Raw genomic sequence first — 144,179 nt, forward strand, 5'->3', positions numbered from 1 at the left:
GGATCATCTCCTCATTACTTGTGACTTTTCTGCGGTGATTTGGAACTTGGTTTTCAATAGGTTGTCTCCAACACAGCTGCTTTTCAGCATTTGGGCTGAACTCCTCTCGTGGACCCGACAAAGATCCGCCATTGCTCCTTTTCTCCTCAGAAAAATTGTTGCTCAGGCCACGCGCATCTTTTATATATGGAAATAGATAAACAATGTCCTTCACAATGCACACTTGATTTCCTCACAAATCATTTTCAATGGTATCGATCGTGAGGTCCGCAATACCATCACGACTAGAATACATAAAAGGCAATGGCGACCGCTAATGCCGCTATAGATCAGATAGTTTTCCCTGAACTAACCCAAATTTATTGTAACCTTGTTTTTAGCCTTTTTTCCAAGGTTATTCTACTTAGGTAATTAATGTATTGTATTACTACTTTTCATTATATATGATATTCACAATCACAATTTAGGAAAAAAGAAAAATTCATAAACAAAGTTAATTCAAATTGTTACAAAAAAAAAAGAAAAAAAAAAACTCACACATTAGTCTAATGCCTAAACCGTCATTGTTCTCAATTTTTGAAGGGTTGTTTTTAGAGTGATTTGCAAGAATAACATATTTTGATAACTTAATTAAATTTATAGCACTATAAAATGAAAAATAAAGAAACTAACACTAAAGGGTTGTGAAATGACTAAATTAGATTTGGGTAGTGGATGCACAAGCGTGGAGAAAAAAAAAGAAGCCTAGAGGAAAAAAAAAACAAGGTTTCTCTTTCCTACATAGAGCAACAGACAATTAAACCCCATCCTTACTTTTTTTTGTAATAATTGTTGAAAAAGTTTTTTATTCAATTTCAAGATTCTGATTTTAAAAAACTTATATTTTTTCTACATCAAACATACTTTGATATTTTAATTTCGGATACATATTTTTCAGTTATCTACATATAACATATAAACGAAATAGTATAAAATGTAATAAAATGGAATAGAACTTTTGCCCCAAAAAAACTAGAATAGAACTAGAGGTAACGATTATAACTCCGACGAAATGGACGATACCAAAAGTTAACTTTTCACGATGTGGTTGTGGTGGTGATTGTGATAATGGAGATAGCGGTAGTGATTGTGGTAATGGTAACGATGTAATGTTGGTGGTGGCGGTGATGACGACGTAATGACGCTGGTGATGGTGTGGTGGCGGTTACAGTGATAATGGCGGTTGTAAAGGTGGTGGGAGCGACTTGGTGGTTGTAGTAGTGGTGGTGGTGTGGTGTAGGTGACGGTGTGATGGTGGTGGTGTAGGTGACCGTGGTAGTTGCGGTAGTGGTGGGGATTGCAACGGCGGTAGTAATTGCGATGGCGGTGGTGGTGATAATGTGGTGGTAGATGATGTGGTTGTGGTTAGGCCCGGCCCTGGACCAATTTCTATGATACATTTGTATTGGGCCTCATATTTTCGAGGCCCAATTATGTAGAAATTTTTTTTTTTTTTTTTAAACCTCAAAATGAATTAAATAGACTTTACAATAGGCCTCAAAATAAACATAAAAGCTTCATCCTTAATATAAAGATCTCATAATTAGGAAAAAAGTCCTATAACTAGAAAACAATGTACAAAAATTAAGAAAAATTGTTAAATAATAATTATAAATACTCCATAATTAGCAAAAAAATTTTTTTTTAGCAATTTTTACTTTTAGAAAGACCCTAATTTTTTTTTTTTTTGTATTTGGCCCCGGATTATACCGGACCGGCTCTGGTTGTGGTGGTGATGGAGATTAGTGTAAGAAGAGAATAGAGTGATGGTGAGAAATAGAAACAAGGATATAATGGTAAATATTGTAAAAAATATGTTGAATATCATTATCTATTTTTTTATAGGTTAGATTGTAAATTATATAATTTTTGTTGGTTATTGCTGTAAATTTCTCTTGTTTTAAAAAAAACATTTACTAATGATGTCGAAAAAAAAAAGATTTACTAATATGCAGCGATCGGACGGTTCAAACCTTTATATGAATAGTAATCGTTGGATCAGAGTATTTAACAACAACAATCGTACGATCGAATTGTCATGCAAATCTATCCGTCTAAGATATATAATAATCCAGAAATTGAAATTTCAACACATATGTTGTCCACGCGTTTCGTCTCATGTCAGAGTTCGACACGCGCCAGGCAAATTCTTTAGAGCATGATTATTGGTACTCTCTTAGTTTTGGATCTTAGCGATATATCTACTATACATTTTTGCAGCAGTTTTTGGGGTATCCAAATCGGGTCAAATTTATTTAATTTTGACCCGGAAATCTTCAATCGGATCTTTCCTTAAATTTTGGCAAAATTAAAAAACGAAAATAATTAATAAAATCTAAAATATATATACTTTCTCAACTAATTACTATATTTAAACGCTTTATTTATGGTATATTCTCCACGATTTTTATAGATAAAGAAATCAAATATGATGATTTAATGCTAATATAACAAATTTGCACTAATTTCCTAAAACCTCTCTACCTAATTTAAACATAAATATATGATTCTTATTTCACTTTTATTTGATCTTATATTTATATTATTTTAAATTATTATAAAATATATAAATAGTTAGTAAATTTTAGTTTTTTTTTTCTGCATATGTTACAATTCAAATTTTTTAAAACGGACATATATTACTCAATCGATGAATAAAAATATGTGTGTAATCTATATTAACATTTTTAAGAACAAATTGAGCATTTAATCATGTCGTTATTTTATTCAGACCCGAAATTGAGTCATTCGGATCTTTCTTTAATTTTTACAATTATCTAAAATGGGACAGTATATCACAGGTGAAATCCTAATTAGTATTTTAAGATACAATTATAAATTGTTTTTACGGGTTGGTCCAAAAACACATACTAATTTAAAAATATACATGGAAACTATTTGAAAGCAACTTTCAAATTAACTCGAATTATATGACATTTAAATAAAAGTGTTATTAAAAAAATAACAAAATGATGTTTAATTTCATTTTAGATTATATGGTTGGACGGGTTTGGGTCAATATTAATACGAGACAATATACCACAGGTGAAATCCTATAAATAACAAATCAAAATACAATTATACAATCTTAAACACTAAACAAAACAAATACAACTTAAAATTTTTTATTTTAGATACAACGCATGTGACCCGCGGTATACAACAAAAAATATTATACACAATAAATTCATCAATTTATAAAAATAAAAAATCAAATAATTAACCCGCGGTGTACCGCGGGTCATATCCTAGTATACTAGTATAATCGCAGCACTTTTTGTGACGGGTGGGTAAAAAAGCTTTTGGGTATATCGGATATCCGACCCATTTTAAAAATTCCTTCACTAAAAATTTGTTGGGTCGGGTTATATTTAACCCAACTCATACACCGGATATTCCATATTTAATAATTTAGATTTTTAGAAGATTTGATTAAGATTTATAATTATGATTCTCCTATCATCTTTGTTTGATTTGTTTTTAACTGTTTTGAATCATCATATAATACATAAAGTAGAAAAAAATCAATTTTTTTTCTGCATATACTGTGATTCGAAATTTTAAAAACGGACATATATTATCCAATTGACGAAAATATATGTTCAACGTTCTACATCGATTAAAATATTTAGACAATGATTCAGAATCATATCATAAATAAGAACATTAATAAAATAAATGAGTTTTTTGGCGGGATGGGTTTGGCGGGACGGGTTTTTGAATCAATAATAATAAAAAGATTAAAATATCATTAATCCGCCGCTTCAATACGGATTTAATCTTTTTTTTTTTAATACAAATCACAGGACGGGTTAAGAAATTACGGAACGGGTTATATTTCGGAAATGATTTATATGGCGGACGAATTTGAATCAATATTTATATACCGCTTTAATACGGGTTAAATCCTCAGTTTATTAATAATTATCTCGTGGACTCGTGATATACCGTTACTTAATAACAATTGTAAACTATAATATAAATAAATATGTTATAAGGAGATACAATTTACAAAATATTTTTATACTAACTTTAAAATTAAATCATCTCGCGGTGTACCGCGGATCAAAATCTAGTTTTAGTATTAAATTTGTAAAGTTTAGAGTTAAGAGATTGTATTTTTGTTTTAAAATTTTATGTGTCTCCAATGGTAGGCTCTTAACTTGTGGTTCTTAGAAAAAAAAAATATTAATATAAAAATAAAATTAAATTAACAATTTTAATTTTAGAAAACTTAATAATTGTTGCAAATTAAATTTTATAAAACATACATGATATACAATTTATAACATACATGACATACAATTCTAGCTCCATTCTTTTCTTGCTCGATGATGACATTGAGTAAGATGACTCGGGAAAAATGGAAGATGCACGGATCAGTGCTCGTTTGTCCTTTCGATTCTTATCAAACTTGGTCTTGAATTTCACGTTTGAGGCAACTTTAATATCTTGTTCACTCTTTGGAAGAAGTCTTATCCCCGAGCCTAGCTTCCTTCTCTGCAAAATTTTATCTCAAAGCATGTCAAGAATGGTCGGGCAGAAGAAATAACAAGAGTAAACATACAAACAGCTTTAGCCAATGAACGATACTGAAGCTTCACACTCTTTAGCAACTCCCGCAATCTTCCATCATAAGAAAATACCTACGACCGAGAAATAAATCGCAGGGAAAAAAAAAAGAAAGGAACCTCTTGTTTGAAACAGAAATAAATGTGAGAGGTCATATGAATAGTAGTATCAAATTACTTGATCAAATCCTTGTCGTTTTCTCTTCGATGAATGGTTTGAATCACGAACACAACGGAAAATAGCTTTCATAAGCAAAAGAAAAGAGACAAATGCAAATAGCAGAAACAAAACTCTGTACCATCGGTTTCACTTGTTCAATTCCTCAAGCTCCAAAAGTGTGCCCGCAAGGTAAAATCATAGCATCAGCCATCAAAGACCCTCTAAAATTGTGCAAAGAAAATCAAATTTAACAACAAAATAGGCTATAAATTAAACGCAAGCATGATCAATACCAATCCAATGGTTTCCAACTTAAAAAGTATCAAAGTCCACCCTATCCAAGATTCAGAAAGTGCTACATCTATGCTTCCATTTAGGGCTGGGAATTTGAACCGAACCGATTTGTCCGAACCGAACCGAACCGAAATTTGGACAAATCGGTTCGGTTTCTTTAATTTGAGTAAACCGATCGGAATGAGTTTGAATTAGCTTCGGTTAACCGAAAATTTCGGTTCGGTTCACCCAAACCGAACGGTTAACCGAACAACAAAAAACCCTAGCCTCTTATAGTTCTAGCCGCCGTTCTTCTCTTTCTCTTCCTCATCTTCTTCCATTAGTCTTCTTCGATTCAGGACCATCACCTTCTTCTTCTTCTATTCATCATCATCTTTCTTCTTATTTCTTCCTTTTCAATTCATGACCATCATCTTGTTCTTTTTCTCCTTCTTCTTCTTATTCCTTCTTCCTCTTTGATTCATAACCATCATCATCTTCTTCTTCTTCTTCTTCTCTTATTCATCATCCTTCATCATCATCTTCTTCTTCTTCTATACCGTGAGCTCCGCCTTTCAGATCTCGTCGCCGGTGTCTTCGGGATTCATCGGACGCTCGTCGGTCGGTAAATTGTGACCTCGTACGATCGTGTTGAGTGAATTGTGACCTCGTACGATCGTGTCAAATGTGAGAACCTGGAAGCGTAAACTGGAGGAGATGAAGCTAATTTGTGTTCTTCTTCGTGAACCTAATCTGAGAGAAAAGACAAATCTTTTGTTTTTCTTGTTAGCAGGCCATGTGTTTTTTGCACAAAAAGCCCAGGCCATTGTGTTTTTATTTGCACAAAAAAGCCTACTTTTCAAAATCTTTTTGGCCCAAAATACTAAACCGAATAACCGAATTGAAATAACCGAATAAACCGTGTCCGAACCGAGCCGAACCGAATTATTAGTCGGTTCGATTCGGAATAGGTTTCATATTCCGAAAAAACCGGAAAACCGACTAACCGAAACCGAAAAACCCGAACGGTTCAAATTCCCAGCCCTACTTCCATTATTGGAGAATTCAAGGGTTTTTGGAACAGAATCGTATGAGCTCAACAGCGCCTTTAAAACCCACAAAAAAGGGTAAAACCACGCGAAAACAAAAAGGAACATACGTTGTAGGATCAGACAAAATGGTCCTCAAAGACTCGATTGAATTGCTCGAAGACGAAGAAGAAACGGTTTCTTCTTCCGCTGAAATCACACCCATTATCCGCAGCGACTGATGATACAGAATCTTCACCAGCTTCTTCGTTCATGCCGATGTCACCTTCATTTCCGGCTATGGAATGATGGAATCAAACGATCGCCTCCGGGTTCTCTCCGTTTTTTGGTTGTAATCGCGAAATGAGAGAGAGAGAAAGAAAAAAAAAAACACCCACTCGCTGCCACGTGGACGTCTCTTAGCTCTGTCTTTGTCTCTTAATTAAAAGACGTTTCTTAGTTTTAAAGGTGATTTTGCATTTATTTTAATTACCATTAATGCTAAGAGACTTGCGATAATCATGCTCTTAGAGAGTCGATATTAGGCGACAATTTTGGATCTTAACATTTTCATTTTTCATCATCCGAAATCGGAGAGAATTCGTCGATGATATCCTCGGGGATTTCCGATTGAGGAGACCGCCAAGCCACGGCGAGGCGAAGCCGTGCGTCGGATCGGCAGAGGAAATGATAGATTTCGCCGCGTTAGTGCTCCGCAGAATTCGCGAAATCCGATTTCGCGACACCACGAGAAAGTCATCTGGACCGAGATCTGATCGGTGGAGAAGAGAACTCCGTCAATTGGGAGAAATCGAACGTGGCGGTGGTAAGGCGATTTCTCTCGTTCAATGCTGAATCCCTATTGTCACCGTGGGCCTGAGCTGGGAAGCCCATTTATCGAACTTGGGTCCAGTTACAAAGAGTGTTGGGCTACGAGGGAAAACCCAAATGAAGAGAATGAGGTATAAATTTCGCTCTAATTGTTTTTTTTTTTTTTCCTTCCTTCTTTTTGAACAAAACGCTCTAATTTTTTTAAACGACCCTTTTTAGCTTTTCTCTCGTTCGACATTTGAGGTTTCTTCATCTCTCTTCTTGAACGCAAGGCAAGGTCGTTTCTTTGCATATCGTCTCTCTGTTTCCGGAAGTTGGAACTGTGAGTTTGCTTTTTGTTCTGGATTTTGTCTTCTTCGTGTTCTCTTTTAGTCTGGTTTCATTTATCTTTATCTCTCTATTTGAATGTAAGCGAAGATCGTTTCTTTGTATACTCGTCTTTGTACTTCGGAAATTGGAACTGTGCGTTTGCTTTTTTTCATTCTGGGTTTTCTCTTGTTAGTGTTCTTCTTTTACTCTGGTTTCATGTTTCTTCATCTCTCTTCTTGAAGGCAAGCTAAGATCGTTTCTTGGCATATCGTCATCTCTGTTCTTCAGCAAGCTTGATTCCAGGTTCAATTGGAACAGTAAGTTTGCTAATTCTGTGTTCTTCTCTTCTCTGTATTCTTCTTTTAGTCTGTTTCTTATTTTGTCCTCTTTGCCTTAATTTCAATCCTGTTCCTTAGTTGTATCGTTCTGTACTTATTGCAGAAAGGAAGTTATTTTATTTTCTTCTTCTTCTTGAGTCTCTGGCTCTCTGCGTTAATTTAATCCTGTTCCCTAGTTGCATCGTTCTGTTCTTCTTGCAGAAAAGAAGTTCTTTTATTTTGTCTTCTTCTTGAGTCTCTGCGTTAATTGCAATCATGTTCCCTAGTTGCATCTTTCTGCTCTTCTTGCTGGAAGAAAGTTCTTTTATTTTTTGTATTCTTCTTTTGCATAGAACATTATTCAATATATCTCTTCTTTCTCTTCTTCCGTTTAAGAAACCTTGTTTTCTTTTCAGATGTCTTTCCAGACATGTCACCTTTGTGGAAGCTCCTCCACCATGAACTACTGTTGGCGTCATCAAGCTCCACGAATTTGTCAGGGTTTACACATGAATTACGCTCGTACTGAGCAGGGTCATATCCAATCACCTTTATGTCAAGTCTGCCGACAAAACCCGGCCCTAATAGCTTGCTTTGACGAGAATATGATGTTTTGCTACATTTGCTTCAGAACTTACAACACTTGTGTTCCAGCCAGTCATTCCCTCAATGTCATACCGTTTTCATATCACACAGTGAGTAGTTAGTGTTTTTATTATCATATTTTCGTCAGTTTGTATTATGACTGACCAAGAACATCTGAACATGTCGCCACAGGCTTGTCGGGGTCTAAATCGACTGCCTATTATTCAATCTGTTGGTGATGGACGTGATGGAGGACATGGTAGAGGACGACGTCCCAGAGGAAGACATTCTCATGTGGTGAGCTCTCTCGTTCATAGTCTTTTCATTTCGTTTTAAGGTTCTATCTAAACGTTTTACTTAACTGTCACAGGTCGGGCCAGACTTAGAACTACGCCTTGGAGCTGGTCCTCCTCGTCCGCCTTACCAAGCTGGAGGTCAACATCAAGTTGCTGGAATCAACAGGAGCTTTTATTTAGTAGTGGGGCTTCAATCAACAATAGGTTCTGTCCATGTTAGAAACTTTGGAGGGGAGTTAATTGTTAGGACTCGTCCACAGTTGTCCATGATTGGAAGTGACATCGTGGGCTTCCAGGTTTTAGCTGACGAGCAAACACAGATCCAGGAAATGCTTATCGCCTCCTCTTTGGCTGAAGTCAAAAGAAATACCACGCAGAAGAAGGAAATAAGTGTCCTGGAGTTGATGGCAATGATGGACTCTGCCAAGGAATCTCTCATAAAGATTCTTGTCCAAGGAGATTTCTCTGAATACCTAGCTGATTAAAGTATGCACTTCACTACCCGTTTAGCTGATATGTTAAGCGAATTCTCAGATGATCTGCAAGCACAGTCAAAGGTAACCGAGTTCTTGATGGATGAAATCGAGGTTTTAAGTAAGTGCGAATGTCTGGTTATTCCAAGATCAGTATTCCTGGAAATTTTCTCTCACGATATGTGGACGATATCCACACAAAACCGGTCGACTTCATCAGAGTTATCTGGGACTACATTGGGCAAGTGTTCATATCTGTTATTACCAAATACTCTGTCACGTTCTCAGAGATCCAAGGAAGCATCAAAGAAGCTGGTGAAAAGCTAATCATCAAGATGAAGGAACAGTCTGTGGAGCAAGTGATAAAGATCCTTGAAATGGAGAAACTAAGTGATTACACATGTAACCCTGAATACATGAAGAAGGATTGGAGTCTGAAGACAGCTACACAAGCAAGCTTCCTACATGCACGACAAGGAAGACCCTGAGTACTTCGAATTAGATGGATTCGGGAATGTGCAGATTTCGCATCTGAGGAAGTATCAAGCTCATTTACTGGAGCAGGCATTCAATATGAAACTGAGGATATTATCATACTGGCCTATTGTCCTGCAAAGGTTAGTCGACAATCTCGGGATGCATCTTCAGCTCTCTGTGAGGTATCTTGTCAACACCCAATTTAAGAGTGAGATAGTTGCGAAAATGTTGGCTCCTAGAGGTGGCGGAGTAGTCGAGAGGAAGCTGCTGGGGATTGGCGATCAAGATGAAGAACAGTTTCCAGCTCTTGAAGGAGTATGATACTTCCTTCTGGTTATGGAGATTGTAGGAAATATTGAATGAATTTTTTGTTTTGTTGGTTTGGTGCGGGAAAGAAATATTGTTTCCTCTTGTTGGTACATTTGGTTTGTTGTTGGTAAAGTACACAACTGCTTTCAAAGGAGCTTTATGGCAGAACATAAGTCAATAAGCATGTTTAACTCAAGATAACTATTCTCAAGCAAGAATCCAAATAATAGCGTTAAGATCAGATCAATAAGCCTTACGGGTTAAGTATATTACCTGAGCAGAGGCGACACAACGACTAACTCAATTCTATTGAAAATTCCACTTGCCTTAACATGCTTGTGTAAATTATCAACCTACAATCACATAGTTCACATTAACCTTTTTCAAAATAGCAAAAAAAAACTCTTCATGTGTAACATAACAACAACAGATCATTCACATCTCATAGTCTATATCATTAGATCTACCAGAATAATACTATAAGTTAATGCAATGATTGCTAATTTACTTACTTGTTGCCATCCAAGAGGTGTAAGATGTGCATCACAGAGATCCTCAGATAAGTAAGCCTCATTGTTCTTCTCTCCTTCAACATTGTGAATCCCTTGAGCATGTCTCACCTAAAACACAAGAACTCAATCAAAATCTGAGAAACAAAAAAAAAGTCAGAATATTGGGAACAAACGAACGAACCAGTCAGTGGCGATCGATATTTATATTTATATATATATATATATATATATATATAATATAATAAAAATATTGAAGATAATTTGTGCTCTGTTATTTGTAATATATATAATTCATTATACTATATGAGAAAAGGTAAAATGAATACAATTTTTCTATTAAAAATCATCTGAGTTTAAAAGAATCAAAGAGTAATAGCTAAATTTAGAGATTTTTATTAACATATTTAGTTTGATTGAAAATATAAATTTACTAGATTTGTACTAATGTTTTTAATTTATTGTTTTATAGAACGCTCAAATATTTGAAAAACAACACATAAAAATATTATAGAGAAACCAATTACAATAACTATGAACCACCAAAGTTATGGGGAGAGACCAAAATTTTTAAACATTAAATTTTTAGTTGATACAAAGGGAAATAAATATTATGGTCTATGCATTTAGATTAGGTTGTTATTTACATTTGGATTTAAATTTGTGACGAATTTAACTAAATTAAAGAGAAAAAGATATTAGTTATATTTATTTGCCTTTTTCTAGGTAACGTGAATTTGGCAAATTGGAAAACACAAATTTAAGGGGGGCAAGAGAGAGTTTTCATAGGGGGCATTTATATTAATTCCTTAAACCTCTTCAAAGATTTCAAAATATTAGGGGTGGCAACTGCCCCCCTCTTAATCAAGGTAGATCCGACCAGATGTATGGTTTTGCAACGTTGAAGTGGGTAAAGACCTTGACTTGGTTTAGCCTCCATATCTAGATTTTGAATCATGAGAAAATTTAAGAAATAGTTTTAATCCCACAACTGAACTATTAGTCACACACACCACTTATAAAACTAATCAAATAGTTTGCATGTACGCAATAAAGATTTTACACTAGTTCTATTTATATCAGTTCTTCTTTTTTTGTTTGGTTCTGCATAAAAATATTGGTTTTCTCTTGTTGGTAATTTTGGTATGTGGTATAGATGGTTCGATTTAACGAATTTTTGGTTTTTGGGAGACAACTTTTGTTATCTCAACTCTGAATTTTTCAACCTTCTATGTCGTGATGCTAAGGTTTATGTTTAATGCTAAGTCCATTTCTATGATTCAAATTTAGTTTTGATAAAGTATTATTTTCCGCAGAGTGTATAAAATTTGAAGTCTGCATTATGGTATCAACTAATTTTTGGTAAACAAAACAAACAAATTGAGACAAATACTGAATAAAAACCATCTTAAATCTCCTCTCAGTATCAAAAGCAATCAAATTTGTTAGTTTTTATTGTAAGACTAATAAAAAACTTTGAGACTTCATAAAAGATTTTCATAATTCTCATCACTTTTGTCTTTATAACTACTTCTGATTATCACTAGGAAGATCTTCTCCGGCAGGTATTTTTCCGGGATAGTTGGCCACTGGAGGATCCGAACCGTTCATGCTGCATTTTGAATGAGAGAAGAATACAAATTTAAAAAATTTTTGAATGTATCAAATGTGAGCGTTTACTGAATAAACAACAAAACTTACCATTTATCTACAAGAACAACCGAACGGAGTTCACAGTTGGCAAATCTGCAACAAACAAAAGAATTTGAGATAATTATATCATAAATAATATAGCAAATGATTATCAAAGAGAGAGGAAGAGTTCTTACTTTGAAGAAATCTCGTTTTTCACAGATGGATCACAATCGTTTCCAAATGATTTTAATGTATGATACAAGAACCCACTATGAGTAACAACCGCAATCTCCTTTTCTTTCCTTGTACTCAACCTGAATTCAGTTGATATATCAATCAAAAAGATCATACAAAGATCACATAGAGATGTTAGAATTGCTTATATTCACCAATTAAAGAACTTCACGCCTCTGGCCGCAATATCTTGGTCCTCCTCTCGGACGTTAGGCTTCCACAAGACATCTTCGTCACTTTCTATCTGTATACAAGAATATGAGAAAATGTGAAAACATAGGTAAAAAACACCAAAGCCGGTCCAAAGTAAAGCGATAGAAAAAGATCATAGTTTCTATAGAATAGGTACTTGCCAATGAAAAATCAATTGCAGGGAACATTTCGCGGTACTTGGTGATATTACGTCTTCGGTCACAAGGATGAACACCCTGAACCAAAAACAAGAACATTTCAAAAAAGTTACTCTTAAGCAAATGCCAATTATGCAAAAGGTGGATAAGTAAACATACCAAATGTTCTCGACAGGATTCAACCGCAATGAACGGTGGACAATTTAAGCTTGATATAGCAGGACGATCGCTGTTTCCAGCACCTGCGGTCATAAGCAGAGGTGCATTAAGGCCATCTTTGTAACCTTCCCCGCCAAAAGTTCCGACCGCAGTTTGTAAAGTCCTAAAACAAACAAGTATTGAGGTAAATAGACAACTGCTTTTTAAGGAACTAATGGCAGAATATAAATCAATAAGCATGTTCACTCTTGATGACTACTAGTCAGTAGTCTCAAGCAAGAATCCAAACAATGCCGTTAAGATCAAATCAATAAGCTTTACGGGTTAAGTATATTACCTGAGCAGAGGCGACACAACGACTAACTCAATGCTATTGGAAATCCCACTTGCCTTAACATGCTTGAGTAAATTATCAACCTACAATAACAGAATTTCACATTACTTCCCTTTTTCAAAACAGCACAAAAACCTCTTCATGTGTAACATAACAACAACAGATCATTCATATCTCATAGTCTATATCACTAGATCTACCAGAATTATACTATAAATCAATGCAAAATCATAGCGATTAAAACCGATAAACGATGATGGCTGATTTACATACTTGTTGCCATCCAAGAGGGGTAAGATGTGCGTCAAAGAGATCCTCAGATAAGTAAGCCTCATGGTTCTTCTCTCCTTCAACATTGTGAACTCCTTGAGCATGTCTCACCTAAAACACAAGAAATCAATCAAAATCTGAGAAACAAAATAAAAACCAAATCAGAATAATGAGAACAACAAAAAAACAAACCAGATGTATGGTTTTGCAACGGTGAAGTGGGTAAAGACCTTGACTTGGTTTAGCCTCCATATCTAAATATTGATTCATCAAACAAAAATCATTAAATGCCCATTTAGCTTTGACTATGAATTCAAGATTTTGGCGTTTATGGATTCAAGTTTTCAAGATTCAGACAACAAATGAGAATGTAAGAGAAACAAGGAGAGAGTTACCGTGAGAAGAAAGAGAGCTGCAACAACGAAGAGAGAGGCGACGAATCGATGGAAGAGGAGAGGAAAGAGGAGAAACAGAGGAAATGTAAAATGAAAGATTTGAGGTCATTGATTGGTGACTCATAGAGATCCGTGGCCACTTTTTTCTGCTTTTTTTTAATTGTTAGTTGTTACTGTTTACGAACTTTCCGTTTATATATTTTGTCATTACACGAGTACAACTTTTGGAATATTCCAAAGTCCAACTATCCAAGCACCATTTGTTGTGGTTCTGTTTGACTTGAATTAATGAATAACAAAAAGAAAATAAAATAATAATGAGAAAATTTAAGATATAGTTTTAATCCTAACTGAACTATTAGTCACACACTTATTATTACTTTCTTTCATTCTTTCAAAAAAAAAAAATTATTAGTCACACACACCATTTATAAAACTAATCAAATAGTTTGCATGTACGCAATAAAATTTTTTATGTTAGTTATATTCATATCATTTCTTCATTTTTTTTGAAGAACATAAGATAATTTAAAAACTACTCTTTTTATATCAAAAATTACCATAATATCTTTTTAATTATTTATACATTATTTAGTTTTATATAAATGTAAGAATATAAAAATATGAATAATAATACCATGTTTAACAACATATGAAGTCTGACAATAATAATAAAGTGACTAAATTTTTTAAATCCAACTAAAACCGAAAAAATACTAAGATAGTAGGAGATCACCAGTTGAGTCGTATATCGCTGTTTGAGAAGAATCGAAAATGTTCTAAGAGTAACTGAAATAAACTAAAATCCAATATTTTCTTTTTAAAATCAAATGGATTCTAATGAATTGTTATCCGACCCATTCAACCAGTTCACCGGGCCGCGGCCCGCGGTCAAAAGCGAATTTTTGTGAATTTTTCTAGTTTTAAGATAGTCAGATATTAGCTCTAACCCAAATCAAAAAAGTTCTTCCTCCGCATTAATCTTGCTCCTCTATGCCTTTACCTTGTCCTCTTGCTCCTCCAAAGGCTTGAGAAGTTGTGCCAAATTGGCACACGACAACACAAACCCAAAGTTGCTTAAAACGAGATACATCCAATATCAGTGTGTATCTAGTCCTCAAGATGGAATGGAAAACGATGTCATTGTAGTCAAGCCTCCAAAATTGCCAAGACAAACTTTGACAAATCTTCTCGCTCTTTAAATGAGCATAATAATAATAAGGTATGTATCTATAAGTATTTGAAGAAATTAAATATTAACTATATATCAAAAGGAGAAACTGAAGCCCGGTGACTGTTTGCAAAACTGTTAGTGATAACAGTTGTTAGACTGACAATTGAAGCCTGGAGTTGAGCAATAGCCAAAGCTAGTTTATCTTTGCTTTGACCATCAGCTTCATCGGTTTGAGTTTCGGTTGTTTTAATTTCATCAAGTTTTGGTAGCGGATCCTCATTTCTTGTAGATGCAACTCTACCAAACTCTTCATCAACGCTTTCAGCTGCAGCTCTACCAGAAATCTTCTCTTCATCAACGTTTTCAGCTTCCATGACTTGCTAAATCTCAGTCTTTAATTTGTGTATTTCATAACTTAGGTTCTATGTCTTCCTCCACAATCTCTTTCTCAGTTTGTGTGTCTTCATTCAAAACCTTAGACATGTTGAGAGGCTGAAGTAGAAAACCCCTGAAAAAGCTAAATTCTGGTTTAGATTTAGGAGACTTGTAATTGATATGTGCAAGGGCTGGACAAAATATCGTTAGATTTGCTTTGATTTTATTAGCTTTGATTCGCTTCGAAAAATCCGGATATCCATAGTCTTACAAAGAAAATCAAATACTAAAAGTTGATATTCGTTAAAAGCAGAAGAAATAACAAATACTAAAAATTTTAAATAGACGGATATCCACTCCGCTCCAATATACATGTAGATATATATATATATATACATATATATATATATATATATTAATAATTTTACTATTTTTATATGTAATTTTTTAAGTTTATGGTCATCAAATTAATTATTTAACTATTAGTTTTAACAATTAAAGTAGAAATAGATTAAATTTTGACTTTTTCTATATATTTTAAAAATGTTTATAAGTAATTTGAATATATACTAAATGGATCGGATATCCGGCAAATATTTCAGATTTTAACGGATATCCGGACAGCCGAATATCCAGTTACTTAGGAAACAATACGGCTCAGAAAATCAATTATTCGGACGAAGCGAAGTGGATCACGAATACTACCAAAATTCCAAATATCCGTTCTGTGCCCACCCTATATGCTACTCTAAAATAGAAAGTAGGCAAGATAACACCAAATGGATCAATCAATTATTCAACAGAAAATGAATCCCCTCCAAAGCCAAACAAAGCTACATTTAATGAAAGAATTCTTCAACAGCAAAGCCTAGTGTAAGCTAGAGTCTTTCCTTTACACTAATTTTTGCAAAGCAAATCATTTGGGACCTATCAGTAGCACTACCCGCTCCTCTCAGACGCAGCTTAAGGACAAGCTGGAAAAACTGTTTGGTAAGCTCTTGTGTAACAACCCAATGATATTGATGATAAGAACAAGCCCTTGCAGGGGTCTGGTTGTCACACATTGAGCACATTTATACAAACTCATCAACACTTAAGATGGGTTCTCTTTCAGGAATTGACTCTGTAAGTACTTCCTTGCCTTTGATCGACTTTGCACAAAATCTCTCAGCTACTGCATATTTCGATTGTTCTCATAGATCAACTTAATTCATTCCGGATCAACATAGTTTCCAAACCAGATCAACAAATGTCTTGGTTGTGACTTGTTTTGAAATTAAATCTCGAAGCCTTAGGATACACTATATACTTGTAGCTAAAGAATTTTTGGGGTTGAGCCCGACTTTCCTTAGACATGCCTAAAAAAACACTTAAAAAAATATTTTGTTTCTCTTTTAGACTTGGTTGGATGGATTTACAGGTTATATTGTTATTCAATATTCATATTTATCTAAATTTTAAACATTTTATCTACCATATTTTATATGATTTATACATGTCAAAATTCAAAAACATATTTAAATATATATATATATATATATATATATATATATATATATATATAGAATTTGATGACAAGAAAAAACTTAGAATGCATTGCATAAGAAGATTTAGAATGCATTGAAGTGGATTCAAATCTTGGCTCTACAACATAATTTAGTTTGAAATCTTTTGTTTTGTATTTTATTTAGTATAAGTTAAAACAATTTTTTTGGTTTTAACTTTTGTTTCTTAAAATTAAATAGTGTTTAATGAATACTAGTGGTTTCATTGTATCATTTTATGCATAGACTCACTATTTTCAAGAGATGTTATAAACTTAAAATTTTATTTTTTTCTCTAGAAGAGAAGCCTGAAAAAGTCCGGAAAAGCTTTAATACATATTTAGGGCCGGACAGAGCTTTAAAATATAGAATCGGAATCTTTTTGGACCAAGCCAGGCAAAGCTCACATATATGCAGGTTTTGGGTCGGACCAAGTCGGGGTAGCCCGATTAAAATGCCTAATTGCATATATTTATGAATTCTTCCAATTTTTGAAAACATATAATTCTATTTTAGAATACATAATTATTATGCGAGTACAAAAAAAATTTACTCATGAATTATCAATAGATATGTGGGTAGAAATAAAATATCGGATATCTAAAGGATCGTCTATTTTTACTTAATACATGTTTTCTAATCATCTGTTATTTGCCAATCGAATAAAGGTAATTATTTTTTTATTACCCGTAAGGCGGTAAAGATCTAATCGGATACCCATCTTGTGTCAAGCCCTACCGGACAGCGAAAGAAAGAAAAATTTATCTTTCTCCAAAGAATCCTAGAGAGTGAAGAGAGATACATTTTCTCTTCGACTGTGAGTTACATACTTACATATAATTTTTTTTCTTCAAATAATGGCAAATTAATTTTCCATTACCTTTTTAATATTGAACTAGGGATTGTCCCGCGGTACACCGCGGGATAATTTTGTTCTAAAATTTATGATTTTAAAATTTTTAAAATTATGTATTATATATAAAAATTTGCAAATTTTATCATTTTTAAGACACTTATAATTTATAATTGTCATTAAGTAACAGTATACCATGCAATAATATTTGTTTTCTATAATCTTAACAAATTAGATAGATTCGATATGTCTAATATTACAGGTCTTCCAAAATAATAAAGTGAGGATTTAACTCGTATTGAAGACACAAGTTAATGATATTTTAAAATTTTATTAATTTTGATTCAAACCCATCCCGCCATATAACTCTGCCCTGCCATATAATTATGTCCCATTTTGTGTTACATACTTACGTTTTATTTTTTTCTTCAAATAATGGCAAATTAATTTTCCATTACCTTTTTAATATTGAATAGTTTTCCTATTTTTCCTAAAATTTTATGAATTTATTTAATTTAATTTAAATTAGTTCTAATCCCATAGTTTTTTTTTTTTTTGTCAACACCATAGTTTTTAATATAGAGAGCCTGTTTAACTACTACGCCCAATTTTATTTATTTTTTCGCCCCGAAAAAAAGCAATTCAGAAACAATCTGTCCAAAATCTAATTGCATTGTGACAAATCGGTAAAGTTAGAATCCTCTGTATATTAGAAAGAGAGAAATCGGATAAGTTCGAATCTTTTCTATGTTTAATTATGAACTGAAAGATTATGACATTGTATGGTATTTATATTACATTATTTTCAATTTAAAATATTTAAGTCCTACCTACAAAATTCTGTATGGATATCTCCGGAATAAATGATAAAAACTTTGAGTTTTTTCTTTATTAATAATAATTCTAAATTTTGATTCTTAGATTTTGCAATTAAAATTATTATTTTATAGGAAAAGATTAATATAAGATATATATATACTTAAAAAAATTCCAATATTTTTTTTTATATATACATAAATTATAAATAATAATTATTTATATAGAATTATGTGTACGTCTATATAAATATCCGGAATTAAGCTAACGAGCTTGAAAATATCAACACAATGGCCGGACAACAATAGAAATAAAAGAGAAAAGGAAGATTAGCTAACAGCTTAGATCCTTAGGGAATTATTTGATTCAATTTGATTTGTGTGCAAGAGACTTAAGTGTTGTGAAGCTAAATCGAGTTTGTCAATTTGTTTGTTGCAGATATTTGTAATAATCTATTTAATTGACTCTGTTTGGCATTTGTCATGTAGAGATTTTTTTTTCCTTTTGTCAGTTTAAATATAAAAAATCTAGAAAAGAAGTACTGATGAAGTCCTATGGGGTCGATGTTTCAAGAGAATTTATAGTAACTAGTCATGGATTCAAAAAGAATTAAAAAAATAGTCATGAGCTACAGTACTTTGTCTGTTAGATGTCGGAAAGCTTGTGTAATTACACACATGCCCTTTATAACATGTTTTTTCTCGAATTACATGTGATAGAATAATATATCTCTTTTTATCATATTATTTTCCGGTATTACACGTTATTTATAAAGAGCACATGATATTTTTTGAAAGAATACTCTATTCAGTTTAATATCTTTCTCTATCATGTTATTTTATAGTAATACACGTTTTTTATTATGATCACATGTGATTTTCTTTAAAAAAAGATTCGTATTTTCTAGTAATTCATGGTTTTTATTAAGATCACATGTTATTTCTTTGAAAAAATATTCTATTCAGTTTAATATCTTTCGCTATCATGTTATTTTGTAGTAATACACGTTTTTTATTATGATCACATGTAATCTCTTTAAAAAACGATTCTTATTTTCTAGTAATTCACGGTTTTTATTAAGATCACATGTTATTTCTTTATAAAAAGATTCTATTCAAGTTTAATTTTTCCGTAACAATGTTTTTTTAAAAAAAAACACTACGTAACAATGTTTTTTCTTAAAAATTCACAACATTTTTTTAAATAGCATGTATTTTAGTTAAATATAACATGTGAAATTTAGATCTTACGTGCTATTTTTAAAAATATCACGAGACAATGTCGCCTACTGTAGATCTCAAAACAAACGGATGATGGTTTTGTTATTTCACCTCTTCAGACAAGGTGGGTCCATGCTGTTTTCCGACAGCATTTTCTCTCTCTGCTAGTTTCCTAATTTATGTGTTTTATTTGGTTATTCACTAATATTACCCATGTTTCAAAACTCTCCATGAACTATAGGACAATATTTTTCAATACATTTCATGAACTACAGGAAAACAATGTAAGTTAATTTTACATGAACCCTAAGATCTTTAAACATTTAGGTTAATCACATAATATAATTATTAAGAGGTTTATCGGATTACTTCCCTATACTGTCGCGGGTATTTTTTCGTGAACGGTTTTCCTGAACTTTTAGGTTAGGAGATTAGGTTTCTCTCACCTTGCCTATAAACGTAGCTTTAACGTGTTGTGTTTTTATGATACCTTCATGATAGTCTAAAGATATATATTTATAAGTGGAGAGAGGACATATTCCTCATTATGTATTCCTTAGGGTTAATCTCAACCGTCCATCAAAGTAGAGATTTATTAGGAATTAACTCCTTTATTTCCAATTTAATTGTTCACCAAATATATTAAATAATAATACTATTCCAATTGAAAACGGATAACTATAAGACCATATAATAGGGGAGAAATATTAATTAATATTTCTTACAGTCTCCCACTTGGTCGTTAGAAGGGGCGGAGCCAATCAATGGGTAGGGACCCCCATAAAATTTGAAAATTTATTAATTATAAGGTAAGTTACCAATAATTATTAGATGTTTTGCTATAATATTTTCATGTTGACCCCTATGCCATATGATCTTTTTTTTTACTTTTGACCCCATTTATGTTCATTTTTTTTATTTAATATTGATTTTTTTTCCATTTTTGTTTTGTGTTTTCCTAAGAAATAATTATATCTAATATTTTCTTACATATTGATAATTTTATTCTTATTAGATATCATGTTTTATTTTTTTTGGTACCTTGACTTTCCAAATTCTTACATATATTTTTGTAAAAGATCATAAATTAAGATAAATATAAGAACTAATTAATCTCCACAACATACTATAGATTTGATAAAAAAATATTTTGAGAAAAAATACTTAGCTTAACTGAAAGTAAAATAAAAATATGAACTACGTGTATCATTTATTGAAAAACGAAGCATTTTTAAAAAATTATATTAACAACTTAGTTTTAGTTTTAGGTAAAGAAATAAAATTCTCTAGACCATTTAAAAAATAATTTTTACTTTAAATATATCATTAAATATTAATATTAATATATCATTAAATAAGTTAATTAAATGACTCCTATAAATAAAATTTCTGACTCTGCTACTGGTCGTTAGTAAAATTCATTAATGTTTTCTCTTAGGAATCATAAAGCCGGCATAATATGTTATAACTTAATTTCTTTCATTTGGTCATTATAAGTGTCTTGGCTAATCTAGTAATCAATAGGAGTGATAGCGGTCGCATATCATTCTGCAACATGATCCCTTCCATGTACTACTACATTGACTACCTTCATAACTAGATCATAAACATAAGCAGGAGTTATCATAATGGTCCCTTTAATGTCTTTAAATAAAGACTCATTCTGTTATCATAGATCCAACAACAATAATGTGTGTGCACATTGGAAACAGAATATATAAAAGATGTAGAAGTCATATAAGAGCTCAACTAAATGTCAAATATAGGCCAATCATAATAAGCAGACATCGTAATTAGGAGCCTTCCTCAAGACTTATACTTTCAGCATGCTTCCAAAAGTCTTTAGAAGTAGTCTATTCATAAGCATGTCTACAACCATAACGTCAATGCCTGTGTTCAAATGACAAATTTTCCTCTTTTGACATCTTGTTTCAATGATAGATATTTAAGGTCCATGTATTTTGTCCCTTTAGATATCCTATCATTCTTAGAGAAGAAGATTGCATCTTGAATTGTCACAGTAAAGAGTTAAACACTTGTAAACAATATTCAAGGTCTCAAACTCAAAGACATTTATTGAATCATACTTTCTTTTGTCACATATTCAACCTATAAAGTGGATTCATAAAGCAACTGTAACTGTCGGCTCTTCCATCATATGACACCTCTACTAATGATATACACATAGCCGAAAGTCGAGTATTTGAAATCAGGATATCCATCAAAATCTGAGATAGAAAATCCAACCATCTGTGGATGTGTTGATTTTCTATATGTGAACATGTATTCACTTGTTTCCTTTATGTATCTCAAAAAAATCGTTAGCAATACTAGAAGAACACGTCATCTTGCTAATTCTCTCAATAACTTTATCAATATATGCTTTCTAAAACAATCTTAATTCCAAGTGATATATCATGGATATATTCCAATCACATAGGAAGTCTTACTCATATCTAAAAGTTTTTTGAGGGATAATTCTTAGTCTCAATAATGGACGATGATCACTTTAATCAATAAAATATCATCAACATACAATACAAAATATATGAACTTACTCCCACTGATCTTGAGGTACATACTTGGTTAAATAATGTTTTCTTTGAAAGTGGATTGTATAATAGTTTCATCAAACTTTAGACACTATTTCCTCAAGGCTTATTTCAGTTCATACATCGATTTCTTTTAGTTTGCAGACCATGCATTCATAATTTTCGATTAAAAAACTATCAAGTTGACACACATAGACTTTTTCTTACAAGTCTCCATTAAGAAGGCAATTCTCACATCTATCTAATGTAACTCGAGATCATATTGAGCTACTAATGTCATGGTGATTCTAAAAAACTCTTTCTTTGACACATGGAAAAAAGTTTCATTATAATCGATACCTTCTTTCTGATGAAACTCTTTGGCTATAAGTCTAACTTTATGTCATTCAATATTGCCATTACAATCGAGTTAAGTCTTAAAGACCTACTTATATCCGACTTGTTTGTGTCCTTCACGCAATGGAACTACATCAAAGACTTCATTTCAGTCCTCGAGCTCATTTCATCTTTCATGGCATCAATCCATTTATCAGAATTATCATCTTTAATGGCTTGTGAATAAGAAACCAGAACTTTAATATTCATTTCTACAAATTCTATTTGAAAAATATAGTCATCGGAAATAACATATCTTCTCGAAAGAGTAGATCTTCTTAATTTTGGTTCCTCTTGTGCATTATTTTCATTATTGGCGATGTTTTCTTCATAGAGTGGATGATCATTCGGAACTAAGGGCAAAAAAATTTTTAACCCTAATTTCCAGTATATCCACAACTTGAACTTTATCACTCCCACTAATCTCACAATTCGTATAGAATCTAGCAATATTGGTTTTTACTATTCATGTACTATGGATAGGACGATAAAATCTATATCCTTTAGATTTTTGAGGGTAACCAATAAAGTAACCACTGGTCACCAAGTAAATTAAATAATAACATTGTTCCAATAGAAAACGGATAACTATAAGACCATATAATAGAGGAGAAAAATTAATTAATATTTCTTACAAATAATATATGAGTAATCATTTAGGGGCAATTTTTAATAAAACCGTCAACTAAAACAGTAAATAAAAAATAAAAAGTAACCTATTTACTTTCACTGTTGGCACAATTACTCGAACAGATCTACCAGAAAGATCAAGGCCGGCGCCACGACCATGGCCAAGGTCGCCAAGACTGGCGTCGCCGCGACCACTCTTTCTCTTCTAGTTATATTCTAGAAGAAGGTGATATTTCGATACTTTCCATCCACTACAAAAAAAAATAAGTAAGTCAATTTTGATATTCACAAAAAATAAATATATAATCATTTAACCACTTACTTTGAGTGTTGGGACAATCACCCAAATTGATCTCTGGGAAAGTTGTGTGTCACCACCACGGCCGGCACCACCACCAAAGTCTAACTGGGGTTGAGAGAAACCCCAATTACCCACCATTGTCATCATTTACCTCTTCAAAATCTAAGATTTGAATGGGATTGCAAGGACCCATAATTCTTTAAACATCCTGACATGTGATGTTCATTGTGAGCCTTGTTATGTACTTTATTTGTACAAAACAAATTAAAAGGTCGATTGAGAGTATTATTATTAACCCCATATAATCTCGATTAGGCCGGTGAATCATCAGTTCTCCTACGGGCCACATGTGCCTAAAACAATAGTAAATTAAATCAGAGAATTACATAACCCTTTCATATACCAAAAATAAATAAATAAATATTTCATCGTTTCTTTATTTTTCAAAATTCAATATTTTTCAGTTTTAATTTATTTTCTCCATACTTTCTAATACCATGTAATATTGAGAATAAAAATTATATATATTAATAGTACATTAAATTGCAATTAAAAATAATGAATTTCAAAACAAGTACTCTCTCTGTTTTTTAAAAGTTGTCGTTTTAACTGTATTTAGACAAATTAAGAAAATGTATACAATGACTATATTAACCTCATAAAAATGACAAGTAATTATTTACAAATAATTTGGCCAATAATTATTTAATTAAACAAAGCCCCAGATTTTTTTAAGAAAAATAGAAATAAGCCAATAATTATTTATAAAAGGCCCAAAAAACTTTAAACACATTTTTCAGGGCCCAAACTTTTTCCAAGCATACTTTTTATATTAAAAAGGTGTTAGAATATGAGCTTCCAACTCAAAACCAATTGGCAATGAGTAGAGTGGCGCATATCTCTTATATATTACTTAGGATCCTTTCCAACTTCCGATGTGGGACATTATGTCCTAATACGCCCCCTCGAGATGATGGCTCTTTGGCCATTAATCTCAGAATGTTCGGGCTTAGATCGACGGCATCAACTTTGGGCCTTGTCGATGATTGAACCATCTTTGGGTCGGATCGGGTTGGACATGTGTGGATCGGGCTCTGATACCATGTTAGAATATGGGCTTCCAATTCAAAACCAATTGGCAATGAGTGGAGAGGCCCATATATCTTATATACTAGTCAAGATCTCTTGTCCTTGTCCATGTTTTTAGTTAACGCCGCTGCCCGCTGGTATAAGCGGGAATTGCCGGACTAAAAGCCAGCCAAAGCCGCTGATGTAAGCCGGAATTGCCGGACGAAAAGCTAACCATCTCCAACAGAAGATGCTGGACAAAAGCCGAACTAAATTGGGACATATATTCACTGAACAATCCTGCGAGACATAAGGAATTGCTATCTCTCTCTAAAAGATATGAAAGAGAGAAGAGAGAGAATCCCCCAGACCTTTTTTACCAGGATTCTATTAACAACTCAAAAAGTTATTTATACAATAATCCAGATTTTTAACAAAAGTTCAGAAAAATAAATACCCAAAAAGTTTTTAAACGTAACAAAAATTTCCAAAAAAGAAATTATTCACACAAGGGCAGAAAAATACCCAAAAAGTTATATATATTTTTTAAACTGTTTATCATTATTACAATATTACACATACAAAAAACTTATCAATTTTGGGTGGCTGTTTATAAAATTGAAACAACATTAGCAAACGAGAAAAGATAAATAAGGTTATGCTGAGTTGGATCCAGTGTTGACCCGTTTCCTTATAGCTTCTCCGTATGCAGATCAATTATTTTATACTTCGACGATCTCCAGAGTGTGTATATGATAAACTACCGAGGAAGTGTCGCAAAAGTGGGAATCTATCAGCGATAAGAGGATTTTCTTGGAGTAACTTGGACAACCTTCAAGTAGTAGCTCCTCAAAAGACTTCGTCGAGCCACTCTGGAGCAACAATATTATCAACAAGCTAATTACCATCTCCAACAAGAAACATGAGATATCATAAATAAAAATGATGTAATTCTAAAGAGTGGTACCAACCTCCATTAAGGCAGATATAAGCACTTTTGCAATTTTGTCATCGTCCCCAGAAATAACTAAGTGACGAAACTCTAAATGAAGCAAAGATTCTTCAAACATTTGAGAAGATATTGCAATGTCATGACGACTTAGGATTTGAAGTAAGAAAAGAGCTTCTGCAGATCTTTGAATCAAATGTCTACAACACTCCATTGAGTGTGTCTGCAAGACAACAAAACAAGCTCATGAACCAAAACAATTGGACAAGCAGACTAGAACAGAAAAGTTAGAAATCTTACATCCTCTTTCGATATATTATCATGTTTATTTGGCAACCTTTGTCCAGCGGAATCCTCAGCGTCACTTCTCCTTAATAAGCATCTCTCCAGCGATCGAATCCTGCTTTCAAGCTCATGCATAGCATCAGCCGAAAAACGACAAATCAATTCTCCACCTTCAGACATGCTATCAGAGCTGCTCCTTGTTGACATTACGTGAGTGTTCCATAGAGGATATAGTAATCGTGCCGTACAGAGATACAGCCCGGCATGAGCAGCCGAGTGGATAGCAGCTTGAGAACCACCAAGTTGTGGCATTCTTTCCATTTTCATATCCCCAAAAACCATAGCTGCTCTCGTTGGAACCAGGGAGTCAAATTCATCTCCTCCAAACATTATTATCCCGGAAGCCAACATCAAGCACATGGCAGCTGTTTCATCTGCTCCAAAATGGTCGACAAACGCATTGAGAGAAACTCTTGAACACGTGCTACTACTTTTTAGAAGCGTATTCAAGATATCAACAGGCCTATTAAAAACTAGTTCCACAACTGTTCTGGTGCTAGCGAGAAGAATCTTCGTGTTAGGCAAAATATGCTGGGACGTCAAAAGATCACCTCTGCCCCTGAGTATTCCACATCAGACTTCCCAAGGACTTGCGAATATAATGACAGCATGGGAGAAGCAGTATCAGGAGTGGGGAGCACATCTGCTACAAAAATCATACGGACAGGTGCAAGTTTAAGGGATCGATAGGTGAAAGCAAGTTCCCGTAAAGACGAGGTGCCGCCAACCCGAGTGTGCAACCTTGAATCTTTGCGAACTATAACATATTTAATTTAACGAATTTTACCGCCTATCGATCCCTATGAGCCAATAATTATTTTAAGAAAGCTACTGTTGACACATTCGACCATTTAAATTTCAACAATGCTTTAAATTTCATTCTTCTACTATGTGTTTGTATATTTGTTTTATTTCCTTGCAAAATATATATATATCATTCATTTGTTCAAAAAAAACCATTATATAAAAACCCACATGTAGCGTGGGCGATTTTCTAGCTGAATAAGAAAGGTTAGAAAAAAACATTTCTCTATACTCCATGAACCAAAGTTTATACATTATTACAAATATGTAACGGTACTTGGATCAATACTGTTACACTCGAGTCTATGAAGCAACAAACATGCAACAAGCTCGCTTATAGCTTCACAACACTTACACTTGACGATAGAATTGTTAGTCTCTTGCACACAAATTAAATGAATCAAATAGATCCATAGCTATAGGATCTATGCAATTTACTCGAGTTTGCGGGGAAGCTAATCTTATATCTGTCAAAAGAGATGAACATCTTCTCTTTTTCTCTTTTACTTCTGTTGTTGTTCCACCATTGCCTTAAGCTTTTCCTCCAAAATGTCTTTCTCAAGCCCGTACATTCTGTTCAAAGCATGCATATTCTCAAGGGTCTCGCTTAGCGTTCTACTATCACTCCCGTCACATCTCAAATGCTGCATTGGACCATGTAAGAATCTGTTGACAATACCTCGGCTTAAGTCATCAACCGCTCTTGTTGTTTTCTTGTTGATGTCATCTCCCATTTTGGACATGCACTTCTCTAGCTCTGCCACTCTGATTCTCTCTGCATAAGCTCTTAACTTCTTGATCGTTGGAACCGTCTCCAATGAATCCCTCCATGCTTCAAACTGTGTGGATTCCTCTGTGATTATGGTTTGAGCTTCCATTGCTTTCCTCAACCTGTCTTCTTTGTTGGCAGCAACAACTTCTTTGAGATCGTCCACATTGTAAACCCGTGTGGTTTCTACTTCACCAACACAAGATCCGACATTTCTCGGAACAGAGATGTCAACAAAAAGCCTAAGTCCTCCAACCTCTGGAGAAGCTTGAGGGAGAGTCTCCACATGCTCCTTTAAGAACAATGGCGTCTCAGAAGCTGTGCTGGTAAACACAACATCCGCTTCTGCAGCACAAGCTAGCATCTCATCAAGAGGTCGATATATAATCTCAATACCCGGCATCTCCTCACGAATAGCTGAAACTCTCTCTTCACTTCTGTTGACCACCACCACTTTTGTGCAACCCTTAGCCATCAAATGCTTAATCACAAGCTTCCCCATTTTTCCAGCGCCAATTACACACATCATAGAAGATGCATGTGAAGATTGCGGAAGCTTCATGAGAGCAAGTTCGACAGCAGCTGAGCTAACTGAAACCGCCCCAGAAGCAATGTTTGTTTCTGTTCTAACACGCTTCCCAACAGTTATCGCATGTTTAAACAGCCCGCTGATATTCCTCCCAAAGCCATTCACTCCTTGACCAACTTTCACAACTTGTTTCACTTGTGCAAGGATCTGACCTTCTCCTAGGACAAGAGAGTCAAGACCAGCTGAGACTTCAAATATATGCTGTGTAGCATCCTTGTTGTACAACAGAAAACGGTGCTGACAAATCTCCGAAACAGGGATCCCACTCGTCTGAAAAAAGAGATATGATCCGTTAGTTACCGATTGTAACACAACCAAGAGAAAAAATTTATAGTATATAAACAGATTTCAATATAGATTCTCTGCAGCATTAAACATATAACTTCAATTTCCGTTGTTTTTAAGCTAACAAATCCCACTCTAAGATGTTCTAAAGCATTAGTCACACTCCAAAGTAGAAAAAAGTCGCACCTTTGACATCCATTCAGTCACTTCTTTAACTCCACGATGCTGAGATAAAGCTAAAACATAAATCTCCATACGATTACAAGTACTAAGCACAGCAGCTTCTTCGATATGATTCAAACCGCACAATTCAGCAATAGCTCTTGGCCATTCAGCTTCTGGAATAGCAAGCTTCTCACGCATCTCAACAGGAGCTGTGTGAATACTAAGTCCAATCACCACAATACTACTTCTGTCCTTTGTATACCCTATCAACCACAAATGCAGTGTTACAACAACAATTCATGAAAAAAAATTCAAACTTTGAGAAGATTAAGAGATAGAGAATCATACTATCAGCTGCAGAGTTCTTGAGTTGTTCAAGAGCAGAGATGCTAGCTGCATTAGAAGCAGAATCAGAAGCAGAGAGCTCACAACGAGCTTTTTGGATCAAACCTCGTCTGGTTCTAACACGAACCCCATTAAGACCCAATGGTGTTTGGGAAACAGAGGACGAAGAAGAAGGAGATAGATTATGGTGATTCAATAAAGTCTCAAGCTTTGGACAACCAACGAAAGCACTTGAAACCGCCATTGAAACCCAAATCTCAAATCTCCTCTCTTTGTCTCCAAAAAACCAAACCCTTGAGGGAGAGATTAGGATTCGAGACAGAGAGGGATTGGGTTGCGATGTGGAAGAAGGAGAGATCGTTGTGATGATGATTTGTCAGATTTGAGGCTGAAAAATCAAATCGGGTCAAAACCGGTTTAGTAGAACCGGAAATTGAGGATTATGATTGGATGGTAATCTAAAGATATGTGTAATGAGAAATGTATTTGAGATTTTGATGAAATTTGATTGGCGGGTGGAGAACACGTTTTATCCACACTCGTTTTTTGCTTATTTGGTGGCATTTGTTCTTACACGGCAACTTTTAATTATTATTTTATTTGTTTCTTAGTAGACTTGCGACTCTTATGAGATCTTATGGTGAAATTTAATATGTTTTTGATGAGGAAATAAATTGGAAAAATATGTGTGCATAGGAATTATCCGGATATCTGAAAAGAATCTTTGTAGATTTAGGAGAACCATATGAATATATGAAAAGTTATGAATAAAATCATTAAATATTGTTCGAATTTATTTGAACATTATAAAATGCATCAACCTATGGATATATTGATTATAAATAATTGACATTAGAAACTGATTAAATTTAAAGCATTTTAATAGAATAATTTATTCATTAACCTACTCTTCTTAGACGTTGAAGACCTATTCTTTACTTAAACGCGATTGAGTTTTGCATATTTATTTAATGTCCAGTACCAATCGTTTCCAACAATCTTATGAAGCAACCGATGGATAGATTTGTGGAATAACTTTCATGAATAATTATTATTATAAGATAATCAAACTAATAAGCAAAAGATTATGTAGCTAAGACGTACTATAATCAAATTAATTAGTAAAATATTATATGGGTAACATGCAATATAATTTTTTTTTGACATTGTAGTTGTTGAATTTTTTTGATAACTTAAACAAAATATTAGAGAAAACTAGTGGCATAAATAATTGTCATTAACTCGTCAGAAACAATAATTAGCAACTGATTATATATCAGACTACCAATGAATTTTTTCTATCAAATCTTAATCATATGTTTAAGATAATATGGATGAGAGTCTAAGAATTTGAAGAAGTTATATTTACTCTAATAAGGATGTAGTCTCAATATACAACATATATATAGGAATATCATTTAACCTACTTTCCTAACTAACGTGATCATATATAATATTTACAAATCACTAATATAATTATGGAAGATTTATATATCTTCTAGATTAGCTACTTGAGATTGATTTGGACAAACGCTGACTGCACATATATGTGGGCTCTTGAAACGTTTGACGATGATGATGAACTGGGGCCAATAGAGCTAGTGACGGGTCATGGCGGAGATCAAAGATCTCGTGTTGATGACACAGTGAGATGGCTCGTGTTGGGCCAGCGGAACCGACAATTGAAAGTGATGGGTGACGATCAAGACGGTGCGATGGAGGTCACAAAAGATGGTGAACCTTGTCTGAGGAAGAACAAAATAAGATGGCTCTCTTCTTACTTCTTTCTTCTTTTTTTTTTTTTTTTCTTGCAAAAATATATTAAAAATTAGTAAGCAATAAAGCTTTGAAAAAAAAAAAAAATTTGAAGCTCTATGGCTTAAGAATAACAAGATTTTTTTTTTAATTGTAGAAACACGTAAGAAAAATATATTTAGAAGCTTATAGCTTTAGATTCAGAGGCATATGATATGTTTGAATTGTAAAAGCACTTGGCTTAAGATTTAGAGGTCTATGCTGGATTTGATTTATGAAAGCACTTTTAGCTTAAAACAAAACAAAGAAAAAAAAAAGAAAAAGAAGAAGCCATTGTCTTATAAACAGGAACGAAGCCAATCGTTAGATCATTGTGACTATAATATGATGAGAGTTTTAAGAATTTGAAGAAGTTATATTTACCCTCATAAGGATGTAGTCTCAATATACAAGCATATATATATAGGAATATCATTTAACCTACTTTCCTAACTAACGGGATCATATAGAATATTTACATAAGGGGTGTATTGGAACAATGATTTTGAATTTTTTTGTTAAATCCACCTGTTATTCAATTAGTGATTTTAAAAAAAAAATTTAATTTTCATTTTATTAAAACTGAAATTTATGTAAAATCATTCCAAATAATTCCAAATCTCTTGTTATTCAATGAAGAATTTAGAAAACTCATATCAAATTCATTGTTATTCAAACTTCACTATTTGTATTAAAAGCTTATTTGTATCAACAAACTTCATTAATCATTATCATGGCTTTTATCCCATCTATTTAAGGTATTATGTCTAAAGTTCAAAGGAAAGGATTCTACGTTCGCTCGTTCCGTCTCTAAGCTTTGATTATGTGTTGAGATTGAACTTTCTGATTGATCCTGCAAAGAAGAAGAATGACATCGGTGAGAAGGAAACAACGATGATGAAGAAGATTGGAAACTAGAAGAAGAAGACGAAGTGGTCGGCTTGGTCGCAAGAGAGAGACGTGAGAAGAACAAAAAAGAAAAGTCAACAAGAGAAGTGGCTTTTTGTGTGTTTGTCTTATTGGGCCTATGAAGTTAGTACATGCCCAAAGTGGTGAAGTATGTTTTGTTGTGGCCCATTAGTAGTTTATGTGTCTTATACTAGCTTTGTATTTAAGCTAGAGTAGTTGGGGTTGTTAGTGGGTACTGGGTAAGGTAAGGTTGTGTAAGGTTGCTTGTATCCTAAGTCTAATTTCTAGAAGTAAGGTCAAATAGTGACTAAGTAGAGTCAAAGAGAGTAGGTATGGTGACTAGAGGAAATCTACTATATGTACATTAGTACATATGTGTAATGTGTGTAAACTTATGAACACATGCAAGTATGAAAGTTTAAGAGAGAAAAATTGTTTTATGGTTAATGTTTGAATAGATAATTCACACAATGAATTTGTTTAAAGGGAGAAAACAAATTCGATTAACTCTCTTTCTTAAAAACTTGATCAAGAACTCGATTACAAAAGGGTTTTAATCTCCTGAAGAAAAAGTTAGGTTTTGCTCAAAAACAAGAGGAAAGCTAGGGTTTTTTGTGTATTAAATTGCCGATCCCCTGAATAGAACACAAACCCTCCTATTTATACAAGGTCAAAGACGGTTTACAGATAAGCTAGGTTTCCTTCTTTTTAGGGATTGACCTTTGGTTTACCTTTATCTTCAGTACTTGGTATTTGGAAGAAAAAAAATTCATTCTTCCGATATGGGAAGTCGGATGGGCCAAAAGGAGATGGTGTTTGTATGAGACCTTGAGCTTTTGAGTTTAAGGGAACTTTCTTGTAAAGTTCTCTTTCCGTTTTCTTAGATTTCATCTGCATGCCATGTAGTGTATAAATCAAGGTTCCAAATCCAAAAACTCTCTTAATTAATGGTTAGAAAAAGCTTCAAAAATTATCCTACTTGAATGCTCTCCATCTTGTTTACTGATTTATCTTTTGTTAGGTTTTGATGGTTTGTTCCTTTTATGGTTTTGTGGGTTGTTTTGTATTAGTTCTAACTTATTTTGCTTGTTACGTGCATGCTTTCAATTTGATTTCTTAAATAAATTAACAAATTTAATTTGATTTCTCTTGTGTTGTGTTTTGATGAATGATGGTTTGTTGATACTCTTTTGTTCCCTTGTGATTTTGGCAGTTGAAAATGGGATCCAGTACTGTTAAATATTCAAACGGTCCAGAATATCGAAGAAAATCCAATCAATAACTCCTCATGTTATGAAGAATACACATGTTCTTAGCCCGCGTGAGAAGGTTCTAAGTACTGTAGCGATCTCTTTATTTAAGAGAATATGGTAATTTGACTCGTATCACTGAGTCCCGCGGCTAATAGATTTAAAACTAAATCGGAAAAAAAAAATTCTCATGAAGCAACCGACGGATAGATTTGTGGAATAACTTTCTCGAATAATTATTAATATAAGATAATCAAACTAATAACCAAAAGATTATGTAGCTAAGACGTACTATAATCAAATTAATTAGTAAATATTATGTATGTAACATGCAATATAATTTTTTTATATATATATTTTAGTTGTTGAAATTTTTTGACAACTTAAACGAAATATTTAAATAGGAATACAAAGACCCGAAATTCCTTAAGCTTTTTGACCACTAATGTGATGTTCATTATGAACCTCATGTTCATTATGTACTTCACTTGCACACAAAAATAAAACAAATTAAGAGGTTGATTGAGATTATATTATTAGGTTAAGAGCCACCGCGATGTCGAGGGAGAATATGATTTTCAACAAAATATTGTAATGCAATAATTTTTTTGATTGTGTTTATGTATTAAATTATCGTGATGATGAACTAAAATGTTTGAAATATCATATAAATCCTACCAATTTTAAAGTTATACTGTAATTGTTTTTTAAAAATTTATTATAAATGTTTATAAGTAAAAATGTAAGAAAAGAAGAATTATTTTTAAAACACGATATTTTGAAATACTTTTTATGAGGCTAAAGACATTTTTATAAGTGAAAACATACGGAACAAAGAGTTATTATAAAAAGATGTGACGTCTGAAATATTTTTAAAAAGTGATAAAATTAAAAACCATATTTTTAAAAGTAGTCCATTTGCTAAATCAATAAATCTATTAAAAATCAAAATAGTATATGTTAATTAACCTTCTCAATGTATTTCAAATTGTTGGTTACTAAGATTTGGATCCATTGAACAATTAATATGTATAAAAAAACATGATGGGTGTGATTGATGGTTTTAGAGTAAAATTGAGTAACTTGGCTAAACAATAAACATCAAATCGAGAGTAAAAGTTTACTCCACTGTATTTAGGTGAAAAACTTTCGAGCATTGAAGATAAAGATAGAGGAAGGAGAATAGAAAAAGTTTAGCAGAAAATACTATTTTCCTAATTGGATCAATATTAATGTAAAGTAGAGTAATTGTCTTTTAGTATGTTTTTTACTCTAACCATACTTTCCTGTCCAAACAAAATTATGGTAAAGTAACGCAATCTTAATGAAAAAAACAAAGTGAATAGTCATAATAGAAAAAATGATTTTTTTTTAAATATATAGTTTTGAATGATTATAAAAAAAATATGAAACAAATTATAAGATTCAAAAACGCAATCTTCAGAAGTATTTGTTGCCATTTCTATTATCATAAGACATGATGGTAAACCTGTAAAAAGCGCTTCGAGAGAAAAAAAAAAAAGAAGAAGAGAGCATTCTTTAATTTTAGAGTTTTGAGGCTGTGTTTTGGTCAATTATTTTTGTTGTTAAGTGATTTTTACTCTACTTTTTTACATTTAATTAATGCTCATAATTTTTTTTTATAAAAAGCAAGTGTTGTAACGGTTCATCAAATATACCAAAAGTTACAATAATACATCTAATAAACTAACAGTTACAACGATTCATATCAAATATATCAGAAGTTGCAGCAGTTCATCAAATAAGCTAAGTTTACGATGATTCATAAAATAAACTAAAAATTGTACTGATTCGTCAAATAAACCAAATATTGTAATAATTCAATTAAATCCCATTAAATAATAGCAACAATTCATTGAAATATATTATAGTAATGAAAAATTTGAAAAATAATAATCTATGAAGAGTTATACCGAGAGACGCGACTGTAAATATCAAATATACCAAATGTTGCAATAGTTCTTCAAACAAACTAAAAGTTACAACGGTTTATAAAATAAACTAAAAATTACAATGGTTCGTCAAGTAAACAAAATGTTGCAATGCTTCGAACCGCTCCAAATCGCTGGATTTCAAAACTCCTTTCCGCAAGCGTTTGCGGTTGCAGACGGTAGCGGTTAGATTTAAAAAAAACATGTTTACTTATAACTATTATAATATATATTAATCCTATATATATATATATCTTCATCTTTGTATCACATTCTCATCAGAAAACGCTAATCAATATTTTGAAACCCTAATCTCTCAATTATGTCTTTCACCCAAACTGATAAAAATCAAGAAACAAACGTAAGTATCATATATCCTTTTATTCATTCATCACCTCATGTTTATACATTATTTATAATTTACTGGACTAGAATAGTTTATTGAAATATATTTTAATATTTCAAAAATTTATGTGGTCTGACGAGATCACATATACTTTACTTCAACAGGTTATTGTGGAGAAACAAACGGAAGAACCCAAAGAAAGAATCCAAAATCAGATTTCTAAGTGGTTCTCAAAGAAAAAATATTCTTAAGAATATTAACGACCAGTTTGGAATTGATTTGAGTTGGAGTTGTGTTAAAAATCGTTTGGATACCGTACCTTGAAGAAATTTTATAATATTTGTAAAAGAACTCTGGGAAATCCGCGAATTCAACGTTATTTGTAGTTTGTCTCATTACTTGATGCAATTTTTGGTGTTAAACCAGATGCATAAAGTAATATCTTGTTGCAATTTTTTTTTTTTTGAATAATTATTTAGTACTTTATTTATGGTTTTAATTATTAAGCATGTTCAAATTTTCTAATATTATTATAATAATATATTGGTGTTTTTATTTATTTTTAGTAATATTTCTTATTTATATTGGTCATTTTTTTATTTAACTGCTACCACACTCGCTGGTTTGTCAGTCATAAAACTCCCGCAAACGCATCCATTTTCAAAACGCTAAACCAGTCGTTCAAAACGCTTGGTAACGCTTGAAGCCGCAACCGCCCGCTTCCGCAAACTTCCACAACTGCAACCGCTGCGTTTAAACCAGTCAGGCTCTAAATGGTTGTAATTTGGTTCAATTAAACGGTTGTAATAATTTATTTAAATATATTTTAGTAATTAAAGTTTTAAAAAATATTATAAGGAGTTTACAACCAAATGACATAATCATAGCAAAGATTTATTCTGATAAAATATTGTGAAGAATTATAACAAAAAATCGCAACCGTAAAAAAGTTTATTCGGATTGTTATCATTATATAGATTAACTCTAATATGATCTTGATTAGATGGATCATCAATTTTTCTTTAGTCCACATGTGCCTAAACAATAGTAAGTTAAATATGTAATTTGCAAGATTCTAGTAGCTGTCATAATCCTTTTATGGCAAAACTTTTGCAAGAAATTACCTTTCCCTTATAGTAGGTGATGTGTTGTGTTTTTAGCAGTTTTGAGTTTTTTGTCGAGTCTAAGCGTCTTTTAAATGTTTTTTTTAGTCTGTCGACTCGTTTTTAGTTATTTCAGGTGCTTCAATGAAGATGGATAAAGTTTGGAGAAAAAAGCATCCACAAGCGCTCTAGGAGTAAGAAAATACGTTCAAATCAATCGATCCGACCTATTCACCCGACCAGAAGTAGGGCGATTCAAAGCATCTGCTAATACGTCCAATCGATCCGATCTATTCACCCGACCAGAAGTAGGGCGAGTCAAAACATCTGCTGATCCGTCCAATCCACCCTACCTATCCACACCCGACCAAAGAGGGGGCGAGTCAACTTCCGTTGAGCGAAATATTCATCTTTAACCCGGTTTGTTCCGGTTAACATGGATCTTTTCTATGTTTTTGAAATCCTATTTTCTTCTATTGACAATTCACGTTTTCTTTCAGCAACTTTTGGGAGAGCTCTTTTGTAAGCCATCACCTTGGGGATTAGAGATTGATCTTTCTTGGCAGCTTGGAGAAGATTTCTAAACCCTATTTCATTTCTATTCAATTGAATCATGTTTTATTTCACATCTCTTTGTCTTATTCTTGTTACTATGTGTGAGTAGTTTCTCAATTGGGTTTTACGTTCTAAGTAGGAAATTCAATGGTTTGATGGTTTGATTTTTGTTAGGAATTCTTCATCCTCAGGCTCTTCGGTTTACATGTTTTTAGTGATAAAATATGATTGATCTCCCTGTTTTAGAACATAAGTTTTTCTACGTATCAAAAGTGTTCAATAGAATGCATGATTGAGTGTAAAATGAGTACTGTATTTCTAGCCAACGAGAGTTGATGTTAGAATACATTGTGGACCAAATGGACCAAATGGACCTAATTCTAATGTGAATTTAATTAGGAAATTACAAACGAGAGTTCGTAATAGAATAGTTGAATTTAGTTACTAATGTCTTGAGAAAGAATTAGTATAATCTTGTGTATATGTTCGAGAATGGTCCTTTATTATTGAATTCCTGGTATCATATTCCCATTATTGTTGATCTCTGAAATACCCTATGACCCTATACCTTTTATCATATAAGTTTAATCGTTTATTTTCACTGCATTTTTTATTCACAAGTTGAAAACCCAACCAAACAACCTTCCCGTTTTAGCTAAGAAATCCTTAAAATATTTTTGGCCTTTGTGGATCGACCCCGTATATACTGCATTGCGGTTAAGTGTATCGAGTAATTAGTCGAGTAATTAGTCGAGCAATCAATAGATTCAAAAATAAGAAATCTCCCTTAGAGTAGGTTGAAAAGAAATTACTAAAATATTATGCAAGATTTCTTCACAGTACAGCTGTCGTAATCCTTTCCCTCTTACGCCTCAATGAAATTGGCAAAATGTTGGATATATTGTAAAAATTGGCAATATCGGAATAACGTCTATTATAAGAAACAAATGGACCATGATCTCTGAAAAACAAACAAAAGAATTTAGCGAAAAGAGATACTATCATATAAAACCAATTATCAATTGGTCATGAGAAACGAGAACAAAACCTCTTAAAAATTATCAAAATCACTAAAAACAAAAAAAAAAACTCACGAGAATTGTTCTCGAGTAAATCCTAAATTATATTTCTCTAGTCTAAAGAACATTTAATTTACTATTCTTCAGAAGTAGGCAGATGGCTAAAAGTCTTACAACATATTCATAAATCAAAAAATTCATACTCAACACTCTTGACCGTATGAAAATTTGGAAAGTTGCATGAAACAAAAATATTCTATCAATCATCACCGAAGATAAATCAACAGATAAACAAATCTAGAACAACGAAGAGAGCCTATCAACACAAATGACCATGAATGTTGTTTCTTAAGCTTCTAACCTAATAGTTTTTGTTTTTGGATTCCTTTTGGAATCATCAATCTTTCTCAGCACCATCTCTCTCTCTCTCTTTCTTCTCTTCTCTTTTGATTTCTCTTTGTTGGAATTTTCTTAATGGTTGACGGTACTAGGCTCGATAAACAAATGAACAAATGGTAGAGCCAAAAGATTAATTAAACAAGAATCGAAGTTTAGCTCGTATAAACGTGAAAGTGGAAAAGAAACAAGTAAAAAACTTCCTATTATTATTTCGTCATAAAGTAAAGACAATGTGCTTGGACACTTGGTCGTCCAATTATTTTAGATTTTGTTTTCATGATACTCTTGATGGCCTTCCCGCCACTTTTATCACCACTGGAAGCTCATCACAAGTTATGACATTAAGAAACGAAAAATCTCCCAAGAAAACTTGAACGATATCTCTGGCTCTGCCAAACAATGATCCTTCTCTTCTCTCGTCCACAACTTCCCATTCAACATAAAATAGACTTTAGAATTATAATACACCAAACTTTAATCTTCTATCTTCACATTAATGTTATGTTTCTATACCTCAGCCACTTTGTTCAATTCTTCACTCACGTTTTGCAACAATTCGGAAAATATGAATGGAGAATTCGAGTCAAGGTCTTGTGTTTATGGAGACAGAACTTCGGTGGGCTTGTTATGAGTTTAGTGATGATTTCTATCAGATATGAAGGTTTGTGATTTTCTAAAAAAAAATTCCTTCACTCGATTATTAAAAGTAGTGTTCACAATGTTTTTTTTTTTTTTTGTAAAAGGTTCAAAGGTTGAAACTTCTTTGAGAGGTGGTGTTTATAATCGCTTTGTTTCTAAGATTTTTGTTGGTCATTGGTTTCAGTTTGATTAATTTAAGGTTGTGGATCAGTTTGGGTCATCCAAAGCTACTAATCATCAATACATGCAACTAAGATTACTAAAATGGAGATTGTTGGGGATTGCAAATACTTCAATTTCGTTGATTCTACACGTCTTGGGATGGTGTTCATTACGATGATATTACTTGGTTGGTAAGTTTTCTTTTTTGTATAAATTATTTTTGATTTATATGTTTTAGTTCTTTGTTATATATCTAAATAAGTTTCAGTTTTTTTTACGTGAAAATTAATTGTATAATTTTCTGAATGGTTTGTTAGATGTGATCGGTGAGGTTGTTAGTATTGGGACTTGTGAGGAGGATCTAAAAGATTGCGAGACGCACATAGAAAAATACGAAGATGAATTCGTACCAAATCATTATTATCTCCGGACTTTACTCTAGCTGTGTCTAAAACCCAATTTGGATACTAAAAATGAAGATGGTGCGTTTTTGGATGATTGTGACAGTGATAATGATGAGGATTTGGTTGGTGGAGAAGAAAGTAGAAAAGAATCAGGCAAAGACGAGACTGTATGTGTGGAAGGTGATAGTATTAGTGCCCATGAAGTTGATGTGGACGAGGGCGACGGTCGGCCGAGGGAGAAAACAAAGACGAATGTGATGGAAGTGGTGAAAGTGATGACTCTAAATCAAAGTGTGAGTAAATACGATTTTGAGAAATAATGTGATGAAGGAGAGGAAGACGAAGACGAAGACAAAGACGATGAATGAGAAGAAGAGGATGAAGAAGATGAGAATTTCTATGAAGTAGAAGATGACGAATATGAGGATGACAGGAAAGATGAAGAAGAGGAGGATGATTTGATTTATGTTTTATTGTTTGTATTGTGATTTATGAATATTCACATATTTTCATTAGGAAAACTATGTCTAATGTCCGAAGATTGGTGTTCAAAGTGTTTTTTTTCATCAATCATGGCTTTTCCAAAATTGACAAGGATAGCTTCATGTAATCTTCATTTACGTATCACCAAAAAAATATGCTTGCTAAATTCATCTTTAGTTTAACTATTTGCTTTTTCCAAATAGGTTTGAATTTGCATCTACTCTTTATTCGGATAGAGTTGGAGAGGTTGTTGATGAGAATTAAAGGATCTTAACCTAAGATACATGTGTAACTACTAAAAATCTCGGCTTTTAAGTTTGTAATGTTTTTTTCTTTCATTTTAGTGTGTTTTTCAAGAATTTGAATAACTCTAAGTTTGATATGTTTTCTTTTAAGTTGTAATATATTATTAAAGATTGGGTTGTTCTTATATGTGATTCTTTTATGATTTAGAATAAGAAATATTGAATAAGAAATAAACTCATTATATGTAATATGTATCACCAAATTGAAAAGAATAATATTAAGAACGTGAAAAAAACTTGATTTATAAAAAGAAAAAATTAATAATGAAATAGATGTAACCTTTTTAGAGTTTCGATTGTAATATATCTGATATTATATCTATAGTTTATTCGATATTTGTTATTCCATTCGATATTAGTATTTGCAATGTTCTTAGTTAATTGCATTAAGTTTATAGTAATTTTAAATCTTTTAATTTTGTATTAACTTTTTTTATTGTATAAAGATTTTAAAAATATTTTTATAATTCATTTGGCCCCGCAAGGTGCGTGTAACTCAGCTAGTATATGTTGAATAAAAGTATATCTATAATGCAAATCTTGCAAACATGAAAATTTGCTTTAACATAACTGTATGTTCATAAAGACAAAGTCCAATCTCACCAAAAAAAATAAAGACAAAGTCCAAATAAAAATGTATCTAAGCATCTCAAAATCCAACAACGTTGAACTAAAATTCGAATATACAGTATATGCTTTTGTGAAAAAACACCTATCTATTGTTGCGTATATGTATTATATATTTTGAGAGCCATTGTGTAAAATAAGTTCGGTTTAGTGGTTTCGGTGGTTTAAACAGCCTTAAAGGCACGAGTTCGAGTTACAAATTCGGCCTTTTTGTTTCTTTTTTTGCTTTCCCTTCATTTTTTATTAAAGGATATAAAATCTTCATCTTTCTAATTTGCAACTCCACCGAGAACCCTAGATAGACGGCGGCGGTTTTGCAACTACTCCCCTCTCTTTCTATTACTTAAAAAAAATTTCTTAAGCTTTCATGAATCGTGGAGTCGAAGTGAACAATGTAAGTTCGTGTTTAAATCTTTTAGATCTTTTTGTTTCCATAAGATATGAGTTTGACCATATCTAATGTTTTGTTACAGCGCTCAGGGATCGTACCTTGTGACTGTGAATCAGTGAAGTTAGCTGATGCAACTAACGTGGGGGATTTCATTCAGAGCATTGTAATTTTTTGTTACAGTGCTTAGGGATTGTACCGATGCCAAAACGTATGTAAACCTATTTAGTTGTCTACATAGACGTATGTTAATTGCCTTTATCCAAAAAAAAAAAGACGTATGTTACTTATCAAAAATATACAAAACGTAGATTAACATGAAGACATACGAACACAATAATATTTCAAGAAAATCTAACAAATCAAATTCATTACAAAGGAGTGAAAAAGGACTAAACTTGAGCTTGATTTTTTAAAACAGAATCCTAATTTGTATTTAACTTCAAAGCTTTGATTATAGGATTATTGGAGCAGATGTATATTTCAAAAGAATTCTCAACAATAGAAAATATATATATAAGAGAAATGAGAATCGGTTGTCATTTGAAATTTACAAGTGGGCGGCAAACAAAACTTTGGTCGGCGCAGGGACTTCCCCGTAATATTCATGCACTCGACTCTTTCATATATTCATATTTATTTTAAATTTTTAATAGCTTAATTTCTTTTCTTGGACAGCTAACGAAAAGGTTAAAGTGAAACTTTTTTTACTAAACAACGAGATCAATTGTAAAGAGATCTAACAAATAGTATTGCAAGGACCCAAAATTCCTTAAGCTTCTTGACCTCTAATGTGATTTTCATTAATTATGAACCTCATGTTCATTGTTCTGTACTTCACTTGCACACGAAAAACAAAATAATTAAGAAGTTGACCGAGATTATTGTTACTTGGTTATGATCCTTCGTGATGTCGCAGGAGAACTCATTTTCAACAAAATATTGTAATGCAAACATTTCTTCGATTGCCTTTATGTATTAAATTATTGTGATAGTGAATTTAAATGTTTGAAATATCATGTAAATTTTTCCAATTTTTACATTATATTGTAAATAGTTTTCAAGATTTATTTTAAACGTTTATAAGTAAAAATGTAAAAAGGAATAGTTATGATTTAAAATATGATCTTTTGAAATATATTTTATGAGGTTAAAAACATTTGTACATGAAATATACGTAACAAAGATTTATAATATAGAGATGCGACGTGTGAAATGTTTTCTAAAAAGTGATAAAACTAAAAACTATAGTTTCAAAAGTAATTTATAAATCTTATTAAATCAATAAATCTAAAAATAGTCAGACTTTAAATTTAGTATATGTTAAGTAAAATTTTCTAAATATTTCAAATTACTAGTTATTATAATTTGTATCTAGTGAACAATTAATATGTATAAATGAAAAAACAATATGTGTGATTGGATGTTTTAGAGTAATATAGAGTAATTGGACTGAATAATAAGCATCAAATCGAGTGTAAAAGTTGACTCCACTATATAAAAGTGAAAAGCTTTCGAGCGTTTAAGAAAAAATAGGGGAAAATGACCCAAAAAAAAAAAAAACTCTGCTGAAAATACCATTTCCCCCAATTGGTACAATATTAATGTAAAGTAGAGGTCATTTTTTGTACTCTGTTTTTTTTCTTAACCATACTATCCGGTCGGAACAAAATTATGGTAAATTGACGCAATCCTAAATGAAAAATCACAAAGTGAAGACTCATAATGAGAAAAAATAATTTTTTCTAATAATAGTTTTGAATGATTATAAACATATAAAAAAATATGAAACGAAATATAAGATTGAAAATGCAAGATTTCGTTACCGCTGTCATAATTTTTTCCCTCTTACGCCTCAATGAAATTGGCAATATACTGTATTTATTGTAAAAGTTGGCAATATGGTAATAACCTTAACTCTAAAAACAAATGACCTTATCTCAGAAAAAAAAAAAAAAAAGAATTAACGAAAATAGATGCTATCATATAAAACCAATTATCAATTGGACATGAGAACGAAAACAAAAACCTATAAAAAATTATCAAAATCCCTAAGAGAAAAATGTAGAGAAGTAACCCACGAGAATTGTTCTCAAATAAATCTTAAATTATACTATCTCCGTTTCGTTTTAGTTGTCGTTTAAGGTTTTCTCACACAAATTAAGAAAAACATTAAATTTTCTGTTTTACCCTTTATTAATATATCTTATAAATTTTTTCATTGGCCAAAACATTAAAACAATAGGGATAATACTGGAATTTTTACCAAACATTTGCATTGAAAACCTAAAACGACAACTATTACGAAACAAAATTTAAATCCTAAAACGACAACTAAAACGAAACGGAGGGAGTATTTCTCTAGTCTAAAGAACATTTAATTTACTATTCTTGAGAAGTAGCAGATCGCTAAAATTCTTACAATGAATCAAAAAATTCATACCCAACACTTTTGACCATAAGAAAATTTGGAAAGTGGCATGAAACAAAAAGATCCTATCAATCATCACCGAAGATAAACAAATCTAAAACAACGAAGAGAGCATATCAACACAAATGACCGTAATTGTGTATCTTTAAGCCTCTAACCTAATAGTTTTTGCTTTTTCGATTCCTTTGGAATCTCCAATCTTTCTCATCAATATGTCTCTCTCTTTCTTCTCTTCTCTTTCTTTGATATCATCTCTTTTGATTTCTCTTTGTTGGAATTTTCTTAATGGTTGACGGTACTAGGCTCGATGCTAAACAAATGAACAAATGGTAGAGCCAAAAGATTAATTAAACAAGAATCAAAGTTTAGCTCGTATAAACGTGGAAGTGTAAAAGAAACAAGTAAACAACTAAGGAAGTGGGATTCCTACATTTCGGTAACCACATAGACTTCCTATTATTATTTTGCCATAATGTAAAGACAATGTGCTTGGACACTTGGTCCAATTATTTAAGATTTTGTTTTCATACTCTTGATGGCCTTCCCGCCACTTTTGTCACCATTGGAAGCTCATCACAAGTTATGACATTAAGAAACGAAAAATCTCCCAATAAAACTTGAACGATATCTCTGTCTCTGCCAAACAATGATTCTTCTCTTCTCTTGTCCACAACTGCCCATTCAACATAAAATACGCTTTAGAATTAGACTACACCAAACCTTTAATCTTATTTCTTCACATTAATGTTATGGTCTATACCTCAGCCACTTTGTTCAATTCTTCACTCACGTTTTGCAACAATTCGGAAAGTTGGCCATCCCATTTGTAGAACTCGAGTTCTTTATTGTCGAGTATCTTCTCAGCAACCTAAAAAAATTGTCAACTTATAAAAAAAAATTCCAAGTGACTTTTTTAGAGAATAAAGTTATAATTATTTTTCTTACCTTTGTCCTAATCATTCGACCACCAGCGCTATGTGCAAAGTTGATGTTGTAGAAGTGACAAATGAATGCTTGAGGATCCTTCTCTGCTATATTCTTTAAATGCTGAGAATATATTTTACCAGGAGCCATTGGCTCTGGAATCTCGTAACCTTGTTCCTTGAACCACTCCAAATCCCTACTCAAATTCTCTGTCCTTTCCAACCCTGTGTTTTTGAGCCCGGCATCTAACCAAAAAAAGTAAGAAAGAACAAGAGATTTTGACAAGGTTACACAAGAAAAAAGACCTTTTAACTTTTTGCATACTATAGCTAGTATTCATTTTTAATACATAACCATGACTTGCGTCATACGCAAACTCAAGTTTTATCTAAGAAAACTATGTATATAGATCGGACTAATATGTATTATGTATGTAACTTAATAAAAAAAAAATTATTAGTGAAAAATTATATCAAGAAAATAGATTACCATGTTAAAAACTAATTATTATTGTTAGTACCAAAATTATCTGTTTTTGTTTTTTAACTATTAGATATTCACAGCTAATTTTAGTATTTAGGCGATATTTTAAATGATTTATTACTCGTCAGGTGTAAATTCTTGCAACGTTTAGGTTATTTCTAAATTTTGTAATTATAGACTGGGAACATAAACAAATTCTTATTCCTTGAAATGCGACACGTCAACATTTTAATTTTCTTTCTCCGATTCGTCCTATTGATCTATATGGGATAAAGTTTGTAATTAAATCCGACCTAACATAAGCGTGATCATCACTCGGAGATTATTTGAAAACTCTAATATATGTGCATATATGATCCAAGGAGAAGGAACTGACACTAAATCATGTCCAAAACATTTACTATACTAGGTATATAGTAGGATTAAGTTTAACCCACTATCAATGTTTCTCAGAACTTATTCTCCTAATCACTTTAACATTTAATCAGATGATCTAGTAGACTGAAATCATTTCTAGGAAAAAAGGATGAGAAAAACTCACAAGCTTGGAGTGTAGATTCATTAATAATCCGTTCAAGCGTCTCAAACACAAGCTTACTATCCACGAGAAACTTCAAGTACCCTTCGATTGTGAAATTCCAAGTTGATACAAGACCGTTGGACTCATTTTTTCCTTCTTTTACCTGATCTCTCGGGTGCATTTTCATCACCACGAACCTCATCTCCTCCACAAACCCCTTTGGCTCTCCAGGATACCTTCTCTCTGGCTTCTATTAGAGTGTATATAGTTTCCATACTATAGTCTATACTTGTATATAATAGGCTTGGTTAAGGGCTCTGTATAGTCTGGTTTATTCATCTAATTAAGGTGAATCTCTTTGGTTATTTCTGGTTTAGTTGAGTCTGTTGACTATAATTGTTGTAACAGAACAATCAGATCATTAATGAGAAATTGAGTTTTTCACCATGTTTCCTCTCTCGATCATGGTTCCTATTATGGTATCAGAGCATTTTTTGCTCGTGCTTCTCTGATTTCTCTTCGATTTCTCATTGATTTCTTCGTTTTTCTTCGTTTTCCACCGTTTAATCACTGAATCGATTCCAGATTTGCGTTGATTTGAGCTTGAACGGATCAGAATCACCTTCTGAAGCTTCGATTTCACTTTCAATCACGCATTTGAGCTTCGATCTCACTTCCGATGGCGAAACAGAAGAAGAAAACGCAGAATCGGAGTAATTCTCCAACATCGGAGTACTCACCGATGAAGACTCGAGCTGGATCTTCTTTTCCAGTTGCCGATGACGTCGATGAGACTCCGCCTCTCAAGATTACGGCTACTCGCGATCGTTATCAGTCAAATTCCGCACCGATTGAAGCATACGACAACGCGCATAGTCCGTTCTTCCTTCACTCATCAGATCATCCAGGTCTGAACATTGTTTCTCACACTCTTGATGGATCGAATTATAACAATTGGTCGATAGCTATGCGAATGAGTTTAGATGCAAAGAATAAGTTGAGCTTTGTAGATGGAACTCTTCCTAGGCCTGATGTTAATGATCGAATGTTCAAGATATGGAGTAGATGCAATAGCATGGTTAAAGCTTGGTTGTTAAATGTAGTGAGTAAGGAGATTTATGATAGCATCTTGTACTATGAGGATGCGGTTGAAATGTGGAATGATCTATTCTTGAGGTTCAGAGTGAGCAATCTTCCAAGGAAGTATCAGCTTGAACAATCCATTCACACTCTGAAGCAAGGAAACTTAGATTTATCCACTTATTACACGAAGAAGAAGACACTTTGGGAACAGCTAGCTAACACTAGACTTCTCACTGTGAAGAAGTGTAATTGTGAGCATGTCAAGGAGTTGATGGAGGAGGCTGAGACTAGTCGTATTATCCAATTCCTTATGGGATTAAATGATAATTTTGCTCACATTAGGGGTCAAATTCTGAATATGAAGCCACGTCCAGGTTTGACTGAGATTTATAATATGCTGGATCAAGATGAGAGCCAACGTCTTGTTGGGAGTTCTGCTTTGTCTAATCCTACTGCTGCATTCCAGATCCAAGCTTCCCCTGTTAATCAATCTCAAGTCAATCTGGCTCATGGTTCTTATCAGAAACCTAAGTGCTCTAACTGTCATAAACTTGGTCATATGGCTGACAAGTGTTATAAACTGCATGGGTATCCACCTGTGTGGATGTCGGATTCACACACTCAAGTATTTTGTTAAGTGGGAAAGATAATTCTTGAGGGACAAAAATGAATGCGTAAAAACTTGTAAATTGATACGAAAATTGCTATATTATTTCTCTCTTCAGAGGAAGATCCCCCTTACATGGCCATTGGCCTTTATATTTATAGAGAATTGTCATTAAAATGAATAATTAAGTAAGATTATTCCCTCTTAAATGTGTCCGTTTTGATTCTTCGACTTTAATGCTCAACGTTTGAATTTGAATTGACTCTGATCTTCGCGGGCCTCGCCTTTCTGGCCCAAATATCCTTGAACCATCTTACCCATGCCTTCTTCATCGAACTCATGTCGCAATGTAATCACTTCGGATGGTCAAAGTGGTGACAACCACTTCGACCGTCCCTTCGACTCCTGGGTCCGATGGGCTTCATTCTTTATGGGCCTATTATCTTGACTACGTGGCAATCTTTGGTTGGTCTCGTACTTCTGGTGCGGGATCCTACACCAACAATTAGCCCCCCAAGTTCTTCGAAATGCTATTCCAATTCGGAGGACTTTAAATGCTCAAATAGCCAAAGATTGCGCTCGAGAATCTTTCTGATTTCCCGCCGAAAATCTCATCACTCCTTTAATTTCGGCACTAGCCTTTTTTAACTGAGTGACATCTGTCATCATTATGACCGTATATTGTTTAATTACTATTAAAACGGGAAAAACCTTCCCACTTCCCACACGACTTCCGAGGCGGTTTCATCATTAGCTTGAGGTAACTTCTTTTCACCATTACTCTCTTCTTTTTCTTTTGTACTTTAATCAAAAACTCTCTCTTTTCTTCTTCACAAAAAATCTCTCTTCGCCGGATCTTGAATTTTTCATTTTTATTCGATGTCTTCTGATTCTGAAAGACCTGAATCTCCGTCTTACGACGAGAGGCGTTCTAGTAACGACGAATGCACTCGTCCTAACGACATCGCCGGTCCTCATTACAAATCCACCTGTACTCTTCAATCCCTTGAGCGATTGAAGGGGCTTTGTCAAATTCCTCCTGGAATTATAGCGGAGGCGCAAATAGCTGACCCTACGGAATCTCCTGAGAACCACCGTGCCGGCTATTTTTGCGTCTACGAAATTTACTTCAAAGGCTGCGGATTGACCTTCCCCCTTCCTGAAGCCCTAGTTCGATTCTTGGCGGCTCTCGAGATCGCTTTACCTCAATTAACCCCCAATCTCCTCCGAACCATCCTCGGGATTATAACCGTTGCGGCGGAGGCCGGCTACGTCATTGGAGTCCCCGAGCTGAATGAACTCCTAAGCGTAAGGAGTTCATCAAAGAAAACTGGGTACTTCTCAGCGTATCCAAATGCCAATAGAAACGTCATCTCGCACCTCCCGAACAAGGATGAGAACTGGCACCATCCTTGGTTTCTGATTAAGAAAACTCCCGCTTCGATTGGGAATCTTTCCGATGTACTCCCATCGAAGTGGTCTGCGAAACCTGGTAGAGACTAGGTCGTATATTCCTTTATTGTTTATTATTATTTTTACTGACCGAATTCGTTGTTTCATTTCGCAGCTTTCATCGCTCCAACTCTCCCGACCGAAGAATTTGTCAAGTTCTTCAAAACAATCCTTGAAGGGGAAACCCTTTGGAATTCTTTCACCCTCGACCGGTTTGTCGAGGCCAACCGGAAACTCAGGATGAGTCCTCCCAATCTACTTCATCGTCTTCCGCCTCCTCCCCCAACTCAGGGAATGTCAGCTCGGGCCCTCGCTGCCCAGCGTAAGAAGCTCTCCAAGCCGATAGCAGAGGCTTGTGATGAAAACAAGGCGTTCCTTGCGACCGCCATTGACAGAAAAGATTACAGCAGAACCCTGCTGGTTGATGACAACAGCTCCGAGGGAGCCAGATCTGTTGCTGCTTACAGGTTAACACCTCGCCGCGAGCACCGCGACAAGCGTTCTCCTCGGAGAGAGCGGTCTCCTCGGAGAGAGCGGTCTCCTCGTCGTGATTCTTCCCGTCCTCCCCAAGATGATTTTAGCAACGAACCACTTAAGAATTTGGTTCGTAAGAAGAGGGACAAGTCGTCCCATGATGACTTGTCTCCGCGAAGGGAGAAATCAAGGCCTCGGACTGACCGTTCACCTCGATCCTCCCCTCCTACTGAACCAATGGGTCCTCCCCGTCCTGTTGACATGTCTTCTTCTTCCCAGCCCGTCAGCAAAAAGACTGCTCGGAGTGCATCCCCTAAAAGTGGAGATTCTGAATCTCGAGATGCTTCCTCGAGGCTGAAGCCTGCTCTTGTCCCTCAAGTCAAATCGCTTTCAGGTTTGGTGATTTACACATGCTTAAACTTTTTGTCTTTATTAAAATTCCAATTTTTACCATTCTTCCTTCTTCGCAGCTATGGAGACAAAAGGCAGCGTCTTCCGATGCTTCAAGACCCGTTCGGGTTCGATCTTGCCAGACTTCAACAAATGGCGCCCTGCAATTCGTGAACGCTATTTGCTTCACGCTTATCATTCATCTCGGGTTAGTTCCGTTTTCTTCGCCCCTTCTTTTTTTTTTTTTTTTTTTTTTTTTGTTTTTATTGTATTGTCATTCTACGAACTGACTCGCCATCCCGGGTTCATGTATGACGCCAGGCTCATAGCGAACTTAACGACATGGTCGAACATTACGAAGGGTTGGTCATTGGATGGGAGAAGGAGATTGATATGTGGAAGAAGAAATTCTCAGCTCTTGAGACTGAACTCAATTCTTCTGCTGGCTCCAAGCACGATCTGGAGGATAAGGTCGACAGGTTAACATCCGAGCTGGCGCAAGTAAAGGGGGAGCTGCAAGACTACTACGACCGGAATTACAAGCTCCAGGACGAACTTTCTGGTGTTCAGGGTAGACTTCATGAATCCGAATCAGCCGTCGACACCCTGAACAACCAACTTATCGAGCTTGACGCGAAATACAAGGCGCTAGCCAAGTTGCGTGATTCTGAGTTGGCAAGGTCGGCATCGAAGGCCAGAAAGGAGGTTAAGGGACGCGGGATGGAATTGATCCAAGGGGCCATTCGCTTCATGCAAACTGAGAAGGCTAAGTCGGACTTAGAGTCGGACATCAAAGAGCATGAAAGCAACCTGATTCTGCTGGATCAAATCCATGAAGCAGATTTCTCTGAGGAGCAAGAGAGGACTGAGCTGTCAACTAATCTTTCTGAAAAACGGAGTCGCTTGGCAGCTCTTCCCACTTCGACCTTCAACCCGCTTGACTTCGAGGAATTCTTTACTGAATCACCTCCTATAAGTGAATCGGGTTTGGACTGGGCAGGTAACGCTTGGCTCCTGAGGCTTACCTTTTCTTACCTTGTACTTTTGATTGACTGGAATTATTATTTCCAGGTTCAAGCGAGACGGAAGGCATTGTCCCGCCCGTAGCTCCTGTGGTACCGGAGGTCACTCCGGAGGTTGGTTGTACCGCGGAGGGTGGTCAGGGAGCTTCATCTGATCAAGCACCAGTCAAGGAGGTGAATGAAACTCTGGTTGCTGAGTCGGAGTCCGAGGTGGAGATCACTCCGTAGTGGCTGTGTCCACTTTAAATTGGAGATTGTCCCTTTAATTTTAAGACTTAATTCCAAACTTATTTTTGGCCTAAGAAGGCTTTATTGTTTCTTTTGAACAAGATATTTGCCTGAGGAGGCTTTTAAACCTTTCTAGGTTGTGACCCCAGGGGGTTTGGTTAAAATTATATGCGGGTTTGCAAAGTCCGCTTTTAACCTTTTGTGGCCTTGTGGCAATGCTTTCGAGATTTTTAGGCTGATCAAACCTTTCTCTTTAGGATGCGAGAGCTGAGCTCGGCTTAAAGCGAGTTCCCCACTTCGGGTTTAGTCAACTCGGTAAACTTGTTGGGCTTGGGCCTTAGAAACTTTTATAGTTAATGCGACGGTTGTCTTTCCCTTCTCAAGGAAAACGGCTCATCTTTTAATGCAATAATTGCCTTTTCTCGATTTTCCAAAAATGGTTTAAACCACTTGGGCACGCTACCATTAATGAATTTATGGTTCCAAGCCAAACCCTAAATCATTATAAATAAAGGCTCACCTACCTCTTAAGCTTTATTTAAACATGACTCTAGATTCTTGCTTGAGAAATATTTTAAGAATGGAAAACGAAACAGTAGCCCCCGTTGATCCCGGCAGCCCACTCTTCCTGTCCGGCGACGGCTTTGAACCGGCCGGCGTTCTCTTCCCTCACGCCGTCTTTCACTTTCCTTCGAAGGAAAAGAAAGAGGCTTGCGATTTTATTGACAAGGTAACTATTAAAGTTTTTGATTTGAAAACTTCTTGTTTCGTCTTATTCACTCATTTTTATGTTAGGTTGCCGACAAGCACCGTCGCTTGTGTGAAGAGAGGCAGCGGCTGGGACTCAAAAGGCAGACGCTCGAGGCTCGCATCGCTCGGGTGGAAAGGAAGATACGGGCCTTGGAGAGCGATCCCTTTCAATGGGAGTGGCGAAACTTCGACTCCGTTGCTGAGATCCCGAAGATGCTTCGGATGTATCTCCGCGCCAGAGGAGTCCCGGGTCCCGTGAACGCCCCCGTCTGCGCCGTTCCATCCGACAGTGAAGAGGAAGAGGACTTGGAGGAGGAGGCCAGCAACTGCCGGAAACGCGTTCGGGATCGTTCCGAAGTGGATGCCTCGAACAAGGCATCCACTTCGGAAACTAAACCGGTGATGAAGGAGCCTGTTCCTGAGCCTCTCCCATAAATGTTCTTTTAACTTCTTCACTTCTTCTCTTTTTTTTTTAAAACTCGTAATGGGCTTCGGCCCCTTTTTATTTATGAAAATATTTGCTACTTTCCTTTCTTTCCAAATATTTTTGGAGATACGTCTTTTAATGCAGGATCCGTTCGAGGGCATAAATCACTCCGCGAATCATTCCATTCCTTGGATAGAATCCGCAGCTTGCTAGGGATATGAGGTTCCTATAAATTATAGGTTCAATTCCCCTTTACTCCTCACCACTCTCCTTTTTTATTTTAGCAGGTATGGAGTTCAATCTACGCTGTTCAGAATCTATGCCCGACTTCTCCAGAATCGGAATGATGAATGAAGATGTTCCAAATGAGCCAAACAGGCAGCCTCCTCCACTTCGCGGCTTCTCGAGATCTCAGATCCGAGCCCCCTGTGCTTTGATCAGAGATCTCCCAATCAGAGATCAAGGAACGGCGACGGCGTTCATAGAGGCACTCGAGCTTCAACACCGGAAGCTTATGTTGGAAAAGAGAAGACTTCGGAAGAGGATTAACCGGATGCAACGCAGGCTTACTACAGTGTCGAGAGATCTTCACATCCTTGAATCTCACCCCGGAGAGTGGATTGAGCTTGGAATTTCCGACTTTGCTCGAATTCCGGACTGCATGATGTCGATCCTCGATCTTGCTGGTCAAGGAGTTGAAGTGTTCTGCTCATCAACAAGATTTCCATAATCCGAAGTGTACGATGAAGGACATTCCGTCTCTTTTTTTTTTTTTAAATAACGCTCTATTTCCAATTTTTTGTATGTTCGCATAGCCGAACCTTTTTCCTTTCATAAAGAAATAAAACAAATTTTTATTAATAGCTGAACTCATTTCCGAGCTGCCTACGTACCCATCTCGGGATCAAGCCACACCGTAGTTCATGTACAAAAATAATGCATATAGCTTTAAACATAAAACTTCTTTAAGTTGATCACATTCCAAGGTCGCTTCACTGGATTGTCTTCTAGGTCTTTCAACCTATAAACACCGTTTCGAACCACTTCGGTAATAATGTAAGGTCCTTCCCAATTAATACCGAGTTTTCCGGCACCTTCTTCTTTTTTGTTGTCAAAGACGCGCCTTAATACGTAATCTCCCACGAAGAACGGCCTACTTTTAACCTTTGAATTGTAATACCGGGCTGCTGCCTGTTGGTAATTCTGGATCCGAATTAGAGCTTGATCACGCCTTTCATTTATGGTATCTAGTGAATCGTTAAGCATTGCTGAATTTTCTTCCTCATTTAACGGTGCTTCTGTTCGACGAAGTCCGGGCACATTGAGTTCAGCTGGTACTACCGCCTCCATGCCATAAACCAGAGAGAATGGAGTTTCTCCTGTAGGTCGCCTAGGGGTTGTACGATAGGCCCACAGGACGGGTTGGAGTTCTTCATACCATCCTCCCTTTAGATGACTTAAGCGTTTCTTGAGATTGCTTAATATTGTCTTGTTCGCGGCTTCAGCTTGTCCGTTTCCTTGCGGATATCGTGGAGTAGAATAACTAACTTTGATTCCCCAGTCCGCACAAAAGGCGTCGAACTCGTGTGAAATGAATTGTGGTCCATTATCAGTGACTATTTCGTACGGAACTCCATGTCGACATATAATGTTTTTCCAAATAAAGGTCTTCACCGCCGAATCCTTGATACCAACATACGCCTCAGCTTCAATCCATTTTGAAAAGTAGTCCGTAAGGACTAAAAGGTACTGTACACCTCGAGTTGATTTGTGTAATGGTCCAATGATGTCCATTGACCATCTCATAAACGGGTATGGGGCGGAAATGGAGGAGAATAATTCCGACGGTTGATGGATCAATGGTGCATGGAGTTGACAGCGCTTGCATCTTTGGGCGAACTTAACACAATCAGTGATCATAGTGGGCCAAAAATACCCCATTCTTTTAACTTTAAAAGCCATAGCTCTTCCTGATGAATGACTCCCGCATAATCCTTCATGCACCTCGCTCATGACGATTTCGACTTCGGGCCCAAAAATGCATAATAGGTAAGGGTCACTGACACCTCGTCTATATAACGTATCCTTCGACAGACAAAATTTCGCGCTAACGACTTTCATTTTCCTGGCCTGCCATTTATTCTTTGGGAGCTCACCTGTCATGATGTAGTGCTTTATTGGCTCCCTCCAATCAGCCCCCCAGTCTTTAGCCGGAATTTGGTCAACTTTGTGAAATATCCGTGGTTCTGGTTCGGGATGTTCGTTTGGTTCAAGAATATCCTCCTCGATTAATGGCTCGGTTTCTAACATCGTTTCTGGAATCACTTCTTCAGCTAAAACAACGGGTTCCTTGTTAGATGTATTTGATCCCTTTGACTTCCTTCGTTTGTTTGAAGGCGGTTTGATATCTGGTTCGCCGCGGTCACGTGCCGCTGCTCGAGATCTTGTAATGACGAGAATTTCTTTGTTGTCTTGAATGCTTCGCTCTGAAATGCATTCTACTGGAATAACTCTCTTTAACCCGGGATCTGATGTTGACGCCAATGCAGCAAATGCATCCGTAGTTGTATTCTCTCCCCGAGGTATGCGGATTAATTCAAATTTCGAAAAATTCTTAGATAAATCCTTTACCACTTCGAGGTACGCTTCCATTCTTGAATCTTTGGCTTCATAATCTCCATTAAATTGGTTAACTACTAATTGCGAATCGCAATAGGCCAATATTTCTTTAGCTCCAACTCCTTGTGCTAGTCGAAGTCCGGCAATAAGGGCTTCGTATTCTGCCTCGTTATTGGAAGCATCGAATAATAATCGGAATGATTGTTCTAGAATTTCTGATGTAGGAGATTCCAACTTGATTCCCACTCCAGATCCTTGTTTTGTTGAAGACCCGTCTACGTGTAATTTCCAAATTTGGTTCTCCGATTGCTCTATCGTTCCAGGTATTGGTAGTTCGGTAAGGAAGTCTGCTAAGACCTGAGCCTTCATACTGATTCGACTTTTGAACTCTATGTCGTACTCACTTAATTCCACCGCCCATTTCGCCAAACGTCCGGACTGACTTGGACTATGAAGTATTGTTCGGAGTGGTTGGTTAGTTAATACCTCAACTGAATGGGATTGAAAATATGGACGCAGCTTCCGAGCCGAAGTTACCACCGCAAGTGCAAGCTTTTCCATCATTGTGTACCTGGTTTCCGGATCCGTCATTGACTTGCTCACGTAGTAAATTGGTTTCTGCTCCCCACGGTCTTCCCGAACCAAGACTCCACTAACCGCGTGGTTTGAAACTGATACGTACAAGTAAAGTTTTTCATCCTCTTCCGGTTTGGAGAGTATAGGTGGAGTGGTTAAGTATGCCTTAAGCTGCCCAAAAGCTTCTTCACACTTCTCATCCCAAAGGAATCCTTTGTTCCCTTTTAGAATTTGGTAGAAAGGCAACGACTTATCTGTTGACCTCGAGATAAAACGGTTCAAAGCCGCAATCCGCCCAGTCAACCGTTGTACTTCTTTGAAGTTTCTTGGAGATGGCATGTTCAGAAAGGCGTTAATTTGATTTGGATTGGCTTCAATCCCTCTTTCTGTCACAATATAGCCAAGAAATTCTCCGGATGGGACTCCAAATGTGCACTTCGCCGGGTTCAGCTTCATTTGATATTTATTGAGAATATCAAAACATTCCTCCAAATGTTTAACATGATCTTCTTTCTTCAATGATTTAACCAACATATCATCTATGTAGACTTCCATAGTCTTCCCGAGGTGATTGTGAAACATTTTGTTCACCAATCGTTGGTAAGTTGCTCCTGCATTTTTCAAACCAAAAGGCATTACCTTGTAACAGTAGATTCCTCTATCTGTGATAAATGAAGTCTTTTCTTGATCTTCGGGGTTCATCATTATCTGATTATAACCCGAGAAGGCGTCCATGAACGTTAACAGCTCATTTCCAGCGGTGGACTCTACAAGTCGATCTATATGCGGGAGCGGGAAACTATCTTTAGGGCATGCTTTATTCAGGTCTGTAAAATCGATGCAAACCCTATCTTTCCCGTTTTTTTTCTTGACAACGACGGTGTTTGCTACCCACTCCGGGTATTGCACTTCTCTTATGGACCCTATCTTCAAAAGTTTATCCACTTCGTCGTTTACTATTTTTGCCCGCTCCACTCCAAGCTTTCTTCTTTTTTGTTTCACCGGTTTGAAGCTTGGATCTACGTTTAGTTCATGACAAATTATACTCGGATTTATGCCCGGCATGTCCGCTGCTGACCATGCAAAGCTTAAGAGTTCGATCAAAGCTTCTTTTATTTGGCCAGTCAAAGTTGCTCCAATTCTAATTTTCCGGTCCGGCTTGTCTTCTTCCAGTACCACTTCGACTACTACATCCTCTTTCTTCTGCCCACTAGGAAATTTTGTTTTTAGTCCTTCTTTTGCGGGCTTCGTTAGTTGCTATTGAATCTTCATACGGTGGCTAGCTAAGTAACAAGTCCGTGAAGCTTCTTGGTCTCCCCGAATTGTTTCCACCCCATTTGATGTTGGAAATTTGATACATTGATGGTATGTAGAGGGAACTGCTTTCATTCGATAAATCCAGGGAGTCCCGAGGATGATGTTGTAAGCTGCGGGCTTATCGAAGACGACGAAGTCCACAATTTTCGATACTTTTTTGGCAAGGACCGGTAGCTTGATTGTCCCGAGAGACATGGCTGATTCGCTTGTGAATGCAACTAATGGAGACGGAGGTCCTACTATGTCTCCTCGGCTGATTCCCATTTTTTCTAGAGTACTTAAAAAGATCAAGTCGACCGAACTGCCTGTATCTATAAGGATCCTTGATACTTCGAAGTTTGCGACATCAAGAGTAATGACTAGAGCATCGTCATGCGGTCTTTCGAGATGCCGCGTTTCTTCTTCGTTAAATGATATTGAAGCACCTTGAAAATCAATTTCTTCGCTCAAGCTTGCTTTGAGTAAGACATTTCGTCTATGTTTTTTGATGGAACTTATTGAATCTCCGCAAAATCTGGAACCTCCTAGAATCACATTGATCTTCCCCTTCGAACTCCTTGGTTCTTCCTCGTTGGATAACCTTGGTCTTTTGGAATCTTGATCTTTGGAGTTTTCCTTTGCTTCGTGGTATTCCTTCACAAAATCTTTTATAACGAATTTAGAAAGATCGCCACTAGCCCAAAGCTCCGCGAGGTGCTTTTTAAGAACGCTGCAATCCTTGGTTAAATGTCCGGTTACTTTATGAATGTCGCAATATAGACTTTCATCACGGACCCAAGTGTTTGATCTTCCTTTCCCTTGGAATTGCTTCCCGACGGAATTATTGAAGGGTTGCGACCCAAACTTCCTTGGTCCTTTGCTCTCTCTAGGCTCGAACTTCTTGGTAGGGACGGTGATTGCCGGCTTTTCTTGTTTATTCCGTTTGGCAAAACTTTCTTTTTCGTCTTCTACCTCCATCCAATTGTTTGCGCGGAAGAGTGCATCCTGAATTGTGTCTGGTTTATGAAGTATTAAGTCTTCTTTAAACCTTGAATCATGTCGCAATCCTTTTCGTAGGGCAGATAAAGCTGATTGCTGTGAGATTCTTGGGAGTTTTGATAGCACTCCTTTGAATTTGGTGATGAAAACTCGAAGTGACTCATTAGATCCTTGCGTTAAGTTCCAAAGATCGGCATCCGAAACGCTTTTATCCATAAGGATAGAGTATTGCTTTAAGAACACGGCTGATAGTTCGTCGAAATTGCTGATCGAACCCGGCTCTAATTGGGTGAACCACATTAGAGCTTGGCCACATAGATTCTCCGAAAACAGCTTGCAATAGCCTGCGTCCTCATCAGCTTCATCCAATTCGACTCTTCTTGCAGCGATCAGAAAGGCTGCAAGATAGCTTTTTGGATCCTCCAATCCGCTGTAAGGGTCCAACTTGAGCTTCCGGGAATCTTTGATCCTTAAACTTGCAATTCGCGGGATGAAAGGTGTTCGCCTAGCTTCTTCAATGACTCGATTGATGTCTGGCTCCGAACTTGTAGCCTGATGAAGTTTTGATTTCATTTCTTTTAATTCCTAGCTAACCTTCCTCATGGTCTCGAACTGGTCGAGGTTCTCCTGCTCGTACTGAGCTGCAAGTTGTTCTTCATCCCCGAGCTGCGTCTCTTCTTCCGACGTCTGAGCTACATTATTAGTAGCACCGGGAGTTGTTTGTCCGCTGGTTTCATTTCGTGCAGCGGAACTTGGCGAGTTGAATATCCCTCTTCGGGTTCCCACCGGGTTTCCTGCACTTAAAGAGCGAACACGAGTTTGTATATTATTGACGTTTTGACTAAGAGATACCTGGGATGTTTGCAACGTATCGACGGCCTTCTCCACATCCGAGAACTTTTGTGATATGTCCGACATAGTTTACTGCATAGCTTTGAGGGTTTCGGCCAATGATGTCTCAACGGCGTCTCCTCCGGACATTGTCGCTTATCTCGGAAATGTAGAAAAAAAGAAATCTGACCACTCAAGAATCCTGATCTCCCCACAGACGGCGCCAAAATGTGGATGTCGGATTCACACACTCAAGTATTTTGTTAAGTGGGAAAGATAATTCTTGAGGGACAAAAATGAATGCGTAAAAACTTGTAAATTGATACGAAAATTGCTATATTATTTCTCTCTTCAGAGGAAGATCCCCCTTACATGGCCATTGGCCTTTATATTTATAGAGAATTGTCATTAAAATGAATAATTAAGTAAGATTATTCCCTCTTAAATGTGTCCGTTTTGATTCTTCGACTTTAATGCTCAACGTTTGAATTTGAATTGACTCTGATCTTCGCGGGCCTCGCCTTTCTGGCCCAAATATCCTTGAACCATCTTACCCATGCCTTCTTCATCGAACTCATGTCGCAATGTAATCACTTCGGATGGTCGAAGTGGTGACAACCACTTCGACCGTCCCTTCGACTCCTGGGTCCGATGGGCTTCATTCTTTATGGGCCTATTATCTTGACTACGTGGCAATCTTTGGTTGGTCTCGTACTTCTGGTGCGGGATCCGACACCAACAACCTGGTTCAAAGTGGAAGAAGGCACAGACCATTGGTACTACTAATCTTGCAGTAACATAGCCTGTGCATGATTCACCAAGTGAGAAGACAGATTATTGTGAGGAATTCTCGACTAATCAGATTCAGACTATGATTTCTTATCTTAGTACCAAGCTTCACACTCCATCTTCCACATCACTGCCGACTACATCTTCTGCTTCGACTTCTGCAACACCCTCTGTACCTATGATCTCACAGATCTCAGGTACATTTCTGGCACTTTACTCTAATGCTTATTATGACATGCTCGTTTCATCTATATCTCGAGAACCAGCTGTGTCTCCTAGAGCTTGGGTAATAGATTCAGGAGCCACTCACCATGTTACACACAATAGAGACCTTTACTTAGAATTTAGGTCCCTAGAAAATACCTTTGTTAAACTTCCCAATGATTGTACAGTTAAGATAGTAGGCATAGGATTCATTCAACTGTCTGATGCAATCTCTCTCCACAATGTGCTTTTTATTCCTGAATTCAAATTCAACTTGATCAGTGTTAGTGTTCTTACAAAGACTTTAAAATCAAAAGTAAGTTTTACATCTGATGCATGTTTTGTTCAGGAACTTACAAAGGAGTTGATGATTGGTAAAGGTAGTCAAGTTGGGAATCTTTATGTTCTGGATTTCAATGAAAATAATCATTCTGTGTCTTTAAAAGGTACCAATTCTATGTGTCCTGAATTTTCTACTTGTTCTTCTGTTGTTGTTGATTCTATTACATGGCATAAGAGATTAGGTCATCCTGCTTATTCTAAAATCGATTTGTTGTCTGATGTGTTGAATATTAAAGATAAGAAGATAAATAAAGAACATTCTCATGTTTGTCATGTTTGTCATTTATCAAAACAAAAGCATTTATCCTTTCAATCTAGACAGAATATGTGTAATGCTGCATTTGATTTAGTTCATATAGATACTTGGGGTCCATTCTCTGTTCCTACTAAAGATGGTTTTCAATATTTCCTCACTATTGTTGATGATTATAGTAGAGCCACTTGGATTTATCTATTAAAGAACAAATCAGATGTTTCACATGTTTTTCCTACTTTTGTTAATATGGTTCATACACAATATCAGACCAAATTAAAATCGGTTAGATCAGACAATGCACATGAATTAAAATTTAAAGATTTGTTTGCTGAACATGGCATTGTTGCATATCATTCATGTCCTGAAACTCCTGAACAGAATTCCGTGGTTGAGAGAAAGCATCAGCAAATCTTGAATGTTGCTAGAGCCTTGTTATTTCAGTCCAATATACCTTTAGAATTCTGGGGAGATTGTGTTTTAACAGCAGTTTTTTTGATAAATAGATTGCCTACCCCTGTTTTAGATAATAAGTCTCCTTATGAGATGCTTAAAAACACTCCTCCTACCTATGAGTCTTTAAAGACTTTTGGATGTTTGTGTTATAGTTCTACTTCTCCTAAGCATAGACATAAATTTGAACCTAGGGCTAGAGCCTGTGTGTTTCTAGGATATCCTCTAGGTTACAAAGGGTACAAGCTATTAGATATAGAGACACATGCTGTTTCTATTTCAAGACATGTCATTTTTCATGAGGATATTTTTCCTTTCATATCATCTACTATCAAGGATGATATCAAAGATTTCTTTCCTCTATTACAGTTGCCTGCCCTAACCGATGATTTGCCTCTTGAGCAAACATCAATTCCTGATGCACATCCACCTCAAGATGTGTCATCTTCTCAGGCTCTGGTTCCTTCTGAACCAAAGTCTAAACGCCAAAAGAAACCCCCAAAACACATGCAGGATTTTCATTGTTATACTATTACTAGTAATATCTTATACCCTATGAACAATTATATCTCTTATTCATATATAGCTGAGCCTTTTCGTGCCTTTGTTAATAATATCACAAATGCTGTTATCCCACAAAGATATTCAGAAGCTAAAGATTTTAAGGCATGGTGTGATGCGATGAAAGAGGAGATTGGTGCTATGACTAGGACTCGGACCTGGAGTATATGCAGTCTTCCCCCAAATAAAAAGGCTATCGGTTGTAAGTGGGTTTTCACAATCAAACATAATGCGGATGGAAGTATTGAGAGATTTAAGTCACGTCTGGTAGCTAAGGGCTATACTCAAGAAGAAGGTTTGGATTATGAAGAAACTTTTTCCCCTGTTGCTAAGTTGACTTCTGTCAGAATGATGTTGTTGCTTGCTGCTAAATTGAAGTGGTCAGTTCATCAACTAGATATTTCTAATGCATTCTTGAATGGAGACTTGGATGAGGAGATATATATGAAGATTCCTCAAGGTTATGCTGAGCTAAGTGGAGAAATTTTGCCTCCTAATGCTGTTTGTAGGTTACATAAGTCCATATATGGCCTAAAACAAGCATCTAGGCAATGGTACATTAAGCTCTCTAATACTCTGAAGGGAATGGGTTTTAAGAAGTCTAATGCAGATCATACTCTGTTTCTTAAATATGCTAATGGAGTGTTTCTTGGAGTTTTGGTGTATGTAGATGACATCATGATAGTGAGTAATAGTGATGATGCTGTGGCAAGGTTCACTGATGAGTTGAAATCTTATTTCAAGTTGAGAGATTTGGGAGCAGCTAAATATTTTCTTGGTATAGAAATTGCAAGATCTGCTAAGGGAATCTCCATTTGTCAGAGAAAGTATATTCTGGAGTTATTGTCTACTACTGGTTTTCTTGGTAGTAAACCATCATCTATACCTTTGGACCCGAGTGTAAAACTGAACAAGGAAGATGGTGTTCCTCTGAAAGATTCAACTCAATATCGCAAGCTGGTTGGGAAATTGATGTATTTGCAGATTACAAGACCTGACATTGCTTATGCAGTTAATACTCTATGTCAATTTTCTCATGATCCAAGGGATATACATTTGAATGCAGCCCATAAGGTTCTGAGATACTTGAAGGGTACTGCAGGTCAAGGACTTTTTTATCCTGCAGATGGTAACTTTGACTTGCGAGGTTATACAGATTCAGATTGGGGTTCATGTACTGATTCTCGACGTTGTGTTGCTGCTTACTGTATGTTTATTGGAGATTCTTTAGTTTCTTGGAAATCAAAGAAGCAAGAAACCGTCTCTATGAGCACAGCAGAAGCAGAATTTCGTGCTATGTCTCAGGGCACTAAGGAAATGATTTGGCTATCACGGCTTCTTGATGACTTCATGGTACCATTCACTCCTCCAGCTTATCTCTATTGTGACAACACTGCAGCTTTGCACATTGCAAACAATTCAGTATTCCATGAGCGTACTAAGCATGTGGAGCTTGATTGTTACAAGACGAGGGAGGCGATTGAATCAGGTTTTCTTAAAACCATGTATGTGGCTACTGAAGATCAATTAGCTGATGCTTTGACGAAGCCTATCTATCCTGCTCAGTTTCATGCACTAACAGGCAAGATGGGAGTGTGCAACATCTTTGCCCCACTGCCATCTTGAGGGAGGCTATTAGAGTGTATATAGTTTCCATACTATAGTCTATACTTGTATATAATAGGCTTGGTTAAGGGCTCTGTATAGTCTGGTTTATTCATCTAATTAAGGTGAATCTCTTTGGTTATTTCTGGTTTAGTTGAGTCTGTTGACTATAATTGTTGTAACAGAACAATCAGATCATTAATGAGAAATTGAGTTTTTCACCATGTTTCCTCTCTCGATCATGGTTCCTATTAGCTTCTCCCCTGCTGCAGCCACAGCATTCACCACCAAAGTCCGATCTTCGTTTGCTCTTCGGATAAGATGGCCACAAGGAGCGGCTATGGTTCGGGCATATCTTATCGTCAGCTCTCAGACTGACATAGCTCTCGCAGTCAAGTCTTCTGCTTGAGGGAAAGCGTAAAGAGGCATTAAGTCTTGATGTAGCCATGAATTTGCAATATAATAGACACGCAAATTGAGATTTGAAATTAGAGCTTGTAAGAGAAAGACTACGGAAGTGTGTATATATAGTCCTTCATTTAGTCTTTAATTAAGTTTAAGACTTTAATAGAAACTGTATGTCGTCTTAAATTAAAGACTTTATGTATCTAGTCAACGGCTTAGGACAAGGACAGATTCGTGAGATAATGGGGTTTCCGACATCATACCACAGCTGCGCCACTTGACCAAATAATAGAGAACTGGGTCTTACGTACAAAGCACGTTATATATTATTAAGAAACAAGACCGGAATAGTCAATAATAAAATAAATTTAATATATGATATATAAATTTTATTAAAATAATTATTAAATCGTTAATAGAGAAAATTATTAGGGATCCCAAATAATTAAAGACTAGCAAGAGAAAAAAGAAGGGTTTTGTGCAGAAAAAAACCCTCCAAAGAACTTATTTTTGTAAATTAATCCACAAACTAAAAAAATGCAGGTTAGTATCGCCAACTCAAAATCACCCGAAATATAACCTTCAACTATATATAGGCTTTGCAAACTGTATAACTCCGTATATAAATTATCAAAACTACATCGTTTTGAATAAGTATCAGTTTTGCTCTCATGAGGAGTATGCTTATATCATACGAAATTCTCAGAGAACCATGCAATATTCAAAATTGTAATTTTGATCATACTTTTTCTTTTGATGTGTAAGAAAAAAAAAAAAAACACATCAGTTTATGTCAAAACTGGCTTAATTAAAATTACAATCTCATTCATATCATTAAATTTAAACTAGGTTGCTTTCAGAACAAAACATAAAAATAACTCGATCGAATGAAATTATCCCACAAAACATTCAAAATTTAACATCTAACAAATAGAAATCATACTATCAGCTGCACTGTTCTTGATTTGTTCGACGGCAGATATGCTTAGCTTGTTGCATCAATGCGCTCTCTGGATCATATTTCACCCTCGTCATGTTATTCCCAGGAAGAGCACAAGCACCACTAAGTCCCAATGAAAACCCTCTATAACAACCCTCTGATCCGGTTGTAGAACACCCTCAATGTATGTGGACTCGCGGGTTGGCTCGCGAGTTTAGTTTAATCATTTTTAAAATTAACAAATGTACATTAGAAAATATAGAAATTATGACTTTTATAAATATTTTAATTTCATTTATTAAAATCTTTCTAATTTGCCACTTGTTTATAATATACTAGATATATATTGACCCGTGTGTTGCACGGGTTGCCGGTCGAGATTATCATTCTTAATATTTTTATTTTATTTTTGTAAGGTTAACTAAAATTCTATCCTTCATATCATTAAATTTAAACTAGGTTGCTTTCAGAACAAAACATAAAAATAACTCGATCGAATGAAATTATCCCACAAAACATTCAAAATTGAACATCTAACAAATAGAAATCATACTATCAGCTGCAAAGTTCTTGAGTTGTTCGACGGCGGATATGCTTAGCTTGCAATGCGCTTTTTGTATCATATTTCACCCTGCATGTCATGTTATTCCTAGGAAGAGCACGGCCACCATTAAGTCCCAATGAAAACCCTCAATCAAAACCCTCTGATCCGGTTGTTAGAACACCCTCAATGTATGTGGACCCGTGGGTTGGCTCACGAGTTTAGTTTAAGCATTTTGAAAATTAACAACTGTACATTAGGAAATAATCCTATAAATCATGAATTTTACAAATATTCTAATTTCATTTATTAAAATCTTTCTAATTTGCCACTTGTTTAATAAATTATACTTAATTAGCTGTTCAAAAATATTTATTTATAAATATAATTTTTTATTAATAAATAGTAGTCAGTTGGTTCACCAGATCGCGGACAAAAACTCATTAGATTCACGACTAATCGCATGTCAACCCGCAAAACCATTTATTAGTTGATTTAAAATCTATAGTCTATACCTGTTTTATAGGAGAAAATAGTCAAAATCTACCTAAACTATTTTTCGGATGTCTTTTCATACCCAAATTGCGCACCATGCATTTTCGAATCTGGATCAATAAAATTGTCAAATTACCAACTTGAACCATGTAATTGTTATCTAATTTTTACATTGACTTTAATGGTATTAGTAAACCATTAAACAACGCTGAGTGAGACGACATTTTGGCGACACCGTGACAACTTAAAGTGATTTTGACCTTCATGGTGTCAATAAACCGTTAAATGGTGATGAGTTTACTAACACCGTGAAAGTCGATGTAGAAATTGATTAACTGTTATATGGTTTAGATTGGTAATTTATAAATTTTGTTGTTTCAGGTTTATAATTGCATGGTACCAAAGTTTGGGTTGGAAAAAAACATCCGACAAATTGTTTGGATTGATTTTAGCCATTTATCCTCCTTTTGTAGCATAACGAATTGGACTCGACCCATGGGTTTTATCCCGTTTTGAAGCTCTAGATGACCGAGCATGTGGACGACTTTGTAAAAGAAAATGTCATATATTTAAGGGGTTAATACAGATCTTATTATTTTTTAGTAACATTTATGGATTTTGCAATTTTAGATCAAATTTACTGATATGCCATTTTTGAATACTTAAAATAGATATATTTATGATTTCTTTTTTGCTAAATTACATATTTTATAACAAAACTAAACTCTTAGAATAAATAGATCTGATTAAATCTAAATACAACAGATAAAATACATGAACTATATTTTTATATTTTGAAAAATGGTAAACTCATAAAATTTTAGTAAAAATGACAAAGTTCATAAATGTTACTAAAAAAAGTGACAAATTCATAATTGATTCTATATTTAATTTTCTTTAAACAAATTATATAATATTTTTTTTTACCGAAGTTGGGGAATAGACGAAAATTTAAAATCGTATTTATAAATCCTTTTATTTTTCGTGTCATCTATCTCTTTCTCATGGGTAAACATGTGTCTACACTTGGCACTTTCTCTTGTTATCTTTATCTTTAGTTTGAGTTGTCTAAGCTGTTTTAAAATTTTAATTAAAGTTGTAAATATTGGAGAAACATCACTTGTATTGTCCATGTTTTGGGCTTTTCTTTTTCATATTAGTGAAGATGGTCGACAAAAAAAAAGTTTCCTTTTCTAATACGGAAAAAGAATAGTAATAAGTTACGGTGACAAATAAAAAAAGAAAAAGAAGTTACAAAATAATAATTATATCATTTCATATTGCACACTCAAACAAAAGACATAATCTATATTAGTATTTTTGCAACACTTTAGTGACGGGTGGGTAAAAATGCTTTCGGGTTATTCGGATATCCGACCCGTTTCTAAATTTTAGTCATAAAAAATTTCTTGGGTCAGGTTATATTTAACCCAACTCATACACCGGATATTCCATATTTAATAATTTAGATATTTAGAAGATTTGATTAAGATTTAGAATTATGATTCTCCTATCATCTTTGTTTGATTTGTTTTTAACTGTTTTGAATCATCATATACTACATAAAGTAAAAAAAAAAAATCAATTTTTTTTCCTGCATATACTGTGATTCGAAATTTAAAAAACGGACATATATTATCCAGTTGACGAAAATATGTGTTCAACGTTCTACATCGATTAAAATATTTAAATAATAATTCAGAATCATATCATAAATAAGATCAATATTAATAAAATAAATGAGTTTTTTAGCCGGACAGGTTTTTGAATCAACAATAATAAAAAGATTAACATGTCCCTTCAATACGGATTAAATCCTTAATTTTTTTTTAATACCACCAATATTAGACATATCAAAGCATTCTTATTTAGAAAAGATTGTATAAAATCAAAAATTGTCCCGTGGTATAATGTTACTTAATAACAATTATAAACTATAAATATATAATTGTCTTTGAAAATGATACAATTTACAAACTTTTATCTATAATATATAATCGTTAAATTTTTAAAAATTACTACTAGAAAACAAATTACGGGACGGGTTAAGAAATTATAGGATGGGTTATATGGTGGACGAGTTTGAATCAACATTTATAAATTTTTTAAATATCATTAAAATGTCGCTTTAATACAGATTAAATCCTTAGTTTATTAAAATATAAATGTCTTAGAGAATGATACAATTTATAAACTTTATATATAATAAAAATTAATTAATCTTAAAATCACTACTTTTAGAAAACAAATTACGGGACGGGTTAAGAAATTATGGGACGGGTTATATTTCGGAACGGATTTATATGGCGAACGGATTTGAATCAATATTATAAAATTTAAAATATCATTAACATGCCGCTTTAATACGAGTTAAATCCTCAGTTTATTATTGTTCTGTGAATTCGTGATATACCGTTACTTGATAATAATTATTAACTATAAAACATAAATAATTTATAAGGAGATACAATTTATAAAATTTTATATATACTAACTTTAAAAAATAAATCCCGCGATGTACCGCGGGTTAAAATCTAGTCTTAATATTATAAATATAAAATTAACACTATTTTACTTCACGTAACTAAATTAATTTATTTCATTTTGATTTGGTTCCTTATTATCTCATTTGCTAGAGAGCCTTTTCTTGTGTTACCTTAAAAAACCAAAGAGTTCAAAACACAGAGCCGCATTAAATGTCCGCCGAACAACGTCACATATCTACTGCCTAGATTCTTGAACAAATCCTTCTTTGTGTCAGAATATATATCTAATGGAATTCCAAAATATTAATATAATCCTGTCAAACTAATGATGTCAGCCCAGAGAATATCTTACAAAATCTTTTAGACACAAGAGCTAGTCTAAGAACTCACTATTTCTTCTTCACTCTCGCTAAAACCTCCAAAATTTTCAACAATAGTTGAGTTATATTGATCTCCTAGTAAAAGGGCTACGCTTTCTCCAAGTAAGTTTCAATTTCTAATTTCAATTTATCTCCAAGTAAGTTTCAATTTCTAATTTCGTATGATTTGTTTTCCTTAAGGTATCAAATTTAATTTTGTGGACATGTGTTTGATACTTGCCTAGTTACGTTTTTGGTCAGAAATCTTTAAGGAACCTTGCAAATTGTGTAAAAGACAAAACCTTTTACTCGTGTCTTTGGTTTTTCAGGTTGTAGTAACTCAACGGTGTTGAAAAAGATGGATTTTGGTAGGTCTAGAGATATTATCAGCGGTTTACCAGAGTTTCTTATTTCCCACATCTTGTCTTTCCTTACCACCAAAGAAGCTGCTTCTACATCGGTTCTAGCAAGAAAATGGCGATATCTCTTTGCTTTTGTTCCTAATCTTGATTTCGATGACTCTGTCCATCTAAGTCTTGGAAAAAAGAATCCTGTTATTAGTGGTGAAGATTATTTGGAAATGATTAATGAAAGAAATAATCAGCTTTCTACAAGTTTTATGGCTTTTGTGGATCATGTGTTGGCATTGCAAGGCAATTCTCCTCTACACAAGTTCTCTCTAAAGTTCGGAGACGGTGTTGTTGATCGATTCCGTGTCATTCGTTGGATACTCAAGGTGTTGGAACGCGGAGTATCCGATCTTGAACTAGACATGCATTTGAAATGGAAATCTTCACTTCCTTCAAAGATCTTTTTGAGCGAGACACTCGTTAGGCTGAAACTAAGTGTGGATCGTGGCCCGAGAATTGATGTTGATGATGTTCATCTTCCTAAGCTTAAGACTCTCCATATTGAGTCAGTCAAATTTGAACAGCATGGTATTGGGCTTAACAAGCTTCTTTCTGGTTGTCACATACTTGAGGAGTTAATTCTGGAATATATATCTTGGTGCCTATGGGAATTTGTCTCTGTGTCTAGCACAACTCTCAAGAGACTAACGTTTTGCGGGGAACTAATGCAAGATGAGAATCCGATTAGTGTGTCTTTTGATACTCCGAATCTTGTCTACTTGATGTTTACTGATGTTATTGCGGACGAGTATTCAAAAGTGAACTTCGATTCGCTTGTTGAAGCCCATATCAATCTTCAGATGTCAGAAGATCAGATGGAAGAGGCACGGTTTTCAAATTCTGAAGGTAATCTGGTCGCTAATGCAACAGATTTTATAGTGGGAATATGCAATGTGAAGATCCTTTATCTAGCAGCTTATACTCTTGAGGTTTGTATTTCATTATTTACATCTTTCCCCTAGTCTCTTTAATTTATGCTACTTAGAAAATAAAGAAGAGAAACAACTTGTAATCTCTTAAACATTGCTTAAGGATTTAAGTTAATGATCTGCAAATGAATGGTGATGATCTAGTTGATATGGTTTTATTTCAGGTACTTACTTACTGTTGTGAAGCAATACCGCTATTCAACAACCTGACTCATTTAACTATAGAGAGTAACCCGGAAGTAGCATGGGATTCATTACCGGGCCTTCTCAAGAATTCTCCAAATCTGGAAACTCTCGTCTTCAAAGTATGAAACAAACCCTTTAAAAGCACCTGTTAACATATTTTTCAAAGTTTGAGATATATCCCACATTTCAGGGACTCGTCCACCAAGTTACGGATAAATGTGGAGATATGTGTTTATGCAAACCATGGGAGGAGGAGGAAGATGAGGAGGAAGAAGAGGAGGAGGTTCCTACTTGCTTACCATTGTGTCCAGTGAAAGTGCTGAAGATATTGGATTTTGGTGAAATCTATGATGACGAGATAGAGAAGAAGATAGACCAAGTCAAGCACTTTCTAGAGACGATGCCGTATGTTGAGCAACTGATATTACACTACAACACACCAATTGATGAGGATGTGATTGAAGTTTACCAGCAACTTCAGAGGCATCCTAAAGTAGCTTCATCCAAGTGCAAACTCCAACTAATCTCTGATAACCTCAGCTTGTCATCTCAAGACTGAGCTCTCTTCGGTATCGACGAAATGGGGTCCTCTTCTTTAGAAATATTTCTCAAGTGTTTTTTGAATTACTTATGGCTCTTTTACCATCTTGCGGTCAATAAATGTGTCTCGACTGCAAGTTTTGTATGGTTGCTTATATGATCTTAACTCTACACATGACTCTCTCTTATTCCTTTTGGCCGACAATGTTTAACTTCATGTTTTGTTTGTTTAAACTTATTTTGTTTTAAAGATGTGTATTTCAATGGGTTGGCTGATTTTTTTGCCATATTAACCCATGTTATCTCTTTTACAAGTTACTTCGAAAAGAACTTAACAAATGTTCTCTCTTTTACAAGAAAAATAATTGGATCTCGATTCCCTGATGGACAGTTAGTTACAGTCTTCGGGCAACAAGTTCAAAACAAACATGTTTATGGTTACCACAACGTTAACCTTAACTGACACGTATTAACCTTCGCACGTTACTACAGATCCAAGAGGATCAAATTGTTCTTTTGGGCTGACAATACTCTGTTTACTTGCAGGTGAAGAAGACCGTTGGACAATGGGCTTCTTTTGTTGAATTTATTAGGCCTGAGCAAATAAACCGAACCGAATGTATCGAACCGAAACCGAAGCAAAAAAAACTGAACCGAACTGAACCGAAAATTTTAAAATTAACCGAATGGATACTAAATTCTATAACCGAAATAACCGTAACCGAATCGATACCGAACCGAAATATTTCGGATAACCGAAATACCCGAAATACAATTATATTTTCAAAATAATTAGTTATTTATAGACCAAATAATCAAAAATACTTGAAAAATATATAAAAATAGTAAAAATATTCGAAAATAACCGAAATATATCCAAAAATATCCAAAAATACTCAAAAATAACCAAAATATCCGAAAATATCTTAAACAAAATAACCGAATGGATACTAAATTTTGAAACCGAAAGAACCGAAACCGAATAGACCCAACCGATAACCGAACGGTTAACCGAAATCCCAGGCAATTTATATTGCGTAGGCCCAATACCTGATTCTTGTCTTTGGTATCACTTATCCGAATCCGAACAATGACATTTTGATGCTTTGTGCTGGTTTTACGACTAAAACGATGTCGCATAGAGAAGCCTCTTTTTCCTGTTGGGGTCTTTTCAGACTATAAAATTCTATTAAAAAAAAAAAATTATTGTGGTAAGTCCTTTTCTGAAGTTGAAGAACTAGTTTTAGCTACACCACACTGATTTTTCTACTTGTCATCATTAATTTCCAATTTTCCTTTGTTCTTCGTTTTAAGCTACTCGAGACTTTGATTTTTCTACTGATCAACACTAATTTCCAATTTTCCTTTGTTCTTCGTTTGAAAATTTCTCTACATGATTGTGCTTTTGCGTCAGGAACGAGTTTAGTAGTCACAATCATGCTTATATGCTGTTTCTAGTCAATCTACGGTAAAACACGTAAGATTTTTATGGAGGGGAAGACTTTTCATCAAACAACTTCAAATCATCAAGTTGATGGAGCTTATATTTTCATTATGTATATATATATATGTGGTGATCTGCAACACTAATTTACCATCACTACTACATTACTTGCCTTCACAAATCACAAATATGAAAGCTTTCTTATTAAATCAGAAAATGAGTTTCCTCCTTCGTTTCATTTATTTTGTTTTCATCGTTTTAAGTTTTCTAAACACGTTTGTTTCTCCTACACAAGACCAATGTCATCCCGACCAAAGAGATTCTCTTCTTGAGTTCAAAAATGAGTTTGGGATTCAGAAGCCTGATTTTGGTGATTTAGAAGTCTCCTTTTATCCGAAGACAGAATCATGGGCGAATAAAAGTGACTGCTGTTCTTGGGATGGTATCACTTGTGATGCTAAGTCGGGCAACGTGATCGGACTAGATCTTAGTTCCAGCTGCCTTCATGGCCGGCTCAAATCCAACAGTAGTCTTTTTAGATTGCGTCATCTCCGTGATCTGAGCCTCGCTTACAACAACTTCACTGCTTCTCCAATCCCAGCTGATCTTGATAAACTCGTGGGGCTAGAAAACCTTAACCTCTCTTATTCTTCACTTTCAGGCCAAATTCCAACCAAGCTTCTTCAACTAACCAAGTTGGTGTCTCTAGATCTTTCTACTTCTTCCTTTTTATCCGTTGATGAATCATTTCTTCGACTACTAGCTCGAAACTTGGCGAACCTTAGAAAACTGGATATGAGCTACGTAAACATTTCTTCAAAACTCCCCCACGAGTTTTCAAACATGTGGTCTCTAAGATCGCTACGTCTTGCCAACTGCAACCTGTTTGGAGAATTTCCTAACAGTGTCCTTTTGATACCCAACTTAAAGGCCATTAGCTTGGACCACAATCCAAATCTGAGAGGCAATTTTCCCGCTTTTGGTGAAAATAACTCTCTGCGAATCTTAAGCTTTTTCGAAACATCCTTTACAGGTACCATACCTGACTCTATCACCAACCTCAAACATTTGACTTACTTGTCCCTTTCCAACTCTAATTTTTTGGGGAAGATTCCGTTTTCACTTGGGAATCTTTCTCATCTTTCCTATCTCGATCTTTCTTTTAACAACTTTGTTGGTGAAATACCCTCTTCACTTGGCAATCTAAAACAATTGACCGTTTTTGATGTTTGGAGTAACAAGCTCAGCGGTAACTTACCCTCTGAATTACTCAATTTAACTCAACTACGTTCTATGACTCTCTGTTATAATCAGTTGTCAGGTTTCCTTCCACCTAACATTAGCCAACACTCCAAACTAGAGGGTTTTTTCGCCCGTAAGAATTCGTTTTCAGGACACTTTCCTTCCTCCCTATTCAAGCTTCCCTCATTGACTGATATCTATTTGGATTATAACCAACTCAGCGATCTCGTTGGGATTGAGAATGTCTCTTTGTTGCCTAGTTTACAAACCTTTTATATTGGCAATAACAATTACAGAGTTAGTCCAATTGACTTAAATGTCTTCTCGCCCCTCAAGCAGCTAATTGGATTCTCTCTCTCAGGCATCCCTCTTTCATCAACAAACATCACTTCTGATTCAGATTTCCCATCGCATTTGGAAAGTTTGGACTTGTCACGCTGCAACATTACTGAGTTCCCTGAGTTCATAAGAAACCAAAGAAATCTACATTCTCTAGACATTTCCAACAACAAAATCAAAGGTCAAGTACCAGACTGGTTGTGGAAGCTACAAGAATTGTCATATTTGAATCTTTCAAGGAACTCTCTCAGCAGTTTCAAGGGATCTTTAAATGTTTCTACTGGGTGTCAAGTCTCTGTCGTAGATCTAAGTTCAAATACTTTCCAAGGACCTATCTTCATCCCATCAAGATTCATCCGATATTTGTTTGGCTCCAAGAATAACTTCACCGGAGAAATACCTCGATCAATATGTGGACTAGGTTCTCTACTCGTCCTTGATCTATCAAACAACAACCTCCATGGATCAGTTCCTCAGTGTTTAGGAGATCACATCCGTTCTCTTTCATATCTGAACCTTCATAACAATCACCTCAGTGGAAGTCTTCCTGATATATTTATGAACGCCAAGGATTTGAGGTCACTTGATGTCAGTCACAACCGCTTCGTAGGTAAACTCCCAATTTCTCTAAATGGTTGCCTAAACCTAGAAGTTCTGAACGTGGGAAGCAACAAAATCAACGATACTTTTCCATTCTGGTTAAGTTCTCTGCAAAAGCTACAAGTTCTTGTGCTCAGCTCAAATTTGTTCCATGGTGCGTTACATCAACCCAAAGTTAATTTTGGGTTTCCTCATCTACGGATCATTGATGCATCACATAATGACTTCACTGGAATGATAAGGTCAGATTACTTCATGAATTGGAGTGCCATGTACTCAAATGAAGACAACACGCGATTGAAGTACTTGGGAGATAACAGTTACTACTACGATTCAATTGTCTTGATGAGCAAAGGAATAGAAATGGAGATGGAACGTATCCTCACAATCTACACAGCCATTGATCTTTCTGGAAACAAAATCCATGGAAAGATTCCTGAATCTCTAGGTTTGCTGAAAGAACTTCATGTTCTCAATTTGTCAAGAAATGCTTTCACGGGCCACATTCCATCATCTTTCGCAAACCTTACGTCGCTTGAATCACTGGACTTATCAGAAAACAGGATTTCAGGAGAGATCCCTCCAAAGCTCGGGGACCTCTATTCCCTTGGGTGGATAAATGTTTCACATAATCAGCTTGTGGGTTCAATACCGCAAGGCACACAATTTCAACGGCAAAATTGCTCATCGTACGAGGGAAACCCCGGACTGTATGGTCCTTCTCTTAAGGATGTTTGTGGAGATATCCATGCGCCAACATCTCAACAATCCAGACTGCCAGATTCAGGAAAAGAAGAAGAAGAGGAATGGTTGAGTTGGGTAGCAGCAGGGTTAGGCTTAGCACCTGGATTTGTATTTGGATTGACGATTGGATACATAATAGCTTCATACAAACATGAGTGGATCATAAATAATTTTGGCCAAAACAAGCGCCGGGGAAACCGAGCTAGTTAGCTCATCGATCACACTCTAATAAGCACTGTTAATCTGTTCAATGAAGTTGTTGTGTTCATCATCATTATATTTTGTTGTATTGTAAGAATTATTATAACTAGATGTATAATAAGGGCTACATCAAGTTTTCTAGTATGAAATGATGAATTATTATAACTAGAACCTGGTTATCAACCTCATTATGTATAGTATATATGATGAATTTAGTTCTATGAAACCGGAACCAGAGATAAGTACCAAACTCTGGATTATCCATAGAAATATCGACGTCTCTCATGATTTTACCATATCATACATAACATAATGCAAATTCATACATATCTCTCGTTCTTTACATAACTTTCCATAGACTCAAAGTCTGAACCTTTGTCCAGCTCTAATGCACAGTAACTCCCAAAACCATTCTGTTATTAAAAACATTGATATAAAAAATTCCTACGAGCTCATCGAAACGGAGCCAAAGGGCTAGGGCTATTGACGTCTTCCTTAACTCCTCCGAGCTCTTCTCTCCGTATCTCAAGAACGAGCTCATCGAAACTAATTAATGCTTTGTTTTATTCGCCCCCTTACAGCTTCTCACTCGCTAGACATCCAACGGTCCCAACCCATCTCTTAGATTAGACACCGAGGTAACAAGACCTTTCAGATCAATCGTTGCCGTCTTCTTCACGCTTCGTAGCTTTGTATTTAGACACGAGACGAGATCGAGCCCCATCCTTCTGTAATCCTTCTCTTTCTCCTTAGGTATTTATGATAAGCTTTATATAAAAAATGAAATTTTCTATCGTTGAGTATAGATAAGTACAAAATAAATCATTAAGAATTTAAGAATGTCCACAAGTTATCCTAAACACTAAATTCATGGCATTAAGTAATTAAGTTGGTGGCAAGTCTCAGTATAGGCATTAATTGAGTAATTGGGCCTTGGCGAAAGTGGGTAGGCTTTTCTTATTCAACGTTGGGTCTCCATTTTTTTTTTTTTTTTTTTTTGGTTTTGGGAGAAGAATCTCTATTCATTGATCCATTGACTAAAAAATTATGAATTTCTTGTATCCATTGGTTTTTGGAGAAGAATCTCTATTTTTTTTTTTATAAGTATTTGAATTTCATTAATGAATAATGAGAAGAGTTTGTAGAATATACAAAAAAGCTTAACCTAGCAGTTATTTTCTGCCCAAAAAAGATTTAAAAAAAAATAAAATAAAAAAGAGCTAATGCAACATCATACTGAACTATTCATACGTGAGCCAATTTTGCATTAGGCCACCTAACGTTTGTGAGATTTCCTTGCCAGAATTGAGTCCCTGATTTGCCTAGTTTGGAATGGACGGTTTGCGTCTTAGATAATTCCATCTCGTCGAGCGACAACCCATATCTTAAACAGATGAAGCCTTCGTGTGATTGATTAGGCCAAACCTAAGAACTGGACTATTTGCCTCTTTCTCGTGTTTATATATAGAGAGATCCATCAGGGTTTCCCCTAATTCATTTAGAAGATATCTCCACATGTAATAATTTCTTTCATCTGTTCTTGCATGTGAAGAACACCATTGGGCAATCTTTTATTGATTTTGTTCAGGCTTTGTATTGCATAGGCCTATCTGATTCTTGTCTTTGGTATCACTTATCGGAACGTAAAGTTTTGCTGCTTTGTGCTGGTTTTATGACTGAAATAACGTAACTATAATTTAACCACTAAAGATAGATTACTTACTTTTTGTTATAATTTTATGAAAATACGATTCCTATAAAATTTTAAGAGGTTTCAAAATAATATTAAAAAAAAATAGAATGATTTTTTTTAATGAATGCATATTTTTAAATAAAATAAAAGGCTTTTAAAAAAAGGCGTTTCATATTTAACAATTTGACATAGGCCTCATAAGTTTAGGCACATCATGGTTCTCGCAAATAACTTTACTCGCATTGGGAAGCCAATATAATGATCAATTCTATAGAAATTAGTTAATATATATATATATAATAAAGCATAAGATTACATTTCATCATAAATTTGCATGGTTGCAACTTCACACACATAGAATATATTTACAAACAAAATATTATCATAAAGAATATATATTTCATTTCCCAGAATCCAGTTATATATAAAACATGGTTTATTTATTTTTTTAGTTATCATGGAGTTCAATTACTTGCATTAATTTTTGATGTTCTTTAACGGTCCATGCCAGACGCTACAAACGGCGGCGTTTTGGTATTTGTTCTTCCTGTCTCATTGTTTCCTTGCCACCCTTTGTTTGTAGTAAAATAATTGCAATGGACAAAAAACAAACACTTATAACTAAAACGACCTTCATTGCTAAAAAGAGAAAGGGGTAATAGAGATTGTTTACCTAGAGAAGGATCAAGACCTCGATGTTTGAGTTCGCGGTGTTCCTGAGAAAGAGCACATGGACAGCAGAAGAAGTGAATGGCGCCATCGGCACAAGGCTCCTCGGGCAAAGAGTATTGATGCCTCAATTTGGCTCTGTATTTTGAAGCATAGTACCATCCACACCCAATGCTAGACATTGCGACCACCATTAATCCAGCTAGTCCTTCACCTTTTTAATCCATTTCCATTTATTAATTAACTTGGTAACACGAATTGTATATACAAAAACATTTCACGTGTTCTTTATAGGCATCTTGAGTTTCTAGTGTTTAAATTTCAAACTAATTTTCACCTTTAGTTCTATTTCTTATATAGTATTTGCAACAATATTAACGATTTGAAAGTGTGATATGCTATATCAGCCCTGTAAAATCATTTTTATCGTCATTTTGGCATAAACGATCTCTGTACAGTCTCATTTAAAAAACTATATTAACTCTTTTAATTTCTTCATAAAAATATATGTATTAAGAATAGTAGAAGTGTAATCAAAAAGTAGTTTATGTGAATAAATTCCAATTCAAAATAAATTGATAATAACCGTTCTATGTTTTCTTGTAATTCCATTTCATCTCATTGGCGATATGTGAGATTGTTTCTTAATAGGAGTACTGAATAGTGGAAATCAGAAACTGTTATAAAACTTGTTGTTCTATTGATTAATGAATGAGATTACAACTTATATATATACATAATAAGGGAGACAAATCTCAATTGGACTAGGAAACCCTAAAGCCCAAAGCCCACTAAGACTAACATAAACCGTCATTGGGCGAGTCTTCTAGAAGCTAGACATGGGCCTTTTAGAACATGGACATGGGCCACGGTTATGGAGTCCATCCGTTATGTGGTTTACAACACTCCCCCTTGGATGACATAACCGTGTAGATGCCAAAGGATCTTTGTAATGCGCTTGGGGATGCTGCCTCATTAAAACCTTACCAGGAAAACCCATTGGGACAAAACCACGGTGAAGGAAAAAGAGTACAGCACGCATTACTCCCCCTGTTTTGGTCATCCCTGCAAGTCCTTAAGTCTCCGCATTCCAATTTGATGCGTGAGCTTCCTTAATGTTGTTGTTGGTAGTGCTTTAGTGAAGAGATCGGCTGAGTTGTTGCTTGAACGAACTTGCACCACTTGAACTTCACCATCCTTTTGTAGGTCATGCGTGAAGAAGAACTTAGGTAGAATGTGCTTTGTCCGATCTCCCTTGATGTAGCCGTCCTTGAGCTGAGCGATACATGGCTACGTTGTCTTCACATATGATGGTCTTTGATGTTGTAGTAGCTGCGCCTTGAAGAAGGCTGCGCCTTGAAGAAGGCTGCCTACGTACCCTTGGAAGGGATCAAGCCACACGTAGTTCCTATTTATTGACCATGCCATAATCTGATCTTACCTGCATTAGCAAAACAAACTAAACCAAAGCAAACTAGACCTTCTTTGGTTAGATCAGTATAGAATAAACCCAAATAAACAAAGTAGGAAGAATAAACTTTAAAATTTAACTAAACCTTCCTTCAAACCTTTCCAGTGCCTTTGGGTTGATCATGAACTAAATTTAGACAAAGGAGGTTCACGGCAAAACATATGTCTGGTCTAGTGTGGCTAGCCAAGTACATTAACGCTCCTATGACACTGAGGTATGGCACTTCAGGACCGAGAACTTCTTCCTCGTCCTTCTTTGGACCAAATGGATCACTATCCAATCCAAGGCTTCTCACCACCATTGGGCCTGGTCAATGGGCGGGCCTGGTCCTTATTAAATATCCTTGAGTACTTTTCAGTATATGCCTTTTGATGCACAAGGATTCCATTATTCATGTACTCAGGTTGTAATCTCAAACAGAACTTAATTATTGCATAGGTCTTTCTTTTAGATATACTCAACTGTTTGGTCGATTACCCAGAAGTTTAAATTATTCATATACACTGCTATGATTACAAATCTTTTGTTTGCAAACCTCTTTATGAAAATACATGGACTAATGGGATCATTTATAACATTCCATACGCCCATTTGATCTAAGTCCATGAAAGGATTTGTCCAGCCTTATGCAGTGATATTCTCGAGAATCTTTCTTATCTTTGAGCTCAATACCCTCGAGTAATCTCATATATATTATCCAGTGGACTTATATAAATATGCAGGCATTACATCCATTAGCCGCAAATCAAATCTTTTCCTTTATATAGCCAGACTTAGCATCCACCACAAGGGAGTATGTTTCTTCATAATATATCCCCGGTCTTTGTGAGAATCCTTGTGCTATAAGCCGTGCCTTATATCTCACGATTTCATTATTCTCATTTCTCTTCTTCACAAAGACCCATTTGTGTCCTACTGGTTTTTTACATCGAATGGTGTCCTTAAGGTCGGACCAAACTCATTCCTTTTCTTAATGATTCTTAGCTCCACGTTTTATGGTCTTGTACCATTTAATCAATCAAGTCTTTGAGTGCACTCTAGTATAGACGTGGGCTCCTGATCCTCATTTATATTCATAAATTCAAGTGCTACCTTGTATGTAAATAAATCATCTTATGTCGACATTCCTTATGGGTTCCATTATGTTCCAGACATGATATAATCGATTTGAGATTTATTATGGTCAGGACCTTTAATACTTTGCAGCTTGGCGTCCCAAGCTACATTATATGGTACCTGTACCTTAGAGCCGGCCGGCCTTATCTCCATGTCTGGGATGGTTTCCTTAATAACCTCGGTTCCTATTGCACCTTTCTTTAATTTCCGAGGATTTTTTTTTTTTATCATTGGAACCTTATTGGTCTACCACGTCTCATACGTTGTCTAGACTCTGTAGCAACTTGACTAAGTCCCTTTTGGACATCAATTTGTACTGGTGCATTACAAGCTGGTATGTACGATTTTGTAACTTTCTTTTGGGTCAGCAAAGGAATATGGCAATTGATTAGCTAGCTTTTCAAATGTATAATCTTATGGACCTCTGATTCTCATGCCAGAGTCCGAGGATCTTGCCAATTTAAGGATGTTTGATTCCATGATATTTCTTTTATTGCTTTACCCAGCTTGTTCGTCTCTCCACCTAAAGTAGGAAACTCGGATTCATTAAAATGACAATCCGCGTATCTATCCTTAAATAGATCACCCGTGGTTGGCTCTAGATACTTAATAATGGTGGGAGAATCAAATCCAACATATATTCCCATCCTCCTTTGAGGTCCCATCTTTGTTCTATGTGGTGGAGCAATCGGTACATATACGGCACACCCGAAAGTCTTTAGATGGGATATGTCTGGCTCATGACCCATGAGTAATTGGGATGGTGAATATTTATGTTCACTAGATGGCCTTATGCGTATGAGCTCTGATGCATGTAAAACAGCGTGTCCCCAAGCGGCTACTGGAAGCTTCGACCTCATGAGTAATGGTCGAGCTATCAATTGAATTCGTTTAATGAAGGATTCCGCTAATCCATTCTGTGTATGTATATGTGCCACGGGATGTTCCACACTTACCCCCATGGACATACAGTAGTCATTAAACGCTTGGGACGTTAATTCACCGGCATTATCTAGACGTATAGTCTTAAGCGGAAAATCGAAAATGGGCTCTCAGTCTTATGATCTGGGCCAACAACCTAGCAAACACTTGGTTTCTAGAGGATAATAAACAAACATGCGACCATCTTGTCGATGCATCAATGAGGACCATGTAATATCTAAATGTCCCACATGGTGGGTGTATTGGTCCACATATATCCCCTTGTATCCTTTCCAGAAAGTTTAAGGTTTCTATATTTACCTTAGCCGGTGATGGCCTTATAATGAGTTTCCCTTGTGAACATGCTTCACACGTGAGATTCTTAGGGATAACTCTTTTCTCTTTTAGGGTGTGCCCCTTTGAATTAGTTATTAGTTTACGCATCATACTATGACCCGGATGGCCAAGCCGGTCATGCCATTAAGTGAATTTCTCGATGAACTCTTTGTTCATTGCCATATTAGCTTCGATCATATCGATTTTAGCATAGTAGAGACCAGTGGATAATGCGGGTATAGTCTCTAGGACTTTCTTATGTCCTTTGGTGATCTCAATTATATTTAGGAATTCTTTGTTCCCTTCACCCTTTGTTTCAATATGGAAACCATTCAATCTTATTTCTTTGAAACTCAATAAGCTCCTCTTTGAGCTGGGTGAATATAAGGCATCGCTTAGTTCAAGATGCGTGCCATTTGGTAATAGAATATGGGCTTGGCTGTAGCCCTCAATAAGATTTGCTATACCCACTATAGTGCTAATATTGGCATTTTTTCATTATGAGATTTAGGAAAATATCTCTTATCTTTTGTGTGGCTCCACTATCCACCACAAATATGTTCTTGTCCTCGGCCATTTCTTATATGGACAAGAATCATGTTTTAAACATAAAATAATATAAAATAAATTCAAGGAAATAACAATTAATGAACACATAAAACGGCAAAGAAACACACAAAGGTTTTGATGTCGAAATCGGATTTACCAACTTGATTCTTTTAGGCGATCAGAAGTTTTATACTCCATTAGATCATCTTGATCATGTTCAAAATTATTTTCACCATCTTTATATATACCAAATGGGCTTTAGGATTCTTCCTTTCACACTCTCTTGATAGAGGTTACAATGATGTTTGGAAGTCCTACATATCTTAACCCAATGGTTCCCCATTCCATATCTATGGCACACTTATTTGGTCGAGTGTTGTGGTTTGGAAATACCACAGCGTCCTCGCCCTCGACCACGGCCAAAATTGGGCTCACAACCACGGTTATAGTGGTTCCCACGGCCAGATGAATTATAGTTGCAACGGCCACGTCCTTTCCATCCACCCCGGCCACGGCCGTGTGGTCTATCACTCTGGACGTGTTTAGATTCTTTGGAATTTTTTTTCTTATCCTCTGCGGCCTTATTGGCATCAAGTAATGAGGTTAATCTATGAGATCTTAATTTACTTTTTCCCTTCAGTAAGTCATTATTTTGCTCAACTAGCAATAGACTCATCCACAGACTTATAGTCCTAGATTCTGAGACTCTCAATAAGATGGTGGCTAAAATTGCCTTGTATCTATCTTTCTCTCTTGGCATTATTGCCATATGTGATACATTCACCAAGTCCTTTTGAATTTAGGATAATCTTAGTATCCATTTCCCATTTCAAATAATTATCTCCTAAGAGATTTAGGGCAGTAAAATACAAGTTGTAATTCGACATCTACAAGCAAAGAGGTTTAAGTCAAAATCATGTAATCGTTAATGTCATGCGGTATTTAAGACCGAACCATGAATCGATTTTACTTAGGGATTTGACTTTTCCTTTTCCTATTAGGATTAAATTTCCTCTTTTGCTTAGGATTAGGGTTTTCCTATTTTACTTAGGATTTAAGATTTTTAAGATTTCCTTTTTGATTAGGATTTAAAAAATTTTCTATTTCTTAAGGTTTTCCTATCTTGAATAGGTTTTAGGAATTTCCTAATTTAATTAGGATTTTAGGATTTTAGATTTCCTATTTTAATAAGGATTTTAGGGTTTTAAGATTTCCTATTTTAATAAGGATTTTAGGGTTTTAAGATTTCCTATTTTAATAAGGATTTTAGGGTTTTAAGATTTCCTATTTTAATTAGGATTTTAGGGTTTTAAGATTTCCTATTTTAATTAGGATTTCGGTTTTAGGGTTTATGCAACATGAGGGATTTTATCTCTTTAACAATTCATGCATGCAACCACAGAAACAATCAAACTAAAAACGCCTTAAGCAAGTAATTTGCGCAACCCATGTAATCTGCGTAACCCATGTAATCTGCGTAACCCATGTAATTTGCGTAACCCATGTAATTTGCGTAACCCATGTAATTTGCGTAACCCATGTAATTTGCGTAACCTCAACCAAACGTGATTTAGAATGTAGGGTTTTGATCCGATTAGAGTGTTTTTCAATTTAGGGTTTATGTCTTTTAGGGTTTCGGATTCTAGGTTAAGATGTTTTTGATTTGCGAGTTTAGGATAAGCAATAACAAGCTTTCTAGCAACCTAAACAAGTCAAACAATCGAGCAAACAAAACAATCGGACCAAGCAATCAAAACACTTATTAACCATTCGTTTTAGGGTTTTAAGATTTTAGATTAAGATGTTTTCGATTTGCGAGTTTAGGATAAGCAATAACAAACTTTCTAGAAACCTAAACAAGTCAAGCAATCGAGCAAACAAAACATCGGACCAAGCAATCAAATCGCAAACACTTATCAACCATTCGTTTTAGGGTTTTAGTTGTTTGTTAGGTCCAAATTCGATTAGGGTTCTTTAGCTTTAGGGTTTGTCAAGTTACCTTTCTCCTTTGGGGTTGTATGGACTAGAACCGGGAGCTAAAGACCTCGGTTATCAACTTGTCACGAGCGTATGGTGCTAGGAGGAGATCGCCGATCAAGGAGCAAAGCGAGCGGTCGGCGGTTGGTAGCTTCGGGCGGCGGACGAGCTCGACGACTTTAGATTTAGGGTTTTAGGGTTTTCGTTAAGAGCAAGTCGTGCTGATAACGTGTTATAAAACTTGTTGTTCTATTGATTAATGAATGAGATTACAACTTATATATATACATAATAAGGGAGACAAATCTCAATTGGACTAGGAAACCCTAAAGCCCAAAGCCCACTAAGACTAACATAAACCGTCATTGGGCGAGTCTTCTAGAAGCTAGACATGGGCCTTTTAGAACATGGACATGGGCCACGGTTATGGAGTCCATCCGTTATGTGGTTTACAACAGAAACGTACTTGTTTCTCCTTTATCAAGGATCTCAGCGATCCTCCCAAATGCAACGCATGGACAAAACCATGTAAAGCAGCCTTCATAACAATTTACAAACAAAACCAAAAAATAGTATCCGATTATTTAATTTTCTTTAAATTTACTTGTATAAGAAAGAGTTATAAAAGTTAAATGAAATTATTACATGTAGAGATATCTTCGGAGAGACAATCGTATAAACCGGTAGTCCATTGCCCTTCAGTTACTATCTTCTCATTTTTGCTTTCTTGTTCAGCCATTTTTTTTGTTGATAGAGATAACTTATTCAAATTAGTGGTGTTTAGATCATTTGTTATACACTATCAATAAATAGATATTTAATTTGAATTATTCTATTTGTTTGGTCTACATTTTGAATGTTGACTCCAAATTTTATACATATATTTTCTTACTGGTCACAATAAAACAATTAAATAGAGAATGCAACGTCGTGATCACTTGTTCAAAAGGAGAAGACTGTTCTTTCCAGGTAATTTCAAAAATCATATCTCTTATAAAAAATTTATTATTGTTTTTCAAATTCTTTCGATTTGGTTAGGTTTAAAAAAATTCTAACAGATATTGTTTTAAACTTAAAAGAAGCAAAATCAATTGACAATGAATAAATTAAATAAACCAAAACGAATACTCTATTCTATAGACGTCTCACATTTCATAAACGTTGTAGGGACGATCACGTTTTGGAAACAGCTTGAAAATGTCTCCAAGACATTTGAAACAATAGGAGACAGCTTGCCGTTGACGTCTTGAGGAAGATGGTAAAAAGATTGTATGGGGATGTCCATATCGAACAAAAAGATGATGTCTCCAATATTGTAAACGTGTTTCTATATATTTTCGAAAATTCAAAAAATAAGAAAAAAAGAAAATTAAAATTGTGAATACAGTAGTATGTTTTCTCTCTCTCTCTAGTCACTGCCTCCTAACGTCTCTCTAGAAAATGAGTTTGATCATTGACAATTGAATAGCTTATTTTGTCATTTTTCTTAAATCAAACTAAATTGTTTTAATATTTATCTTGAGATTTATGTTTTTTTTTTTGTTTTTATCTTTATATATATAGTATATGTATATGTATATTTTTATATTGTTATTGACATATCCATGCCGTACCCGTGATTATGAATCAATCTGTCTTGGTGCTACTTAACGCATATCTTTTATATATCGCCCAAGTCTTTTTTCCAGATGTGAAATATTCCTAACATGCTCTTTTAAATGAAACTCTAATTGGTTCATTTCAATCTATATCTTACTCTAATATCAACGATAAATCGTAATTACATTATTCGACTTGGGTCAACAACTTTGATTTGATATCATATTAAATTTCATAAAATCAAATTTAATATTGATTCAAAATGAGTAGAGTGCTCCATATTTTTTATCACTTAAGTTCTCATCTCACTTTCAATTTGGATATCTCAAACATAAATATAAACTTTTATCTTCAAAAGATATATTACCTTATATTCAAACATTTCATATATATTTGGAAATTTTGTCATTTCACATACATTACATGTTCTAATCTCAATTTATACGGTTTAACCCTGAACCTTTTAGCCAACAAAAGAACAATTAATTTATTAAATCACTCTCTTTTACTAGTTGAAATGATATCATGTTTTAAGTCTATTAAGAAGCCATGTAAATGAACTACTCGACAGTTATATTTATTTTAGAATGATTAGTCAAGTGGTAAAAACCCGAATCATTATCTGGTTATTAAAATTTTTTTTAGAAAAAAGCGTACCTACAATTGGATATGTTTGATATGTATTGAAACTTCTATGTTCAAACAATGGCCCTATTCGTTTGCCTGTCGCTGGATTCAGCGACAGCGACCAGCGACAGCGACCAGCGATAGCATATATTGTTCGTTTGTCTGTCGCTGGATTCAGCGACCGAAACCAGCGACTGTCGCTAACGGCTGTCGTTGTGTTGTTCGTTTGACTGTCTCTCAAAACAATCGCTATATTTTTAAAATTCTGAAAGTATTATTTATGACAATTTATATTTTAAAATAAAAATGTAAATTACATATATCATACACCATTAGAAAAAATAAATCAATACATTTCTTTAATTTAATTTTATCAAATTTAATTTGAATATTATTACTTTGAATTATTTGAATTTAATTTAATAAGGTTTATTTTAATGTATTTATATTTTATTTTAATTTAATAAAATTTATTTTAATTTAGATTATATTTAATTTGATTTATTTGAATCTAATTCAGTTTAATTTAATTATATTTAACTAATTTTAGTTTTGATTATATTTAATTTAGTTTAGTTTAATTTAATTTAATTTATTTTTGCTTATTTTTTTAATTTATATTTTTTGATCGCTAAGTTGTTCGTTTGCCTGTCGCTGGATTCAGCGACCAAAAGCAGCGACTGATTGCTGAAACCAGCGACTGGTCGCTAAAAATTTTAGCGACTAAAAATTGTGGTCGCTAGTCGCTGGCAGCTGTTGCTGCGATTAGTCGTTGAACCAGCGACAGGCAAACAAACAACTTTTGGTTGCAATCGCTGGTTTCAGTCGCCAGACAGGCAAACAAACATGCCCAATAACCAAAGACCAAGTAACATACTCACAATTCATGCCCAAATTATAACATAAATTTATTACTTATGTATTTGTTTAATGAATCAATTATAGAATTTGCTATTTTTTTTTTTTTTTTTTTTTGTCAACCACACATTAATTAATAAATAATTCCTTGATTGGTTGCCCAATTAGGAGGAGTAGAGTTTACAAAAGTAACTTCAGAAAATAAAAGTCTAGAAGAACGGGCTAAGCAGTCCGCTTGAACATTACATAAACGAGAAATAAGAGAAAGCGAGAAGAAAGGGAAAGAGAGACGGAGAAAACCAAACTCGTCTAGAAGATTGGAGAAAGCAGGCCATTCATCCGGTGAGTGTATCATCGAGACTAACTCCGAGCAGTCTGATTCAAACACCTGACAATCGATTCCTCTTGAAAGGATATTCTTCATAGCCCAAATTAAAGCTTCCATCTCCGAGTGAAGAGGGGAGGGACACCTCCGAAGGCACTTTGCACCGAGCAGTATCGTGTGATCATTTCCTTGAAAACACCACCATCCTATACCCATTGTTGGATCTGAATGTTTCCAAGAACCATCAATCCGACATCTTATAGATTGAACCGGTCGTTCCAAAGTTTCCGTAGTAGAACTAGTTTCGATCGGATCCAACTGAGCTTCTTCCCACAATAATTTTTCACTCAAAGCATGATTTAAAATATCTCTGGGTTCAGATTGTAATCCCTTGAAAACCTTTTTATTCCTATCTTTCCAGATGAACCACAAAATCCAAGCATAACTGAAAGATTTCTCTCCCCCATCTAGATTAGATGGTAACCTCCAATAAAGATAATCTAGATTTGAGAATTCCGAGGTTAGAGGAAAACTACCTATTGCCATAGGTATATCTGATAATTCCCATACACTTTTTTTACATTATGTTTGAATTCCCATAACAAATTCAAAGCATGATGTTTGAAACTTGTTTATAATATAAAAACAAGTGTTGATGTTAGATTTGTAATGTAAGACATTTTTGTTCTAATTTAAAGCTATTCTTAGATTTCTTGAAAATTCGTTTTAGTAATGTTTATTGAGTTCATCTTATTAATTCTCATTTGTTTTAGTCTATTAAAGTTGGATTGCGTTGATAATTTATGAAAGTATTGGTTGAATCGAGCGAAATAGAACATAAGATTTCTCCAATCTGCAGTTATGGTACTACTGATATTATAAATACAACTGGTACTACTGATACAACATGAATTACAAAGATAACAAAACAACTATTATGAAGTTAGTTTTTATTCTATTTCAGGTGATAATGAGTAATAACCATCGCACATTAATACATTTTCATTATGGAGGAAATAATTTAAAGAGTGGAGATGAAACAGAATGGATTTCAAGTGAAGATGTTTGGTAAGCTCTTTTGATGAAGGCATCTATTAAGGAGATCACTGACGTATTATCGGACGATACAACTTAGAGGATCATGTATAACTGTGGTACAAGTACGTATAATTTTAAACTTAACATTTTACACTCTCGTGGTACAACTAAGTGGAACTGATACAACTGTAGTACAACTACGTTTCACTTTTAACTTTACAAGTAATAAATTTTAAAACCAATAAACTCCATCTATTTCTATGTTACCAAATACAAACATACCATAACATAAGATCAGAAGTTACTCTACCAAGTACCAACCATTGAAATAGAAACTCTTAAGAAACAAAAAAAAAAAACCTACTCTCAAGTGGCCCATTGTAAGCCCAAGATGTAAAACAACGACGTAACAAGTAAATATCCAGATCTAAAGTCTTAAAAACTCGTCGGCTCCATCTCGGGTCTAAAACTAATAAGCGACGTTCGAAGAATTTGTGAGCCAGTAGAAGCGCCGGTCTACTTTAAAAGTTCGTTTGGTAAATTCCACTTTCTCTCCAAACTTATTCTATTTTTTTGAATCTTCCCTCTCTCTATCTTCTTCCTCTCCACGGATCTTTGACGACGACCTAGCTTTGGGATGTTATTCTCTTGTGCCTCTATATGTGCAAAGCTTTTCTCTTCTATCCCCATTTATTCTACATACCCTTATACCTTTACTATAATTCTCATTCTCCACTTTGCCCTTTCTTTTAATTTTTGAATTATTTAAATAAAAAATAGTTGAATTAAAAACTAAAACCCTCAAAAAATAAACCAATCACAATTCATCTCACAATTCATCCTCTTCAAAACATCCGTATAACCCACGCATCCACCATTAAAACTCAAATGAAGGTGATTTCTTTTCCTATTATATTGTTTTTGTTCAACTTAAACATGTTTGAAACTTGTTTATAGTATAAAAACAAGTGTTGATGTTAGATTTGTAATGTAAGACATTTTTGTTCTAATTTAAAGCTATTCTTAGATTTCTTGAAAATTCGTTTTAGTAATGTTTATTGAGTTCATCTTATTAATTCTCATTTGTTTTAGTCTATTAAAGTTGGATTGCGTTGATAATTTATGAAAGTATTGGTTGAATCGAGCGAAATAGAACATAAGATTTCTCCAATCTGCAGTTATGGTACTACTGATATTATAAATACAACTGGTACTACTGATACAACATGAATTACAAAGATAACAAAACAACTATTCTGAAGTTAGTTTTTATTCTATTTCAGGTGATAATGAGTAATAACCATCGCACATTAATACATTTTCATTATGGAGGAAATAATTTAAAGAGTGGAGATGAAACAGAATGGATTTCAAGTGAAGATGTTTGGTAAGCTCTTTTGATGAAGGCATCTATTAAGGAGATCACTGACGTATTATCGGACGATACAACTGAGAGGATCATGTATAACTGTGGTACAAGTACGTATAATTTTAAACTTAACATTTTACACTCTCGTGGTACAACTAAGTGGAACTGATACAACTGTAGTACAACTACGTATCACTTTTAACTTTACAAGTAATAAATTTTAAAACCAATAAACTCCATCTATTTCTATGTTACCAAATACAAACATATCATATTTTAACACATAATACTATATAACGTTGAAAATTTTAACTAAAGAATTATGTTCCTACAAAAGAGCAAACATTCCTTATACTTTCATAGTTACTTTGTAAGTTTTAACCAAGTATTTATGTCAAATATGTAAACATGTTATTTTACACATATTATTATATGATATTGCTTTAAATATCGTTTATTTATCTAATATAGAAAATACAATTGCAATTGAGTGCAAGGTACTACTGATGATAAGTTTAAAAAACAAAATACAACTATATTCATGTCTGTACAACTGAAAGCTTGAGTACAACTACTTGAAAAACATGGTTTGATGGGTCTCATTTATCCAAACATTTGTTTTTATGGGTTCTATTTGTTCAAACATGTGGGATCTTGGAATTATAACATGTTAGATGTGGTTTTTAATGTGTCCCACTTATATTGATTTTATTTTTTAATCAATTTATTTATAAATCCAAATGTCACAATTATACATTTATATCTAATAAACAAACAATTGTACCGTTTAGAAATAATTGTACCTAATAAAAACAGTTGTACCTATAAAAACACTTGTACCTAGTTTGTGAAATATCCATCCAACAAAAAACAAACCAAACATTCATCTATTAAATCACTTTGAAGTCTTTCTAATCTACACAACATGCCATGTTTCCTAAGCGAATACCGAACATGAATGCCATTAACGACAAACAACATAATCTATCTTTTCTCATACAAACTGTGCGAAGCAACAACATCCACGTCTCGCCTCCATGTCTTGTTGTCCTCTTCTTCGAGCTTCGGTGCGCTATGCGCCATTGCGCTCCATTAGCGCGCTTTTTAAAACCAATATTCCACATACACGTATAATTTTGATTCTCTTCCCTATGCATGTGCCAAATGTGTTTAAACTTTGGATGCAAACGAAACTAATTCTTCTCACCTTTCCCATGGATATCTTCAGTCTTTGATGATAACTTACACTACCCTGTATAATCGGTTTGCTTGAAGTAAAAATTCTCAGGTGGTAGTGGTTGGATATCCTTCGAATCCTCATCATTATCCTGCAAATTCAAACATCACTATCATGAATAGTTGTACTCTAGTTGTACCAATCCCGACAGTTGTACCAAGAAAATTTATTTGTACCAAAACAAAAAAAAAACGGTGATTCAATTCTCGATGTACATGTGGACGCGATAGAGGAGACCTCTCAAATACGAGCCATCCTGAATTAGCGAAATAAAACGCAAAATTCTAAGAAATTTCAACCATTTCCCCAATTTAAAACCTTAATTTTGAATAAAAACCCCAATTTCACAAGCTTAATTTCACAAATTAATGACTTACCTTCAATGTTTGACAGTTTAAGATGAAGAAAACAACAACATTGATGAGGAAGTGGGAAAATGTAGAGTGAATATGTTGAGCTTAAGAAACGTTGACGAAGGAAAAGGAAAAAAAAATGAGAGAGAGAGAGAGAGTGAAATTTTTTTTTTTTTTTTTCAAATGGATTGAAATCGAATAAAAGAGGTGGAAGATCCGTAACTTGTTGATTTTGGGTGGTTGACCCGAAACAATAGTGGTTGGTAGACCTGGGCATTCGGGTACCCGTTCGGGTTCGGTTCTTTTTTTTCGGGTATCGGGTCTATTCGGGTAGGGGTCAAGACCCAATCGGGTATTCTAAAAATTTGGTTCGGGTTCGGTTCGGGTTCGGGTCGGTTCGGGTATTTTAATAAAAAAGCAAAATACCCGAAAATAACCAAAAATACCCGAAATATTTTCGGGTTCGGGTCGGGTTCGGGTTTTTAACTCATATATACCCAAATCTAACCGAAATACTCGATTTATCGAAAATACAATGGTTACTCTTTACCCAAATATAACCAAAAATATCTAAAATACCTAATATATTCGGATTTATGATTGTAATTTTAGGTATTTCGGGTATTATAAATATAAATATAACTAATATTTATAGGTGTATATTTGTATTCGGGTATATTCGGGTACATTCGGGTATTGGATTCGGTTCGGGTTCGGTTCGGGTTTTTTTCGGGTAGGAGGTTAGGACCCATTCGGGTATTTTTAAAAATTGGGTTCGGGTTCGGTTCGGGTATTGTTCGGGTTTTTCGGTTCGGGTATTCGGTTCTGGGTATTTTGCCCAGGCCTAGTGGTTGGGTCGGTAAATATTGTTTTGTTTTAAGGGTTATGATGTATTTTCTCTTTATTTCGATTTAAATGAAAAGAAAAAAATAAATAGATCTTATAAAGGCACGGGAGAATAAGATCCCCTAGCTTTGTTTGATTTAGGGTTTCCTTTTCTGGTAAAATTCTCTCTGCTCTTGTTTCTGAATTCAAGCTTGCTTTGAATTTTTTTTAATTTCGACTCTATAGATTGTGAATTTCGTGATCTACAATTTTATCGCGAAAATTTGGTGTTTCTTGAAACAATTTTGATTGATTTTTGTCATATGATTTGGTTTTGTGGTGATTGATTCAGATTTAAGATTCTTTAGCGTTTTGGTTCTTGCAGGAGTCTCTTATAGCTTCTGTGTGTGATATATACGTTACGAGGTTTATAGTATCGTCGTCGAAGAGTATGAAGCGTAAAAGCGGACATAAGAAAGGGAAGAAGTCTAAAAAGTCTAAGACTATCAATGAAGAAGGGAACTTGAATGAGTCAACCGAAATCGCGGAGAATCAAACCTCTGAGCAAAGTTCTGAAGCTCCTGTTGAGTGTGAGAATGATGAATCTAAAATGGAGGTTGATGCTCCTTTGTCTATTGGGAGTGGTAATTCACCTATTGCTGGGAGTGTAGATCCAGCTGAGAATATAGCGGCGAAGTCAGTTGCGCGTGTTAAGGTTAAATTGAAGACTTCGAAAGCACCAGAACCTGATGAGACCTTGGGTAATGATATCGATAAAGCGGTGTCTGAAAAACCTGTTGTGCCTGCTGAGAAAAAGGAGGAATTGGTTCCTCCTCGTTTGCCTGAGAGGAAGCCGGTGTTTTTGAATGTTTACAGGAAAACTAAAGGTATAAAGATTAAGACTTCAAAGATGGTTGATGGGTCTAGCTCGGTTACTGAGAAGAGTGCTGATGCTGTCAAGGTTCAGGATGCAGTAGTACTTCAAAAGGATACGAAAACGCCGGATGAGGATTCTCAAGCCAGTAAGAAAGAGCCAGAAGTTGCACCGATTTCTTTGCAGAAAGAGGAGAAGAAGACTGATCAAAATTCACGATACAATAAGCAAGAACTGGAAGATTCTCTTACAGTATGCTCAGAAAAATCTACTTAATTTATTGCTTTTTTTTAAAGGTACCAACAGTTCAAGTTGAATATCTTGTCTAACGTACCTTCTGTGTGTTACTGTTGGTGTCATATTACTCTAGGTGATCAAGAAGATTATGAAGATGGATGCTGCTGATCCTTTTAATGTTCCTGTGAACCCAGAAGCTCTTGGAATTCCTGTAAGTGCAGACATAGTTACATCTTTTTTCGGATAAGTGCACCATTTTAGGGAGTGCTGTTACATCTTAACTGTCTCATGTGACTATTCAGCTATACATTTTTTGTAGTCAGTAGATATCCTTGACATGGTTTTTGTTCTATATAGTTTTGCAGCTTAATTACTTTTCTTGTGAACAAACGAAAATCAGTTCAGTCTCACTTGACAGGACTTAGAAATGCTCTAGTACATGAACTACACTATTATTTAGCTCACCACATCAGTCTCGTCTTTCTCTTTCCGTATGTGGACAAGGGAAGGCTACAAACTCCAACGATTATTGTCTTTTTCATAGGGGAGTAAATTTGGCGTTTTGGTTACGGCAAAATTTTAATAGCTCTTATGATTTATATTCTTAGACACTATCCAAAGATGAATAATGAAAAGTTATAACATGTGACTTCCTTGTCCATGTCATGGGACATTATTAATATGGGATGTTTTCTCCTACACATTTCCCATCTCTTCTATGCTCTTTACTTCTAAAGGGGCTTCAGAATTGATGTCTGACAGTTGTAACTGTTTTCTGGTTATGTGACTAGGACTACTTTGATATCATCAAGACACCTATGGATTTTGGAACAATATGCAATAATTTTGAGAAAGGCAACAAGTATATGAATTCTGAGGATGTTTACAAGGATGTCAACTACATTTGGAATAACTGTTCCAAGTACAATAAGAAAGGTGATTATATTGTGGATCTGATGAAGCGAGTGAAGAAAAATTTCATGAAGTACTGGACTGCAGCAGGGTTGTATACCGAGCAATCAGCAGGTATTGCTAACATTTTATCTTTTCAATGTTTAGACTCTTGTGGTGAAGCATCTTTTAGTTGGTAGCTACAGCTCTCTCCATAGAAAGTTACATTTCTGAATCCCCTTGGCATATATATATATATACAACATATTCAGAAACCTCTGACAATGGTCATTGCTGATGTTATTTAATGAAATGTCTCTGTTGAAATGCACGTATGTTAGATAGATGAGTTAATCCTGAATGCAGTTGCGTGTAAGCATTTGGCTACACTTTCCGGGTTACGTTTAGTTTGCATTGTATGTCACTTTTAATTCTCTTATGGAATTCCAGAATCAAAGATGTATAAACCTTATTATAGGAAGTGCATGGCCATTAATGAAAGAATTCCATTCGAAAAGAAATTATCAAGAGATATGTCAATATGCAGAAAATGTTAACAATACTTGGATTGTATATGTTAGCTATGCATTTTGGCCTGAGTAATTGTGCTTAGGATTTAGCTTATATGGTTTCTTTGGTTATCAGCAGAAAATACAGAGGATGGCGGGAAGGCATCCACCAAAGGCAGTCAATCAAAGCAGAAGAGTCATAAACGCCATGGGTATGTCGCTGAAACTTTTCTTGGTTTAAATAGCCAAGAGGTTATCTTTTACAAAGCTACTGTTACAAGATCTGCTTTAACCATAGCCAATCTTACTCAATGGTTATAAAAGCAGATCTTTTGTAGCTTAATTTAGTTTTCTCTTTGCCAAAATGTATTAGGTAGCCTAGTTCATGCATCTTGCATTTGTTTTTGAATTCATAGTTACGATGGAGCTTGTGCCTTCCTTCGCCCTCCAAAACTTGGGAATGGGATCAGTTTTTATTTGATAGTCATCATTTTCGTTTGCAGAAGGCACCACAAGAGTGATTGCATGTGTGCGGTATGTGTTCTGAAGCGACGTAAAAGAGAACGTGAGCGAGATTCTGGAGCACAAGAGGTTAGTAATTTGTTTTGTTTACATTACACACACGTCTATCTTGCGGTGTGCTCGTGTTTATGTGCAAAGAGAACCCAGGAATGTGTAAACTTTGTAACAGGTATTAACTTTAGTATCTCTTTCTTGAAGGAATCTTCACCTACAGGAAGTCCTTCTGTGGATAATTCATCAATAAACATGGGTGAGGAGCAGGATATGGATATTGGTGTTGACGACAAAACTGAACAAGAAAAAACAGAAATCGTGGAACTAGATAGTCCGGTGTCAAGAACACAAAGAGTGCCTGAAAATAATCAAGAGGTGGTGGAAGAGGAAAACGTTGAAGTGGAGAGTGAAAATAAAACCGAAGCTAATGTAGAGGACAAGACTCAATCGATTGATATATCAATGGAAGAGACTGGAGATGAGCCTGTGACTAGTGCTGCAGAGAAATCGGTTGTTTTAGCTTCCCTTGAAGGTCCAAAATCGACTCAGAATGAGGAAGAAGAGAAGGAAAAACAACTCCAAGAGCAAAAGGTATTTGCTTCTTTTCCCCACTCTCTTTTGCTATATACATCAGATAAAAATTGTCAGAAGCACGATTGCGGTAAATTGCGTTATTTCGTTATTGTAGAAACGGCAGGAGTTGGAGCGTAAAGAATGGCGAATAAAGATGCAAGAAAAGTTCCAAGTCAGAAACCCGCAGCTTCTAAGTCTCTGTGAAACTCTCTTCCCTAATGAAAACAACCACAATTCCGTATGGAACGGACCTCACTCGCTGTTTAAACGTAGAGGAGGTTCTTCAAATCATAGTAGTGCTTTACACAAAGCAGTTGAGTCACTGATGAAGTAGTAAGGATTCAAAATGTAACATAAGTGTTTAGCCTATCATTCTTCGTTTTGCCTGTTATACATACATATGTTTGTTACATTCAACACCAATATCCATAAGTATCTTTGTCATTGAAACCAGAACATAAAACCGTTCATGAATTTTCAGACGAATCAATTCCTAGTCAATCATTCACCTACATGTCTTTCAACTTCTGAAAACTGAAACTTTTTTCTCAATTCCGTTAGATAAACACTGTCGATCGAATATGTCGAGATTCTTTAGGCATTGATTTTATATCGATCTCACAAGTACAAAACAGTGTACATAATAGAGTGCAATCATACTAGTGGATTGCTATATTAGACTGTATATAAACTCCATAATTGATAGGCATACCATTTTTATTTCAGACTACAATGTGCATTTTTTTGCTAACATTTTTTAACATATGAACAAGACAATGCTAATTATAGATACCATGAGTTTAGTTGCTATATTTTCTTTATTGGTTTGTAAAGAAACCAAAGTTGCATGTCCCTCTCATTCTAACACCTTGCCATTTTGACTTTATTATTCTCTTCGTGTGTGTGAGATGTATAATGGGAAGTGTCTGTTAAGGGTTTGGAGGTTACAATAGACAAATTGGACTATTTCTTTGTGTGGACTAAGACCACTCTATTTTTAGAACCGACAATTATCTATTTCAGATTAGTAAAATTTTTAGGAGTATAAATTTTTATAATAAACATATAGAATCTATATATATAATGGGAGAGTTGTTTCTCCATCTAGGATGTTCACATCATCATCCAAGTCATCCTATTTTAATTTTATGTAGGCTCTACATATTTTATTTATTAGAACAAAAAACATTAAAACTATAATTAATTCACACATTTTGTAATTTATATTGTTATATTTCATTAAAAAAATAATAATTTACAATAGAATAAATTAAATATTAAAAAAATAAAAATAAATAAATTTATAACACACAATATGAAATTTTTGAATAGTGATTGGATAAACATAAAATTAGATAATTGTATGTTAACATAATGAGTAAATGTTCCTAAATGACTAGAGATATGAAAAAGAAACTTATCATATAGTTTAATGATAAAACAATCATTTTTAAGAGTTACGATTATTTAGTAGAATAAAGAAAAATAAGACTTAAAAATATATTAAAATTAAAGGTTGTAAAAATAAAAAGTAATTCATTTCTGAAAAATAAACATTTAAAATTAAAATATATATATATATATATATATATATATATATATATATATTTATATATTTTAAATGTTAAAGTATCAATTCATGGTATTGATTAAAAATAAGAAGGATTGAGTACATATTATTATTTATAATTATAATATAAATAGTAACATTAATAAAATTTTCTATATTAAAAGTGTTTTTTAAATTAAAAAGTGGTGGGTTTTTTAAAAAATCAAATGAATACCTAAAAAACGAAAAACTAAATATTAATCAGTGTTTATGTAATTTTAACGTAGATAAAAAAATTAAAGGTGATTTGAAATAAAACAAAAACTATCCTAAACATCACAAATAAAAATAAAATAATCCAATCGAATAAGAAACTGTGTAATAATAATATTTATGAATGCTATTTGGAAATTAGAATAGTAATGGTATATTGAAGAGTTTTTAATTAGATGTAAAAATTAAGGATTAAAAAATGTATTTTAAAATTAGAATGATTTATATGAGTTCGTAAGTTACGTTAAGAAAATCAATATTAAGAATACTATATAGAACAATAATATACGTCAAATTATATATGTGAATTTATTTTTTGTATTTTTCAAACGGTCAAGATAAAATACAAAATTTGATGTTGAAATCTGATGTTTGCGAATATGAATGAGTCCATGTATGAGATTTGTAGTCTATAAAGCAATTTTACATACACCAAACATGGTCAAAGAAACTATATGACAAATTTCTCCCGAGATTTCTAATGATCACTTTAATAAAAAAAAAAGAAATTGTTAAAAATATCCCTTTTTCAATACCCCTTTTCAAAATGCCCTCTTTGAAAATCCATTTTTAAGTTTGTCTTCTTTTAATTTTTAATGACCATTTTACCCGTATTTGAAACAAAATTAGGTCCACAAAATACAAAATATTTTTTGGCGGGAAAAGTGATCCCGCAATTTTCCCGCCAAAACACTTGTAAAAGCCTTTAAAATACCTTGTAAAATTTTCTCGTAAAAATTTTTCCCGCCAAAAAAGTTTCCCGCAAAAAATTTTTTTTGCGGGAAAAGTTATTCCGCAATTTTTTTGGCGGGAAAAGTTTTGGCGGGAAAAATTTACAAGGTATTTTAAAGGTTTTACGGAGTATTTATAAGTGTTTTGTAAAGATTTACAATGTATTTTAAAAAATTTTACAAGGTACTTATAAGGTTTTATAAGGTATTTATAACTTGTAAAACCTTATAACTTGTAAAACCTTATAAAATAGCTTGTAAAATCTTATAATATCTTATAAATACCTTATTAATACGTTGTAAAACCTTTTAAAATACATTGTAAAACCTTATAAATACCCTGTAAAAAACCTTTAAAATACTTTGTAAATTTTTCCCGCCAAAAATTTAACGCCAAAAAAATTGCGGAATCACTTTTTCCGCCAAAAAATATTTTGTATTTTGTGGACCTAATTTTGTTATATTTGCTTATATATTTGTGATATCTTTTATTAAAAGAAGGGTAATTTAGTCATTTTGTACATAAAAAGGGGTATTTTAAAAAATGGACAGCCAAAGGGGGCATTTTTGAAAAATGGTATTGAAAAATGGGCATTTTTGTGAGTCTCCCATAAAAAAATCATGCAACTTATAAAAAAAATATGAGTATTGAAAGATATGAATGAAAAAATATATACGATCTATCTTGATAACTAATTCATAGTCGAGCATATTATATGTGAGCCAATATAAGGTAAAAAACAGAGTAGATGTCGACGCGTGAATCATAGAAGATAACAATATAATGAAAATGAGTAAAGTAAAAAAATTTAAAATTCAAATAATTCAAAAAATTCAAAGATTCGCATTGATAAAAAATTCAAAAATTCGCATTGATAAAAAATTAAAAGATTCGTAAAGTAAATTTTCAAAATTCAAATAATTCAAAGATTCGCATTGATAAAAAATTTAAACTAAACCCCGCGCAACGCACGGGTACATAATCTAGTAGTAAAAATACAATATTTTTGCGAGGATCAGAATACTTGAATAAAAGAGAAACAAATAACTCTTATATATCTCATATAAAAAAATTTAAGTTCCTCCTAAACACAAGCTTTGATAAGCTGACATGTGATCCAATAAGTTATTTTATCAGTGGTAAGTAATAACCATATATAAAAAATTTAAATTACTATAAAATTATGATCATTTACCAGAAAAATAATTGAAAAGGGTATTATTGTAATAATTTACAAGAAAAATTACATAAAAATGTCTAATTGTTACTAGAAACAACGTATAAACACGAAGTCTTATTTATGTCTCTAATTAGTTAATATAGATTTTAATTAGAAAAAGCATAGTCCTAATCTTCTTCAGTCAGGCTTGAGAACGAACAAAATTCCGATGGATCGATGTTTGTTCCGTAGTAAAAAAGAGTCTCCATGTCGTGACCCGAATAATCCACTTTGGAGACGACATGGGTCCTCTGCCAAAACATAACGAAAATTAACAAAAAGAGGGAAAAGATTGAATCATTTCGTCGTCTATTCGGCTTGTTTTGTTAAAAGGTTTCAAATGACTAAATTTTATGTTTTTGTCATATTTTGAGCACAATTTAAGCATATTTTAAGCGAATTTTAAACATATTTTCACAGTTTTTTTTTTTTTTTTTTTTTTTTTTTTTTTTTTTTTTAATATTTTCACAGTTTCTTGTCCAATCCAGTCTAGTAGAGGTATAAAGATAAGTTATTGTGCGTACATAATTGGTAGACTCTAAACAACTTAAATTTTTACTGGCAAAAAAAAAAAAAAAAAAACAACTTAAATTTTTATTCACAACATTTATCATATACATGCATCCATTTTTTTTTTTACTTTTGCGACTGTTTCAGTTTTTTTTTTTTGTGGAAATTTGATAATGCAAAAAATGTTATTGGAAATACTTTTTTTATATGATATAGAAAATATTTTATGATTGGTACCAAACACATTTACTTGTAGAAAAACAAATCAAACCCTAACATAGTCAAGAACTCTGGAAATATTTTTTTACGTAACGAATCCTCGAGAACAACACATGTTGTTGTTGGTCGATGTCATATTTAATAAATTTATTACAAAACGAACAACACATGTTGTTGTTGGTTGATGTCGTTTGGCAAACGAATAGCCCAATAACAGTGAAATTTTCTATTTGAATATCAAGTAGCACGCGAGAACATGCAGACCGAAATTTTTTATTGAAGTTTGTGATTTTCATCTGCAACAAAACAATTTTTGTTCTCGAAAAATAACTAGTGAATAGAATTTAAATTTAACTGGTAAAAATTGTTTAGCCATTTATATTTTTAGTCATTTTTAAAATTATCTCTTTTTAAGGCTGTTGTCTCTGTTTTACCAATTTTTTAAATAAAATTTACGATGTGCAAAAAAAAAAGAATTCCCAAATCGTAAAAAATCAAAGCACCTACACCTAAATTAGGGTCCGTCTTGTAAAAACTAAAAACAAAGGGACGAATAAAATGCAATATTTAAGTTAAGAGGTAAAAGTATAAAAAGGTATTTAATATGGGCACTTTCTTAATTACTTAACATTCGTATTTCCCTCTCGCTCTCTCTGTCTTTCAACTTCTGAAAACTGAAACTTTTTTCTCAATTCCGTTAGATAGAGATTCGTCGACGATTTGGTTCCGATTAGGGTTTTGAAGTTCCGATTCGATTAGGGTTTTGAAATTCCGGTTCGATTAGGGTTCTTCTTCGTCAGAAATGGAAAGGGCGATGATTAGTTCGGCGAGTAGTGTACTCGCAATGCTCAACGAAACACATCCTTCACTGAAACTTCAAGCGCTCATAAATCTCAACAGATTTGTTCATCAATTTTGGCCAGAGATCTCCGCTAGCCTCCCAATCTTGTATTTTTTCTCCTTCTTTGGCGCTTTCTTGTTTCTCCTCCTTCGGAGAATTCCCGGAAAAATCTTAGTGATTTTGGGTATAAATTTTCGAAATGTTAGGTTAGGTATTACTACTATCTTTAGAGAGTTTCTTGTGTAGATTCGTTGTTATCTGAGTTTAAGGAGAGTTTTGTTTTTATGTCACACAAGAGTTCTTCCTGAATATGGTAACTATGCTTATGACTGTCCTTTTCTAAAACTACGAGCTTGAGATCTTAATTACATTGATGACTCATGGAACATTTTTGTTGTTGTTGTAGAGAGTGCTTATATAAAGATGAAAAGTTCAATCAGCATCTAAGACAGCTTGCTGCATTGCTTATCTCTAAGGTACATTTTTAGTGGAGCTTAAAAGCTTAAAAGTTTAGAGCTTGACGTTCTTCTAATCAAGTTATGTGATGATTTTATGAGATTTGTTTATTGATGATGATTGTTAACTCTTGTCTCAGGTTTTCTATTACTTGGGTGAGCTTAACAATTCATTGTCCTATGCCCTTGGAGCTGGATCTTTGTTTGCTGTGCTTGATGAATCTGATTACTTTAATACTCTTCTAGGTAAAGATTGTGAAGCCTGTTGCTATGTTCCTTTTTCCCGCAAATCTGATTACTTTAAGCTGCCACTGTAGTATGCATATAAGTCAAGACCATACCAACCTGATTCAGTGCAAGAATAAGCAAATAAGTAGGACCAAGAAGAAATGATGCAGAGACATGTTAAGATTGGACTGTTAATAAATATCTGATCAGATGCTTCTGTTTTTTTTTTCAGCCAAAGCAATAGATGAGTATGCTAGTCTCAGATGGAAGGCAATCGAGTTAAATGAGATGGTGGTGGACATTGACCACAGACTGGAGGCTATTGTTGAACAAATGTTGGAAAAGTATGGGATGCCATTTTTTTTTTATTTTTTTTTCTTGTCTTTTTAGTTGATCAGTCCTTACATGGTTACCTATTTGACAGATGTATCAGTGATGGAAAGTATCAACAAGCCATGGGCATTGCTATAGAATGCCGGAGATTGGATAAGTTGGAAGAAGCTATAACGAAGAGCAAAGATGTTCAGAAAAGTTTATCTTATTGCATCAATGTTTCTCACTCTTTTATTAACCGTAGAGAATATAGATTTGAGGTGAGTCTGGTGGCTACAGATCTGGATTTCAATAGCTGTAATATGTTCCTGATACTATTGGTTGATTACAATTCATCTTATTTTATCTCGCCTAGCAAATATTATGGTCATGTAGTCCCCATAATCCATATAGTATCTTCTCAAGCATTTTTAATTTGTTGTATCCTTTATGCCGTAACTCAAAGTATAACTTGTCGTGTTATAGACCTGAAATTCTTTCTAGGTGATTATTTAATCTTGATTCTTGCAGGTTCTTCGGTTACTTGTTAATGTCTACCAGAAGCTGACTTGTCCTGATTATTTGAGCATTTGCCAGTGCCTTATGTTCTTGGATGAACCGCAAGGTGTTGCAAGCATATTGGAGAAACTTCTTCGTTCGGAGGACAAGGATGATGCTTTACTGGCGTTGCAAATTGCTTTTGATCTTGTAGAGAACGAGCACCAGGCATTTCTCATGAGTGTTAGAGACAGCCTTCCAATGACCCTTCCTGTAGTAGCAGTTCAAGCTGCTGAAACCTCTACCGGTCAGAGGGAGAACACTGTCGGGGATGTCCAGTTGACAGATGAAACAGATCCTGCGGATGCTATGTACGTACTCTCAGAGGTTAACAAAGGTTAAGGGAATTTTATCTGGAGAGACATCAATACAGCTGACCCTCCAGTTTCTTTACACACATGATAAGTGAGGCAGTGAATTTCCCTTTTAGATTTTGATATCTTGATAGGATATTCTTTTTCTTAAGTCATTTCTTCCAGAGAGTAACATGCGGAAGCGATGGCCATTGGTTGTCTGTAGATCAGGCCATTTGATCCTGGAGACAAATGAACAGTCTGTTGGATCGTGGTACAGTCAATTGGCTATAATATATGCCAATGCGATAAATCATGCTGGAACAGCAAGGGACGCATTTTACAAGGAGAATTTGGTAAAAATTATTACTTCCCCTAGCACATTTTTACTTGTTTCAACGTTTATGGTGCGGCATAGTATATAATCTTCTTTCTTTTCCATTCATTTGTGGATTGGTAGGTTACGGCCACCAATTGGGCTAAGTTTAGTGCTATAGCGGGATTAGGTGTTATTCATAGAGGTCATCTACAACAAAGTAGGTCATTGATGGCCCCATAGTTGCCTCAAGGCGGAGCAAGTGGTGGCGGGAGTTCTTATTCTGAAGGTGGTGCTTTATATGCCCTTGGCATTATTCATGCCAGCCTTGGCGAGGGAATTAGGCACTTTCTTCGTGATAACCTACGTAGTACGAGTGTTGAGGTGACTTGTCTATATCTCAGTTCAAGATGGTCTTTTGGTATATCACCAGAAAAGATAGTATTTTGCGTAGAGGATTAATTCTTATTTGGAAGTATATGGCTGCAGGTTATTAAGCATGGAGCTTGTTTAGGTCTTGGTTTGGCATTTCTTGGGACAGCTGATGAATACATATATGATGATATCAAAAGCGTGCTCTACACTGCAGTGCAGTTGCTGGTGAAGCTGCAGGCATCAGCTTGGGTCTATTATTTGTTGGAACTGCAACCGATAAGGCAAATGAGATGCTCGCTTATGCTCACAAGACTCAGCATGCGAAAATAATAAGGTAATTTAGGGTAGTCTGGGGATATTTTTGGTTATGTGAGTGGCTGCATGCTAAGTTTTTTAAAGTGTTTCAAAACTAAATGTTGGTATGCGTTTTTAGGGGACTGGCTCTAGGAATAGCTCTCACAGTATATGTAGAGAAGAGGGAGCAGATACTTTGATTGAGCGGATGACTAGAGATCTGGATCCTATAATTCGTTATGGTGGAATGTATGCACTGGCATTGGCTTACAGAGGAACCGCAAACAGCAAAGCCATCCGCCAACTTCTGCACTTTGCTGTCTCTGATGTCAGTGACGATGTCAGGAGGACTGCTGTTCTTGCACTTGGATTTGTCTTATACTCTGATCCAGAGCAGGTCACTTCATATTCTCTTTGTCTCAATAAAATTTTGACTCTATATTCCATTTCTCTCGTGCCTTTAGGGCTCTTGTTTTCACATTCACGCATAACGGGTTGCCTGAATGTTTTAACTGTAGACTCCCTGTGTTGTTTCCCTGCTTTCCCAGTCATACAATCCGCATGTCCGCTATGGCGCGGCTCTTGCCGTAGGCATCTCCTGTGCAGGCACTGGCCTGAGTGAGGCTATATCCTTGCTGGAGCCACTTACATCAGATGTGGTTGACTTTGTTCGACAAGGTGCTCTGATTGCCATGGCGATGGTGATGGTCCAAATTAGTGAAGCAAGCGAATCTCGCGTTGGAGCGTTTAGGTTAGTGAGCCCTGATATCTTCAACGATAAAAGTCAGAGAAAAGTCTCTTTCTGAATTTTTTAAGCCTACTATCTCTGGTATACTAAGTTTAACCTATGTTTTGTAACCTTTTTATATTCTGAGAGTAATATCTCTGGTAGACTACAATTTGACCTCTGTTTTTGCAGGCGCCAACTTGAGAAGATAATACTCGACAAGCGTGCAGATGAAATAAGCAAGATGGGAGCAATTTTGGCTTCAGGTATTCTTGATGCTGGCAGAAGGAATGTGACAATACGACTTCTCTCTAAGACAAAACATGACAAAGTTACTGCGGTCATTGGCCTTGCTGTCTTCAGCCAGTCTTGGTATTGGCACCCGCTGATTTACTTCATCAGCTTGGCGTTTTCACCGACCGCGTTTATTGGTTTGAACTATGATCTCAAATTCCCAAAGTTTGAATTCATGTCGCATGCAAAACCATCTTTGTTTGAGTATCCAAAACCAACTTCGGTTGTTACTGCCTACTCGGCCGCCAAATTACCAACTGCTGTGCTCTCAACCTCAGCAAAAGCCATTAAATCTAGGGATAAGAACGAAGCAGGGCAGAAAGTTATCGCTCAAAAAGCAGCCAGTGCCGCAACGTCTTGCAATGACAGTGGAGACACTATGCTGGTATTACACAATCAAATTATTAACAACGTCTAAAAGTCAATGCATCATCGCCAAGATGCTCTGATCTTTTTGTTATGAATTCTTTCCATCTTGAGTCTTGAGCATATTTGGACCATTAAATTTGATTCTCTATGTCCTTTCAGGTCGATAGCACAGCAATACTGGAGAAGAAGGCTGAGCCACAAGCAATGTTTGAGATTCTAGCTAACCCCGCACGGGTACTCCCTGCACAGGAGAAATACATAAAGATGATAGAGAGCGGCAGATACGTACCGATGAAGCAAGCTTTATCAGGGTTCGTCCTTCTCAAGGACTTGCATCCGCCGTATCCCAAGGTTCTCTCTATGACCACCGACACACCTACTTCAACGGCTGCCTAGCAAGGAACCACGCCGGTCTGAATACACATCATGGTTTTGTTATGGTTAGAGGGTAATTGTTGGTTTTTTTGGTTGACTTGGAACAGTTTGGAGATGTGGAATTTACTACAGTTCAAGATGGCGGAGGTTAGATACTTGACAGTGATAGAACACTTCTGAGCATGCTGCCTAAATCTCAAAGTGTATTAGTGACTACTTATAGTAGATTACATCTAGTAATCACGGTCCTTTTTGTTATCTAAGGCCTCAATTTCAGAGAGGTTTGTTCCGTACCAAAACTTGGTAAGGTCACTTGTTGTCATTTCTCATCGGATGGGAAATTCTTGGCGAGCGCTGGGCATGATAGGAAGGTACATCATCTTATGTTAATCCCTGGAAAAGGAACATATATTTTTCTTTCATTTGTTTATAAACTCGCAATGACCATAACGACTAAAGATCATCTAGGTAATTATGATCGTGTTTATTAAAAAGCAGATAAATTGAATGTTTATTTCATATGTCGCTAGGTGTTCATCTGGAACATGGAAACAGGACACGCTGAAACCGCTTCTGAAGAACATGCTAATATCATCACGGATGTTCGTTTCAGATCTAATTCAACTCTACTGGCACATCATCATTCGACAAACCTGTAAAAATCTGGGACGCTGTTGCGGTAAAATTTCTGTGCCTTGTAACTTATTTCGCTTTCAGTGTTCTGTTTAGACTAATTGCAATGAATCTGTGCAGCCTGGTTACTACTGCCTAGGAACAATGGATGATCATACAGCTCCTGTGATGTCCCTTGACTTTCACCCTAAGAAAACCGAGATGATTTGCTCTAATGATAGCAGCGGTGTAATCCGCTACTGGAACATGGATACATTTTCTTCTCTTGATACTTTGGAGGCAAGCTTCACAACTTTAACTTACCGTTCTCCTCCTTTGAACTCCGTTTTCGAATCTTTAGACTTTCCAAGCAGGTGGAAGAAGGGTGCAAGCAGGTCCGGTTCCAGCCACAAGATGGAAAATATCTTGCTGCAGCTATACAAAACTTTGTGTTAATCGTGGATGTTGAAACTCATACACGGATTATCACGTTAGAGGTAGAAGATTTATTGATTGAAAGTTTTTTCAGTATTAGAAAGAGATTCACAGTACGGTTAATATCTTCCTAGTCCTGATGTGTTTTATGGTTTGATGACTGATGTCACCAGTGTTCCATCTATGAAATGTCTTGTTGATTTTGATAGGGATTTCGCACCAATTAATGTACTATCTGTTTCCTGGGACACAACTGGGAAGTATTTAGCATCTGTTACCGATGACTCTGTAAGCGTGTGGACATTAGCAGAAAACAAATTCCACGAGCTAAGTTCCGTTGGTGAAAACAGGTTCCACTCTTGTGTTTTTCACCCGAGCAATCCCGCAATCTTGATCATCGGTTGCTACAAGGTAAACTACTCTCGGTTTACAAGATTTATCGCATTATGTATCTGATAGAATCATCTGTGAACTCTTTGTGTCTAACTTTGGTAACAAATCTAATGACAGTCTTTGAAGCTATGGCACTGGGTTGATAAAAAATTCATCTATTTACCGGCTCACGAAGGTCTCATCTCAGCTCTGGCGGACTCGCCTTCAAGGGGAATTATTGCGTCTGGTAGCTACGATGAGTCCATAAAGATTTGGAAGTCAGTCAATCTAATTTGACAAGGTTCTTTAGGCACTGATTTTTATATTTGATCTTACCAGTAAAAAAAGATGTACATAATAGAGTACAAACATATTACTAATGTATTTCTATATTAGAGACTGTATATAGAATCCGTAAATGATAGGCATACCATTTTTATTTGTCAATGTTTAAACTTTCCACACAAGACAAATCATATGTACCATGAATTTCTTCTATATTTAAAATTTTAGAGAGTAACAAATTTAGTAGCCCACAATTCCTCTCATCAAAATTTTTTTATCTCACATCGGTTGCTTTATCTGTTTTTTTATATCTCACATGAATTTTTATGTAAATGAAAAAAAACCAACGTTGCATGTTGACATGTTGTTTTGATTTTAACACCTTGCACTTTCTTTAACTCGTGAATTATTCATTCTTTTGAAACTTGTTTGAGAAAATCTAGGTTGCATGAAACAGAAACAAAAACATGGAACCAAAACGCGTAGAAACGAATTTTTAAAAGAATTACTAAATAGAAACGTTTAGGCACCTTGTTGAGGATTCTCCAAAGCCTTGATCAGATACATAGTGACATTCATCAACCGGTTTGTTTTAGTTAATATATTTAGTTCACATGCACATGTATATTTATTTCCATAAATTTACAAGAAAATTTTATTGTTTTATGTGGAAAGATGACCATAATTAATACCTTTTAAATGGAATGCTCTTGAAAAACGAATACAACCAAATTAAGAATCGTTCTTTATGGATAATCAAACCTAACTTCTCGGAATTATAGCTTCACATCCCATTGAACTCCGTAGATTGATCTCAAAATTAAACTTATTTTATCGATTACATATCTATACTAGTATTTTTGAAGTACATTTTGTACTTGTATCGGGTCAAAACTTATCCGAAATTATGAACCGGATATCTATACTAATTCTAGGAAACATTTAAATTTTTTTAAACTTTTAGACTTTTAAACTTTTAAATTTTTTTAAATATTATAATTGGTATATTTAAAATCATTTAAAAGTTTATAATATTATGAACATTTGAACATATAAAAAATAAAATAACACAAGACGGGTTATATTGCGGGACGAGGTTATATGGCGAGATGGGTTTGAGTTAATATTAACAAAAAATTAAAATATCATTAATATGCCGCTTCAATACGGATTAAATCCTCATTTTATTATTTTTTAATACCACCAATATTAGACATATCGAATTAGCCTGATTTAGATAAGATTGTATAAACAAAAATAGTATGTGGTATACCGTTGCTTAATAACAATTATAAATAATATAATATAAATATTTTATAAAATGATATAATTTACAAAATTTTATATATAATACATAATCATTAAAGTTTTTTAAAAAAAAACAAATCGTCATGTGATGTACCACGGGTTAAAATCTTGTTAGTATATGTAAAGGTTAGTTTGTGTATAATAAGTATATGACATTAATTTGTGATGATCAAAGAGGAAAAGAAAACAAATGCTAGTAATTATTATCACATCATATTACAAGCAAAACAAGCAAAGTTAATTAATACTCTGTTGTAAAAGTAACTTTAATTATATTTATCAATCATTATATTCATAGAGAAATTTTTTAAAAATTTTAATCGTTAGAGCTTGGTGTTTCAGTCTTTATATTTCAATGAAATTTTCTTAATCTAAAAACAAATAAGCTTTAGTTTAATTATATTTTTCAGGCATAGAAAAAACAAATTTAAACTATTATGACCGTCGTATTATCATAGTTAGTTAAATTTACAAAAAAAAAACAAGTATTATGATAGTTGATCGGTAAGGTTTTATTTATATATCAGTTAATTGACCTATATTAAACAAACTATAACACCCGTCCCGCCACAAAAGATGGGACTATATGTTATTCATCCAGTCTTGCCAAAACGTTTCTTTCTTTAAAATTCACCAACGAACAAACTTCAACCGTCAACTTTTGAAACTTACTAACCTGGAGAAAAAGGGGAAAAGAGGTGAGTAAAAGAAGTTTACTCAGTGAGGAGATCAACTCTGCCCACTGGGACGCACAATAAACACGTTCCAAATAGAATCGACAACCATTACTTAGTATAGATTCAGAATGTCTATCAATCGAACAAACAAGCATTCGCCTTTTTCACAATAAGATATTTTACTTTCATTTTTAGTTTTAAGTATTTTAACTTTGGCTACTCAAGCCTATTAACTTTGGCTACTCAAGCCTATTTATGGAAGACCACGGCCCGTTAGCTTGATCCTTCCTCTTATTGCTCGTCACCGGTTAATGACATGTATATGAATCCGTCGGTCCATTACAGTCCAACATCCTCAAGTATCTTTCTCATACTCTTTAGTTTTCTCTTTTCATACACGCAATCATTTTTATAATTTAATATATATATATATATATATACACTACAAGAAATATCAACATTGATAGCACAAGAAGATAGCTCATTTTCCGTCACTGCTATAAAAGATGAATGTTTTATTTTGATTACTATATAATAGCATTGAAATAACGCTAAGATAAAAAAATTACTAAACGAAAAGCTAAAATCATTTATTATGCCAATACTTCTAGGAAAAAATCCACTTTAAGAGTTATATATATCAGATCTAAAAAATTTTAGTGCCATCATATATACCAAAGCCAAAAAAAAATTACCCATAGACTCCACGACAAAAAAACCTAGATCTCTTCCAATCCGCCATAGACTCCACGAAACTCTTCGCCAGCCTCATTTTGCCTCCATTCGTTCATCTTTCCTCCAGTCTCAGGTGATTCGTCACCATCCTGAAGAATCGTCTCCTCTCATCTCTAAACCCTAGCCGCCGATGTCGTCGCTGATTCTCCTCGTCGTATATGTCTCTTGTTAATTTTGTTTACTCGTCATCCCCTTACCTCGGAAAAAGTTAGGGTTACGGATCCGAATTAGCAACCATGGAAGAGATCACCGATGGAGTGAACAACATGAACTTGGCCGTTGATTCCCAGAAGTAAAATCGGATTCAGGTTTCAAACACCAAGAAACCATTGTTCTTTTACGTCAATCTCACAAAGGTACATAGTTTAATTCGATTGATATGTGACTCGTATTCTAAGCTTTCAAATTTCTGGACTTGAACAATCTCTTTCGATCGAGAGGATCTATAGGCAAATGGCTTGTATTCTAGTTCATCTGCTCATCGTGATTCTCTAGTTCTGTAGCGGAAATGATTGTTTCTTCAATTGCAGCATAAAAAAATCAGCTTTAATCATGGTCTCTAGCTTAACTTTTCCTAGTATAGATTTTGATTTACATTTGGTCAAGCACAAGGATGTTGCTTTGTCTTCCTCTATGCTTTCTCGTTAGCTGAAATCTAGGTTGCATTGGTTTGACCAATTGCTTTGTTTTGAGTTTGGACAACGCAAAACTTGAAAGTTAGAATCATCTCTAAGGGGATGCTTAGTTATTTAGATCGAGTTACATCTATAACCTATATAGCTTATTGTAGTGTTCTTGATTAAGTCTTTGTTACTTTAGAATTTCCTAAAGACAATTGTTTTTAAATTTGACCTCAATGTTTTTAGTGGAACACTTGTGATTTTGCAGAATTGATTGATAATTTATGTTTTGTTGTAAATCTATGGTTTCCAATAGACATTGAGAAATGACTATATGCAAACCGTATTTTCTTATTGTAAGTTTAACTAAAGATACAATTGATTCTTGATGCTATATTTTGGTTTCTGCTTTAGTATCTCCCACATTTATCACCCCAAATTTATTTTCAAGAGAGAAAGATTGTACCCACTATATGCAAACAAGAACAAGTAAATTTGGAGATAGCTGCAAGTTTGATCATCCTATTTTAGCTTATTCTCATGGTGTGTTGGTTTCGGAATTAGGTGTTTGTGGTTATTACTTGTGTCTAGGATGATTGATGTAACTGAGTTTTTGTTGATTGGATTTGTTTAGAGGTATATGCAGCAGTACAATGATGTCGAACTTCCTGCCTTTGGAATGGGTATGTATTTTCTTAATCTCCCTTTTTTTTATTCCTCGGTATATATTCTAATGGGACTGTAATGTGTATTTATTGCAGTATAATCTGATTCTTAACTTCATTAAGCTAATTTTTTCAGAATAAATTGTTTGTTGGTGATACTTACTAAGATACTTACTCTTCCCATCTGCAAATCAACCTTCTTCTCGATTTATTAATTTGGTTTTTGGTTTTGCAGAATAAATAGTTTAGGAGAAGGAGCTTGCATGTGGTTGTAGGAGCTTAAGTGGTAAGACGTTTTTTCAAGTTTTAAACTCCATATTACCTTAATTCTAAGGCTATCATGATTATGTCCAAGCTAACCAAGTACGTAGTATACATATGTGTATGTTTGGTAGATGTATTCCCATGTGTCGATTTCTTTTTTCATCTTAGTGAATAAGGCTTCTAAGATGGTGTCTTTTGTCCCCTTGTTCTTTTGTTTCATGTAGCCTATCGACGGGAGTGCTAATAGGAACAATTGTTCAAATCAAAGTTTTATGCGTTCTCCTTTTGATGAGGCGAAATAGATAGAGGAGAAGAAATTGAAGAGATCGAAGTTTGTCTCTGTCCATATGATGTTAGTTCTATTTTGTTTAAGACTTATAATGATAGTATAAGATTTGATATGATGTTATGTAAGACTTGTTTGGCTAATTGGTTAATGTAATATTACTTGTTGATGATTTATAAAATATAAAAGTTATATATAATATGACGTGTTTGTCAAATTAAGTAAATTTTACAAAATTGGGTTCCAATATAAAATTTATTTATATAACGAAAAAAATGTTCCGACATTATATAAAACAGCACTAAACGTGTGTTATAATAAAGTATATTATAGCATTTGAATAATGCTATAATATGAAAATGCTATCGTATGTGGGGGTCTATTATAGCATGTTAAAAACGTCATCGTATATGGAGGGTCTACCATAACAGGGGCATAAGACAGCATTTATGAAAACGCTATTGATGACATATAATAGCTTTTTTCTCTTGCTAACAATGTAGATATTTCTTGTAGTGATATATACGTTAAAACATGTTACTAAATCATGTCACTTATGCATTTCACATATCATATTACTAGCAACCTAACTATATCATACACACAAATCAACGAATACAATTCTGGAGCCTATACTCAGCAACTAACAAAGAGTATATAAGAAAAGAGGTTACTGCATATCCGCAAATACCACCCTCACCTTAGCCTATCGGTTGAATTCCTTGGTTTAAGACTAGCAACAACAACAACTTGCTTCAACGACGATCTCTATCTGTAACGGTTTAAATTAACCGATTAAAGATTAAATCCACTTAATAATCTCTGATTTAATCTAATAATCCAACCAAATTCTTAAGTCTCAGTTTAATTGATTTTTGGTGTTTCCTCAATTAAAACAATTAGATCAAAATCTAATCATTTAATTCACCATAATATTCTAATTCATGATCACATTAATTTGGCTCCATAAACAAATTTCCTTTTAACCATACGAACACATAATTGAGTTTGGTTTAATAATCAATACCAAACTCCACTAATCGCGCACACCACAATTCTCACACGTGATCATGTTACCGGGTTCAGTTCAATAAACAATCCAATAATACATCCAAGACATTTCTCGGATTCTAAAATTGGATAAGACTTAAGTTTCCTTGGTTTAGATTGGTTAGGCTTCGGTTTAATAATGAAAACAACATAACAGCAACAGACACGAGAGCTAGGCTTCGCCGTTTACCTTCAGCAGCATTTACACTCGACCGTTCATGACGGCCCGACTCGATGAATCAGTTCAAGCTTACGTGGTTACGTCCTCATGAACAAAGGCAGAACCTTCCTACGCAAGTTACATATTAGATCTAGGATTTCCTTACCCTTATCGGTCTTGCCGATGGACTACGACTGCTCCGGTGACAGTGGCTGACATCCTGTGACTCATGGTGCCAATCCCCAGGGACACACAGTGGCTGTGGTGGTTGTCCGGTGAAGTTACGGTCACCTTCTCTCTCTTCTTCCTATTCTATCCACTTTCTGATGACGAGATCACCGCTTCCTCCATCACTTCCCCCACGTGAGACATCACTTCTCTCCATGAAACTCACGACAACAACAATACGAGAGGATAACAGCTTGGATAACTTAGCAACGGCGTCAGCAATCCCACTCTTAAAGACTTAGGGTTTGCTTGTTCAACTTTCTTTATTTTGTCCAAAGATGGAGACGGCCAAATGTATACACGAGCCACACACGCCAAACATAAACCCTTGTCGTTTAGAAATTGGGCTTTAATGGGCTGAAATTTAAAATGGCCCAATTGGGATGCTACACCAATTGGGATGCTACACCAATTTCTACACCAGAAATTTATTAAACTAGAAATGAAAAAATTACAACGGAGTTATCCTTGGTCGAGTAGACCCAAGTGCATCTTCCCTTACAATCGAAACAACCTCCGTAGGAGTAGAACCGAAAAAATGAAAGCCTAGTGGCAACGTAAAAGCATGGTTAGCCAACCCATCAGCAAGACAATTGGTCTCCCTATATACATGATCAATCTTGACCGTCCAGTCCTTTGATATAAAGCAATGGCACAAGCGTACCAGGAACGACAGCGGATGCGACTCTCGAATCCCTGTCTTAAGAAAGCCCACAACCAGCTCAGAATCCACCTCCAAAATCACATGCGGCACCCGCCTCTCCCAGGCGATATACAGTCCATAATAGACTCCCCATAACTCTGCCAAAGGTGCAGAACACTTACCAAGGTTGACCGCAAAACCTCCACACCAGTTCCCGTCACCATCCCTTAGAACTCCACCTGCCGCTGCGAAGCCCGGGTTCCCCTTTGAAGCCCCATCCGTATTCAGCTTCATCCAGTCACCCGTAGGAGGCACCCAACCAATCCTCCTTTCCACACGACCACGCCGTCCTACCAACTCTTCCCGAGAAACATGGGCCATATTCACTTCTTTAGCAAGCTCTCTAACAAAGCGAACCCTATCCCGGCACTTCCCATTCTCTCCAAAGATATTTCCGCATCGCCATTTCCACCCCCACCAAATGGCCATCGCAAACATAGTAGCCCATGAGATATCATCTACAAGTACTCCATCACACAAGTTCTCGTACATCCATTCCAATAAAGACTTGTTAAAAAACTCATGCCTTCGCCGAACAGGTACAATTCTGGTCCAAATGCCCGCCATGGCCGGACAATCTCGAAGAATATGTATGATGGTCTCTACTCCTCCTTTACAAACCTGACAAATATTGGAATCACATAGGTGTCTCCGGTGTCTCTCCTCATTGGTCATTATTGCTTGATTCCCCAACAACCATAGGAACACTCTAACTCTTTCAGGCGCCGTAACTCTCCATACACGACGATAAAAGGCACTCATATTAGGTCGTAGAGCCTGGTCACGAGTGATTAACGCATACGCAGACTGCACCGTGAATTCGCCATTCTGGTTTACTCCCCACGAAATGCGATCCTTCGCCCCTGTCACACTATCAATCACAATCGTCGCCAATTCCAATCTTACGTTCTGTGATACATGCGGAACAATCTTTTCCAACATCCAGCCAGACCCATGGCGCCATAGATCCTTTGCGATCAGTGACTCATAATTCTCCGGCATCTCTCCACTCACTGACTCTAACAAAGGACGATGTGAGGCCCATTTATCAACCCATAATTTTAACGTGCTCCCATCCCCGATAACCCAGCTAAGTCCCGGGAATACAACCTCCCGCAGCCCTACACCAACACTCCTCCATGTTGATGACCATGTACTTTTAACCCTCCTCCAATTCTGGTCATGCGGCTCCCCTACTCTATACTTGCTCCGCAAAACCCTAGCTCATAGACTCCTCTTGTCATTAAGCAATCGCCACCCCACCTTAGCAATTAAAGCTTTATTCATATCCTTTGCAGCACGGATACCCAGCCCGCCCTCACCCTTTGGTAAACAAACCTTCTGCCAACCAACTAGATGCTGCTTTCGTTTCTCCGGAGTGCTTCCCCACAAGAAAGATCGTGCCACTTTATCCAAAGTAGCGAGAGTAGAAGCTGGGAAAAAAATGGTGCTCATTGAATGTACCGGGATAGAGGACAGAACCGGTTTGGTGAGAGTGAGACGTCCTGCAAAGCTTAACATTCTACTCTTCCAACCCGCCAATCTCGAAGACATTCTCTCAAGTATTTCTCCAAAAGTTTCCTTATTCATGCGCTTCTGGAGAACCGGCATACCAAGATACTTACCCAATTCACGCGTCGACTTGATTCCGCTCTCATCACTAATCAAGTTCTCGAGTTCACGGGATACATTCTTTGAGAAGAAGATTTTTGACTTCTCCAAGCTCACCTTCTGTCCCGATGCAACACAGAATCTCTCTAGAACCCCTCTTATTACCCGGATTTGAGATACTGAAGCTTCCGCAAACAAGATTAAGTCGTCCGCAAAGCAAATATGTGAGAGTTTCGGTCCACCTTGAGATAAGCTTATCGGTTTCCATTTCTTCCCGACAACCACTAAGTCTATCAAATGGCATAGTCTCTCCATACACAAGACAAACAGATATGCGGAAATCGGATCACCCTGCCGAAGACCCCGTGATGGCTGAAAAGCCTCTGTCTTCTCACCGTTCTAAAGAAGGCTCATCGACGGTCCTGCCACACACTGCATTATCCAATTTATCCAAGTGGCTGATAAACCCGCTGCTCTCAACGTATCCTCCAAGAAATCCCAACGAATTCTATCATACGCTTTCTCGAGATCTAACTTCAACAGCATCCAGCCTTTTCGACCTTTTTTTCGACGCATGGAGTGAACCGCCTCTTGCACAATCACAATATTGTCCATGCTAAGTCTCCCTGGAATAAAGCTTGACTGGGCAGGGCCAATGAGTTTGCACATTACTGGCTTCAAGCGTTCAACCATGACTTTCGTGATCATCTTGAATAAAACGTTATACTAGCTAATTGGTCGAAACTAAGTTATCTTCTCCGGATTCACCACCTTCGCAATAACAACAACAAGCGCATCATTTGTATCTTGGGGAAGCTGTCCTGTAACAAAAAAACTCCAAAACAAACTTCACCACCGACTCGCCAATCACCTCCCAGCAGTGTTGGAAAAACACTGTTTGGTACCCATCCGGTCCAGGGGATTTAAACTTCCCCATTGACCTAACCGCCTTCTCCACATCTGACGCATTAAAAGGCTTCCCAAAGTAGTTCTGATCGTCATTACTAATCTGTACAAAACCTCCCTGCAGCAATTGCTCAACCACTGCCTCAATGTCATCCATAGAGTACAGTCTCCGATAGTATCCTATAGCAAGCTGCGCCAACTCCTTAGCCTCTGAGATCCAAATACCATCATCATTTTTCAACATTTCTATGCGATTCCTTCTCCTCCAAATCACAGTAGAAGTGTGAAAAAAGCTTGTATTTCTGTCTCCCAGCTCAAACCACTTTTCTCTTGACTTTTGGAGCCAGATCAGCTCCTCCTGCTCCAAGACTGAATCAAACTCCTTGAGTAGAAGCTCTTCTTTTTCCAATAAAGCATCAGTTGGAGTCACCTCAAGACTATCTTGGACTATTTTGATTTCAACCAATAATTTTTCCTTACGCTTCATTACATCTCCAAAGACCTCTCTATTCCATCTTCGCAGTGTATCTTTAAGACACACCAACGCTGCAGCCGTACTGATATCTCTCTTCCAAGACGCAGTCAGCAAGTCCTTAAACCCTGAGTGCTTCAGCCAAGCCGCTTCTAACCTGAAAGGACGCCTCTTTGGATCACTCTGAACTTCCGGAGACAATTGCACATACAGTGGAGCATGATCCGATGACAAGAAAGGCAGGTGCATCACCGTGGCTTCTTGCCACTTTAACCGAGAATGTGCACAACAAAAAACTCTATCAAGCCGCTTTGCTATCACTGTGCTAGCTACTCGTCCCCTCCGCCAAGTAAATTTGTTTCCCTTAAAGCCCATATCAATGAGGGAAAGCTCATTAATCCAATCCCCAAAAGCTAATGAATCTGGTGATAACCTCCCGTTTCCTCCAGACCTCTCATCAAGCCGAACTATTGTGTTAAAATCCCCGCCTACCACAATAGGTCTGATAGCCCCTCTAATAACAGTTGTTAGTTGATCCCATAAGCTGCTTCGTCGGCTAACTGAAGGCGCCGCATACACAACTATGAGATTCACAACTTCAACTCCATTTATCACCTTCGCATGTATAAACTGATCTGATGCTTCCACGATCTCTACCTCACCTACTTCAGACCGCCAAAGAAGCCACAGACCACCGCTTTGGCCAATCGCATCCACCCGGTATGAATTCTCAAACCCCAGCCCACGACAAATTCTACTAGCTCGGTCTCCTCCGGCGTGCGTTTTGAAAAGAGCCAACACCTCTATCTTAAATTTCTTCACGATATATCTTATGGATCTCCTAAAATTGGGTTTGTTCGCCCCCCGGCAGTTCCAAAGAATGCAATTTATCATTGATCTTGATAATGAGAATGGAAAAACCGGGGCGAGCCATTATTGCGTCCCCTCCTCCCGACACACCATCGCCAAACCCTCCGACGACTGTTGCTCCACACCATTAGCATCACTCGCCATTGGGTTACTGCTTTCATCCTGTGAAGTAATCCGAGTGACCCCTACAACCTGGATCGAGCCCTCTCCGACAGAAATACCCACACCATCTGTCGAGGCGGAATCACCTACTCGACCAACGCCGTCACTCCTAATTCGCAATCTCTTACCACTCTGCGACAGCTCCACATTTTTATTTCGCGGGCCAAAAACTAATCCTTGTGTGGGCCTGTAATTCTTCATTTGTTGAGGCCGCGGCCCATTTCTCTCCTGGGCCTTAAAGTTCGCTACCCTTCTAACTTTGTGTCCATCCCCCATCCCGCTACTCTTCTTACTTAAATCTGTCCCCACCGGAGATCTTTTGCCTTGCCCTACACTCTTCGCAATCCGCAATTGATTCCCCGTGTCCACATTTTCTTTATTCGCCTCTATCATAACAACTTCCTCCCGAATCTCTGTTGTTTCCGTATTTTTCTCCAAACTACCAAAACTGTTAGATATGGGAATATTCGCCGGATTCCTTGCCATCATTGGCACTCGTCGATTCTGGCCCGAACTTTCCCCGGATACTCCTCCTGCAGAAAACACCACCTTCTCCGGCCGAGCCACAGACTTCCAGCCAGACGGTCTGACCAGAGTAAAACCATCATCTGTTTGTGTACCTCCTCTTGCCACTCCCCCCGAGCTAGGGTTTTGAACAGCCACTACCACAGCCTTCTCCTGTTCCTCCTTCTGACTGGCCAAGACCCCCTTTGGGCAGGAGTGCACTAAGTGTGCATACAATCCACAGTTGGAGCAAATGTTTGTCAGCCCTTCGTACGAAACAAAATATCGCTCCCCATTAACCACCAATGAACCCTTCAGAGGTTTCCTCAATTTCACTTCCACACAAACTCGAGCAAACCGTCCTCTCTCAAAATTTAGTGTTGTGTTATCCACTTTTATAGGATTCCCCAGACCTTTAGCAATTCCCATCAATATCGTTCTATGATAAAGATTCAACGGGAGATTCGCAAGACGGACCCAAACCGGAGTTGTAGTTATGTCATCGCTTAACGGATCAAAACCAGAAGTCCAGGCTTGCACCATCAAATAGCTACCAAAAATCCTTCATGGACCACCCGTTAGCGCCGCCAAGTACTCCTCCTCTGCTGCAAATCTGACCATAAAAAATTGACGGGGAAGATCCATCACATACATTGCACTGGCCGGCTTCCACATCTCCCTTAGCCTCTTACTAAGCACCGAAACTGAGACATGTCGCCCTAGGACCTTGACAATCATACATCACTTCCAAAGACCATTCATAGCACTCAACACCTCATCTCCTATCGTTATCACTGGTTCACCATCCTCACCATCGGGGAAATCCAGCCTTAACCTTTCCAACACAAAAGTTTCACCCAGCACCTCCTCCGGGGTCGGCATCCCTCCTTCATTACTACCCACGACCTTCTGTACCCATGAGACACGCCCATCCGGCGGATCCCCTGGAGGACGGTCTCTCTCTCCTACATCCATCATCGTAGCATCATGAACCTCCGAACCCAGAACCCTAGCATCCCCTTCTTTCGCCGTCAGAGACATCTTTACTATGAATAGGTTTTGTGCTTGGTATATGCTATTATAGAGCAACTGGATAACCAAAACGTAAGCACGGGGATGCTACACAAACTACGCATGAAACTTAACAAACCATGATAAAAAAATATATATTTGTTTTGAATATCTCACATCTATTTAAAAACGATTTTTCTTTCTAACATATTGAACTTTTTTTTTTTTTCTGGAAAGTCCTATAACAAGTATATGAAATATCTTTAATAAAAAAGGTCTGAATGGAAAATTGGTTCTTAAGAAGATGTCACGCTACACGGGACGGACCACATATCAATCTCCGTTCATCGTTTTAATTAAATATATTACTGATTAATAAAAGGCAGGAGAACCATGTGCAGTTCAATTTTGTGATTTTTTTTTTCGTCAAATTCAATTTTGTGAATAAAAGTGACAAAGTGTATGTAACAACAGGCACACCCATATATGTGGTTGTATAAGAATGGTCCAAACGTCTGTATGTGATTTATTTATTTTTAGTTAGAACTCATATAATATATGATGTAAAAAAAACACATAATAATATAATACTATACTTATTTACAGTATTATGTCTTTAATATATAACTATCCATATTCAAATTCTCGATACAATTCATCTTATCAATATGACAAAGACATTTTTTTACAATCTATGCCTAGATATATATATCACCACCTGAGCTTAAAGCCTATATAAATCTATGTTATTAAAAAAACTTTTTCTATCTTGGAATTACATAAAAATGATATAATATGCAATAACTAATCTTATTTTTATTTTTATTATATGTTAGTTTTCTGTATAAAACATTAAAAAATTCTTTTATAATATTATTATTAAATAAATATTTTTTAGTAAAATAAATTACATGTTTTATTTTGTATGAAAATTTCTATGTTATGATTTAAATTAAAATAATATACTATAATATTTTGGATAGAAATTGTTGGGTAGTTTAGAGAAATCAACTCTACTTTTTCTTGCATAAATATTTAATATGCACCACATGATCCGCTTTCACCATTTAAATATATATTTTATACTGCCAGATCTGCTTGATCCACATTTGTTCTGTTTGATCCACTTCGCCTAATCCGCATGTATATTACCAATTGTGGCTCTTGATGTTGCTAAATTTTGTTTTCTTTTCATGAAATAAAAACTAGCCACAAAAAATAAGATAATCACAGTAAGGATGCTAAGCCCTAAACCTATGATTTTTTCTTTGTTTTTCTTCTTCTTCCCTGAAAGATCAAAAAAATGATAATTTTTAAATGAATATAATTTTATGAAAATTATTGTATAAGTCTGAAAGGATTCATCATAACTAACCATCGAGTTGGATATAGAGTTTTTGACTTCCACTAGAATTACACCGGAGATCGAGAAGTTTCCCTCTCCAAGTGACATATTTTGAGCTGCTACTCTGTAGGTTATGTGTTATTGCACATATAGTGCATTTACAACTGCCAACATAAACATGCTGGCATTCTTGAATTTGGTTGGTATCATGGATCAACGCATTTTCTGCGTGTGGAAAACTCATTTGTAGTATTGTGAGAAACTTATCCGCACCACATTTCAGAGACTTCTTCCTTATGCACCTGTTTGCCATGTTGGTGGAGTCCTTCCGCTCAAACCCTTCGATATAGTTACAAAATGGTTCGTGTTTACGTCACATTAAGCATTAGATCCACACACATTGAATACATCGCATATGTATACCAATAAAATCCATGACCAATCCCATGTAGTTGCGCTCTGATTCCACGTATACTAGATTAACAATCTTGTTTAGGCCATTACTAATCTTGAGAAAGAGGTGTTGTTTGTTGCTATGAACAAACAAGTGACATCTACTCTTGCCCATGTTAAAATAAACAATGGATGGAGTTTTTTAAACTTGTATCCATTCCATGAACCGCTACCGTAGAATCTCTCTAATTAAGAATTATTGAGAAAGCACATTAGACAGAACGGATCAAGTGAATCAAGCGGATCAAGCGGAACAAATACGGATCAAGCGGATTTGGAGGTACAAAATATATGTTTGAATGGTAAAAGCGAATAGTGAAAACCGCTGGATCCGCTTCACCTGATCCGCTATCGTAGAATCAAAACAAAAAAAAATCAAATATATGGAATATGGAGAACGATTGTTCCTTTCCTTAAAAAAATTTTTTTTTACAAAGAAGTATTGGTCTCTGTGCAAAAAACAAATGGGATGAACTTAAATTATAAAGTCAAACTAATACTAAAAGGTGAGAGCGTTAATTGATGAACATATTTACGTATTTATGTCATGTAAATGACAGAAAATAATGTAAATCAATGAAGGTTATCAATTATTTTATATATTGTAAAACTACAAATACAAATATTGCAAGAAAAACACAAAATAGTAATAATTACAAAAAAGTTTAAATAAAAATTTAAGTTGTTTTTGTTTGTTTAAAAGGACAACCACATCTCCTCTTTCTTCAGTTGATATTTTTTCCGATCCAGATTTACTAGAGAGAAAAAAAAAAATCTTCAACAATGTTGGTTCATACAAAGCTTTCCGCTTTTCTCATTATCATAATAACGTTCTCATAAGCCCACTCTGATCTGATCCGCCTTGATAATGACATGAGAGTTATTGATTTATGGATTTAGTGGTTGAATAAATTTTTGTTCAATGCATAGTTTACACCTAAAAGCAAGAAGTTTTAACATAACTATGTTAGCTTGTATTTTCTTGTATTTTTCAAGGTTTTTTATTTCTAAATTATAATTTACTTATTAATTTATGTTGTATTAAAACAAATGACAACTATTAACAAAAGCCAGCGTTTTGGAATAAATAAAATCCTAGTTTACTTAAAACCTCTAATAATGCATTTTCATCTCATATTTCTGTTTAATTTTAAAAAAATTTACTATCTTCTCACTCCTCTTAGATTTTTTATTTTTCTTCTCAATCATGATTCTCTCTTCTCCTTTTAGTAATTATTGATTATTTTTGTTTTCTGAAATATGAATTTATTTACAAAAAAATCAATATTCTCAGGTTATTAAACTCAGATTCATATTAATTACTTCATCATTACATTTGCACTTTTTTTTTAAGTTGAATCAATATTTAAAAAAACAACTAATATGGTATTTAATAAAAAAGATGTTCTCTTTTACATAAAAAATTTGAAGTTTATCAATGAATTACCAAATAAAAGCAAACTTTAATTGTTAGAAACGTGAACAGATTCATCAAATTATATATCAAAAGCATTACGATCATATTTTTTCTATGATAGATTTCACTACTTTCTCTGAGCATTCTCTTATAAAATAAAGTAAATAACACAATTAACTTAAAATATTATTTTATGTTTGTGTTGGCTGGTGGATAAAAAGAGAATTTGTAATAATAAAAAGAAGCTCATGTAATTGGTGAGACATTACAAATAAAGCTTGAAAAACTTTTAGAAGTGAAAATAGCTTTTGTTCATCTAGAACTTCTTGATGTAGAAATAGTTTTTCTTCGTCTCTAAATATCAATTAATACATGTAATGTAATTAAGAAACATCAACTTTCTGAATTAAAATATTCATTAGATATTAACAAATAAACTTTTGTTCAAAAAAAAGATATTAACAAACAAACTTTAGACAAAATCTTACATAGTTAAATATTTCAAATGATTTCTAGGAAAAAGAAATATGAGTTTCATTTGAAGAAATTTTTTTTTTGTTTTTTCTAACATTGTAATATTTTTAACCAACTGTGTGACATCTATAAGATCAATGAGTATCAAATTCCTAATATGTTTAATTATTTTTATATTATTTACCAATTTCAGTTGTATTTTTAAAAATTAAGGCTGTCATCCACGGATTTTAATGGGGGTGTAGTGGATAAGAGATTTATGAAAATTTTAGTTTTTTTTCAAATGACATGTTATATATTCAACTGAGTGATTTTTAAAAATATTCCAAATCCTATGTTATTGATAATGGAATTTATGTAAAAACATTTCAAATGATTAAAAATATTTGATTATTCAATAAATAAGCGTAAAATTCATATCAAATCCACTGTTATTTAAAACTTAACAATTTTTATCAAAAAGATTTTTGAAAAGGATTTTATATAAATTTTTAGTTAAAAATAAAAATGAAGAAAATCACTTCTCTAGGGGTGTGATAGAGGTTTAATTAGGAGAAATATCAAAATGAATTAAAAATGTTTCTACTAAAAATTCACAAAACTTTTCGTTCATCCGTCGACCTCTATCTTGTTCTTCTTAACTTTACGCCGTTTCTACGTCCAAGATGAGTAATCAGAATATCTAACGAACAAAAAATCAACTTCAGATATGTGCTTTTTTCTTCTCCTCACTAATTTGATTCCTTGAGATTCAACTATTTAACAACATCCTATTCTATCCAACGATAACACATTGATAATTATGAAATTTCCTCTAATATTATGAGAGTTTAAGAAATTTCTATGGTGATTCAAATGATATATTTTATTGGTGTGGATGTCAAAGTCACAGAAAAAATAAGGGAAAATTGGATATAAAGGACAAATAATTAAACTATTGTCCATCTATGCATTCTATATTCAAATATCACATATTCCTAATCTACCCTTTGTAATTAATTTAACCAATTTTTCAAATAAAACTCAGAATAGTTTGTAGGCAAATGATAAAGAAGTCATGGGAATACTTATAAAATCGAAAATATACCGTTTTTGTTACCGTTTTGGATGAATAAAATATGATCTACGAAGTTTAGACTACGTCTTCTGAATTTAGAGTGTGTATTCTATACATTGCACATGTTCTATAAAAATTTAGATAATGTATTCTATGCACTCTATATGTTCTAGAAAATTTAGAACGCACTTCTATTCTACGGTATTTAGAATGCTAAATTCTACGAAATTTAGAATACATGTTCTATACTTTGCTCTTTTTTCTAGAAAAATTAGAATATGTTCTATAACATTTACCCATGTTCTAAAATTTTTAGTAAACACATTCTTATATTTTCTATATATTCTACAAAAAATAGAAATCAAATTCTATGTAATTTAGAATTTTTTAAAAAAAGGAAAATATATTATAAAATATGGAAATCGAATATAAAAAGTTAAGATTACGAAACTACACAATTTTTCGTGGAAAATAAGTAACATGAGTGAAACGTGTTGCTCTACTTACACAAAATACAAAATACATAATATAACCAAACTCAATTATAAACTAACAAAAGTACCACATCTGTGGAAAATTGTGGTTTACTATAGGCGTAATATTTGAAAGTGACTAACGTAAAAGTGAATTGAGATGTAAAAAATTTGTATAAATCAATGTGTGTTTTTTTTTCACTCAATCTCTATTATATGAGAATCTAGCTGTAAAAGTTCATACTTTCCCAATCGGTCAATGAATACATGAGCAGATGTTAACTTCCCATAGATCAACTACAGGCCTTTGACATGCATGTATATGTTGACATCGTCCAACATATCGATGGGCAGTCCCAAAAGAGTAAATTAAAGAAGAAGTTACCGTAAAAAATCGAAGAAAAAGATGCCGTAAAAAAAATTAAAGCGGAAAAAAATATGAATTTATCTACGACAAAAAAAAATAGAAAGTAATTAAATATTATTTTTGTCATATATTTTCTCCAAATCATTTTAGAAAGAAATCTGTTTAATTTTAGAATTTTATAATTTAGCAAGATTTAACTAAAAAGCTGGGGATATAAATAGGATTTAATTATATCAAAGCATATATGACCAATTTTAAAGCATATATGACCAATTAGGAATATAGAATGCATAGATGGACAATAATTTAATTATTTATCATTTATATCCAATTTTCCCAAAAAAACAATTCTATAACACATAATATTTCAATATCTTCTAAAATTTAAATATAAAATCTCGCAAAATCACTAGAAATTTTCTATTTATTAGTAGTAAAAATCTTATGAATCACCAAAATATCCTTAAAATCCTCTACAATCTCTCCAAATCTAAAATGTACCAAAATCAACTAAAAGGCTTTGTCCAATATAGAACAATAAGTCTCTAACGTCAAGGTCAAGGTACACAAACTGTTTTTGGTTTTTTTTTTTTTCTGGATCTGAAGCTTTCTTTGGTTTTTCTCTCAGCCATGTTTGTGTTATTATCAATTTCATATCTTCCCACTGAAAATCTCAATTTTGTTCATATTCTCTGTTTTGTACTAAATTCATGTACTGCACATATGTATTTTTTTTTGGATTTTTGGATGTGATTCGAAGTGATAACCCTTGGATAAAAATCAAGGCTGGAGTCTCTAAGCAGCTTTGTTACTAGAAACCTTTTTTTACTTGGTTTCTGGTTAGATACACTCTAAAGAGCTTGGAAATGGTATTGTAACGTTGCCATATATGCCTTTGATCGAGGGAACACTTCTTATCATATATCTGATATATATCATAATTCCTGAAAGTAACTTGTGTGTCAAGTCTCATAGTTTCTCTGCAAATTTTCGTTTGCTTATCTTTGTTGTGTTGGGTTTTGTCTATTTATGAGAATCTGAAATTTGGTAATACTTGTCGTTAACGTGGCCTGTTTAATCAACTTAATTCAACTTCTTGGTTGTTGTTATCTACCTCTTAAGAGCGCTGAACTTATTGATCATTCTCAAAACAAACAATATTTGTACATCACTTCTCTTCTTTGTATGAAATCGTCTTATTTTGCAGGGTTTGTTTCTTAATATAGAGAATGTCTCATAGAAAAGTTGAGCATCCAGGACATGTTTCATTGGGTTTCCTTCCAAGGAAACGAGCTAACAGACAAGCTTGTAATTAGATCTTAAGACCATACTTTGTTGCATCTTCTGTATTGCCGTATTGGTCGGATAAACTTGCTTAATTTCTCATGGAAAGTGTTTGATTTTCTAGCATAATGTTGTATCATACACGTTTCCTAAGCATATTAATTTCATATGGTGTGTAGTCTTATCTGACATGCCTAGTTTGATAATCCTACTAAGTTTATCACATTCTATGATACGTACGTCTTCCAAATTCACAAACGGTCAATTCCAAACTACTCAGGAGAAGGCCAAGTTCTATGACAGAGTCAAAGCTTAGATTTTCATAATTCAGTTCTTTCTATTAGAACAGTGTTTTCTTTTCTAAGTATTATTGCTTTTCAGAGTTACTAATTTCTTGTTAACCATTTTGGTTAAAAGGTTTATGGCAAACGTACTTTTAGGCTTGTATAATGAAAAAGGTATAAGCACAAGTTCTCACGTCACGGCGAGCAATAGATCGATGAATCAAAATCTACATGAAACCATATTTAGCAGAGTGTGGAAATTTGGAATCCTTTACTTATTTAGAAGTTGTAGTAATTAGTCACGCAATTAAGTCTCATTTATTGATGGGTTTTTTTTTATGGCTCAAATTGCATGATGATTATATTATATAACATGGAAGGTTTAATTATAAGCATGCTTATCAGTATGTTACTTGAGTTAGTAAATCAATAGAAATATATGTTCAATCTAGATTAGTTAGATAATTCGATCTGAAATTCATATTGAACGTATGGAAATTTTAATCAATATCTCTTAACCTATGCCTTTGTAATTGTAGCCTTATCCAGAAAAAAAACAAAAACAATAATACATATAAAACCGGGATAATGTCGGGAGATTATCGCAGCCAACTATTAAGTTTCCAAAATGATACTTGTGTCTTCTAGAAGTTATTATGTTCTTGATCTCTTTGTCCAAGGGCGGACGCATTAAGATTTAAAGTGGGTTAACTGATGTAACACTCCGACCGTCCTTACCAGTGGGCCCCACGTCTTCTTTTGGATCTTTCTTTGTGTTTTATCCTTACTCACACAGTTCCGACAATCACCCATCCTGAAACTACTCCAGTCCAAGCACGCTTAACTGTAGAGTTTTCTCAGGACAGTTGACCGAAAAGATAAGTGCACTTTGGTGACATAGGTGGCAAAATCAATTCTTTTAAATCTCTCTGCATGCACTACCATATACCTGACACTAGGGTGTTACAATTCAGCCCCACTAACTGATCGCAACGTTCTTGTTGCGCACCAAGACCGTAACCCCCGACAGTGTGAGCCCTCTCGACTCCACACTCGTCTGGGTTCGGCTCTGATACCACTTGTAACGCTCCGACCGTCCCTACCAGTGGGCCCCACGTCCTCTCTCGGGCCCATGGGCCCACCCCTGTGCGACAGTCGGTTCGCTACGTACGAGAGGCTTTAAAGACTTGTTTACCGACCCTACAAATCACCACATGATCTTTCCCTGTGTTTTGTCCTCACTCACACAGTTCTGACAATCACTTCCCGGAAGATCACCCATCCTGAAACTACTCCAGCCCAAACACGCTTAACTGTGGAGTTCTCTCAGGACAGTTAGTTGACCGAAAAGATAAGTGCACTTTGGTGACATAGGTAGCCAAATCAATTCTTTTAAACCTCTCAGCATGCACCACCATATTCCTGAAACCGGGTGTTACAACTGACCCCTTAAAATTATGATACTGTGTTACAGTCCTTTAATATTTATAATATTGTTTATAATTCTTGTGTTTTGACCCTCTTAAAAATCTCAATTGTGTTATAGCCCTTTAAGATTCATACTATTGTTTATAATTCTTATGCTTTGACCCTCTTAAAATTATAAATTTGTATTTCAACCCTTTAAATTTTAGAATTTTTTAATTTCTTTATGTTTTGACTTTTGAGCCAATTCGTCACATATTTTTAGCATTTTTGTTTACTCCCATATATATTGAACCTAATTTGTGGTTCTTTTATTTTATTTTAAAAATCGTTTTTGCTTTTTGTTTTTAAAATTATTAGTTATATTTTGACCCCGTAAAAAATATTTTTAGGTCCGCGACTCTGGATTCTGTCAATATATGAGCTTGATGGTGATCGATACATATTCAGTCGTATTAACATTGACAACCAAAGGAATTCAAACTTAAATAAATATGAAATTTGAATTGAACAATCCTGATTAGTGATTAGTATGTGTAGTCATAAATTATATTTAGCCTAGGTAATGAAAGCATGCACACGATATATATAACATATCCGAAATCAATTTTTTTGGTTAAAGATCCGTACTCAATTCAGATACATAAAAGGAACATTATTCATCATTATTGCTAAGTTACGTGTAAAAGTATGCTATGATAGTAGTTTTAAGAATAAATCCAAAAGTACATGTAGATCCGTGCTCACGAAATCATCCAATATGAGTTTTATTTTTACTTTAGAGACAAAAAGTATAGGGCGGAAAACTGAAATTGAAACTAGTGTAGGTCAGAAAAATACGGCAACCCCGTAAAAATATGGTATTTTTGTTGGGTGATTTTGCTTAGAGACAAAATTGAGCAAGGAAATTAGGGATTCAACTATAGTAGGATTGGTTGGGGACAAACAAAAATAGGCATGATGTTTGGGCCTGAAGATGAAAAAAATAACGAAAATACCACATCGTCTTCGGTACATGCGCTTGGGCGAGTTGATATTGCCGTTTCATGAAGTCAAAGAATAACCTGCAAAACAATTAATGCTACGAGTCAAACTGACAAAGCTTACAAAAAGAAAGAAGTGATTGGCAATAAATGCAACAGCTCTTATCTCGAGCGAATTAATATTGGCAATATGTAGAGTATTATTAGTATTTGTATACATGTAACAGCGTATATAGAGAATTATTAATATTTTTGTATTTATAAATATTTAGTTGTAGATCTACAAAGCTTTTTGGACATCTATGCAAAGATCTATAATGCAAAAATGCAGATCTAACCAAACTTATAGAGAGATATCATCCATACAAAGATCTATAACGCAAAAATGCAGATCTAACTAAACTCATAGAGAGATATCAAGTAATTCAGATAAATAAATTATCAGAATTCTCCGATACGGCGAGTTAAATAGCATATGCGAGAGAGTGATTAGGATTCTCCGGCGCCGTGAAGTGAATAATATACACGACGAATCAGTTAGATCGGAATGAAGAGGAATTAAACAGTAATGCTAGAGAGAGATGATGAGACTTAGGAAAACGATGAACAAGCGAGGTAAATGGACATCCAAGAATCAAGAAATATTAACGAAAACAAAAATTTATATGAATAAGCGAGTGGGGTTAAAATTGGGCAAAATAGAGGCTAACATAAGTGTTGTTCTGGGCTTTGTGTCAGTTTATCAAAAAAACTAAATAGTACTCCCAATAATGTCTCTCACCCAATTATCTTATTTTTGTTTGGTTATAAAATACCTTTGTTTGAAAAATCGCTAGGCGCTAGTCGGGCGCTCGGCATGGACCTAGCGATTAATCGGAAAATCGGATTAAAATCGAGGATTAATCGGGGATTAGTTTTAGGGTTATTTTAATATTCTTAAAACATATCAATCCAATATTATTTTCAAAATTGCAGTAAATACATAAAAATGTATTTTTGAGACAAATTTTTATGATTTTTATTACAAATTTATGATTTTTATTAAAATTTGAACATAAGTTATTGTAAAACATTACAAAGTCCCAATTCAAATGATTGAATAACAAAAATTAAAAGTTTTTTTATACTAGCAATCTAAAAATAATCGGGGTATGTAAGATTAGGCGGAGAATAATCGGATTAGGCGGGAAGTAATCGGATTAGGCGGAGAGTAATCGGGTGACTGATTTCTTTAGAGGATTAGTCATTAATCGAGGCGGATAGGGTGGGCCTAGCGATTAAGCGGGGAGTAATCGGGTCTAGGCGGGGATTTTTAGAACAAGGTAAAATACCAATGGTTCTCTTTGTTGTTTCTTTATCATGACATGAAGGACCCATCATCCATAATTATTATTCTCAATAGTATGTTTTTTTAACTTGACTTATTTGACAAACTCAACAAAAGGTAATTAAATCTGAGAAATCAACAAAATTTAATGATTAAAATAAAAAATCATTTAAAATTAGTGAATTTTGTTACAGGAAGCAAAGTTGGTGTTTTAGCATTTTTAAGTTACGATTTTTTTTGACATTTTTTCCAAATCAAAACCCTAATCTCAGCGCTACCCTAATCCCTAGCCTCTAGGTAGCCGTCAATACAATATACATATTAGATCTCCTTGACATTTCTCTCTTCTCTAACGTCAAGGTCAAGGTACACAAAATTTTTTTGTTTTTCTGGATCTGAAGCTTCTTTGGTTTGTCTTCTAGCCATTACATTTCTTCCTATTGAATCTCAATGTTCTTGTTCTCTGCTCTGTACTAAATAATCCATGTGACATTTTTCTGGGATTTTTGGTTGTGATTGGAAGTGATAACCCTCGGATACTAAGTAAAAAATCAAGGCTGGATTCTCTAAGCAGCTCTGTTACTGGAAAACTTTTTACTTGGTTTCTGGTTAGAAACACTCTAGAGAGCTTGAGATTTGGCAGTGTAGTGATGTCATAGGCCTTTGATCGAGGGAACACTTCTTATCATATATTAAAATTCTTGAAAGTTTGTGTCTCAAGTCTCTAAGGTTTGATGAATTGTTGCAAATCTGAAATTTGGTAATACTTGGTGTAATTTGGTGAAATTTACTCACCACATCTTAAGAAGTCATTGGTGAAGTCATTGGTGAAGCAGACCTCGAGGGTTGCTTTGGAGGACATCAAGCTCAAGTTCATTGATACGTCTTCTAAATTCTCATACTGTCGTTTCCAGACTAGTCTGGAGAAGGCCAAGTTCTATGGCAGACTCAAAGCTTAGATTTTCAAAATTCAGTTCCTCGTATTGCTTTCTAGAGTTTCTATTTTCTTGTTGACCATTTTGGTAAAACATACTTTTATGCTTTATTTAATGAAAAAGGGTAAGCACAAGCTCTCACATACACGGCGAGCAATAGATCCATGTGTATCAATATCTACAAGAAACAATATTACGCAGAGGGTGGAATCTTTAGTTTACTTATTTAGAACTTAGAAGCTCTAGTAATTGGTAATACATAACTAATATAAAAGTATGTTATGATAGTAATTAATTCAAAAAAAAGTAAAAGGTGGTGTTTTTGTTTGGTTATAAAATACCAATGGTTCTCTTTGTTGTTTCTTTATCATGACATGAAGGACCCATCATCCATCGTTATTATTCTTAATAGTATGTTATTTAACTTTTATTGCACATTATTCTATGTTGTTTGCTTCTTGTGGACAAAAAACGACAAAGATATACCCACTAATAAGGGTACATGAAACATCAAAGCCGTTTTTAGTTACGTAAAAAATGAATAAGCTAAAAAAGTGGAAATATATATATATATATTTTTAACAACTATATGAAAAAAATATTTGATTAAAAAGAGAGTATGAAAAGATGTAAAGGGAGAGTAGAATATAGCTTTGTCTTTACATTTTGTCATGTCCCCCAAATTTGCGTACCTACGAATATTCACGATACCTTACGCCAAGACTTAACTAAATTAAATTTAGGACAATGGTTGGTTGATGGTGATTGATTAGCTCGATTCGTCGGTCTGAAATCTGTGTAATTAGTAATTTGGCTGCATCATTTTGGGTATAACGCAATGGTTCGTCTTCTCAACGAACGTACAACTAAATTCTAAGTACTATTTTGCGAAATGCCCCATTAGAACATTATTTTATCATTCCAACAATGAGAAACTATTTTCGACAAACAACTCTCGTCTATGTTTTTGAGATTCTCTTCATTCACCGCATCAAATTGTCTTGGCTAATAAGCGATCCTTTACTATTTCTACTTCGACCAATATAGTGCTCACGGCTCGAATAATTCCATTTCACATCTAACAAAAAAAAAGACTCGAATAATTCTCAGCAACAAATTTGAAATTTCAAGGCTCGAATAATTCTTTATTAACAAAAAGAGCTAGGTAAGGTAAAGATTGTTTTTATTTTCAAAAAGGAATGTGTAGTTTCTTTAGACATGGTAATAGCATAGTATGGAAATTAAAGATATAAAGTAGAAAGGGTACTTAGGGTAAATAGAAATTATATAAAACAAGTCATGGACAAGTGTGAATTTATCACTTTAAGACAGTGAAGGAGATTATAGGATCCAGAGACCAAGATTATGTCTCCTCCTAATCCTTAGGTACTATTATCACACAAACTCTCGTTAGTATTTTTAATTATCCTTTTTTTTTGTCGTCTGTTTATTCTTTTCAATATAGAAAATACATACACTTTTTTTTGTCAATCAGAAAATATATACACTAAATAACAAAATTCTTTCTTCTTATTGATCTCTTTCTTAGATAAGAGCAAAAGCTGAAGGTTGAAGATGAACGAGTCGAGGTCGATAAGAACATGGAGCATATACAGAAGCAAAGAGGCTTCAGGGTCATCTATGAATGCGATTTCGTTTGGGTTTGTGGCGACTGCAATATTGATATTAATGTTCATCATATTGGCAATCCTCGAACATCTCTTCAAGTCCGATCATTCTTCTTCTTACGATGTTGATGGCTCTTCTCAGTTTCAGAAACTTGCTGAAAAAACCTCTTTGGTAAACATTAAACACCACAATTTTTTTAGTTTTTTTAGTTTTTTTTTTTTTTTTTTTAGTTTTTTTTTTTTTTTTTCTTTGCGCCTTATTCGTCCCCTTCTCTCATTTTGTTATGAAAGACTTAGCCTACAATCTGTAGTATGATATTTCTTGAATTTATTTAGGCCTTTTTCTGAAAAAAGAGCATATTAAATTTGAGATTTTTCTTTTACAAAACCACAACCCTTTGAAGTTTCACCAAAATGTAATTAAGCAAAAATGAAGTTTATAAATGTCTATAGATTAAACCAGTCTGTAAAAAAAATAGCAGCAGTAGTAAAACTTCAAAATCTACTAATAACATTAATATAAAAAACCTTGAAAGTTTCTTATTTATTCACTAAAACTAATTTCCCAAAAATTTGTTAGGTCTTTAATACTTTTCTTAACATTTTTGGTTGTTGTTCACTTTCGTTTTTGACGTGAAAACACCACCTTCTAAAAATTATCTGACATAACCTAAGCACGTGAGATGGCAGGTTCCGATTACTACGTCAGATGTGTCGGTGGTGATGCCGGGAGAAAAATTGCCGTCGTACGTAGCTCTTCGGGCGCCATTTCCTTGCCGGAGAGAAGGCATTCGCTGGCCTTCCCACCTCTAATATATTATTGTCTCTCTTAGCTTAGTCGTTGTATCATAATTGTTCTGATCAACTCAACCTTGACACCTTGAACAATTGCTTGCTGGATCAAAGTTAGTTAAAGATTTCTGATGATTCTTTCTTTTTTTGTAAGAACCGAGGTAGCTAACTGCCATTATAACCCTCACGAATGTATCGATTGTCCAATTAAAATATTTTGCTAAGTTCACCTATATAAGGCGACTAGCAAACTTTTGCTAAGTCGGAATGGAGGCGTACCATCAATAGTTGCGTACAAGAGACACGCCTCTTATGTTTAAGAAGTTTAAGAACTTCAAGAAAATATGGCTAAGAAAATTTTCCTAAGAACAATCGTCGGAAATTTCCGACAAGATATTAACAAAATTTTGAAGTCGTCGGAAATTTATTGGAAAATTCTAACAAAATATATGTTGTCGGTGAATCGTGGAAATTAACGGATAATAATTCATTGAAATGTGGTCCAAAATTTCTTACTATGTTTTTATGGACAATAAACGGAAGAAAAAGCATGACCAAGAAAAACACAATCTTATGAAAAATGTTCCTCCAAATGCAAGAGAAGTATCTTGAAACTTGACCAAGCTAATCAAAAGATTTAAGAGTTGGACAGTAAATGTGAGGATGCGGCCTACTGGACTTCCATGATGCAACAAACTCATCCCAATTTGGTCTCGCCTTCTTTTTTTTTTTTTTTGGGCAAAAGGCTTTCTTTCTCATTAACTCATTCGGTCTCACAAACAAACAAGTTTCTCAGAGAGAGTTTAGCGAGGTGATCTGCCTCATGGTTTTCGACTCTAGATATGAAATTAAAGGAAACATTGATGAAGTTAGAAGATAAAAACAGGATATCATGGAGAATCCCGTGGAGCTCCTTCGGCGGTTGCTCCGATTTGATGGCTTCAATTACTTGTTTAGAATCTGAAGCTAAGTTGAGAATTTTAACACCAAATCTCAAAGTTAGAGTTATAAATGAATTTTAACACCAAATCCCGTGGAGCTCCTTCGGCGGTTGCTCAAAGTTAGAGTTATAAATGGATATTCCAGTTCTCCACTTCCTTCAAATCTGAGCTCTTGAGGGTTTGAGGGTAGTTTTGTTGACCGTTCACAGGGCGAGGGGCGTCTCCTACGCCGGGCTCTCCTGCGAGAAACGCCGTCGGGTTCTCTCTAGCTTTGATTTTGGTCGGAGTTTACTATTTTGGGTAAAGAAAAGTGGTTGAGGTTTTGCTGTTTTTAGTAAAATAAGAAGGTTTAGATCTTCTTTTCAAAAACCTTTACCAAGAATAGCTTCTCGTAAAACGTGCCTGGGAGCTTTTTTTCCACAATTGAGCTTACGGTTACTGTTTCCTTTAGCATGATTAGGACTGGTCTCGCCTTCTAAGAGAGTGGAAACTAAAAACAAAAACGTCGTGGCTACAAGAAAATATATCTATTCCGGCCACCATATCCATCAGAATTGATCTATTCTGGTAAATTTCTGTCAAAATAAAACTTGTAGGAATTTATCGGTCGGAAACAAACAATTTCTCGAAATTCGAAGAAAATTATTGACGAAGAATATTGTCGAAAATTTGTTAGAAAAATTTCTCGACAATTCATCAAAAATTTATGAACTAATGTGGGACCAAAAAATTCCGACCAATTTTCGACGAATGTTTCTTACATCGGAAGTTGGTCAGAAATTGGTCTGAAATTTATCTGTATTTTTTCGACCACGTTTTTTGTTGGAAGTACTCGTTGGAATTTAGGATATTTTCTTGTAGTGAATTAACCCTTTTGATTTGTAATTGATGTTTTATGTTTAAAATTATGATTTTTTATTTATATTTTAACTTTCATTTTTAATTAATATACCTTTTATATTCAAATTTATTTCTGTAATTTTGTTTATTTTTAATGAAAATGATCGTCAAACATTTCTGATGGTTTTTCGACAACATTGTAAATAGTTGTCAGAAACTTGTCGAAACTTCTGGCAAAATTCCGATGACTTTACATTAATTCCAATGACTCGTTTGTCGGAAACAAGTCAAAATTTACTGACAATGTTCTCACTATATTTTTCATCAGAAAGTTTGATCGGGATATAATCTGTAATTTCCAACGAGAGGATAGTTAAAAAAATTCTGACAAGACAAGCCGTATAAATCTTCATTGCCCTATTTTATCTGAAATGTTTGACGAATTTCATCGACATTTATTACTGTTTTCAAAAAAATAAAAAATAAGAAATCATCCAAAATAATATTTGAAAGTAAAATATAACTAAAACTAAAAGGTTTAATTTTTAAATCCATAAAAGAAAATATCAAATGTCATCAAAATAAAGTATTGATTAGTAACAAATATATTAGAAAAAGTAAGAGATTAGATAAGGAATAAGAAAAACAAATTTTGGAATAGAGAGATATGAATATGGAGAGAATGAAAGATTTAAGTTTAAACTTTGCTTTCAATGAGACAAACTATTATAGTTCTATATATCTAAACAAGTTCCAACGACATATTGCATAACTAATTTGTAGGAAACAAAAATCCGCTAAATTCAATTGATTTTGAAATTGAAAGAGGGACCGAAAAAAGGTTTTAATTTTCGATGAATTTTTGATGGACTTGGAAATATTCATTGGAGAAATGGTCGAGGTGTAAATATGTAATTTTGATGAATATTTTCATATCCAACAAAAACTCGTTCGTCATAAATCCATAAATCCATAAATTTGTCACCGCGTAAAACTAAATGTATGTTGACAGGACATCGGGTACGTTAGCGAGGAAAGTACACTCTTTAACATCACCATCTTGCCTGCCCCCGAGAGGAAGCGATTGGACCAGCTAATAGCTCTTTGACGCATACGATCAACAATTGAAGTAAAAAGATCCTTCCTTTTGCGCCCAAAGAGTTCTGGCAGCCCTAAGTTTGATAGACCAAATCTTTATAATGGAACATGGATAATTATTGAAATCCATGCCTCTTCTTATTTTGTGGGCAAGACATCTTAGTTGTCTGAATCATATCCATGTATTTTATAACCGTGTTCGACGTAGTTTCCCCGACTTAAGAAAACGCAGAACTTCGCAAGACTTGACCGTTGACTCTCAATTACAACTTGTTCCTTGAAGGTAGGAACGAGACGTTAAAGGTCACTTTGTTTGAAAGTCTTTTTGTCCGAAAATTTATTAGTAGTCAACTTACAGCCAGCTATATAATTTGTTTTTTTGGTTTTCGAAATTATTTTTCTAGTTTCATTAAGGGAAAAAAACTAGTTCGACCCAAAAATAAGGTTTAATTACTAAAATAACTCATAAAATGTATGAGTTAATCTAGTTATTTTCCTGACCAAAATACTCTTTGTCTCTTTGTTAGGAAAAAAAATAAAGTCAATATTACCCTCTGATTTTTCTGGAAACGTGGGTGAAATTTTTTTTTTAAAAAAATCTGCCGTTAAAAGTCTGTGGGCGTCGTTGTGACAGATTTATTTTCTCCGACAGATTTAATAGTCTACGACAGATTTTCTGTGGCAATTTTTTTTCTCCCACAGACTTATTTGAATATGGTTACGACAGATATTTAATTTGTAGCAGATTTTTTTCCTTTGCCAGACTTATTTTATGATGACGCCTCAGACTTTCGTAATTTTGACAGTTTTATTATAATATGTAGCAGATTTTTGTTTCTAGTGGCGTCAGACTTATTTTTTTTGGAAAAAAACTGTCATAATACAGCAGATTTGTTAATAAAAATAATTACTAGTTTGACTTTTTAGTGCTTACAGATTTGTTTTACGTTATGACAGACTTTTTATTTTTAACAAAAAATCTGGAATGTTATAGCAGATTTGTTTTTAAAAAATTGAAATTGCTAGAATGACATATAGTCACAACCGATATGTTTAACGTTATGACAGATTTTTTTTTATGTTATGCCAGATTTATGTTTAATTTACAAAAATCTGGTGTTTCATAGCAGATTTCTTGAATTAAAAATAAACTAGGATCAGACCCGCGGTCCACCGCGGGAGAATATTGGTTTACATACGTTGCGTTTAATATTGTGTGTATTTTTTAGTAGAACGAATCGTGTAGTATACTTATAAATATTCATAATAACGAATTGTAGAGAAAATGTAAAATTGTTTATAAATATACCCATCGTATTAATTATGATTTACAAAATAGAATTTTGGGTTTTAAAATTCTAAAATTAGACGATTCATGGGAACTAAAACAGTCAAAATAGGTCAAAAACCGCGGGTCGAGCCCACATCATCTCACTATGGGGCAGATTTGGGAAAATATATTAAACCCGCAAATAAGCGGGCCACATGGATTAATTCGCAGTGGGTCATAGGTTTAATCGGTTTTCATCCATGGGTTGGAGGATCAGCCCGCATATTAGTATTTATTGATAAAATTATAATTTATTCAACATGTGGTAATTTAAACAAACTTTTAATAGTATTTTTATTTATTTATTTATTTTAGTAGTATTTAAAATTTTGGTTACTTTAAAATTATTTAAACAAAATCCATGGACAATCCCGCAAATCCGCATACATTCGCGGGACGGGTTTGTATTTCATATATGCTACCCGCGGGTCGTGCGGACCGACTAACTACAAGTCAAAATATTTTTTGTCTATCGCAAAACGGACTTAACGGGACGAATCAACTCGCTTTGACAGTTATAATGGGAATATTATTTAGTCATACAACAAAATGAAGTTTGGACATAGTAATAATAGAATATGTATCTTATTTGTTAGATGAGAGATTGAAAGATGAAGTATAATGATTAAAAATTAATTATTATTTTTCATGATTCACAAAATTTAATAAATACTTATCATCTTGTTGAATAATTCTAAAATCATATTCAAGAAATCTTTATAAATTGAAAATTAAACTTCTTTGGTAAGCTATAGGTATGAAAATATCATAATTTCGATTTAATCTAATTAAATTAAAATTAGTTACATGGATTTCATATCTATTTAATTTACACGACCAAAATAAAAATATCTATTTAATTTACACGACCAAAATAAAAATATCAATTTAATTTATAAAATAGATGGGTTATTTGTGATAAATTTTCTAGAAATCTTTAGAAGCAAATAAAATATCTTTCAATTAATGATAATTGGCTAAAATGAGCGAAATTAATGACAAAAACGTTGATTGTTATGGAATTAGTCCCAAAAATATATGAACAAATTTATTATACGTAATTAATGTATAATATTGTTCGGAATACGCTTTTATTATTAGTTACCATAAGTACAATCAAATTTTATTTGATTTCCATAAATATTTGATTTTATTTCGATTTTTCATTATTAGGGGGTGTTATTGGTTTGTGATTTAAATAGAGTTTTGATGACTTTAATAAAATCATAGAAAGTGAATAAGTGAATGATTTAGAAGAATTGTTAGAGAGTTTTCTATAGTCTTGTTGATTAGTTTTTCTATAATCTTATAGAGTCTCCCAAACAATCTCAATATTTCAGCATACTTTCCATGACTTTATTTTGTAAAGAAAAGTGTTTAAAATCATAAACCAATAACACAATAATTGAATTCATTAACAATCATAGATTGTCATAGATTGTTTTGTTTTAGTTGAATAACACAAAACTTTTAATGACTTTATAAAACTCTTAATCCAATAACACAATGTTCATTAAGATTTTAAATAACTTTTTACAAATCACAAACTAATAACACCAAACTTTAAGAGAGTTTAACAAAATCTTGATTGAATAACAACAGATTCTACACAACAATTAAAGTCATTAAAACTCTATTTAAATCACAAACCAATAACACCCCCTTAATTCGAATTTATATTCCAAAAAAATTTCAAAGATCCGATTTCAGAAATTGGGTCAATTTTCTGATTTTAACCCGACCCATTTTCATTTGTACTTCTCTTTTAATCTACTATACATTTTTGCAACAGTTTTTGGGGTACCCAAATCGGGTCAAATTTGTTTAATTTTGACCCGGAAATCTTCAATCGGATCTTTCCTTAAATTTTGGCAAAATTAAAAAACGAAAATAATTAATAAAATCTAAAATATATATACTTTCTCAACTAATTACTATATTTAAACGCTTTATTTATGGTATATTCTCCACGATTTTTATAGATAAAGAAATCAAATATGATGATTTAATGCTAATATAACAAATTTGCACTAATTTCCTAAAACCTCTCTATCTAATTTAAACATAAATATATGATTCTTATTTCACTTTTATTTGATCTTATATTTATATTATTTTAAATTATTATAAAATATATAAATAGTTAGTAAATTTTAGTTTTTTTTTTTTCTGCATATGTTACAATTCAAATTTTTTAAAACGGACATATATTACTCAATCGATGAATAAAAATATGTGTGTAATCTATATTAACATTTTTAAGAACAAATTGAGCATTTAATCATGTCGTTATTTTATTCAGACCCGAAATTGAGTCATTCGGATCTTTCTTTAATTTTTACAATTATCTAAAATGGGACAGTATATCACGGGTGAAATCCTAATTAGTATTTTAAGATACAATTATAAATTGTTTTTACGGGTTGGTCCAAAAACACACACTAATTTAAAAATATACATGGAAACTATTTGAAAGCAACTTTCAAATTAACTCGAATTATATGACATTTGAATAAAAGTGTTATTAAAAAAATAACAAAATGATGTTTAATTTAATTTTAGATTATATGGTTGGACGGGTTTGGGTCAATATTAATACGAGACAATATACCACAGGTGAAATCCTATAAATAACAAATCAAAATACAATTATACAATCTTAAACACTAAACAAAACAAATACAACTTAAAATTTTTTATTTTAGATACAACGCATGTGACCCGTGGTATACAACAAAAAATATTATACACAATAAATTCATCAATTTATAAAAATAAAAAAAATCAAATAATTAACCCGCGGTGTACCGCGGGTCATATCCTAGTAGTATAGAGATTATTGGAATGACCTATTTAGTGATAACAGATTTTTTCATGTTATGACAGATTTTTATTTTATCATGACAGATTTGTCAGATTTTATCACTACAAGGTTATGTTTGGCAATTTTTAAAAAAAATCTGCAAAACTAGGATACGGTAGACTTTAGTTTAATGTAACAGACTTGTTAAAATTAACTGCCATATTTGATTTTTAATTAAAAAAACGAATTTAGTTTTTATTTTTAAAGGAAATGGCATAATGAAAAGTTAAATAGTCTTTTTACATAAAATTTGGGTTAGTCTAGTTATCCATTTGGATTGAGAGTCATTCTAGTTATTTTAGCTAAGTTTTGAGTCAAACTGGGTAAATTTAACTTTCTTTAAATTAAACTTTCAAAACTGGCTCTAAAAAAATAAACTCCAAAGCAAAAACATTTGTTATATTTTTCTAATTCATTAGATCGACAAAACGGTATACAATTCTTTACTTTGATAATTATTATTTCGTACACCATTTTTTTTTTCTTTGATAATTATTTCATTAGCAACAAGAGAGATAGTATATCTTATCTTCTTTAATATTAAAATTCGATGTTCTACAATCAAATCAAATCAACACTAAAAAGTTTTTAAACAAACCGAACATTGCGTTTGAATTAACCTAGGATGATAATTGCGTTCCGGTAATACTGTGGTCGAAAGTAGAAACTGTGTTTATGTACCAAATCTGATCTGTCAAAGGGATCACATGATTACGTATAAGTATTAGTGATCTTTTTCTAATTATTAAAAAGAATTATATCGCCGCCAAGATGGAACAAGTCATTGTTTGTTTAACGCGCACTTCTTCTCAACCATTTATCAAGATAAGAAACCATTATATATAAAAAATCCACAGAGAATGAAATTTACATATTTTCAAATCTTCAAAAGTTGAGACCAGAAGAAGAGAACTCATGGAGATGACAGAAGCTTCCAAACCGATAACAACAGAAGAATCAGCAAATCCAGAACCAGACCAAATCTTGAGTCCAAGAAGATCATTGGAGCTAAATCAAAGAAAATGGTGGATCTCTGTTTCTTTATGTATTTTCTTAGTCTTGCTCGGAGATTCTCTCGTCATGCTTCTCTTGAACTTTTTCTATGATCAAAACAATCGAGAAGACAGTGATCAAGATCTACAATACCAAGGAACATGGTTGCAAGCTCTGGTCCAAAACGCTGCGTTTCCACTCCTCATCCCTCTGTTTTTCATTTTCCCTTCACCAAAACAAAACCAAGAAACCAACAATACTCGTTTCCTCTCTTTTCGTCTCCTCTTACTTTACATCTCTCTTGGTGTTCTTGTTGCTGCTCACAGCAAATTGTTTGCACTCGGGAAATTATATGCAAACTATGGCGTCTTCACGCTCATTTCCGCGACACAGTTGACATTTACCGCTATTTTCACAGCCATCATTAACCGTTTCAAGTTCACCAGATGGATTATCTTATCGATAATCCTCACCATTTTGATTTATGTTTTTGGTAGTCCTGAATTTGGAGGAGAGCCTGATGAAAACGAAGAATTCTACAACATCCAAGCTTGGTTAACTTTCGCTGCTTCAGTTGCTTTCGCATTATCTCTCTGTTTAGTCCAACTCGGTTTCGAGAAAGTGTTGGTGAAGACAAAGAGATATGGTAATAAAAAAGTGTTTAGAATGGTCTTAGAGATGCAAATATGTGTCTCTTTTGTCGCCACGGTTGTTTGTCTCGTGGGTATGTTTGCGAGTGGCGAGAATAAGGAACTGCAAGGCGATAGCCACAACTTTAAGAAAGGAGAAATGTATTACGTTATGAGTTTGATCGGGTTGGCATTGTCCTGGCAGGTTTGGGCGGTCGGGCTGATAGGTTTGGTGCTTTATGTTTCGGGTGTGTTTGGCGATGTGGTTCATATGTGTACTTCCCCACTTGTGGCTTTGTTTGTTGTGTTGGCATTTGATTTCATGGATGATGAGTTTAGTTGGCCTAGAATTGGTACTTTGATAGCAACACCTTTGGCTTTAGGATCTTACTTCTATACACTGCATAAGAGAAACAAAAAGAAGATGGTGGAACTTTACCAAACAGAGAACAATATTGAAGTTTAGTATCTCATGACAAATGTATGTTTGTGTTTTAAAATATGTTCTTGTTCTGAAAACTATGTTACATATTTGTTAATTGTTTTAGTTTGAATTTTTGTATTTATTTTTTACAATATTATGTTAATGAATATTTGTGACTACATATTATTCCAGTAGACATTGATATTGTTGATCGTAGTTAAGAGAATAAACTTTTCAGTTATTAATGGGTGCCTCAAATAATGCTAAGAACAGAGCAATGAAATTGCCTTTCTTTTCTTCAACAATGGATTACAATCAAGAACTCTAACTAGCTTTGAGGTTCTAGAGATCTCATAAGTCCCCTCTAGCTAAAAGGCTCTCTTAAAAGACTATGTGGTCAAACACTTCTAATTTGTTCTTCCTTTCCTCTATTTATATTACTTATGTGCCAATGAATACCACCCCCATTAGCTTGAGCTTGTCTTCAAAATGATATGAATATATCAATCTCAACATTTCATATAAAGAAATAAGAAAAAAAAAAACAGATTTCTTCTTGTTTTTAGTCTCTTTGTGCTTATTTGTCATCGTTTCCGAAACTACTACAGGCAAAGGCCTCTAGTTTGTTCTCTCTTTTCTTTATTTATACGACTCATGTTTCAATCAATAACATCGATTATACTACAAGAGCAAGTCCTTAAATTTATTTTGTTTTTTTTGGTTGAAGACAAGCAAAAAACAAGTCAGAGATGTGTACATATGCTTACACAAGTCCATAGTTTTCTTTGCATTTTCCACTGTATTCTTGTTCCGTTTTGCATTTAGAGTTCTAGAGCAAACATTACATGTTTTGGTCCATTTTGAGTCGTATAGTAGGTACTTGGAGCACACAAGGAATAAACCAATACATGAAGCTAATTGGCTGACCCCTTCCCGTGAAGATGATGGTATTTCGATGAGAATGAGTAAAGAACCCGAAGATTCCCAGAGATAAATTTTTTTTTTTTGCTAGAGATAATTGACCGCCCCTGACGATCCCATCAACCGGGAGGTCGATCTTTGGCACCATGTGAACTAAGAGTTTAATGTTAAAGGTTTTTTCTGTCTTGTCAGTTTCTGATAGATTTGGGCTTTAACATGGGCTTCCAACTCAAAACCAATTGGCAATGAGTGGATTGGCTCTAACCCTTTATATATCACTTGATAATTTCTCCAACTTCCGATGTGGGACTTTCTCTCATTAACACCCCCCCCTCACGCTCAGACATCGTTGGCTCTGAAGCGTGGGCATATGTGGGAACAACATCCACAGGGTGGCCCGATATGAGATTTCAATAACACCCTTCCTCACGCTTAGGCATGAACATCTGAAGCGTGGGCATATGTGGGAACAACATCCACAGGGTGGCCCAACGATCGGGTGGCTCTGATACCATGATAGATTTGGGCTTTAACATGGGCTTCCAACTCAAAACCAATTGACTATGAGTGAATTGGCTCTAACCCTTTATATATCACTTGATAATTTCTCCAACTTCCTATGTGGGACTTTTTCTCATTAACAGTTTCAAGATTGTTTTGCGTCAGTTGCTTATTTCAGTTTTCATGGTTTGTGTGTTAAATCGTGGGACATGAGGAAGTTGTTCTTTGTGTTTCATTTATTACTGAGGACAAGCAATTAGCAAGTGGTTCAAAAAACACCATTGTTAGGCTTTCGGATCTCAAAACTGAAACTCCGATCCATTGTTTACTTGAAAATGTTAAAAAGTTCCCTCGCCATCAATTTGCATTTCACTCCCGTCTGTAGATTCCTACTAATAGTTAATAATTTTTGACTAAGTCTAAATGAGTAAAAAAGAAGAGCAATTTTTGGAACTCGTTTAGTTCCTTCTGTGTTTAACTATTTGTTAGCTTTATGTGTATATGTTCAGATGTGGGGGAAAGATGCTTGTTACGTACTATGTTTCTGAGATGATACTTTCACTACAAGTTTCATTACTACAATTGCATGTCTTTTTCTACAATGGTGGTTTACTTAAATATTGTCTAATATACTTAACTGAAAAATCCTTTGGTTTTTCAAATTGAACAAAATTGTAACTGGATTTTGGTTATACTTATTATAAAATAATGTTATAAAAGCTTTTAAAA

General features: G+C 34.6%; 11 protein-coding genes, 3 long non-coding RNA genes and 1 pseudogene across 19 annotated transcripts; 9 read left to right on the forward strand and 6 right to left on the reverse strand.

The window, feature by feature from the left end:
* Positions 1-5,577: 5,577 nt before the first annotated feature.
* Positions 5,578-5,961, reverse strand: LOC110230976. Its single transcript, XR_002334069.1, has 2 exons — positions 5,711-5,961; positions 5,578-5,680 (listed from the first exon to the last, which is right to left on the reverse strand). It is a non-coding gene; the product is annotated as an uncharacterized LOC110230976 (long non-coding RNA).
* A 672-nt stretch (positions 5,962-6,633) lies between these two features.
* Positions 6,634-9,833, forward strand: LOC9324313. Of its 3 annotated transcripts, XM_021035361.1 has the most exons (6): positions 6,641-7,033; positions 7,122-7,224; positions 7,454-7,528; positions 7,945-8,223; positions 8,306-8,410; positions 8,484-9,833. In XM_021035361.1, the coding sequence occupies exons 4-6, from the start codon at positions 7,945-7,947 to the stop codon at positions 8,892-8,894; spliced, it is 795 nt and encodes a 264-aa protein (XP_020891020.1). In that variant the 5' UTR covers positions 6,641-7,033; positions 7,122-7,224; positions 7,454-7,528; the 3' UTR covers positions 8,895-9,833. The 3 variants fall into 3 exon arrangements, with proteins under 3 accessions (XP_020891019.1, XP_020891020.1, XP_020891021.1); XM_021035362.1 differs by lacking the exon at positions 7,122-7,224; XM_021035360.1 differs by lacking the exons at positions 7,122-7,224; positions 7,454-7,528 and having other exon boundaries at positions 6,634-7,033.
* A 1,734-nt stretch (positions 9,834-11,567) lies between these two features.
* Positions 11,568-13,738, reverse strand: LOC9324314 (phosphoglycerate mutase-like protein 2). 2 transcript variants are annotated; one of them, XM_021035363.1, is made up of 10 exons: positions 13,555-13,738; positions 13,352-13,413; positions 13,163-13,270; positions 12,893-12,972; positions 12,556-12,718; positions 12,400-12,474; positions 12,202-12,290; positions 12,007-12,126; positions 11,879-11,923; positions 11,568-11,789 (listed from the first exon to the last, which is right to left on the reverse strand). In XM_021035363.1, exons 1-10 carry the CDS (start codon positions 13,676-13,678, stop codon positions 11,705-11,707), a joined length of 951 nt encoding a protein of 316 aa, XP_020891022.1. In that variant the 5' UTR covers positions 13,679-13,738; the 3' UTR covers positions 11,568-11,704. The 2 variants fall into 2 exon arrangements, with proteins under 2 accessions (XP_020891022.1, XP_002888251.1); XM_002888205.2 differs by having other exon boundaries at positions 12,400-12,718.
* Positions 13,739-26,768: 13,030 nt separating this feature from the next.
* LOC9324318 (glutamyl-tRNA reductase 1, chloroplastic) lies at positions 26,769-29,301 on the reverse strand. The gene is made up of 3 exons (XM_002888209.2): positions 28,717-29,301; positions 28,390-28,631; positions 26,769-28,188 (listed from the first exon to the last, which is right to left on the reverse strand). The coding sequence occupies exons 1-3, from the start codon at positions 28,955-28,957 to the stop codon at positions 27,064-27,066; spliced, it is 1,608 nt and encodes a 535-aa protein (XP_002888255.1). The 5' UTR covers positions 28,958-29,301; the 3' UTR covers positions 26,769-27,063.
* A 14,531-nt stretch (positions 29,302-43,832) lies between these two features.
* On the reverse strand, positions 43,833-62,905 carry LOC9322785 (heme oxygenase 4, chloroplastic). Its single transcript, XM_021034059.1, is given in 6 exon segments — positions 43,833-44,152; positions 44,240-44,347; positions 44,425-44,648; positions 45,428-45,658; positions 62,628-62,731; positions 62,733-62,905. Coding segments are annotated over 6 exon segments (843 nt in total). The 5' UTR covers positions 62,816-62,905; the 3' UTR covers positions 43,833-44,059.
* Positions 62,906-67,915: 5,010 nt separating this feature from the next.
* On the forward strand, positions 67,916-69,324 carry LOC9324320 (putative F-box protein At1g58310). Its single transcript, XM_021035979.1, has 2 exons — positions 67,916-68,932; positions 69,097-69,324. Exons 1-2 carry the CDS (start codon positions 67,952-67,954, stop codon positions 69,241-69,243), a joined length of 1,128 nt encoding a protein of 375 aa, XP_020891638.1. The 5' UTR covers positions 67,916-67,951; the 3' UTR covers positions 69,244-69,324.
* Positions 69,325-71,318: 1,994 nt separating this feature from the next.
* Positions 71,319-74,237, forward strand: LOC110230894 (receptor-like protein 12). Its single transcript, XM_021035127.1, has one exon. It carries the CDS (start codon positions 71,319-71,321, stop codon positions 74,235-74,237), a length of 2,919 nt encoding a protein of 972 aa, XP_020890786.1.
* Positions 74,238-76,149: 1,912 nt separating this feature from the next.
* LOC9324321 (protein PLANT CADMIUM RESISTANCE 9) lies at positions 76,150-83,732 on the reverse strand. The gene is made up of 4 exons (XM_021035847.1): positions 83,606-83,732; positions 83,427-83,498; positions 76,595-76,804; positions 76,150-76,492 (listed from the first exon to the last, which is right to left on the reverse strand). Exons 1-4 carry the CDS (start codon positions 83,697-83,699, stop codon positions 76,416-76,418), a joined length of 453 nt encoding a protein of 150 aa, XP_020891506.1. The 5' UTR covers positions 83,700-83,732; the 3' UTR covers positions 76,150-76,415.
* A 5,909-nt stretch (positions 83,733-89,641) lies between these two features.
* LOC110230984 lies at positions 89,642-90,510 on the reverse strand. The gene is made up of 2 exons (XR_002334082.1): positions 90,391-90,510; positions 89,642-90,104 (listed from the first exon to the last, which is right to left on the reverse strand). It is a non-coding gene; the product is annotated as an uncharacterized LOC110230984 (long non-coding RNA).
* Positions 90,511-91,280: 770 nt separating this feature from the next.
* On the forward strand, positions 91,281-95,299 carry LOC9324322 (bromodomain testis-specific protein). 2 transcript variants are annotated; one of them, XM_002886674.2, is made up of 8 exons: positions 91,281-91,367; positions 91,577-92,317; positions 92,436-92,513; positions 93,094-93,328; positions 93,839-93,914; positions 94,206-94,293; positions 94,423-94,809; positions 94,907-95,299. In XM_002886674.2, exons 2-8 carry the CDS (start codon positions 91,643-91,645, stop codon positions 95,123-95,125), a joined length of 1,758 nt encoding a protein of 585 aa, XP_002886720.1. In that variant the 5' UTR covers positions 91,281-91,367; positions 91,577-91,642; the 3' UTR covers positions 95,126-95,299. The 2 variants fall into 2 exon arrangements, with proteins under 2 accessions (XP_002886720.1, XP_020891104.1); XM_021035445.1 differs by having other exon boundaries at positions 93,842-93,914.
* Positions 95,300-99,770: 4,471 nt separating this feature from the next.
* LOC9322787 lies at positions 99,771-105,082 on the forward strand (annotated as a pseudogene).
* Positions 105,083-105,170: 88 nt separating this feature from the next.
* Positions 105,171-106,446, forward strand: LOC110230895 (transcriptional corepressor LEUNIG_HOMOLOG-like). Its single transcript, XM_021035128.1, has 6 exons — positions 105,171-105,198; positions 105,286-105,332; positions 105,484-105,642; positions 105,717-105,832; positions 105,987-106,188; positions 106,288-106,446. Exons 1-6 carry the CDS (start codon positions 105,171-105,173, stop codon positions 106,444-106,446), a joined length of 711 nt encoding a protein of 236 aa, XP_020890787.1.
* A 2,637-nt stretch (positions 106,447-109,083) lies between these two features.
* On the forward strand, positions 109,084-111,188 carry LOC110224262. Its single transcript, XR_002328931.1, has 4 exons — positions 109,084-109,510; positions 110,409-110,457; positions 110,675-110,725; positions 110,928-111,188. It is a non-coding gene; the product is annotated as an uncharacterized LOC110224262 (long non-coding RNA).
* A 20,500-nt stretch (positions 111,189-131,688) lies between these two features.
* On the forward strand, positions 131,689-133,273 carry LOC9322789. Of its 2 annotated transcripts, none has more exons than XM_021010280.1 (3): positions 131,689-131,876; positions 132,040-132,290; positions 132,794-133,171. In XM_021010280.1, the coding sequence occupies exons 2-3, from the start codon at positions 132,066-132,068 to the stop codon at positions 132,929-132,931; spliced, it is 363 nt and encodes a 120-aa protein (XP_020865939.1). In that variant the 5' UTR covers positions 131,689-131,876; positions 132,040-132,065; the 3' UTR covers positions 132,932-133,171. The 2 variants fall into 2 exon arrangements, with proteins under 2 accessions (XP_020865939.1, XP_020865940.1); XM_021010281.1 differs by having other exon boundaries at positions 131,694-131,876; positions 132,809-133,273.
* Positions 133,274-140,821: 7,548 nt separating this feature from the next.
* LOC9322790 (probable purine permease 18) lies at positions 140,822-142,177 on the forward strand. The gene has a single exon (XM_002886678.2). It carries the CDS (start codon positions 140,898-140,900, stop codon positions 142,068-142,070), a length of 1,173 nt encoding a protein of 390 aa, XP_002886724.2. The 5' UTR covers positions 140,822-140,897; the 3' UTR covers positions 142,071-142,177.
* The last annotated feature ends 2,002 nt before the right edge of the window (positions 142,178-144,179 follow it).

This window comes from Arabidopsis lyrata, assembly GCF_000004255.2.
Source record: "Arabidopsis lyrata subsp. lyrata unplaced genomic scaffold ARALYscaffold_2, whole genome shotgun sequence".
NCBI lineage: Eukaryota > Viridiplantae > Streptophyta > Magnoliopsida > Brassicales > Brassicaceae > Arabidopsis > Arabidopsis lyrata.

What these genes read in the sequence shown, in the direction of transcription:
- LOC9324313 (XM_021035360.1), top strand. Translation starts at nt 6,920, where the DNA reads ATGCTGAATCCCTATTGTCACCGTGGGCCTGAGCTGGGAAGCCCATTT. An exon ending in ACCCAAATGAAGAGAATGAG is followed by an intron (nt 7,034 to 7,944) that starts GTATAAATTTCG and finishes TTTTCTTTTCAG; the next exon opens with ATGTCTTTCCAGACATGTCA. An exon ending in GAGGAAGACATTCTCATGTG is followed by an intron (nt 8,411 to 8,483) that starts GTGAGCTCTCTC and finishes TAACTGTCACAG; the next exon opens with GTCGGGCCAGACTTAGAACT.
- LOC9324314 (XM_002888205.2), bottom strand. Translation starts at nt 13,678, where the DNA reads ATGAGTCACCAATCAATGACCTCAAATCTTTCATTTTACATTTCCTCT. An exon ending in GTTGTGTCGCCTCTGCTCAG is followed by an intron (nt 12,719 to 12,892) that starts GTAATATACTTA and finishes TGTTTGTTTTAG; the next exon opens with GACTTTACAAACTGCGGTCG. An exon ending in GTTGTTCTTGTAGATAAATG is followed by an intron (nt 11,790 to 11,878) that starts GTAAGTTTTGTT and finishes TTCAAAATGCAG; the next exon opens with CATGAACGGTTCGGATCCTC.
- LOC9324318 (XM_002888209.2), bottom strand. Translation starts at nt 28,957, where the DNA reads ATGGCGGTTTCAAGTGCTTTCGTTGGTTGTCCAAAGCTTGAGACTTTA. An exon ending in CAAGAACTCTGCAGCTGATA is followed by an intron (nt 28,632 to 28,716) that starts GTATGATTCTCT and finishes TGTGGTTGATAG; the next exon opens with GGTATACAAAGGACAGAAGT. An exon ending in TGACTGAATGGATGTCAAAG is followed by an intron (nt 28,189 to 28,389) that starts GTGCGACTTTTT and finishes CTCTTTTTTCAG; the next exon opens with ACGAGTGGGATCCCTGTTTC.
- LOC9324320 (XM_021035979.1), top strand. Translation starts at nt 67,952, where the DNA reads ATGGATTTTGGTAGGTCTAGAGATATTATCAGCGGTTTACCAGAGTTT. An exon ending in TAGCAGCTTATACTCTTGAG is followed by an intron (nt 68,933 to 69,096) that starts GTTTGTATTTCA and finishes GTTTTATTTCAG; the next exon opens with GTACTTACTTACTGTTGTGA.
- LOC110230894 (XM_021035127.1), top strand. Translation starts at nt 71,319, where the DNA reads ATGAGTTTCCTCCTTCGTTTCATTTATTTTGTTTTCATCGTTTTAAGT.
- LOC9324321 (XM_021035847.1), bottom strand. Translation starts at nt 83,699, where the DNA reads ATGGCTGAACAAGAAAGCAAAAATGAGAAGATAGTAACTGAAGGGCAA. An exon ending in CTCCGAAGATATCTCTACAT is followed by an intron (nt 83,499 to 83,605) that starts GTAATAATTTCA and finishes ATTGTTATGAAG; the next exon opens with GCTGCTTTACATGGTTTTGT. An exon ending in CCTTGATAAAGGAGAAACAA is followed by an intron (nt 76,805 to 83,426) that starts GTACGTTTCTGT and finishes TGGATTAAAAAG; the next exon opens with GTGAAGGACTAGCTGGATTA.
- LOC9324322 (XM_002886674.2), top strand. Translation starts at nt 91,643, where the DNA reads ATGAAGCGTAAAAGCGGACATAAGAAAGGGAAGAAGTCTAAAAAGTCT. An exon ending in AAGAGTCATAAACGCCATGG is followed by an intron (nt 93,915 to 94,205) that starts GTATGTCGCTGA and finishes TTTCGTTTGCAG; the next exon opens with AAGGCACCACAAGAGTGATT. An exon ending in AACAACTCCAAGAGCAAAAG is followed by an intron (nt 94,810 to 94,906) that starts GTATTTGCTTCT and finishes TCGTTATTGTAG; the next exon opens with AAACGGCAGGAGTTGGAGCG.
- LOC110230895 (XM_021035128.1), top strand. Translation starts at nt 105,171, where the DNA reads ATGACCATAACGACTAAAGATCATCTAG. An exon ending in AACGACTAAAGATCATCTAG is followed by an intron (nt 105,199 to 105,285) that starts GTAATTATGATC and finishes ACATGGAAACAG; the next exon opens with GACACGCTGAAACCGCTTCT. An exon ending in CTTCTCTTGATACTTTGGAG is followed by an intron (nt 105,643 to 105,716) that starts GCAAGCTTCACA and finishes CTTTCCAAGCAG; the next exon opens with GTGGAAGAAGGGTGCAAGCA.
- LOC9322789 (XM_021010280.1), top strand. Translation starts at nt 132,066, where the DNA reads ATGAACGAGTCGAGGTCGATAAGAACATGGAGCATATACAGAAGCAAA. An exon ending in TTGCTGAAAAAACCTCTTTG is followed by an intron (nt 132,291 to 132,793) that starts GTAAACATTAAA and finishes ACATAACCTAAG; the next exon opens with CACGTGAGATGGCAGGTTCC.
- LOC9322790 (XM_002886678.2), top strand. Translation starts at nt 140,898, where the DNA reads ATGGAGATGACAGAAGCTTCCAAACCGATAACAACAGAAGAATCAGCA.